At 36.3% G+C, this 144,179-nt stretch overlaps 1 protein-coding gene across 11 annotated transcripts; it reads right to left on the minus strand.

Moving 5' to 3' along the window:
* Positions 1-1,152: 1,152 nt before the first annotated feature.
* On the minus strand, positions 1,153-85,885 carry RBM26 (RNA binding motif protein 26). 11 transcript variants are annotated; one of them, XM_079903127.1, is made up of 24 exons: positions 85,292-85,885; positions 58,861-58,979; positions 58,108-58,244; positions 54,362-54,450; positions 53,477-53,694; positions 51,341-51,601; positions 50,404-50,643; positions 49,820-49,960; positions 49,316-49,456; positions 45,461-45,572; positions 44,250-44,409; positions 41,609-41,773; positions 40,651-40,782; positions 39,369-39,440; positions 30,675-30,800; positions 30,249-30,323; positions 28,635-28,802; positions 26,652-26,756; positions 22,320-22,520; positions 19,534-19,620; positions 11,815-11,928; positions 9,032-10,194; positions 8,335-8,393; positions 1,153-4,598 (listed from the first exon to the last, which is right to left on the minus strand). In XM_079903127.1, exons 1-22 carry the CDS (start codon positions 85,360-85,362, stop codon positions 10,105-10,107), a joined length of 3,024 nt encoding a protein of 1,007 aa, XP_079759253.1. In that variant the 5' UTR covers positions 85,363-85,885; the 3' UTR covers positions 1,153-4,598; positions 8,335-8,393; positions 9,032-10,104. The 11 variants fall into 11 exon arrangements, with proteins under 11 accessions (XP_079759253.1, XP_079759252.1, XP_079759251.1 ...); XM_079903126.1 differs by having other exon boundaries at positions 49,316-49,471; XM_079903125.1 differs by having other exon boundaries at positions 49,820-49,990.
* Between the last annotated feature and the right edge of the window lie 58,294 nt (positions 85,886-144,179).

Consider the following 144,179-nt stretch of genomic DNA (forward strand, 5'->3'; position numbering starts at 1 on the left):
GAAAAATAAAAATAAAAAAGTACTACTTGCTTCCAGGCTGCTTCAGTCAGAATTTTCACAAATGCAGGACTAAATCTATAATCCATCCTCCTCTTCCCATCCTTGGCACCTTATATGGCTCTATTCTTTTGTGAGCACTCCCAATCTGGGGATTCTCTCTTTTTTCACTGGAAACCTTGACAAAACAAAATTTTAACGACCTACTCCTTTTAGGTTGACCAAAAAATGGTTGGTTAGGATTATATTACATTAGTATATGCAGTTTTCATCCATTTAATATTATAAATATGATGTATGTGAGGGCTGTCATGACTAATAATCAGCTCAGTATTCAATATTTTTGTCAAAGAGTTACCTGTTTGGTTTCTATGTAAATTCTTACCTCATTCAGACATGACAATTGTTAAATGCCAGAGATCTTCCTTTTTATCATCATTCTTTAATTTCTGTTAACTCTGAATATCAACTTGATAAGAAAAAAAATATGAAGTTGGCATATTATCCAGTTATTTATCCCCCAAAAAACCCTAAACAACAACAAATACTGCATTAAACTTAGTACAAATTTGAAAGCTATCCAACTCCAAACTTGCAGACGGCTATAACTTCTAAGTATTTCTTCCTAACACTGACTTCTAATAAAAAAATACAGGATTGTCTATGAAGTTTTAAATCACAGATGTTATTTTTTTTAAATAATGGGTTGGTAATGTCCCTGAAAATTCTGATTTAAATGAGATCTTAGGGACAAATGTCATTTTAAGATTAAAACACGGTTCAAAATGTGAAAGACTTTAAAGGTTTACATTTTTGTGTGTAATTTGTACTATATATAGGTATATATCTCTCTATATAATTCTTTTTAATAATTTTACCAAGTATCATTATTTATTAACCAAAGTCCTCTATTTTAAGCCAGAGACTTCTACTATTTCATAACCAGATCTCTTTAACTAGATTTTTATCAAAACTTATATACTGAGATGATAATGTATTTTCTTGTAGAAGCAGTGGAAGACAGGTTATTACCAAACTTATTTAACCCAAGTTATAGATGATGGAAGGGATATCTGCAATGAAAAACAAACACAAAAAACAAATATTGCAATATTTATCATTCAATAAAAATAAATATGAAATGAACATGCTGAATGCTGGAAAAGTATATCAAATTAGATCAGGAGAAGAAATGTTCAGATGAAAACTGAAAATTATGGAGGGAAGTTCCAAAAACTTTCATTGGCCTTGGAAGTTGACAGTATAAGCACTTTATGTTTCTACTTGTGCAGTGCCCAAGGGCTGCAAGTTTTCCTTTCTATTCTATGTTACTATAATTGATGCAAAATGCAAGACAATTTTAAAAAGTTAACAACTGCTTTTAGTAAGACTATTTTATTTTAAAATTTTTCAAAATATAAAAATAATAAACATTATGGATATTTAACAAACAAAACATAATTCAACTATAAATAATAAAAATGTTGACAACCTCACATAAACACGTAATACTATAAACATTCTAAGCATACAAGAGTAGTTTTCTAGTTCAAGTTTTACCATTTTCAGTTCAAGTTTTATTATCACTTTAAAAAATAAACAAAAAAAGCTGCTACAGCTTAACCAATTACTTTCGCTCCACTCAAAGAGCAGGGAATTTTTCCCCCATGCCAACACACATTCGTGAAATGGGATACTTATGGGCACAGGTATTAAAAACTGGAACAATCCAGTCTCCAGACAAGAAAGAACTCCTTTGGTGTTTTTCGGTTCAACAATCCACAGAAATTGAGTTAGACTAAACCACTATTAAAGGAAATCTTGTGCCAGACATGTTGTGAAGTAACATCATACCCAAAACAGGTTCAGGATTCTGAGAATCAAAAGTAAACATCTATGAATGCTTTGCTGATACTTAAAAATTGTATCTTAAGAACATTCACTAAGGTGCTGGAATGAAGTCTTGCAGATGTAGAAAACAATCTGCACATCAACACAAAACTTGTACAATGTAAATAATACATCTCTTTAGAACTTATCAAATGTTCTATAAATATTTAAGAATTACCCTGCCTCCTGTTGAGTAAAAGACAGATGGGAATTTAAAGCAGAACAGGATTACACCATATTTTAGGACTAGAAAAGTTTTCCATTTGAAATGTGGGAAAACTGAGCCATGCTGAATGTATCATTTTCTTTATTCTAGTCATATTAACACACCACTCCTTTTATCAAAAGAGTTAATGAAAAACTGAAGAAACTATTTTCTTTTGGGGAAGCTGGACACAAATTAGTATAATGTCATTCTCCATCTTATCTTTAAATTATGGGATGTTTCTAATTGGCTGGGCTCTTTACCCGACTCACCGCAGACCACTTTTATAATTATGCTGCTAGATTAGATTAAGTTATAAGCAATCATAGATTTAAGCCTAGCAAAGTCTAGATAACAGGTTGAAAATGATATTGAAAGGTTTTGTAGCACCAATGACTTTTTCCTAAGACACTTGAGGGGCTGCATCACTTTAAAGTATTATTTATCTTGTAAACAAGACCAAAAATATTCAATTGATCTGTATTTTGAGCACAAATATTTATAAACTCTATTAAAAAAAAACAAATATAGCATGACTAGGGCAGCTGATAGTGTAAAATCTAAGTATATTGAAAAATATAAAGATATATAAAAGGCTTCCATAATGCAATCATGCAGAGGTAAACTGCTTCACTCAATTACACAAAAGTGATTCTGTACAGTTATCTACACATAGCTCCGTAAGAATCCTCTTCAGGAAAATGAAATAATGAAAATCCCTATTTTTAATTAATAAACATATGGGAACTCAAATATGTACCTGACCTACCAGATCTCACAGCAATTTTCAGAAAGTACAATGATCTCAATGAGAATTAAATCATCTCGACTTCTGATTCCCAATGGCATGTTCAATTTAGTTTGTTTTTAATTTAAAAGCAAGCGGGGGGGGAGGAAGATGACAAAATAAAATTGAGAGAGGTGGGATATGATCCACATCTATTAACCAACCAAAACTGTTAACAGCAAGTATGGTCCCTTCAGAGAATGTTTTTTGGGTTTTTAGCCCAGCAGGTTAGAACTATTCTATTACACAGGCAGAGAATCTTTCCTTAAAAAGAAAAAACTACTGAACTAATCTGGGAAAATATTTGTGAACTCCCAGCAACTATATGTTTGTTCATAAATGTGAACTAAAAGAGAAGTCCAATTTTTAAAATGCCCTGTAGGCTATAAGGTCATAATTATGTTAACAAGACCTTCCTTTAAACCAAGCCTACATTAACCATGCTGTCTCCAACTAACATGGATCAAAATAGATAACTTACATTATGTCTGACGGGTTCATTCTTTTTTTCATGAAGACAAATGCAATGCATACTCAAGAAAAAGTGCTTGCAGAATAGTTAACTTTGCACAAAAAGGTGAAAATATGAGCATGGCTGAATGAAACTAAAAAAAAAACACAAAAAACAAGGGAGAAAAGAATCAAGTATAATTTGGACTTTTCTAAAGGAGTTGCTATCAAGTGTAACTTCCGACTTCTCAAATGCTAATGAGAATCTATGAAGGAATACTAAGAAATTAGTTTTCTGAAAACTTTATGGTGCCCATTATAAAGAGGGTATTTTGGGTGAATATTTAGAATAAAATTTAATCACACTCTTTATAAATAATTCCAAGCCATATTGCTTATAAATAAATGATACGGACATACACCTTTTAAGGCAGGGAAACTATAGTTTTAACAATGCTAGACACACAACACTATTTCCCCTTGCTTTTAAAATTGTCTTTGATATCTTGGTTGCAACTGAGGAAAATAAGGAAAAACTGTGTAAATTAGACATTTAATAGATATTTCTCAATATCTACAATCCACAGATCATTTTATACTACTTTAAAAGAAAGAAAGTTATTTTCCTTGTTTACTTTGAAGAGTTAAGAGTTTTTTAAAAATTATTTGGGTAAGTGGCCTTGGCAGTGACTTCAATAAGTATATTTAGAAGAAACAGGCAAGTTATCACCATGTGAAAAAAGTATTTTACTAATTGTTCAAAATTGTTTTAAGTGACTATCCTAACTCCAGAAATGTATCCTAAAAACCCAGGAAAATTAAAGCCAAACCAAGGTTTAACTTTTTAATCATTTTCATCATTCTAAGTTGTTCATGCTAATGAACATAGTATCATGGCTTTACAGACTTCCTAGACACAATTTCAATTTGGCTGAGACTGAAAACTTATCTCAGGTTAGGAAAACCAAGAGGATTTTCTTTTTTTTCCTTCTTAGACTGTTTAAAAATAAATGGCTATAAAGGGGAGAAAACATTTAAGAATAAGGTCAGACAAAGCACACAATCAGATTTACTTCTGGACTCAGATGTACCCTCAAAGAACTGTAAAGATAAAATGCTAATTATGGTACATGTAAACATCTATTCAAAATGATAAAGGGCAAACATAAAACGATAGTATCATATTATTATAACAGTCGTCTCCAGACAGGAACAGGTCTTGCTGTTGTAGTCACAAAGCTAAATTCAGGCAATGATGATCTCTCTCTGCTGGAAAAAGAGAAGACTATTAAAAAAAACTGTGAAAACAGTAAATAAATCTAAAAACTGAATCATACCATACACTGAACTCTAATTTTTTTTAACATTAAATAAAATCTGAGAAAGGAATCAAAATGAAAGTTCCAGACAAATTTCACAAAGATCAGCCTTGGGTTAAAATGATTTAACAAAACTTCTCTGCATCATGCTTCACTGAAACATTAAGCTGCAAAGATCACAGCTCTGCAACATGGTTACGATCTAAGATTTTTGATTAGGAAATGTCATAACTGACCACATAGTAAATTTTTATCAGTGTGGGTTGGCAAAGTAGTAATTTTAAGAAATCACGAACAAATTCCAAAATATTGATATAAAATAAAAGCAAGAACAATTGTCTTAAGTTTCCCAAGGACTTCATTTCCTTAAACTCCATGTGATAACCATTTCATTCTTCAATCACACTATATGACATAAAATACTATACTAAGCATAATGATTAACAACAAAAGTAAATAAAAAGGAACATATCAAAATGAGACACTGCTTCGTATACAAAGGAAGACTAACTTGGATGATTGGGAAGATGAGAGGATGGATGAAGTAAAGTGACAGGGAGGGAGGGATGAGGAAGAAGCAAATATAATAAATTGATACAAAAAAGTAAAATAAAAATGCTTTTAATTATACTAAGTAATGAGTACATAATACTGATAAACTGTAAGAAAGTTATTAACCAAATTAGGAATTTTTCTACTGAACAAGTATGAAATTTTTCTTTGAACAAGTTTTCATTAGAAATTACTGAGTATGTCAGTCATGTTCACCAAGGTTTCTTCCTTTCTTAGGTCTTTTAGATAGCTATTTTGGAAGATAATCTGCTGTCATCTGATAGGTATACAATGATCAGAGAGAAAAAATCTACTCTTCTCTAAAAGCCTGTATGCTGTATACATACCTCGGAGCAACTAGCCAGTTCAAGAAGTTAACAAGAACAAGGTAGTTCCTGAGATCTGGGAAAAGGAAATTTTCTTTCTGCCTTACAGATACTGTATGCTGACAATTTATTCCTAGATTACATTTCTGCTTTAATTATATGGTTTTGGAAGAATGAGAAAAGCCCTGCAAAAGACCAAAAGGTGAACTAACCTAATAAGCCAGAATTTTATGCAGGACATTTTTGTTTTAAAAGGCTAAAAGACTTCTTGTAAGGGAAGAAAAAAGAAAATCTTACAAATATTTACATAAATTCTGGAAGGACTAAAACTGATTTTCTATAATTAGTTCACACTATAGGTAAGGGGAAAAAAGAAAGAAAATATAGACTGATAAAGTTTGTATAATATTCTACAATAGCCATTGATATTTCAACATACCAAACAAGCAACTGTTTGCCTTCTTTTTGTAACCCTTAGAGCCAGTGATTAGTGTTCCAAGTAAGACTGAAAATACAGTCCCCATAAAACAGTTCTAGTAACAAGAAATTTCCTTCAATTAAGCTCAGCCATACTTTCTACAGGCAATCAGCTAAAACAGTGAAGTCTTATCTTTATAGTAAACTACTGTTTGATACATTTGATTATATTACAAAATAAAACAAGAGCTATGGAATACTCTCCCATTCATGCAACATGATTTCATTAAATGCTTGAGTACTGGTTAAATACTAAAATTAATTTTTAAATGTTACAATTATCCAATAACAGTTAAAGCAACACTGCTTACGTAGAGACATAAAATATTGAGTGAAGTATGTAAAATGACAACTCAACCATCCCTTGAGGTAATCCTAATCAATCTTTTAAACCAATGATACATAATTTCCTTCAATTTTTTCCTGGAAAAAGTAGCTACCTACGTCTCAATCCCTTTTTCACTCCCACCTCAGCCCAGATCTATACTACAGCAAAGAACTTGTTAGAACTGCAAAATTTAAAAGCGTGTATCAAGTTTTAGGTAGCATACTGTAATAAGAAAGAGTTTTAAACTTTAAGTTTGGAAGTGAAAGGAAAGTTACAAGCAAGAAGAAAAAGTGTGAATACAGAAGTTAATCTACACTTCCCAGGTTAAAAGGAATTTGGGTAGCAAAGGCAAACATTTGGGAACACTATATACAAAACTGTACCAAGACACACTGTATGAATTATCATAACCAAATCTAAGTTGTTTCCACTGATAAGATGATAGAAACAGCAACAGCAACAACAGGTAGGGAGAATTGATATAGATATGTTAAATTGTTTTAGATCAAACACTAATATACTACCAGGGAAACTAAAGACGTGGAACGGACCTCAGAGATCATCTAGTCCAACCCCTTTCATTTTACAGACAAGGAAACAACCCTGGATAAGTTAAGAGACTTGTCTAAGGCCAGAGAGTCAAATCACAGAGCTAGGGACCAAAAGCTAAATCTCTTAACCCTTGTCCAGTACTCTACACTAGCTCATCTTTGGATATAAAAAATTAACCGGGATGGACTAGATTAGTGGCTCTTGACATTTCTATTCTTACACACTGATAGAAACCAAAAGGCGATTTTACTCCTGAATGGACAACATTTAAAACTCCAAAATTTTAATAGCCTACTAATTGTTATGGAAATTCCACTAAGACTACTTGTATATTCCTCCATCAGTATTTGTAACCCCCACTGGTGCAATACTTAACAGTATCAATTGTTTACTAAGACGGTCCCAATGACTGAGAAGACCTTCAAGAGAGATTTTTAGAAAATTGATAAGAATTAACAAGGGAGGTAATTGTCACTCCATTGTTGGAGATTTAAATATGCATTCATCCATTAATTCATCCAACAAACAACTGAATGCCCACTATGAGCCAGGCTTTATGATAATAACTAGAGATAAAAAGATGAATAAGACATGGTCCCCTTCCTAGAGGAGCTTGTAATCTAGTGGGGAAGACAGACATATAAACCAGATAAATTATATTACAACATAAGTACTGTAACAGAGATATGAACAAAGTGCTGTGTTAAAAGGGATGGTTAAGGTATGAACTGGCTAATGACCAAGAAGTCTACTAATTTTGTGTAACAACTACCACATTTATTGTGAACACAATCTCATGCCCAATCAATAATTAGGAAGGAGGTAGCAATGTAGAGGTTTAAAAAAAAGTTGGCACTGAAATCAGAATGCCTGCAATTCAAATTTAGTCCTTCTACTTACTAGCTGTCACTTTGGGCAAGTCATTTCATCTCTATTAGCCTAAGTTTCCTTATCTGTAAAATGGGAATTAACAACTACTTCAAAGGGATATTTTAAGTTTTAAATGAGAACACATGAAAGTACATGTAGAGTACTAGTATTTATAAACATATGCATTAATTTGAAAAAATCCAATAGCAATTTCATACTACGTAATATTTATAATTAAAATCATATTAATGATAATAAAAATATAATTATGGACCTAATGATTGTTGCTAATATTTAATCCCCATACTGCAGGACCCTATCAAAACATACTTGTCTTCTGATTCATTCAAAGCAACATGGTGTAAAACCTTTTAATTTTAGGTTACTACAGAATTTAAGATTAGGGAAAGTGATTAGCTATTTATGGGTTTAAGTAAATAGTATGTGATTTCAGTTACATTATAAGGGAATTTTACAATAATTGCAAAACATCATGCTAAAATTTACTAATCATATTATAAAGCCAAAAATCAGCATGGAGATTTAACTGGCCTTTGCAAGATTTTCTTTCTTTATAATACCTGTTTGGTGTAAAGAGAAGAAACGTGAGCCTCTGCCAATTTGGCATCTTTCACGACTACTAAAAAGAAAAGAAAACAAACTTACCTAATGAATCAGAATAGCACATAGTCAACATACAAGAGACTACATCAAAATATATCACAGCTCTAAGTAGAGTAAAGAAGTTTCAAGTAAAGTCACTATTTTGACAAAAGAAATCTGATAGTGAAATTTTAAATATAAACATGTGCATCAACTGCAAGCCAAAACATTCCTATGAAATATAATACCATCAAGAATATATATACAACTTTAACCCTAAGTGTGGGAAGAAAAGGAAAAGAGGAATAGCACCCACTAGCTATCCACTGGCAAAAGACCATGGTGGTGAAATTACAGTCTGTGATTGTGAGGACCCCAGTATGGGAAGAAAGTAATTTTTTTTTATGTGACTTTTAATATAATCACTATATTCTCAGGAGGGGTAGAAACACTTGCAACCAAAAGGATAAACTGTAAAAGATAAATATGTAATCTTCCACCCTCCATTCTACAAAGAATGCATTTATTTCCTGGAAACTGCTGTATCAACTTTCAATGATCATGTTCACTTGTCAGAGAAAGCCACTTAAAAATCACAATATTGTTGCAAATGTCAAAGATTTTTTATACAAGTATAGGAAATGCACACTTAAAATATCAGACTGGAACACTTACCAAACAGTGTTTTCCTAAAGTAGTATCTATAGTACATTTCTTTATTCATACATCTTCAAATGGTCAAGTTTTCTTTCATACATCCAAAATGTAATGTGATGTTTTCTTATTCACCAAATGTTAGCTCTACTTGAAGTCTGGTTCCAAACTAATCAGCCTGCTTTTAATTTAAGACATCTGTTGAAAGTTTATAGGATCAAACCAAACTGAAGTGGTATAAATTTTAAACAATGGATTGAACATTATTGTAAAGGTACTGGTAACCATTATTATTATTATTAAGAATAAGTTAGTGATTATAGCTCCTTTTGTGATAATTGGGGGGAAGGGTAGATCACCATCTGGAATGGTCTATTTATTTTAACTTTTTTTTCTTTTTTTTTTTTTCTTTTTTTAAATCAAGGAACATTGTCTTTTTTTTTTTGTCATTGCTTTTTTCTTTTCTTTTCTTTTCAAGAGACCATTCCACTTTATTTTTAACATCTGAATGCATAAGGACTCAAATGCAAAGCAGTCATACACCGTTATCATTAAAACCCATATTGTAAAATACATACACAAGTCCAACAAAAGGCTAATACATAGTAAAGCCTAAGCATACTACTATGTAATATTATGAATACATAACTTGGAGACTTTAGTTAGAGTACTATGTTACCTACTCATTTTTGAAAACATTCATTAAGATCTTAAATGCAAATGCATTCCTTATTTGGAGTAAAACAAAATCCTCTAAGTTATAACAAGTATTGGTCATTAAGTCTTCAGACCTATTCATTAAATTACAAAGAACCCAAAGAATTCTGTAATGTTCAGTAGAAGTATGTAATAAAAACATTGCATATGTTTCTAGTGTGATGTCTTTACCAATTGTTTACTGAAATAAAACTCAAACATCAATCTTTCAAAATACAGGATTCAGAAGGTAGTTTTCTTCTCTTTTGTCTATTTGTGAAATCCATCTTCATCACATTTTACCAAAAATTGTTTTTACAAATATGTAAAAGTACATTAGATAATACTAATGAAACACAGGTAGAGTTCTATCATATGCAGATCAATGATCAGTCAAATCATCTTCTCCAAGAGCGAGATTCATTGTCCTCTTCTTCTTCATCATCATCTTGAAGTAATGAGTCATCCACCAAAGACTCTTCCTGAAACTTTAGGTTAAAATGCATTTAGGAATTTACCCAAAAAAAAAAAAAGAAAAGAAAAAAGGTGACACTTTTAAACACTGATTACTCTCAACAGAGTTGAATACAAAAGGTATTTCTATAGCTAGAACATTCAAGAAACAAAGAAAAGCAATCTTTACTCAATGGTTTCTCAATACTATCTATTCTATTGCTTGCATCAAATAGACACTAAAAAAATATCAAAGTAAGCCTTTGTACATGCCGTTTCTCCTGCCTCTCTTTATCAAATTATGCCATCTTCTATACCTACAAAACATTGCTCCACACCTTTTTTTTGTTTTAAAGAAAACATCAATAAGTCTTCTCTGACACTAAATCAACCAACAACTTGAATAAAGTTTATCAATATTTATATTTCTTTTCTGCTATATGTAACAAACATTTTCTTTTATAGCATTCTTTTCTTTTCCCCATTCCCTTCATAAAAGCTTCTCAGTCTACTTTTCAAACTTTTCAAAATACCTAATACCAGGAGCTCTCCTGCTTTTCTCCCCATTCAATTCAAACTCATGGAAGGACAAAGGTATAATCTAAAATATAAAATGACAAATCATGTATATGAGTTTCAAAATACACATTTTATTCTTGCATTTGACTATGGATATGTATAACAGCCTTGAATGCTCTTCAAACAAAATGAAGTGCCATTATGAAAATCTAACCAATGTAAAACATGGAACCATTTAGTTTCCCCACCTTACCTTTCATTCCTTAACTTCCTCAACTTTTTCCTACAGCTTATTTCATGATTAAACAAAACAGAGTTGCTTATCTTTAGGTTTTTGGTTTCAAAGGGCTCTCCACTTCACTGTTCTTCATGCTCTCACCTCTCAGCCATCAGACTACCTGCTGTTACCCAAGAAAAAATATACTCTTCCACACCTATACTTCTGCCATTTAAAATGCCTCTCTCAACTATACTCCCAGTCCCAGCTCTTGGTTATGAAAAGTTTTTTTTATCACTCAGGGTTCAGCTCCACTGCCACCACCTCCTTCAAGATTCTTCTGGAAAGAAACAATCACTCCTTCCTCTGGGTTCTCACAGCATATTGTTCAAATCTTTATTTACCATATCAGTCTGCCTTTTATTATAATTAGTTTCTTATGTGTCTGTCACCACCCCCTCTTCCATATTATAAGCTCCTTGATAACAGGGACCGTGTCTTATTCATTTTTGTGCCTATCACAGTATCTACCATATAGCAGGCATTCATTCTAATGAACTAAAATGGTATGAATTAAAATGAAACCTGAAATGTTAATAAAGCAACTGAATAGAGTATATACTCTAAAACTTAAAATATCACAAGATTTCCTGTGGATAAAAATCTAATGAATAATTAATGTTTTCTAAGAGTAAATGAAAACTGAGTATATATATGATTTTCATATATTCTTTTTGGATTAGCAATCCACAGTTCTCATTAATACATAAAATTTAAAGTTGTCTGCATTTATCTGATATCCCCTGCCTGGAAGATGGCTCAGGAATAAAAGTTTTATGTTAAAATCACAGCCATAAAATCACATTTTATATAAAAACGTAAACACTTAAGGGTAAAAACAAGTGGAAAAAAAACATACTTCCTCTTCATCAGGTTCAACTTCTTCTGTTTCAACAGCTGAAATATTAGTTATTGGTTTATTCCAAGCCAGTTTTAGATCCTGCCCTTTGAAACGAGCTCCATGAACTGCAGCCTAAAACAATTAAGAACATTGGAATATAGAATATTAATAATTTGTGAAGAAAAAAATGAAATGTTATAGTACCTAATATTTAAATTAAATTAGCTAAACACAAGTGAAAGACAGTTGTGTATTTTTGCTTTGTGGTTTACTTCTTTATTTACTATTTATTATTGCAATTTATAATGTACTTTATACTGTTATTTACTTCTAAAATCAGCCTAGTGATTGTAAATTCCTTTATAAAAAGAAAACAGGAACAATTTCTCATAATCCAGTAGAGCTATTTCACTACTGGCCAATATCTGACTAGAAGAACTATGTCTCCATGTCTACAGTAAAAGGATAACTGCTACTTAAGGCAACAATCTCAAAGCACTTCAAGATTCTGGCTGTAGATCTTAATTCTTGTTAATTCACAAATGGCTCATATAATAACTATAAACTAGAAACCTTTAACAAATATAAGAATAATTTTGCATGTGTATTTATTTTTAAATTACATCAAAAAAATCAAAAAATACCATAAAATGTCTGACGTATCACTATTACAAAATATAAATATCTCAATGAAGAAGGAAAAAACAAACAAAAACCCTGAACTTTTCTATTGAAAACTAAAGCACTTCCCTACAAAGCTTTCAGACCTGCATATGGTAAAACTGAGTAAACAGTCAAGTCTAAGTACTTGTTACATTAAATGGCTGGTTTAGAAAGAATGCTTTCAAATTAAAGTAATGTGAACTAACATAAATCAATGTTAGCAACATACCAAAATAACTCATAGTCACAAAAGATTTATAGCACAATCTCAAAGTACAGCATAATGTGATATGTAGAAACAATTACATGTTCAATGACATCTGACTATGAATTGTGTGATATTAAAGTCCCCAGGTATAAATTTTAAACCTGCACATATAAATTTATGATAAATTTAAAATATTTCATGCCTATTAAAATGCAGCTCAGGAGTTTTTAGTCCATGACCCCATCATGTCATATAACTAAAAATTTTTAAGTACTTATATATAATATTTAAGGCCAGAAACAAACTGTAATCTTTTTGAAGCTATAACTATTACATAAAAATATATTCCTGTAAGGAATTCCAATTGTCTCATGCAAAATGGCTACTCATAAAACTCATGTTTTCATCCAGCTAAAAAAGGCAAAAAATGTTAAGTGATGTTTTTTTATAGTAAGTTCTTCAAAAATTTCTTATGGGAACTTCCCTGGTGGTGCAGTGGTTAAGAATCCGCCTGACAATGCAGGGGACACGGGTTCGAGCCCTGGTCCGGGAAGAACCGACATGCCGCGGAGCAACGAACCCCATGCGCCACAACTACTGAGCCTGTGCTCTAGAGCCCCCGAGCCACAGCTACTGAAGCCTGCGCACCTAGAGCCATGCTCTGCAACAAGAGAAGCCACCATAATGATAAGCCTGTGCACCACAACAAAGAGTAGCCCCTGCTCGCCGCAACTAGAGAAAGCCCGCGTACAGAAACAAAGACCCAACACAGCCATACATATATAAATTTATTTAATTTATTAAAAATTTCTTATGACCTAATTTTGTAAATCTCTATATTTAGCACATACTTCAAATTTGTAAGGTGAATCTACAACTCTCTAAAGTTTTAATTTTAAAATTATTTACTGGATGCTATCATCCAGGCTCTGTTGTTCCGTTTACAGAGCACAGGCAGAGTAGATTTAGCATAAATCTAAGGGTCCTAGGATTTTCAGAATGCTAAATGAGCTCTGGTTTCAACTTCAAGTCATCTGCTACATTAGCTCCTCACAAGAGAGTCAGCCTGACCTTTGAAGCTTTGAAACCAGGCATTGACTTCTCCTCTCTAGCTATGAATGTCCTAGATGGCACCTTCTTCCAATATAAGGCTGTTTCATCTACACTGAAAATCTGTTGTTTACAGTAGCCACCTTCATTATCTTAGCAAGATCTTCTGGATAACGCACTGCAGCTTCTATATCGGCACTTCCATTTTTATATTATGGTGACAGCTTCTTTCCTTAAACCTCATGAACCAACCTCTGCTAGCTTCAAACTTTTCCTCTGAAGCTTCCTCATCTCTCTCAGCCTTCACAAAATTGAAGAGAGTTAAGGCTCTGCTCTGGATTAGACTTTGGCTTAAGGGGATGTTGTGGTTGGTTTGATATTCTATCCAGACCACTAAAATTTTCTCCATATCAGCAATAAGGCTATTTCATATTCTTATCATTCATGTGTTCACTGGAGTAGCACTTTCAATTTCCTGCAAGAACTTTTCCTTTGCTTTCACAACTTGAATAACTGGTGCAAGAGGCCTAGCTTTCATCCTATCTTGGCTTTTGACATGCCTTCCTCACTAAGCTTAATCATTTCTAGCTTTTGATTTAAAGTGAGAGATGTGTGACTCTTCCTTTCACTTGAACGCTTAGAGGCCACTGCAGGGTTATCAACTGGCCTCATTTCAATGTTGTTTTGTCTCAGGGAATAAGGAGGCCTGAGGAGAGGGAGAGAGATGGGGAATGACTGGTCAGTGGGAGCAGTTAGAACACACATTTATTGATTAAATTTGCTGTCTTACATGGGCATGGTTTGATGGTGCCCCTAAATAACCACAGATCACCAGAACAAATATAATGAAGAAGCAAGTTTGGAATACTGCAAAAATTACCAAAATGTGATACATACAGTGAGCAAATGCTATTGGAAAAATGGCGCTGACAGACTTGCATAATGCAGGGCTGCCACAAACCTTCAATTTGTTAAAACAAACAAACAATATCTGCAAATTGCAGTAAAGCAAAGCACAATAAAACAAGGTATACCTGTATACGTGTGTGTATAAAAACCATATAGTACAGAATTAAATGGGAAATATCAGTAGGATATGTATGTATATGTACACGTGTCTATATGAACATATGCATTTTTTTCCCCACTCCCAGCTCTTACCACTGAAAAAGATTAGTTATAGTAACAAACTCAGTAGTAATGAGCATCCCTAGTACTCAGATTGTGGTCTTTAAATACCTTTCCCAGTAAAAAGAATCAGAGCTCCTTAGAGAAATGGCCAGTTCCTAGTCTGGAAGAGAAAATTTGTAAGATGAACCTAGAACACCTTTTCATACCAGAAAGCAGAGAAAGTATCATAACCCACTAGAGTCCTGTCAAAAGAACTCAGGAACAAACCTATATACTAGCCACTAGCCAAAGATGGGACATCAATAACTGAGGACAATGGATCAATGCCCATGAAATGTTTAAATCTATGAATTTATAATTCCACAATACCAATCAAGTTAAATCAAAATATGAATCTTATTCTGAATCCTTAAAGGAAGTAAGTAAAATATTTATAAGCAAACCAGAGAAATGTAAATGCTGGTATTTGGTAATACTTAAGAAATATTAATCATTTTTAGGTACGATAATAGTATTGTTTTATTTTTTTAAGGCTCTAATATCGAGAGAACAGGTTCAGTATAAACACTGAAAGGTTTACAGCTGAAATGATATGATGACTGGGAATGGTTCCAAAATAAGGAGGCAGAGGGTTGTTAGTGGGTGGAATACAGACAAAATAAGATTGGCCATAAGTAGATAATTGCTAAAGCTTGATGATGAGTGTGTAGAAGTTCATTTTACAATTTTCTCTCATTTCTATGCTTTGAAGTGTAAATAAAAAGTATGTTTAAAAGCTGAAGCATTTTATTCATAGGCTTGCTTTAGACATTTGCCTATTTAGTCTTGCATAGTCATTCAAAGTTTGCACCATATTAGGACGTAAGGAAAGCAGGCACACCCAGTGACAGAAGAAAAAATTTTAAAAAAGGCTTTGAAGACCTGACAAATGAAGGAAGAAAAAAAAGTATGAAAAGTAGTTATGAGGTAGGTTCCATATCTTACATGGAAAATGATTCTGGAAACAATTAACATCTGGAAAAGGCTGGATTAAGCAAAATTAAACAGGTGTGTTTGCCTTTTCAAGTCATTGAGATTATAATTCTAAATTGAATATACAAAATGCAGCTCTTCACAAATTTACTGACAAGAGAATCCTTTGCTAGAGGAGCTCCTATAGAACCAGTGTTCTGTAAAAACAATGTGGGGAAATCTGACCTAAGGCCAGAAGAGCTAAAGCTGCAAGCCTAGTGTACCTAACTTTTTTTTAGTAACCATATCGATAAAGCTATCTATAAAAGAAGGTTAAAACCAAGCTTATTAATGTTTGTAATAACCACAGTATACAATGTTTAGGCAGAAGTTACATTAAAGGACCACAAAAACATGTAAATTCTGATTTTTAGAATTTATAGGGAAAGACTACATGGCCACTGTCTCACAAGCTTCCGACTTAGATTTACTAATTCTCATAGCACAGTGCCCATCACATAGCAACACTTAATAACTATTGAGTAAATCAGCAAGAACACACACACAAAGACTGTGAGATACATGATTTGATTTCTCTTGAATGAATCCACTTATACATTTACTTCTTGCTATAAATTTACTATTTACTCAGTCAGCCCCATCAACTTCTACTCTTCATGCTGCACTATCCTCTATGAATCCAATTTTGTGCTTCTATCTTCAGGTCTAAAGAATGAGAGTTTTGAAATCACTCTATCTTGTTTGTATTCAGTTTCACTGATTTACCAATCAATTCTCATTCTTAAACATACACACACACACAAATATTAAAAATAGCTAACATTAAGAGGGTTTACTATGTTCCAGGCACTGTTCTAAGTATACCTTACAAGTTCTGAGTCAGTGAATCCACACAACTACTGGGAATTGAGGCATGGGTGTCAAAAACGCACCAGTAGAACAAGATTCTCTTTCTTTGTGATATAAAAAGCTATATATCTTCTTTGAGTTTGGGACTATAGAGTTTCATCTTTGGGACTGATTCTTATAAAACAGGAACTTAACTATTCCTATTCTAAAACTGGATCCTGGCTTCTTACAAAAGTATAGGAACAATTCAGAGTAGGAAAACTAACATTCTAACCAGTCATGGGAAGAGGTTACTTTTTTCTGTCCTGTTTGGGTACTTATGCACCTTTAGTACATTAGGGGTGGTGACAGACAAATTGGAAAACAGAAAATAAAGCAGTAGGATCCATCTTCTAACTAACCAGAATCAAACCTTAGCCATCTTAACCTAAAGCTAAAATGGTTCTGTTTATATTATTACTCCTTAAAATACTTCAATCTCTTTTCTGAGGAAAATTTCTTACTTTTCAGTCATATTTGAATGTCTTGATTATCTTATTCCTGTACTTTCCTTTGAAATATTATGCATCTATTGACTTAAGGAAATAGACATACATTCAGCCATCTAATACAATGATTCAGAAATTATGAACAATGAAATATTTGGAAATAAACATTAGCAAAGGTTTACAATTTTCTTTTCTTGGGAAGTACTATCCTTTACCTTGAGTTTATATCCACCTACATTTGGTATTAAATTTTTCTTTATTTTATATAATGATGGTACAATTTTTTTTGTACTTTTTAAGCATTCTTCCTTGACAAAATTAAACACTGGAAACCTAATGTCAAACACACTAGTTTTTAAATTCCTAAACCTCACTGTTCCCTAAAATCCAGAAGTTTGAAAAACACTATTTTAGCCTATATTCTGCTTGTATAAGATTAGCTTCAACTTAATTTTCTATCCTCTTCTAAAATAGAATGTTACAAAATTTTAAGAAATTTTTTTGGCTTAAGGAAATGTTTAACAACTTCTATAACCTAATTCCAAATGTTTATCATAGCAATGGTAGTTGTTCCTTTTAGTCTGTTACGTAAATCCAACTAAAATGGTATTTACCCTGAAAAGCTAACTCTCATCAGATATAACTTAAGCTAAGTTATTCTGCCACTTATTCAACCTTCATATAATTCACTGTTAAAATCCTTCTTTATACATTAATCCCAGGTCTTTGAAATAACTGCTATTCATTTGGAAGATATATACATAGTATAAAAATATATATTAGAATTTATATCTGAGATAGAAAAAAGCAAAACCCAAGAAGATATATGTCAACAGGTCCTACTTACCAAAAGCAAAACATCCAAAAATTATTTAAGAGGCAGGAGCGTTTTTGTTTTTTTTTTCTCAGCCACATAAGTAAACAGGGACAAGTAGTAATATATATTTTTAAAGTAGTTACTAAATTCACAAACTTGGTAATACTGTAACCATTTGAACATAACAATTACCATTGTTTTATAATAAGACTACTTCCTAGAAAGTAAATAGAACATAAAAAGATGGTACTCAAGCAACGTATCCAACATTACACTGAAAACTGTCACTGAAGCTGTCATTTAAAGGAGGCTCATTCTTAACTTATATTCAATAATACCTCTCAGAGAAAACTTGATCAAAAATCTACTTTTTCAATATAACACATATACATATAAGCTTATAAGAAAGTTTTAAACTCTCATCAATTATAAATTACCTTTTATTTTCACAAAAGACCTTTAAATAGAAGATTTCTTAAAACTTAATAAAACTCTAGGATGAGGAATTCCTGTTCTATAAAACTATCCACTACCCACCCGCCTAAACCTGAAACTATGTTATTCTAGGGCCCAGTTAAACACTTTTCTGAGACTTATCAGACCAACAGTCTTTTTTATAGGCTGCAATGTGCCAAGAGCAACTCCTACCAGGTAAGTTCCCAGCAATGTACCAGCAGGGAGTATCACTACAAAGAGAATAAATCAATTTAGAAGATTTTCAAAACTTATTTAGACCACAATCATCTTAAAACTTCTGAAAACCATCCTACTCTTTCATTCACATTAGGTTAACTGTTTGGAACGCTTACCACGTTTTTCCAAGGTCAAAATGGTACATCTATTTCTCTACAACCTTGAAGAATACTAAAAATGTTCCGATGAACCCGTTACACCTCGCACTCATTTTCCTTTTTTAAATCTTTTAAACCCAGAAGAAAGACAAGGCTGCATATACTTCTGGTCATTCTTTACAAAGATAATTCAAGATACACATTTTAAGACAACTATACTAAAAGGACCCTAAAAGCTAGCGCTATATATTCCTGTCTTGGGCAAAAAGTTGTAGAGGCCTAGTTGTGGGTATGCTGAGCTACGGACACTGTAGGGTTCAGCCAACTGGGACTAGGAAGTAGCAGATGAGGGATGGTTAAGAAGAGCAGCCATCAGGATTCTATCTCCGCTTGTATCTTACCCCTCACCACTCATTCTGCCAAAGCAGACTTGTTCTGGGCCAGCTGAGAAAGGGATAATGGAAAGTGGAGTGGCCCTATCTCCTGTGAAAGAGAATGGAAGAATTCCTGATGTCTCAAGAGAGTACAACTTGACATTCAACTTGGTGATTAACTATATATTCTAAATATTCATGTTATATATAAAACTGCCTAACTGCTTTAGGACATTCTTTGTAGCCATGAATTCCACTTCCTATGGTCTATCTACTGTCACAGTGTAGTTCTTTAGTAAGTCAAAAAAAATTCATTTACATTAAAACTTAGAGGCAATATTTATAGAACATTTAAATCTGAATTTTAATAAATTAGAATATTTATAATACTTACTGCTTCAGCTTCTGCTCGTGTCTTGAATGTAATTACTGCATGAAGTGAAGAGTCATCAATCTGACAATCTTCAATTTCACCATATTGCTTTAAATTAAAAAAAAGTATTTCCTCCAAATAAATATTTTGAAACATCCAAAATCCTAATGGTTTTTAAAATATTAAGACACCAATAAATATAACCCAGAATGCATAACAATTCAGGGTGATTAGCAGAAAGAAATTATGAATAATTCATTTTAGGACGTAATATTGTATGATAAAGGGTGTTCCTATTTTCCAATATTATTTACAATTCTATACTTTCTAGAACCAGGGTAACTTACACTTGATTGAACTACTCTTTAAATAGGGAAACAATGGTGAAAGATTGAGCTTCCTTATTGCCATTCCTTCTATACTCGTTATTCCAATTCCAGAGTATGTTAAATTCTTTCTAAAGCAGAATATTTAATCCTCAGAATATTGTGTGAGCTTTTTGTATCATTCCCAATTTAAAGATGGGGGGGGAGGTTCAGAGAATTTAAGTAATTTTTCCAAAGTAACTAACTTAATTACCAGGATGAGAGTCCAGTTTTTCATTCAAAAGTTTTCGATTCAAAACTTTAATTGACCCTGCTTTTACTCTTACTTTACCCTCTTCTAGAACACACTCTTTTAGGACATTTAAAAGCTAAACATATTAAATTATGCTTGTTTTGGGTGTGCCTGATTTTATTTTTCCCTGTGTAGGAAGATTTTTCTGCAAACAGCAGAAAACAGCACCTTTATCACATAAAACTTTAGTCCTTTATATATCATTACTAATACCTCCTTATTTCTTACCCCCAAATAAAATTATAACCACAATCTCATTAAATACACACACTCCACACAGAAAAATTCTGTAGGGCGTAGTAAAGAAAACGACCACAGAATCAGTCAGATCCCAGCTCTGTTAGTACTAGCTGTGTAAACTTGAACAAGTTACTTAATCTCTTCATGCTTCATTTTCCCGATCTCTAAAATAAGAATAAAGGTACCTACCTCATAGAGTTGTCAAAATAACTCATAATATGGTGAGTTATATAAAAAGCATTCAGAAAAATACCTGCCACAAAATAAGTGCTCTGTAAGTTTTAGCTGTAATGTTTATTACTGCTACTGGTTCCAATGGATAAATTAAAGAAAGCATTTTGTTAATCACAATTTGTAACCGTCAATGATCCTTTAGTAATGTAGATTTTTTTTCTCTGATACCTGTCATATGTTCAAATCACGGGTTGAGATAGAGAAGCTATCTTATTTAAAGACTGGCAATTTTTTAAATGTGCATTACCACTACTAACTTTGAGAAGAGTTCGAATCTCCAAATACATCCAAGAATATCCATTTAGAGGCTCTGACTGTTTCTAAAACCAAAACCATTTCAGTCTCATCAAAACACATTCCTAAACTCACCTTGTTTGTCTGGATTATTTGAGCATATCCTCTGATAATTTCCTGATTAGCTGTATAACGATATGTAGTACACCTAAGTTATCTGGATCTTCTTCCCCTTGGGAAGGTGCAGAAACAGGGTGTGTAGTAGGGAAGAATCGAGCTACAGTTATTTCCAAGCTAGAAAGCTGATTCCTTATTTTCTCCCTTTGAAGCCATAAAGCAGACTTTCCAGACTCACCATCCTTAAATAGTAATCATTTTAGTTATTTCTTAAACATATACTATTTCTTTCAATACCTCTCTATGTCCTGAAAAAGTACAGTTTTACATTTGTAACTGCAGTTAACAGTCTGGAATATAACTGTCAAATATTTAAATCTGAATATTCAAAACGTTAAATTATTTGTGTACCTATCTATAAGCTTACCTATCCCTCAAGACCCAAGCTCCAGCTTTACTACCTCTTGAAACTTTCCTCTACTGTTCTTTCACCATCATATGTCTGTGTGAAAAATACTTCTCTAAGTTACTGAAGTATTTATAGTTTTTAATAAATTTAACTTGATTTTAAATTATTTGTAGTTTAACTGGTTTGTGTTAAACCATTATATGTAAAATCCTTGAGGGTAAAGAACTGGTTATTTACTTTTTATCTCCAGAGCAATTACTCTAATGCTGCAGGCAAGACCAATGGTTAGTAACTAACCTTTGGGATAGCACTAAGAATCATAACATTTAAGTTGAAAGGGCTTTAGGCAGATATGATCTCCATTCTGCACATGAACCCAACAGATTCCAGGAAATCCAAGTAAAATAATGGATTAGCAGGGACTAGAATCTTATTCTCCTTCCTCATAGAAGGAAGTCCATTGCAATTAGACTGACTCCCTTTAATTATACCCTGGCACCAAATAAGGCAATGTCAAGATCGTATTCCAAAATTGTGTCTTGTGTCATTTCTAGGTTGGCTAGGTCAAGAATACAGTATTAACAAATAAAATTCCATCTTAATTTTTAAAAATCTGGATGGCCCATGCAATATGCTAAATTTTTCCTAAAAGTAAATATCAAATGAAACTAAACGATAGGACTTCCCTCTCTGAAACAATAAGGTCTAAATCATTCCTTTCATAAGCTGAAGGCCTACTAAGTGTAAGAATAGTAACATTTCTTCCAGACAATGATTAAACAAAAAACCACTAGAGCTTGTTTTTTAAGTAATTAACAAAGGATTATTATAGATTAATCAAAACCTTTGGTGAGATTAATGGGCTTATTCATTTCATTTTCATACTTTCCCTTTAATATCCATTATCCCCAACAATGATTATCAGTATTTGTTTTGTTGGACAGTAAGAAAGTACCGCAAAATGAGGAAGAAGATCTTCTCTATCACTCTCTGTAAATGCAGAAATCTCCAATGCCCTGGGACGGTGATCCACCACAGCATGACCAGGCACACCTCGACCTCGACCTCGACCCCTGCCTCGGCCGTGAGCTGCCCCTCGACCTCTTGAATGAATTCCTCTACCACGACCAGATGAGAGAATCCCCCGTTTCGCAGCCTAGAAGAGATTAGACAAATAGGTTAAACATCACAATTACTAACACGAGCCAAGTGTTATACTCAGTCAGATGAGTCATACAATCTGACATGAGTTATACAATTTGATACATATTTACATATTCAAATAATGCCCTACAAAAGGATTTCATAATTTAAGTTAGGGTTTTAGTTTCTAAAGTGAAAAAAAATTTAGACAGCTAATGAATTTAGAAAACAAAGTAACATTAATTTAAGCAATGTTTTGAAATTAATAAATGTGCCTTATCTACTAAGACATCAAACTATATCACAAAAAGACCAGCAATTCTTGAGTTCCAAATAAGGCCCAGAGCTGAATGTTACTTCAAAAGTTAGTATAGGGACTTCCCTGGTGGTGCAGTGGTTAAGAAACCTCCTGCTAATGCAGGGGACACAGGTGCGAGCCCTGGTCCGGGAAGATCCTACATGCCACGGAGCAACTAAGCCCGTGCACCACAACTACTGAGCCTGCGCTCTAGAGCCCACGAGCAACAACTACTGAGCCCGTGTGCCAAAACTACTGAAGCCCACATGCCTACAGCCTGTGCTCCACAACAAGAGAAGCCACCGCAATGAGAAGCCCGTGCACCACAACAAAGAGTAGCCCCTGCTCGCCGCAACTAGAGAAAGCCCGGGCGCAGCAACAAAGACCCAACGCAGCCAAAAATAAACAAATAAATAAATCTATTTTAAAAAAAAGAAAAGAAGTTAGCATAATGTAGACATACAAGATACCTATATATATAAGTGTATTTTTTCTAGTTATGGCTTTCAAATACAGTGTTTCCATTTGTTTGCCCGTTGACTTCAATATGTACAGTTATTTCAAATTCATCATTTTGATCATTTACACTAACACCATCATACAACCAAAGCAGCACAGTAACACATTCCACTTTATCGCTCTATATGAATAGCACACCATTCCTTCATTCCACAAATATTTAATGAGCACTTCCTGTGGTCTAGTCTTTACCCTCATGAAGCTCAAATCCTAGAAGGGTAGAGACATTAAGCAATCTAGTTATTTGATTATATTAATGAGAAGTGATTCAAAAAATGAGGAAATGCTCTACTTAAAGATTTGAATAGAATATTAAAGATCTGCAATGAATAAACTACTAGAATAAAAGTTCCATGAGGAATATTTTTCCTTGTTTTACTCTCTACTTTATCCCCAGCACCTAAAATAGCAGCTAGCAGATTGTAGAAACTTAATTATTTGTTCAATGCATCAAAGAAGGTACAAAGAACAAGCAAGGCAAGGGTGAGGGGTGGGGATTAGAGCATGAACAAAGGAACCAAGGCTGAAAGGAACTTGGTACTTCTAAGAAGGAATAAAATCCAGTACAGCTGGACCACATGTGATGAAGAGATGAGGCTAGAGAGACAGGCAGAGCCAGATAATGAACAACTTTAAGAACCACGTTAAAGATTTTGATTTTATCCCAAGAGCCATGAAAATCAATTAAAACATCTAAAGTTCAGATGTAGGGTGATGTAATCAAATCAGTGTTTAAAATATTATTCTGGTAAAAGGAAAAGAGAACAAGCTGGGAAACCAGTCAGGCTACTACAATAGTGCCAACAACTGAAGATAGAAGCTTAGTCTACAATGGTGGCCATGGAGATAGAGAGAAGTAAAATAAACACTTTTAAGACATACTGAGGAGGCTTCCCTGGTGGCACAGTGGTTAAGAATCCACCTGCCAGTGCAGGGGACATGGGTTCAAGCCCTGGTCTGGGAAGAATCCACATGCCGCGGAGCAACTAAGCCCGTGTACCACAGCTACTGAGCCTGTGCTCTAGAGCCTGTGAGGCACAACTAATCAGCCTACGAGCCACAACTACTGAAGCCCGCGTGCCTAGAGCCCGTGCTCTGCAACAAGAGAAGCCACTGAAATGAGAAGCCCGCACACTGCAATGAAGAGTAGCCCCTGGTCACCGCAATTAGAGAAAGCCCGCGCATAGCAACGAAGACCCAATGCAGCCAAAAATTAATTAATTGATTAACTAAGGAAAAAAAGATACACTGGGGAGTAATATGTATAAAACTTGGTAATTAAATGTGTATGAATACTGAAGGAAAGGGAGAAATCAATGATGACTCCCAGATTTCTGGTTTGGGTAATTGTGTAGATGAGTTTAGGGACAAAATAAGCACAATTTTGAACATGTTGAGCCTGAGGATGTGAGACATCCAAGTGAAAATGTCAAGCAGGCACCACTGCCAAAATCTCTGCAAGTATAAATATTTTAGTTTATTCATCTCAAGACAGTTAATTTTAACATTAGCTAAAGTAATCATCTAAAATCCAAATAACAAACTTCAAAGGTCAAGGATTAATGTCAATAACAGCACAGCATATACAAAAGTATACTCTTAGGAACTTCAAAATGCTCCTTAAAAAAGGGGTCCCTGGACAAGTAAGTTTGAGCAATACTGAGTATTTAAACATGTGTTTCTGGAGATTCACAGATTACAAGCCTCTAGAAAACCATATACAAAACACATGTTTATAGATACACTGCCAAATGTAAAATAGATAGCTAGTGGGAAGCAGCTGCATAGCACAGGGAGATCAGCTCGGTGCTTTGTGTCCACCTAGAGGGGTGGGATAGGGAGGGTAGGAGGGAGACGCAAGAGGGAGGAGATATGGGGATGTATGTATACGTATAGCTGATTCACTTCGTTATACAGCAGAAACTAACACACCACTGTAAAGCAATTATACTCCAATAAAGATGTTAAAAAAAATAAAAAATAGAATGTGGGGAAAAAAAAAACACACGTTTACTATAACCTCTTCCAAACTTATTTGGCCTCAAAAGCTTTTTTCACTAATACCTATTAACAAAATATGGAATTGATGTGGTGAATGAACACACTCTGGCAAACACTGCATTACTGCATATACTAATATTAATTGCAAACTAAAGTTTGGCCATCATAAAAGAAAAACAGAAGATGTCATTCAGTGTTTAGCTATATCATGATAAGAATGAAAACATGGACCAATAATATAAAGGATATTAGTAATACTATTATTTATTTGCTAAAATTATGGGCCAAAATTTTAAAAATGATAATGTATTTTTTTAAAGTCGCATGAACACAGGCACGAAATCTCCAGAATGGTGAAAACACAATTTCTATATTAACATAAAAGGAACCTATCTTTTCCAAAACTTGTTATCTTAGGCAGGACACACAGACAACCATATCAGTTTTCCAGAGAACGCAAAATATATGCAGGTTTAATATACCATCCTATGGCTTCCTATGACAGACAAGACAAGAGCCTTAAGACAAGAACAATGGCTGCTAAATGTTAAAGTCTTTAATAGCTGGATACCAGTACTCAATACAGATTTCTACTATGTTAGAAAAAGAAAATCAAGTTGCTAACGAATTTGGAAAAAAAGCATTATTTTCAGATTAAGCAAAAGGAATAAGCTAAAATACAAAAAATTAAATTGTGGCAACGATAAATATAGGCAAGTACCAACTACACTAATGACATAAATGTCCCTGTACTTCAAAATGTAATTCTGATTCTTAAACATCTTTTTGCTAAATGTTAAAAATTCTCATGTATAGAGATCAATTTTACTCGATTTTTCTTATATAATCATATAACTAAATTATAAGAAGTTAGTTTTTTTTCTCTTTAACATCCACAGCACCATCTATAGGCAAAACTTAAGTAAGCATGTTCTTCAATATAATTCTACCACTAAAAGTCTGATCCTTATAGGAACTCAACGTAACATGCCTATACATGCACAGAATATCTCCCTAAGAATAAATGAAAAGCCTTTAATAGATTTTGGTCCTAAGAAGAAAAACAAACCGAAAATAGAAAAGGAACAAAATTCACTAGAAGTAGAGGGACTTGTGTATAAAAGTAGAATGGCTATCATCCCTCATTAAATACTAAGAGATTTTCTATTAGCTCTGAAAGATTTGCTAACCTCTTCCCTCTTTTCTACATCAACTCCCAACATGCCAACGACTGCTGACCAGAATGAGAGGAATGTATTTTCAAATAAACCATCAAGACTGTAACTACTCCTCTTTAGCGTACTGTGTGGCTATCATGAAACATACCTCCAGCTGTAATTCGGTATACTTTCTCCTAAGTTCAGTGACTTCTTCTCCAGCTTGCATCTTCTTATATAAATCCAGTTCTGTGTCAAGTAATTCTTTCTGCATCTAGAAAATAGTAATAAATATTTTAGGTGATGACAATCAATATCCTGCATTTATACCAAACTTCTTACAAAGAATTTTTTACACATTCTCATTTAATCCGTACATTTCTTCTCTATCTCCAGTCCTACCATCCTAGTTCAAGCCACCAGTCACCTCTGGTCTACACTACTGCAACAGCTTTCTAACTTGTTCCTACTTCCACTGATTTCCCTATAATTCATTTTCCAGACAGAAGCCAGAGTGAGATTTCTACGGACTGATATGGAGTAATTTTCAGGAAATAACTGAAAAGAAAAGCAAAACACCAAGGTGTTAATGAGGAATATACAGTACGCTTTTATGTAAGAAAGAATACATACACACACACCAAGAGGGAGGGAAGAGTGGGGAACAGAGTGTCAGGGCTCAAAGGGGAATGGTTGTTTATATAAACCTTTTTATATAGTATAACTTTTGAATCATGTTAATGTTTTACTTATTCAAAAAATAAAATTAAATCAGCAAGAATGACAGGGAGAGCGATCCAAAACTGAATACAGACAGAAATAAACCTAACTTTATCAAATTAATAACATAACCACACGAACGGAAAAACACATGATCCTACACCACGGGTCTGACTCTATACTCTTAGTGGAGTATATTATGAGGTTGTAAAGAACGCAAACAAATTCTTAATTTTATATTTAGTTAGTTGTTGGAAGTGGTATTGTTTTAGCAATTCTGGAACTATTCGAATGGATTACAGGACTGTGCAAACGCATACTGTATTGATGTTAGTGGGAACCAAGTTGTCATCATGGGAACAGGGAGATAGGGCATAAGAGAAAGAAAAGAAGAACGCTGTGGTATTAGATTAGAATGAGAAATATCAATATAAACTCATAATTTTATATATATACATATATATATACACACACACATATATACATACACACACACACAACAAATACACACATACACACACACTAAGTATAAGTATTGTATAACTCCACGGGTTTTTTTTAAATCACTTATTGTCATCTGAAATTAACTTGCTCACTTTTTTGTATCTAATCAGTTAATCTACCTGAATTTTCTCCCTTTCAATCATTCATTCTGGAGACTTCACTGGTGGCACAGTGGTTAAAGAATCTGCCTGCCAATGCAGGGGACATGGGTTCGGGACATGGTCCGGGAAGATCCCACATGCCGCATAGCAATGAAGCCCATGTGCCACAACTACTGAGCCTGTGCTCTAGAGCCCGCGAGCCACAACTACTGAGCCCGTGTGCCACAACTACTGAAGCCTGTGCACCTAGAGCCCGTGCTCTGCAACAAGAGAAGCCACTGCAACGAGAAGCCCGCGCACCACAACGAAGAGTATCTCCCGCTCGCTGCAACTAGAGAAAGCCCGTGTGCAGCAATGAAGACCCAATGCAGCCCAAAAATAAAAATAAATAAATAAATTTATTAAAAGAAAATACCATTCATTCTGTACAGTGACATCAGATTGGTACTTCTCTGTTCATTAATATTTTATACCACCAATTACTTACAAAATAAATCTCAAACTCCTCAGTCAAGCATTCCAGTACCTATATTGTTTTGTCCTCTAGCTACCTTTTTAAGATTATCCATAACTATTTGTCTAATTACTGACTTTCTAACTAAAATTGACTTTCTAACTACAATGTGCAGGGTTCAAAAGATGAGTAGAGTTTGCTTGTTTGTGTTTATTTACTTATTAATTACTAGAGAAGGAGAAGAATGGTAGTATATAATGATCAAATTTTGAGCAAAGAATATTAACTAAAGGAAAACTGAATCTTAAATAATGTAGTGTTTTAATGTTCTTTTAACAAGTAGTAATATGAATAACAATACAAATTGAAATACCTGAGTCTTGGTTTTTATACTTTTTGGAAGACAGCGTCCAGGAGAAGCAGCTTTGACCTCATCTTTCAACTTGGTAATATTTTTTGTCAAAATCTCTAAAGTTTTCATTATTTCTGCTTTATCTTCAGACTTCATTGCTTTGTTTTTCTCCAGTTTCGAAATTAACATCTGGCAAATTTTTAAAAACAAATATATGATACATTCCTACTATTATTTAAAAAGCAAACATGGCAAAGTAAATATAAATAACTGCTACTTTTAGTTTATGTATTCACGACAAGGCTTACAATCACTGAGATAGCAGAAGAGCAGATTGGTGATGCTAACTATCTCAATTCAAGTCTTAATCTTGGTTTACGTTGTGAAGAACTATATTACTACTTAAGTCTCTTAGAACATAAGTTCAAAGCATACAACCACAAGAAATTTAATTCAATCCCTGAAAAGTTGTCATTTTGAAATAGCAACAATCTTACTTTCTAATCCACTTGCTGATATTACTGATCCTAAGTATTCCCACTCCAAACATAGTCCGTAACCCAGAAAGAATCAGAGGAAAAGTTTTACGGTTTCCCTCCATATGAGATATTAGAAAAATGGCATATTTAGTTACCTACTTTCTTTGTCAGAGGGAACAGTAACTGGCTAGGCTAAGAACAATATGCCCAACATAGATAGGAAGTAAGAAGATAAACATGGTAATATGGAGAAGACATCACAAAGTATTATAGGTTCTCTGAGTCAAGATGGTTTCAGTTTTGGGTGTAAAGCATTGTGATGTCTCTTTATCAAGTACATACAAATTTAAATTAGAAAAGACATACATTTTAAACCAAAAGGTAAAAAGTTTGTGTATTTTCAATATTTTCAAGTGTCATAACTTTTATTACCAGACATAATCAAGAACTGACACTAATTAAATGCCATAACTAGAGCAACACTGTACAAAAGAAATACTGCAAGCCACATAATTTTTAATTTTCTAGCAGCCACCTTACAAAGATAAAAGAGATACATTAAAGTTAATTAAATACATATTCTATTTAACTCATTTTATCAAAAGTAACATTTCAACAAAAACTACTGGGATGTTTTACCATTTTTCTTCATACTACGTGCTTGAAATCTGGTATGTATTTTACACTTACAGCACATCTCAATTTGGATTAGACACATTTCAAGTACCTGATAGTCAGATGTGGCTCTTAGCTGCTGTACCAGACAACATAGGACTAGAGGATCACAAGCCAATTAAAGAAAGGTACATATGTCAACAATGAGAAAAAGGTTCCATTTACTATCTATTGAACTACTGTGCAGCAACATACCTGGATAAATATTCCTTATTTTCATTTCAAGTTGATAGTCATAGCTCCATTTAAACTAATCCATTTCCCAGTCCACTGTGCAATGTATATTACACAATGTAATACACTTCATCACCAACATTTTATCAATTAATATATACATTACTATTGATAAATATTTCAGTTTTACCATTATCAATTACAGTAAATATGTTTCTCAGGACTATCTATAGAGTGTAAGATTAAATTCACTAAAAATTATGACACTTATAAATATATTTTGCCAAATCTAACTTTAATATTTTACCTTCTGTGTTTCAATGTGCTTTTCTAAAATTTCTTGTTTTCTTTTCCTTACATCCTGCTGAAGTTTCAGTGCCTCCTAGAGAAGGGATCAAAAATATTATTAGAATATTTACCATGTACCTTTCCAATAAATGAAATTACCCAAGAAGACAGAACTGGTTGTAATTGAAGAAGCTTGGCAACAAAAATGAAATGCAAAGTTTTCCTATGTAAAGCTTAAATAAGTACACAAGTTTCAAAAATCAATCAGGAGAGCCTTTCATTCCAAGATGAAAATTAATATTTACTAATATACTAGGGAAAATAAAAGTTCAGTGGCAGCCAACATATACCTTTCTTTTAGCTCTATTTTATGATAAGCACTGAAAAAACACATACATGCAGAAAAGCTTCCCGACCTGCAAATTCTGTACACTACTATACTTACCTGTTTTTTTTTCTGTGCTTCATTATTATCAACTGCAGAGGTGGATACAAGTAAGGTTTTTTGTGCAGCCTTCAAAGCAGCTGGATTATACACCGTTTTTGTTAGGCCAGTAGATGTAGACAACACCTACCAATACAAATTCAATTTCTCAAAAAATGTATCAAGCATTCATGATTTCCTGAGTACTATTTCCTTCAAAACTCTAAAGCACTCCTGTCAAAATCTACCACACTGAACTAAAAGTATTATATATTTGTAATAACTAAGTCACATTAGTGATTTGAAAGAAAGGGTATGAGTGAGGGATAAACTATAAAGTAAAAAAATTTTTAATTAACACCATATACCTTTAGAAGAAAAGCAAAAAGCAAACATACAGAAACTTCAAATCAATAAAAAACACTGCCATTACTGTATCACTGAGAAAATATTAGTTGTTGAATACATTACTAGTATTCCTAGTGACTAAAGCAAAAACTGTACACAAGAACACAGCACAGGAGGAAATCAGACACTGTCCTGCAAACAATTTAAAATGACCATTTGTAATATACATTTCTGAAATTAACCTTATTGCTTTCTATCTCCATTCCTTTGCTAGCACTGCTCCTACTTTAAGTGACCTTATTCCCTTAAACTCAGCTCAGGTTCAGCACAACCACTCCAGACCTCCACAAAGCTCTAATCATTTATTTCTTCTACCTAGGTCCTTTGATGAAATATTATTCCTATTAAAATATTTAGTAAAAATGACCTGATGACATATTAATTTATTTTATATCTCTCTCCCTATCTTCACTGTAAGAGCCCTGAAACAAAAATAACATGTCTTTCTCCTCTTTGTGCTTCTTCTAGTACCTAAACCTTACTACCAACTAATTATGAGACAATGGGTAAATTCAGGTACCTTCTTGGGCCTCAGTTTGCTCATTAAATAAGAAGTTCAACCTGATGGTGCCTAATGTCCTCACAAACCCAAAAATTCATTCCATGAGGGTAGGGATTTTTTTGCTTGGTTCACTGCTTTACCTTCAGGGCCTAGAACAGCACCGGGGCACACAGCAAATACTCAATAAACACTTTTGCACCAAGTTAAAATGAAATGATGGTAGATCAGAGTGGATAATATTTTCCACACAAAGGTCAATTTAAGAAAATTAAAGTGTATAGGCTGCCTTTTTTATCCCCGAAAGCAGAAAGTTGTAGGTTCCAAAGAGTGGTTGGTTACTGGTTCTTGGAAAGGAGTTTAGAGATCCCTTCAAAGAGAGCTATGAATGCTATAAAATCTAAACATGAAACCATGTGTGTGAAGAGTGTAACTTCCCAGAGGAAAAAACATAGTTTCCAAAGTCTTAAAGGAGTTCATGACCTAAAAGAGGTTAGAAGAACTACATAAATAGAAGAGTATCAATGAGAAAAAGAGCCCTACTTTCTCGGTACTAAAATGTAAATAACTGGGTATATCAGAGAAGTAGCAATCTGGACAATACTTTCTAATCTTTTATCATGAAATTAGATTAGGGAACATCACAAAGCTTAGGCAACTCATCACTATTCTAAGTATCCAAGAATGTCTTAGCCTCTAAATGAAATAAAAACCTAGAATACTGTAATTACACTAGTTCCATATAGCACAGCTGACGTTTAAAAATAAAGGTTCTTTACAACAGTTGATGTGTATCAAACTTTGATAATTTTCTTCAATAATGAAAATACTTAAGATATCACTAACAAGTATGAAATGGTTGCATTCAGTAAAATATAAAGTAGACACAGATTTAGTTCATAGTCTAACTTGTCACATTCTCTGTAACTCTAGAGGAAAAGTTATTCCATGCTACCTTACCACACCATACAATGTCAAACTGTATGATTATATAGGGTGAGATAATAACTTTATAAAGGGAGAAACGTAAGATAATCTGCATAAGAAAGTGACTGAGTGTTTATAAACTGTTTTCGTCATGATGGTTCCATAACAAGTTGAATAGTTGTGACCAAAACAGGATTTCTATACTCAAATAAAGTTGGAAACAATATCATAACCCTACTTTCTAGTTTCAAAATGTATATTATCGTAAGAGCTGTGAGAAAGCCAGAAGTAAAGAAACCTATATAATTTGTTTAATTCAGCATTTCTCCAATTTCAGTGAGTAGGGAACACTCCCTTTCCAAGTACTGTTATTAACACCAGATATCACACTAAGGATTGCTGTTGCAAGGTGAATAAAAGTATATGATAGGGCTTCCCTGGTGGCGCAGTGGTTGAGAGTCCGCCTGCCGATGCAGGGGACACGGGTTCGTGCCCCAGTCCAGGAAGATCCCACGTGCCGCGGGGTGGCTAGGCCCGTGAGCCATGGCCACTGGGCCGGCGCGTCCGGAGCCTGTGCTCCGCAATGGGAAGGGCCACGGCGGTGAGAGGCCCACATACCGCAAAAAAAAAAAAAAAAAAAAAAAAGTATATGATAACAGTAAGAAGACTCCTTTATTGCTACAAGCATCTTACTTCCTTGTTTTTTCCAGGAACTTCCTTCTGTAAAAACATCAGCTAATATATTTCACTGAGCTTAAGATATCACTGCCTAGGAGACACACTGTCATTTAATATAACCCTACTAAAGGAAAAGGCTGCCAATTATAATCATAAATACCAACAACTATAAGATGTAGCCCAATTTCAGAGGTGTAAAAATGTGAAAATAAAATGTCTTAGAAACAGTGAACTATATGATTACAAATATTGCTCACTATCTGAATCTATTAGGTTCCAGAGTTTAGACAGTAAGAGTTTGAATAACAAGAAATATCTGTATTTTTCGAAAGATGAGGATAGAGTTGTCACAAAAGAGAAGAATGTAATGAACCCAAAAGAAAAGATGATGCTACGATTCTAAGAATATAATAAAAACATAGTGGTCTTTCTAAACAACCACACCTCTGTTTTCCAAAATGGCTTCTGCATGTGCTGTATTTTTACATATTGACCTTATTTCCAGTGACCTTACTGTATTCACTTATTAATTCCAATCGCCTGTGAATTCTTTTGGATTTTCTACATATACAATCATATATCATCTGTGAGTAAACACAGTTCTGTTTCTCCCTTTCCAATGTTTATGCCATTTATTTTATTTTATTTCCTTATTGTAGTGGTTAGGCCCTATACTACTGGAAAAAAGTGACAAGAGTGGACATCGTTTGCTGTTCCTGATCTCAGGGGGAAAGTATTCAATATTTCACCACTGAATATGTTAACTGTAGGGGTTTGTTATTTTGCAAATATACTTTGTCAAAATTAAGGAAGTTTTTTTCTATTCCTAGTTTGCAGAATGCTTAATGTGACTAAATAATTTTACCACATTTCTTTTCTACTGAGATAATCACATGGGGTCCTTCTCCCTCCCTCCAACATCTACCACATACCTCCTCCCAACCCTTTATTTTGTTAATATGGTGAAATAAATGATTTTCAAATGTTAAATCAACCTTGCATTTCTGGAATAAACTCTACCTGGTCAGGATGTATTATCTTTCTCATATCACTGTACATTTGCTAACATTTTACTTAGGATTTTTGCGTTTATGTTCATGAGATATTGGCTTGTAATTTTCATTTCTTGTAGTACACTTGTCAGGTCGGGTATCAAAGCTCTCTTCAATTCGTAAGATGAGCTGAAAAGTATCACACGCTTTGTTGTTAAAATATGCATCACTAATACCTCTTACTTCCCAAGATAAAAGCCAATTCTCCAATAAAATAGAGGTTATAATCCATTAACACCTCCTTATCTTACTTCCTATATAAAATATTACAAGCCATGACTATTATTAGTACTTGTAAAAAAAAAAGAAAAATAGATGTTTCTCACGGATAAAAATGGAATAAAAGAAGTATTTTGTAAAAATTACCTACTGCAAAAGAAGGTTATTACAAATTAAGTCATCCAAGTATCATTTTTTAATAACCAGTGCCCAAGTTAAAATCAAATACAAAAGAAACATAGTTAGGATGCCCCAAAGCAACACTCCCAATAAGCTAGTTCTCACAGGTGTCTAAAGCAGAAGTGCCTTGCTTAAATGCAATAAAAAGACAGTATTCTGGCTTCCCTGGTGGCGCAGTGGTTGAGAGTCCGCCTGCCGATGCAGGGGACGCAGGTTCGTGCCCTGGTCCGGGAAGATTCCACATGCTGCGGAGTGGCTAGGCCCGTGAGCCGTGGCCACTGAGCCTGCGCGTCCGGAGCCTGTGCTCCGCAACGGGAGAGGCCACAACAGTGAGAGGCCCACGTACCACAAAAAAAAAGACAGTATTCTGAGGAGTTATGTGTAGGAAACTTATTAATATATAATTACCATATAGTCAACTTTTATATTAAGTAAATAATCAGCCTTTCAATAAATCTCAATGTTCACTTATGACATTCCCTTAAAGCAGCATACAGATGTGTTTTCTGTAGCAAAACTTAACTGGGAATTCCAGTGAGGACGACAGGAGTTTACTTTAAAATTAAGTTTATCAAATATTTTCAGGAATTAACGATTTTATTTCTTACAAGAATACCAAGTAGCTTAAAAGAGACAAAGGGATTGAAGATCTTGCAGAGAAATATCTTAACATCAAAGAAAAACATGTTTAAGTCAGTAATCAATTTTTGCTACAACAGCTCGGTTCCCAGAAAATTCAGCATAGCAAATAATTTTATATAAATCATATTTCTCTGTAAGAAAAATAATCCTGGTAATAATACTGACTGAGTAATCCACAGAATAATCCTGACAGAGGCCAATCCATTTTTTAAAATTAAAATTAGTCAATAACAGTTATGAAAAGAAATGATCATACATTTCCTTAATCTTTATAATAACATAGCAAAATTACACAACAAATACAAATTTTAAAAATCAAAGGGTTACTTAAATGACTGTATTTTATCGTTAAGGAAACAGAGAAAGTAAGACTTATCCAGGATCATCCAGAATGTCAGCTGCTAAAACCTAACAGCCAAATTCTCTATATGACATGCAATGTTCCTTCAATTATGCCACACAATTTCCCTTTTAAAAGTTCCATGGTACAGATGTCAGCTTATCATCATGCAAGGGGACCAGGATATATTTTTAGATTACCAAAAAAAAACCCTGCTAAGGAACAATAACATCCTGTACCATAAGTATGATATACCTAAAACTGATATAAGAACATTAAATATTCAACTGATTAGTCAGTTTACCTTCTTAGAATTTAGAAGAGCTTTACAGGGATAATTTGGACAGTCTAAACCTTTTTTAAAAAACTAACCAGGATGGACTTCCCTGGTGGTGCAGTGGTTAAGAATCTGCCTGCCAATGCAGGGGACACGGGTTCGATCCCTGGTCTGGGAAGATCCCACATGCTGCAGAGCAACTAAGCCCGTGCGCCGCAATACTCTGAGCCTGTGCTCTAGAGCCTGCAAGTCACAACTATTGAGCTTGCATGCCACAACTACTGAAGCCTGTGCGCCTAAAGCCCATGCTCCACAACAAGAGAAGCCACCGCAATGAGAAGCCCGTGCACCACAATGAGAGTAGCCCCCGCTGGCCACAACTAGAGAAAGCCCGCGTGCAGCAAGAAAGACCCAATGCAGCCAAAAATAAATAAATAAATAAATTTATTTTTTTAAAAAAACAAAACTAACCAGGATGGTATATGCAGGTGCCACCTTTATTCTTCATAAATCTCTCTAGAGTAAGCTGAGGCACTCAAACATCATTTTACTGATCACTCTACTCAAACAATACCTATTTAATAGCTATTACAGTATCTTAATATTTAGCAGTAAAAATTAGGTTTTAAGTTTCCTCTTTCTTAGCCCTCTCACATGCAATCTTAGAATAACAAAGAATCACTAGAGAGTTTAGTGGGTGCTATTTACAGGAAGGGGATAAAATTTTACATTTGTGTACTTGTTTGCTTTAACAATGACAAAAGGGCTTCCCCGGTGGCACAGTGGTTGAGAGTCCCCCTGCCGATGCAGGGGACACGGGTTCGCGCCCCAGTCCAGGAAGATCCCACATGCCACGGAGCGGCTGCGCCCGTAAGCCATGGCCGCTGAGCCTGCGCGTCCGGAGCCTGTGCTCCGCAACGGGAGAGGCCACAACAGTGAGAGGCCCGCGTACCGCAAAAACAATGACAAAAGGTATTGTTTGGATGCAAGGTTTGAGTTTTTCCCAGCCTTCAATTTAAAAAAAAATTGAAATAGCATTTGATGATGGGGAACATTCTCCTACTCTTCCTAAGACTTCTCTGAATCACTGAGCTCTAAGGATTATGCAGTAAAAACCCCTATGGACTAGGGGAACAGAAATAACCAAGAATAAGCAAAAACAAAATGCTATTCTGTAAACACGTTCACTGAAGATGACAGGAAGTTACATACTTGTAAATAATTGCTTTCCTTAGAAGATTCTTTACAATATTTACTGAGTAGGTTTTTTTTCATAAATAGCCCACTACCATTAGTGATTTTTCACAAATATACTTAATGCTAACTATATTAGCAAATTTATACTATCAATTCCAAATTTGGACACCTTTCATCTAAAGCTATATAAAACACGTTAAAAAACAATAATGAGAACAAGTAGCAAAACACGCTAGAAAAGTTTTGTAAAAGCTATAATTAGTACACTTCAATTTCAGAATCCAAATCTTGACATAAACAGATCCTACACATAATCAGGGTTGTAGACCTCACCAGAATTGCTCAGCACTATACTAAGTAACAGCCCTTATATTGTTATTTTATTCCTTAGTTATTTATTATCAAGGAGGATAAAAATAATCAAAGTAAATATTTAGATGCTGCTAAATTTAGTGGCATAGACTAAGCCACACAAATTCGGGAGGGGGGCATATATGGAAAACTCTGGAGGTTTCATAGTAGAGGTTAGAGAGATTTTCAATCTTTAAAAGAATGACTAGAAATCCGTTAGGCAGAAGGAAATTACTCCAGAAAAACCACCATCAAAAAAAAAAAAAAAAAAAGAGGCAGGAAATAGCAAGAGACAATGAACAGAAAAGGGCTCATTAGGGTAGAAAGGAACAACTAAAGCAGAGGTAACAGAACCACAATAATTGAGGTATGATGAGTTATGAATCAAGCAAATTCAGCTGAGGAAATGAAAGTTTCTGTACGAAGTTAACATTAAAATAAGTCTGGGGCTTCCCTGGTGGCGCAGTGGTTGAGAGTCCGCCTGCTGATGCAGGGGACGTGGGTTCTGTGCCCCGGTGTGGGAAGATCCCACATGCGGCGGAGCGGCTGGGCCTGTGAGCCATGGCCGCGAAGCCTGCGTGTCCAGAGCCTGTGCTCCGCAGCGGTAGAGGCCACGACAGTGAGGGGCCCACGTACCACAAAAAAAAAAAAAGTCTGAGAGTAGAATGGTGGCAGTGTAAACTAGAGGAGGGGGATGCCAGTCCAGAGGCCAGGGAACTGAAGGAGACAAATGGACTACAAACACAAGTGAATGACTCTAAGGCTTCTAGACTGCACAAGGAAAATGGTGGCATCACTTCCAGAGGTGGGTGGCTAGGAGGAGAAATTACTTTATAGGGGAAATAATGAATCATTTTAGGCATTTTATGCCTAAAGTAATGCTGAGGTACCCAAGAAGAAAATGTGATATACAAAATGAGATTCATACTCAAATTTCTAGAATTGCCAAAGTTTAACACAGTAAATAGGAAAATAATATACTGAAGAACCAGTGAAGAGAGCAGGTCAGCTATTTCATGGGATGCTCTAATTAACTATAATGTCAATTTCCCACGTAATCTTCATAATGGAAGGAGCCATGGACTAGAAAGAAATCAAAGACCCAGATTCCAGTCCTAGCTCAGTAACTCATAGTGTATAGGTCAATCATAAAACTATTTGGGGGTTACCTTCCTTAAGGTGAGGATAAAGAAATGAGAAAGATCATCTAATTCTAATATTCTGTGATTCGACATACCTCAAAAAAGACTAAAGATCAGGGCCATTCACTCATACCTAAACAGAAAAAAATAACACATCTACACAGAACTATAAGACAGGACCAAAAATGTTCTCAATTTAATCAGCATTTGCTCCCCTCATTTAAAAAAAGAAATAACTAACTATATTGTCAGGCTATACACAATAGCTGTTTGTAATAAATAAAAAACTTATTTATATCATTCTAATTTACAAAATACTCTTTAAATAATTGATTTTATTTAATCATCATAAAACCCCATAAGACGAATATTACCATCACCATTTTACTGATGAGGAAAAGGGTTCAGAAAGGTTAAGAGCACTGCCCAAAGTCATGCAGTTAGTAAGTGAAGAGCCAGAGCTCAAACTCAGGTAAAATTCCTAATTCATGGCCCTCTCTATAAGGTTGTCAGAGTTTTCAAATTAAAATGTATGATATCTCTAAAGAAAAAATAGTAAATAAAAACAAAAAGAATGGAGCATAAGGAAATACAGTGAGCAGCAAGTATTAAAATGCTGATGCAAAAAGCAAAAAGAGGTAGGCAAATATTTTTCTTTTTCAGCAAATGGAAAGCAAAAAGGTAGGAATAAAAGATACAATTAAGAAGCAAGAGTTTGGAACTATGAAAAAAATTAAAAAATTAAGATGCCACCTGAAAATATTTATGAAGCCAAGACACACACATCATGCTATTCTTCTTACCTTTTCAGTTGCTGAAACAGATGGCTTTGATACAAAACCCAACCTGTCCTTCACAGATAACTTAGTTACATTCTAAAAAAATTAAAATGGACATATTCAGTGTTTCCCCAAACATATATAAGTCTGTAGGGATTTTGAACATTCTGATTTTACTAACATATACTGACTCTGTAAGTATACTGATGTTAATAACAAAACCTTGGGCCTTCTGCAAAGACAGAGACAGAAAGAAAATGTTTGGAAAAACGAACAGTATACAGTATTACTCAATCATGGAAAATTATGATGTAAAATAAGAGATTTGAACCAGGTGGTTGCTAAAGTCCCCTCCAGTGATACAGAACCATACATTCTTAGAATACTATGTTGACAAGTAGAAAGTTTGTACATTCTAAATATTAGATCTGAGTAGTTAAAATACATGCCTGCTTTGTGAGGTTAAAACAAATGCCATTCTTTCCTAAATTACGTTTGTTTTATAGCCAAATACACTGTATTTGGTGATGATTTGGGATAGCAGGATTGGAGGAGTTTTTTTTAGTACCTAATAATTTACTAATTTACATTCTGCATGTTTTTGTAAAATCTCAATATCTTACTCTTCAGGAATTATCTACAAAGACTTATTTTAACAAGGTGGCATCCATTAGCTAAGTAGGATACGACATCCTAACTATTTCACACAGCAAATATTGAAACATAAGAGACTGAGGGTGCAGAAACAAGAAAGTGCCACTCAAGTGTGGAAGGGAGGGAAGGGAATGGCATATGGAGAAGAGAATTTGAGAGTCAGGAATAAGTGATGCAAAGTTCTGAGAGAGCTGCATAAGTAACTTCAAGGTTTAAGCCTTCCCTTTCCAAAAGCTTTCAGTTTAGTCTACTGCATAATTATCTCTGGAACAACATTCTAGTTAAGTAAAAGATGATGGGAAAAATAAGATTTAATGTACTAAAACTTTACATTTTAGACAGTTTTGCTGGAAAATGTCTCCTCTACAAAGTGAAAAAGTATTCTCATAAATAAGTATTAGCTATACGAAAGAATTTAAGATTCAAATACTATAGGAAAAGTAGACTGTGAAAACGTTATGGTAATGGTTAAAAAAAAATTTTACAAGTGGTGTTCAAATACGAATAGACAATCATATTTCTGCATAAAACGTATATATAATACATATATATATATATACAAACACACAATTAATTATAATTCAAATCACCAAGGGAAACTAATTGACTGAGAACCTATTACAGGACAGGCACAGTAAGACTTTTTATTTACCTGAGGAAGTTCTGAACTGGCACTCTGGGCTTCTGCTGGTTCAACAGTACTTGAAGGTACCGGACCCAACCGCTCTTTGACTGACTGCTTCACAACAGGCAAAATGGGCTGCTGGACTAAAGGCTGCATTACCTCAGAACAAGAAAAACATGTTAAACAAGTTGATTAGTTCATGAGCATGGAAGGTAACCTCTGTTATTTTGTTACTAAGTTGCCCATGCAGAGAAAGTTTTAAAAGTGCAGCTTATAATCAAAACCTAACCACCTCCCAAATTCCTTCATGCATGTATACAGATGCATAAAATATTTACAAAGTAGAGGAAAAAAATCAAAATCTGACCTTCACTATCTTGTCTCTTTTTTTAGTTAACAGAAGAAAGATAAACAGAAAAACAAACTGCTGTAGTACACATCTGCAAACAATTAAACTTTACATATTCATTGGCTCACTGATTGAAAGAGAGAAAAAGAGAGCGAAGGAAGGATTTCCAATATGAACCCACAGTCTGAGTTTCTAGAATACACACAGCTACCATGTACTGGAGTATCTCCCATGTAACAGGGACTGTTCTATAGGCTTTACACATATCATCTTATAATTATCTAAACTAGGGATTAATGTCATAATAAAATGAGAGAACAGGTTAGAGAAGTTGCTTTTAAAAAACACTGTGCCAAGGGCTTCCCTGGTGGCGCGGTGGTTGAGAGTCCGCCTGCCGATGCAGGGGACACGGGTTCATGCCCCGGTCCGGGAGGATCCCACATGCCGCAGAGCGGCTGGGCCCGTGAGACATGGCCGCTGAGCCTGCGCGTCTGGAGCCTGTGCTCCGCAGCGGGAGAGGCCACAACAGTGAGAGGCCTGCGTACCGCAAAAAAACAAAAACAAAAAACAAAAAAAAACACTGTGCCAAGAGCATTCCAAGAAAAGCATTTAATTTCACACAAATTTCTCTCTTACTTTTGGAGAAGTAGTTTGTAACTGCTGGGTGCTTCCTTCTCTGTGCCAATAAACCTTAATAAAGCGATTATTTAGCACTGCTTCTGTACTTGATATTGCTTTCTTTGCTTCTTCATATGTTGCAAATTGGATAAGGGCACCTTCAGGATCACCATTATAGGCAACCTAAAATTTAAAATATTAAGCACAGTGAATTTGTGAATGAATCTATTGCTTTATACAGTAAAATTCCCCAAGAAATGAAATATTGGTCCTCCAAGTAAGAGTCTACCTTTACACTTCCTTATATCTAGATTATTACCGTAGCCTACTTTCACTCCAGAAGAAATGGTAACTGAGGACCGTTCAGAGTGGAATCAGAACCTCCTCTATATAACACTTAGTAGAGAATGCTCACTGCACAAATGTTAAATACAAGCATTAGAATGTTTCACTTTTTACCCCCAATATTAAGGCTATGAGAAATAATCCTTATGTCACTGAGTGACATGACTTAGATCCCCAGAGTCAGAAAAAGTCAGTAAACTACTTTGAAAGGAGTGATCTCTAATTGAAAATCACAGAAAAATCCATCTGTAAAATTTTCCAAATTGGTAACCCTCACAAAAATATTTCCAAGAGCGTAAGAAAATTTAAGGTGGGCAGGGGGAGTAAGATCTACAAAACAATAGCAACAATCACATTTTACACATAAGGAAACTAAGATTCAAAGAGTGCGTGATTCTGTAGATCCATACAATGAGTAAGTAGTAGATCCAGGGCTTTTTAGTGTTCAATTTCCTGTTCTTTCAATAATACCAGTACTTTCCGAAGTATGTTATATAAACTACTGGTGATGCAAAGCAATACAAAATAAGGATTAAGCACACAGACCCTGAATCAAGTAACCTCGCTCCAGATAACAATACCCACTCAGTAGTTGTTAAGAATTAAATAGTAATTCATGTAAAACAGAGGGGGGGGCAGTTATATTAGGATAAAGCTGAAGGGTTTTTTTAAACTAACTTTCAAATATATGTATTTTATAAATAATAATGCAGGTAGTATACAGATACAGCAGTAGGACCTGTACAGAGATAAGATACCAATCTCACCAGTAACTGAGGAAATACAAGTTGAAACAATGGTGAGATACCATGTTTTAACCCTCAGCTTTAAACTTCTTTAAATTTAATATTACTAATGTAGTTAACTGTGTAAGGAAAAGAACTTTTTAAAGTCTAGATCTAAACGTGCTAGATAAATCGAATTGCCATAAAAAGATATTTAGAGATATTCAAGATGCAGTAAATAACTACAGGGTAATATGTATACTAGAGACCCACATACTTTTAAATATGTACATATTTTTAAGTTTGCATACTGATTTATAGGTAGATACATACTCACAGAAATACAAAACAAAAAATCCAAAATAACACATGGTAAATTGTTACCAATAAAGTAATAATATTATGGGTATATATGAGAAGAAGAATGGAAGAGACAGAGAGCTGAACACATTTTCTTTAAATTCTATGTAAATCTCTACTGCCCCACCCTTTTTTGTTGAACTTTCTTTTCATTTTAGGGATTGACTGACTGACTGATTTGGCTGCGTTGGGTTTTCGTTGCTGCCTGAGGGCTTTCTCTAGCTGCGGCGAGCGAGGGCTACTTTTCGTTGCAGTGCGCAGGCTTCTCATTGCGGTGGTTTCTCTTGTTGCGGAGCACGTGCTCTAGGCACGTGGGCTCAGTAGTTGTGGCTCGTGGGCTCTAGAGCGCAGGCTCAGTAGTTGTGGCACACGGGCTTAGTTGCTCCGCGGCATGTGGGATCTTCCTGGACCAGGGATCAAACCCGTGTCCTATGCATTGGCAGGTGGATTCTTAACCACTGCACCACCAGAGAAGTCCCTCATCTATTACTTTTATAATATTATTTTTTAAATGGAAAGAAAACAAATTTTTCCAAATATCAACTTAAGCTGTACTCTCTAACATTTATTCTTATCCAATTATGGGAAATAATTTAGTTCAAAAGAATGCTGCACAAACTGGAGAAGAAGCCCAACATTATTTGAACTTTCAACATATTACATAATGTAAACTCAATACTAAATAACCTCACAAGTAACATATAGCTAAGCCAAGGTCTAATTTTAAGGGAAATCAAATACAAATTACACTGATATTTATCTTAAAAGATGTTCAAAAGTGGAAGAGTAAAAAGTAAATGTTTAAACTGATTATGGATTACCTGGTATCTGGGCCCCCAAAGTATCTATTAAATGTGTCCCACCATAGCGGCAGCAAAAATAAATCTGACTGAAGCATTCTGCTAATGTGAAACTAAGGAAATGAAAACTACTTTAAGATTAGATTTTACCACTGTGGTTATTTAACTTTGCTGTAATTTTATGATAATCTCTATTAGGTAAAAAGTGTATAATAAGATCAATCAAGTCTCCTGCCTTTTGAAAGTAAATAGTTATTCAAAATCACATTTTCCTAAAATAAAAAGTTTCACTTCATATCCAATTTTCTAAACTTAGAATATTACCAAAGTTTCCATAATATTTTCTTATAAAACTATTTTTCTTACTATATTAAGATTCCCTCTCTAGATAATTAAGCAGAGACAACAGAATCACTTCAAAGCTCTTACCTGTAAGTTAACCAAGGTTCCAAATCGACTAAAATGCTCATTAAGTTTGCTGATATTATTTAATTCTGGAGGAACTTTTCTAAGTTCAAGTTTGGTATTTTCATTTCCAAACTGAACCTTTTTCTGGAAGCCTGGGCTGTTTGTTCTATTAAAATTTGGCCTGTAACAAAAATCAAGTTAATTAATACATTCATTTATAAATCCTGATCCCTATCAAGTACAAAGGAATAAAGTTTTGCAACTTAAGTTCAATTTTTTTTTCAAAATTGAAATTGCTAGTTGATAAAGGGAATTTTTTTTTCCCTCAAAAAATGAAGTTTCCAAATGAGTAGTGTTCATTATCTTTCATGGAAGCCAAATGAGAAGGTTTCTTCCTCATCATTTGTTCCTTTTCACTTCTATTCCACTCCTACTTAAAATTCTTAGCAGAAAAGTTCTTAGCACCCTCTTTCAGTCAATTTGCCTATATAACCTTTGCCATTTCTGCAAAGGCTAACTTATTGAGATATTTCCTACTTCAAAACATTGATTAAAAGCAAGAAATGACTGTCTCGACCTCCTTCCAATTAAAAAAAAAAGTCAGAATTGTAGACCATACGTTTGACACTTGAAGAAAGGGGGTCAAAACTGTGGCCCAGGGAGGTTACATTGCTTGCCCTAAATCACAGAATTAAAGGCAGAAACAGAACTAGAAATTATCCATTATTAAACATATGTTAAAGCTCTAAAAGTGTGATCCCAGTCTTTCCTCAAACATGCAAATGAATCATCAAACACACAGCCTCCCCTACCCCCACAAAGGCTGCTTTCTAACTCCTAACAGGAACTGCCCACATGTAAAGTCTCCTCTCATACCTAACCCTTCCTTCCTTCCCTAAGAGTAGGCTCATGACTATCCTTTAAACAGCTAGTATTCAACAACATTGCTAAATTAAGGGGTGGGTTGTTGTTGTTTTTGTGAAGGTAGGGGGAGGTACAAATAGGAAAAATAATGTGCTCAACCACCACACCATTTCTATAAGAAAGTACCTTCCAAGTACCAGACTACTAACTTACATATTTTTAGAAAACAAATACTATACACTTTAGTTGGGGACTGCCTACAGAATAAATTTTATTTTGAAAGAGACCACTATACTGTCACAATAATACTGCAACGATCCTAAAGATCACTGCATAATAAAATTCCTCAATTTCCCCTGCCAGCTTACTTATCAAACCAAGTCTTCTTTGTAGGAACTCCAGGCTCCCCAGAACCAATGGTTCTTTTCCTTGACTCTGAATCCACTACTATCCTCATACTGCTTTTATTAGGAGGCTTTTCTGTTTGAAACAAAAGAAAAGAAAGCATAGATTAATATTTTCTGTTAATCGTAGCCACCTCCTTAAATCTGCATTAAAAACAAAGTTCTGGATTTTTGTCCAAATATACATTTTAGAAGAAATAGAAATATAAGTACATCTAAATACAGTCATCTAAGGGATTTTAACTTATTTTGAATTCCTTTCACGCTTAACTGAACAATAATCAGTAATTCTCATATGTCAAATTAATAATAAATAAATCATCTTGGGGCTGAGTTTATAGTTTTGAAATTAAATGCACAATCTACAAGATTTAAAATTTAACACTAGTCTAGTAATCCTAAGACTCAATAACTTGGAGTTGTGACTGAAATGAGTTGCTTATTTAAACATCAGCATATTAACAAAATAAAATCATGTTAAATTAAAAAAGGTAAATATTCAACATTGAAATGCAGTGCAAAAGAGCTGTAAATATGTGCTACTTTCAACATTTTACATACACTTAGATGGAGTTTGACAAACACAAAACTACATTTAACCTGTTATTCCCAAATGACGCCAAAGCTTAAAACATGCTAACATTAGTCCACACGGAAAAAATATATTTTAAAACTCCTTTCTTAAAAGATGGATAAATTGGTTATATAACTCCTATTCTGAGTATTTCTAAACATATAACTAACCAAAAGAACTTAGGATCTGTTTCAGCACAATCTCTCTTATGGCTACCACTATAGTCTCCATGCAGGAGATCCTCCTACCAAATCTGTTCTTCCTCTCAATGAATGATATTATCATCTGCCCAATTATCCAAAACAGAAACCTGGTGTCTTTCATTTCACCTTCTCCATTACCCCCATTCTAAGTCCCCAAATTCAATAAATTAAAGGTGTTGTCAACTCTTTCCACTAAACTTAAATCTCTTACTTCCCACTGTTACTACCCTAGTCTAGCTACTTATCATCTCTTTTCTAGAATTTTTCAAACGCCTTTAATTGGCCTCCTACCTCCCCGTTCCCATATCCCTTACTCCCTCTGTTCCTAATCAAAAAGATCTTCCAGTTTCACAAAAGTAGCACAGGATATATGTGCTTTATTGACCCCCTTTTTCCGGCTAACTCTGACTTATCCCACATCTCTACAGCAGATCAGGTGGAAACATCCAGTATCTGGCATTGCTGGCATTCACAGTGCAAGTTGTAGTTTCTTTGCCGAGTGGTATCTTCACAGGACCAGTTCTGCAACAGAATTTCTGGCCTATTCCTGCCTCCCAAACATGTTCACTAGCCCTTTTAAAGAGTCTTTGAGCTATCCAATATCCTTTTGTACTTTAATATATTCTTTATCTGAAGGTTCACCAAGAAAGGCAGTGATGTGTTTGCTCCAACTCATCTGTATTCTCTCACTCATATTCTCTTTCACTGTTATTTATTTAAAAGGAGTGCTAAACACACAGAAGCAAGTTCCTCTTGATATACAATTAGTAAATGTGTCTATTAGTTTTATTTACTGTGTTTTCCCCTGATATCTTTTTAATAAATTGTTTTTCTGCTTAACGTTTTCAGCACTGGTTTTGTTGATGGCAAATGAAAAACCACTTAGCCCTTCTTCCTACCTATCTATATCCAGTCAAGGGAGTGTCTATCAAGTTCTCCACTGCCTTAGAAATCTAGAAAGTACAATTATCACTTTTTTGATTCCAAGGCATCAAAAGGCCTAAAGTTTTTTCATTTGTTTAATAACAATAATTTCCTATAAAGTTGAAAGTATGAAGCATAAAAATATAGTTATCACATAATAGTCTGTGACAAATGTAAATGAGGCCATCTATAGGCTATTAGAAATGTATAATAATTATATAATGAACAATATTATAAACTTTTAATTATGTATATGTCCCAATCCAGGCCAGTAAATTTCAAACCAAATGGGCAATAGATGAGAACATTTTGAGGGGAGGAGGACTGAAAAAAGATAAGGCAACCAGAAGTATAGGTAATCCTCAATTTAAATGGTTTGCTAAATCAGTTGTCTGGTACATAAAAACAATGTTATTAATGGAAAATATATTCCTAAACCAGCTTACAGAAATAGTACATGATGTACCTAAAGAAATTTAAAAAGTAATAAAATAATCATTATGTATAATGATTCTATAAGAAAAGGCATTCAAATTTCTAAGTAGGCATACCAGACATTTATATCTCAATAGAGCCATTTCCTATAACTTGTAACTACATGCATGTGGAGCTGAAATTACCACAATTCCAACTTCTATATGGTAAGATTTATGTGCAAGGGGTTTGATCCTTCTGTCTTCTCTCAATCACCAGCAAAAAACTGTCCTAGATTTGGGATGGATCTAATAAATGTTGATCTATAGTGGCATACATTTATGCCACTCCAAAGCAGCAAGGTAAGAATGAGATGATTTGATGGTTCCAGCAAGAGCAAGGAATACTGGTATAATGAAAAGAAAATGAGTGCTAAGTAGTGACCCAAAGAAGGAAGGGTTTTTCTCTGAACTAGTCAGGTAGGAGACACTCAAGGGATGAGTAAATACCATGAACAGCCATAATCTTAAGTGGCTACTTTTCAATTACAAACAATCTTATTTCCCTTACATAAAAATTGTTAAGAAACCTTTTTTCTATTGCTGTTATTAATGAAAGTCATTAGAATGCCTCAAAGAGACTTTAAAAGGTGTGGGGGGAAAGGGACATCCACATGAAATGTTGTCCTGTGATCTCACAGGATAGAAATTAAAATGTTCCTCAGTCCTCCACCACAGAAAGTTCTCTGAACACTCAAAGTAGATGCTCAGAATCTGACAGTTTCTAATGAACAAACAAAAAAAGTGCAAAGTGTAAGTAAACACAAGTTTACTAAACCACATTAGGTACAGACTGTTACTTATTTAAACAAGTTGGACTTTTATTCACAACTGACAATGCATGACTTTTTTTTTTTTTTTACTAGAAATAAAAGATGGCAAGGAAAGATTGGAAAGAAAATGGGATTTAAAAGTTAGTTGAAGTAGTTAGGAAAAAAGATATATTTTTATTGGCCTGTATAATATTTTCTATAATGTCTGACAACATTGCTCCATCTTTCAAATTAATGTGAACTCTCCCTCCTCTGAACCTTTGTATCAGTTTGCACCTCTGTATAGCACTTTTCCTGCCCTGGCTTGTGGACCAGTCTAAATTCTATATTCTTCTCCCATTTAGAAATTATACCAAAAAGTCTGTCTCCTCTAAGAAAATTTTAAAAGCTAACAAGTCACTTTCTAAAATATAATTCTTTTTGCTTAAAGTATTATAAGCAAACCAGTATCAAATTCTAACATGTCAAAAGCAAACAAAAATAAAATATGTATCAAGCATTAAATTTGTACAGCTAATTTCATGATCTAAACTACAAAAGAATTTATCTTTAGGAATTAAAGCATTATTCTTAAAGAGTTTAAATGAACCAATTAAGACTGCAAATGATAGCATATACCCCCAAAAAGCTAGAAAATAAGGACTTTGGGGAAATTCCTTTCCCCTTGGATGGCAGAATAAAATGTCACCAACACCATAAATAGGGTACCACACATTACCTTCTCTCTCATGTGAGACCAAAGGATCCAAGGAACAAACATAAGCATCATCCCTTACTCAACTCCAATAAACACAGGACCGACTGTTCTTTTCAAATGCTTTGCCACTCTTGATATTATGAAAATGATAAGAAGAAAAGATTCATCATAGTACCTCTGGGTGGCAAATCCATATCCCCTGATGTTAGTCCTATCAAGTTAGGCCTTTGTGCATGCACTCTGTGTCGATACATTGGTCTGGAAGTGTTTGTTATGCTTGGGGCTTCAGGATTGTAGCCATCTGTGTCATATGTATCTGGTAATACAAAAACTGCAATTAAAAAACAATTATAAAACTCCTCTTGGTAATTTTTTTATACTGATAATAGAAAAAGTCAACTACGTAACATATTACTAATTCATAACTAACATGCATATGTATTTTTAAAAATAGTCTTATAAAAATTAAATGTTATTAAAAACTTAGTTTTTTAAAAAGTGTAACTGAGAACTTATATTTAATGTGCATTCACCATGTCTACATTTTATTCCATATAATTTTAGTAAGAAAAACAGACTTGATAGAGCAATTCACTCTCTAGACATTTTTAAATTCCTCACCTAAAACTCTTCTCTAAACTATACTACATTATTAATACAGAGAGGGCCAAAACCGCACCTGCAGTAAAAAGAGAGGGTGGAGCAGGAGGAGGCTGGTGATGGATGCCAGTTGTTACCACAGTAGGAACAGAGCTGGTCGCAGAGTTTGGGGGAGCATCCATGCCAGATGGTTGCAAAGGAGGAAGTGGAGGTGGTGGTCCTGTCAAAACCAAAGAATAAGAAATATCATCTGAAAGCAAACAAATAAAATAAGTTATTGTATATCCAAACGTGATATTCTCCTTTAGCAAATTATAATATCTACAAACACCAAGTTCTTACAACTATATGAGTTTTTCAGGGTAAAATATTCATTTAATGTATTCCAAAACAGGTTTGTCTTAAGCTATAAAGGACTACAGATAGCTGGGATTCATCAGTAACATGCATAATTCAGGGCCACCCTAAACCACAGTAAACCATAGGTTTGGCACAGCATGAAAAATGAGTATATTCCAGATGGGAGCATCTTACTCTTAGTTCCTAACAGGCATCTATAGGATTACTTTAGATACTTTTAACAAAATCAAGCATCAAACTATCAACTTTTATAAAAGACTATGAATGGATAGATAATAAGCATAGGCAAACATATTTACTTACCTGTGACAGGTGGTAGACTGGGTGGTAATGGGCCTGGCGGTGGCACTGGGGGTCTCAGATTCACAGGTGGGGGTGTAAGAATTGGTGGTGGTGGAGGGAGTCCAGGAGGAGGTGGTCCTTCAACAACAGGAGGCTGTGCTGGGAAAGGCAGCATACCAGGAAGATTGACATCTTCTACAACTACCGGGTCACTTCCATGATCAAAAGGGCACATGTCTCCTCTCATACAGAAACCCTTTTCTGTGAGGAAGAACAATTAGAAAGAAATATGAAAACCGCTGGACATATACATTTTCTCTAAGTTAAAAAAAGTGGAGATATTTAAAAATAGGAATATTTTTAATACTGGGCAAATATAAGTAACCATATCACAAGAGCTACCTACTCATTTCCAGTAATATAAAATATATATTAAGTGAAAATATAGCTAACATACCCACTAAAAAATATTACCAAATTAAAATGAGTATACCCAGCTAGCAACATGATACAGCTTTAATACAGTTTACAAAACTTTTACAGTAAAATCTTAAAGAGTCTTCAATTCATTTATAAAATGCTTATATAGGTGATATTCACATTTCTAGGTTTTACTAACATTCTAATAACCACTGATTTCTAAAGAAGTAAGTTTTGTCAAGAATGTTTCAGTAGCCAACTCCCTGGTAGGTTACTCAGTAGATATTACTCTTGTTTGGCAAATTCCAAAAATATGTTAAGACTTGGTGCAAATAAACACTATTTAAATTAATATTCAATAGTCAGTGGTGACTAATGAAGACTTCAGTAATATACTGAGGAATTCATGAAGTGCTTAAAACTAATTTCCCACTATTTCCAATAGGTTAAGTCTTTGAGCGTGTATAACTTAAATTTACAGAAGTTACTCAGCTGGAAATATTAATTCGATACCTCATGAAATAGTTGACAGGCTTACCATCATAGTCTCTACACCGTTTCTTTGGCATTGGTGGTCTTACATACGAGTTATGGTCCACTTGGTCTTCATGAAATTCAGACCAACTTTCGGTAGTATTATTACCATGATGAGTAGGAGCAATTACTGTAATAGTGCTGCTCAAAGTAGGTACAGGGTAGTGGCCAGATGAAATATTAGGTACCGAAGAGACTGGAGTATAATTGTTTTCTAATGCATCTGCTCTATCCAGGTCATATTTAGGTTTTACCAGATCCCTTTCTGCAATAAAATATAAATGACTTATAAAACTACACTCTATTAAACAAAAAAACAAAAAACACACATGTCCCCAAGCTAAGAAATAGATACTAGGTTCGCCAAAAGGTTCGTTTGGGTTTTTCCATAAGACGTTATGGAAAAACCCAAATGAACTTTTTGGCCAACCCAATATTTTTGCTAAACATAGAGAAAAAGTTCAAATTTTACACAATCCTCCTTTTAAAAACTATTCAATGTATATACAATGTTCCAAGATAAGCAATTTCTTTTCAATATGACCTAAACTAAAAAACCACACATAAACTTGTTGTACCTAATGAGATTTTTCTTTGAGCTTTACTTAGCAGAGAATTTTTAAATTTTCTTCATTGCAATCTTAGTATGCATAACTTTAGCCAACAAAACAAAATATACAAGTATGGTTATTTTTTCTGTGGTGAATATTTAGTTGTCATCCATTCAAAGGTCCTAGCATGGCTTTATACACTGAACACTATTTGTTGAAGATGAGAATGGATGTGTAAAGAGGAAGAAAAAGGAGTACATAATAAACACAAAGAAATTAACTGGGCCAAGAAAAGAAAATTTACCAAGGAAAGAGAAAAGACATTAAGGAGATCAGTTAAGTGAAGCAATGTGCAGAAAGGCCTAATACACCTAGATCACGGGGCGGGGAAAAACTCTAAGAGTAACAGAGAAATACAGGGCTTATACAAAAGCCATAAATATTATTTCCTAAAGACTAAAAGTAACTATACAATAAAGGTCGCAAGGGTAGTAAAAATCTAAGTTGAGTAAAGGTGTTTTACTCTTAAGGTGTTTAGTTGTTCTACTGCCTGCAATATATCCCTTTCAATAATACACATTGAAAGAAAAATATGCATGTTGGAAATGAGACACTCCTGTAAACTCACACATCTGAAATGAAAATTTTTAACTGTTTTCATAGTTTTGAGGTCTGATATATGATAAACTGAACATACTTAAAATGTACAATTTAATGAATTTTGATCGATGTATACACCTGTGAAACCAAACATCACAATCAAAATAAGGTATATACTGTACATACTCATCACCCCCCAAAAGTATCCTTGTTCCCTTTTATGATCCATCTCTCCTTTACTTTATCCCAGGCAACCACTGAGTTGTTTTCTGTCATCATAGATTAGTCTGCATTTTCTAAAATTCTATGTCTGTCTGTCTGTCTGTCTGTCTGTCTGTCTGTCTCTCTCTCTCTCTCTCTCTCTCTCACACACACACACTTTTTTGTGTGGCTTCTTTCAATCAGCATAATTATTTTGAGATTCATGCATTTTCCTGCATGTATCAATAGTTCTTTCCTTTTTATCCATTCTATGGATATACCATAATTTGTTCATCTATTCACCTGTTGATGGACGTTTGGATTGTTTCTAGCTTTTGGCTATAACAAATGAAGCTGCCATGACCATCTGTGTATGTCTTTGTGTGGAAATACACTTTCATTTCTTTTAAGTAAACACCTAGGAGTGGAATGACTGACTGGATCATTTGGTAGGTACAGGCTTAACATTTTTAAGATACTGTTCAAGTGTTTTCCAAAGAGTTCCAGCTTATCTCCATCCTCACCAACACTGGGTAAAGCAAGTCTTTTTAATTTCAATCATTCTGATGGGTGTACAGTGGTAATTCATTGTAGCTTTAATTTGTATAAAATAAAAATTTTTTAAGAAATTTTTAAAAAGTATTCACTTGGACCCACAAAATACATCAAAATAGAAAAAAATAAAGATAACACTGACAAAATTAAAACAATTTTTAAAACCCTCAAACACAGAATTTTTTTCACAATGAAAGTGCCAACCAAAATACACATATATGTGGATTATTTACCCCTGCTTCGGGTCCTGCTTCTGCTTCTAGTCCTGCTTCTATCTCTATCCCTGTCACGAAGCCTCTCTTTACTCCAACTTCGACTCCGACTCCTGCTGTAACTGCGACTTCGCCCTCGTCTTCTATTGTACCGGTCTCTGTATGAATCTCTTCGAGGAGGGTTTCGATCATAATCTCTTTTGCGAGAACGATCATCTTTTTTCCTCTCATCACGACTTCTAAAGAAATATATGATCACTTTTATGAAAATATTTAAGTGGATACAGGAAAAACTCTAATTAAATGCAAAAGTTCTATTTTATTCTTGTACCATGATTCTTTATCCCATCATCAGAATACAAACATAGGAAACTCAAAAAACTGAAAACCTGAACATGACCTGCTAAAGTACTCTAAAACCTCTAAGGAAAAAAAGAACTCTTTTGAAGTCTTCATTTTATACACAAATGCATCTATACATTAAGGGATCTGTACATATGTCCTGTAGTATATATTGTCTTGTACACAGTCTCATACTTATAGGTATATATTACATGCACTGCACTCTAAATGCTTTTGAAGCCTTAATGGGAAAAATAATGTATTTACTCTAAAGGGAAACTTTGGGCAAAAAAGGTCTCACATTAAGACTTCACTGGAATTTGCAGTTAGGAATAAAAATAATAACAATAACCAACATATGCCAAGCACTGTTCTAAATCTCACTTCCAGGACCAACAAATCACACCTAGATATTCTTGGTAGAAAAGGAGTGAGTTATCACTTTCCTAGACCAATAAAAGAGTAGATATTACTTACCCCTATGTAAAAGAAAATCAAGTCTAAATATTCATATAAAATAAAAGTAATGTCTAAACATTGAACATGGTTCAAAGAATCAATCACCTATTTTCTCTGTATCGGGAGCTTGACTGAGGAGGACTGTGATTTAGCCTTCTAGAAAACTTCTTCTCTCGCTCTTCCTCTTTTGTGATCTGATACACAAAGAAAAATGTGTGCAAATTTAACAACAGTTATTCCTTGCCATGTTACTGTTTCAATGACTTAACTGATATTAAAATATGAGCAATAGAGTCTTCTTGTGAAAGCATTAAACAAAATAAATTTGTCTTCTAAGTACAATCATTTAATTTAACAATAAAAGACAGGCTTGCTGAAAGTTAAAGTGAATGGTAAAGAAATTCATAAATGTTTATCATAGATAACAGTAGCAAGAAAAACATTTTAAGCAAGTGTCCTCATTTTACACATCATTAATGGAAAGCCAATTTTATTCCTTCTTTCAAAAGTCCATTCAAGTTTTGGTTTCATGGATTTGATCTGGCACCAAACACATTAGGGACTAAAGGAGAATGCATTAGAACTAACCAAGTCATAGAAAAAGAAAACATTTGAGAAAAAAATACCTGTGAAAATAAACAAGTGAAAACAGTTCTCTAGTTTCTCACAGCAGTATGACAGCTATACATTCCTCTTTCCTACAATTCATATTATATAATTAATATAATGCAGCCCTGAAAAACATTCCCTTGATCAGTGCTACTTTCTCTAGACCAGTTTTCCATGCTGCCCAAAAAACTGGTTCCACAGGACATTAAGAGGTGTTATTAGAGAAAAAAGGATTCAGAGCATAAACAAATTCAGAAAATATTGAACATGAGCTTCTGTAAATATGATAGGGCTCAAGATTTTGCATGTTTAATAAAAACCCTAAGATATTCTTAAGCACATAGTCTACAGATAGCATAAATATGTCCCAGTTTATGCCAGCTGTTTCAGCATTCCTTTGGGTAAAAGCCTCTCACTGTCAAGTGTCTCACACTGGATGATAAATTAAATGGAAATCCTATCAACAGACCAAACTCTGAGAAATAATACTTAAAAGCCTTCTTTTAACAGTTTGCCTTTTTCTTTCTTGTAAGTACTTTTTTTGTTCTACTCTTCCTATCCATTTCAACCTTCCCCCCTGCAAAAACAAAACAAAACAAAAAACCCTCCTGATGCACTTTTTCCCTTCAGTTTGCTTCCATGCACTCTTGTAAGTAAGTTAGGTTGACAGACTGTCACATTCCATGGTACCTGCCCAACTGCGAACTTTCACAACACCCACAGCATTTAAAATCCAGACTGCCATCTGACATTTCGGTTCTGAAAGATGAGGGATAAATATCCTTCACAACTGCTCAAGACAACTGTGGTGAAATATTATTATATCAACAGATGTAAGACTAAGGCTTACTGCTTCTCAAACAAAGAGCCCATGATTTACTCAAGATTTCCAAGAATTAAAATATAATTTGCAATTATCTGGAAAAAATTCTGGAACCAATCCAGACTTCCATCAATGGGTAAAATTTAAATAAATTATTGTATATCTCTATGTTGCATAAGCAGTTGCCAAGACAATATCCACTATCCCATTCTTCCTTACTAACAGACCCCCTATACCGTTAGGTACAAAACATGCAGTTATAAAATTATTTCTGGTCTTCCTCTGAAGACAGAAGTGATGGGGTGTCTTATGTATATGTGCATGTAACTCTATATATATATATATATATATACACATGTGTGCAAATATGTTCAGATATACAGAGACAAAAATACATTTGAGAATTATGTAATACATATGTAAATACATATGTAAATTACAATACATATCATACATATGTAAATATTATTATATAACACATATGTAAACATAACGAACATATATTACTTATATAATCTGGAAAAAAACAGATTATCAGGTGAAAAAAAACCAAGGGCCACAACCACACCTAACACACAACAATGTCTCAACAATAATAGCAACTATCATTTACTGAGAACCTACTTTGTGCCACACACTCTGCCAAGTGCTTCACAGACCTTATTTTACTATTCCTCACAACAGTCCTATAATATTTCCATTTCACGGCTGAGTAAACTAAGGGTTGGAAAAGTAATAATTTCAAGGTCACAAAACGGTGGTAAAATTTTTTTTTAATTAATTTTATTTATTTTTATTTTTGGCTGCATTGGGTCTTTGTTGCTGTGCACAGGCTTTTCTCTAGTTGCGGCGAGCAGAGGCTACTCTTCATTGCAGTGCGCAGGCTTCTCATTGGCTGGCTTCTCTTGTTGCAAAGCATGGACTCTAGGCGTGTGGGCTTCAGCAGTGTGGCACTCAGGCTCAGTAGTTGTGGCTCGTGGGCTCTAGAGCACAGGCTCAGTAGTTGTGGCACATGGGCTTCATTGCTCCGCGGCATGTGGGATCCTCCCGGACCAGGGCTTGAACCAATGTCCCCTGCATTGGCAGGCGGACTCTCAACCACTGCGCCACCAGGGAAGCCCCAAACAGTGGTAAAAATTTAACCAAGATTTGTTTGACCTAAAACTAGGCTAACCATGGATATATTATATTAATAGCTTAATTGTCAATGATTATTTTTGTTAAAATTACAATCTTTAAACATCAAACTGAGGAAATTTGAACTATTATATGATTATTAAACAAGAGGGTAATCTTGTATGAAAGGTAAACACCTCTTAAAGTATGAAGTCATTTACATTGCCCTGTGAAGGTCCTTTTATTTGACTACCTTAAAAATAGTCCCCTACAGGGCTTCCCTGGTGGCGCAGTGGTTAAGAATCTGCCTGCCAATGCAGGGGACATGGGTTCGAGCCCTGGTCTGGGAAGATCCCACGTGCCATGGAGCAACTAAGCCCATGTGCCACAACTACTGAAGCCTGCGCACCGCAACAAGAGAAGCCACTGCAATGAGAAGCCCGTGCACTGCAACGAAGAGCAGCCCCCGCTCACCACAACTAGAGAATGCCCGTGTGCAACAAGGAAGACCCAACACAGCCAAAAATAAATAATAAATAAATAAATCTATTAAAAAAAAAAAGTCCCCTACAAAATGCATGTAGGCAGAAGCAAACCGATCTACTGACAATCTAACTATTTTCATAGAACACAGATAATAAGAGTCCATACCTATAAATACTGTGCAGAAAAGAATTAAAAGCACTCCTGAGACTGTTATCTTTAGAAAGACCTGCTGATAAGGTAAGCCCTTAGCTGGCATCTGCAAACAACAATTTCTGGAAGGTTCACATCATTCCCTGATAACAATAGCTCACTATGCCTAAACTGTCTGGATAAACAATATGGTCTATGCTGAACATCTGCTTTCCTCCTCAGAGTCTGGAATTTTGGTACATATGAGGCTGAAGATGCCTATGTAACCAGCGCTAAATAAAAACCCTGGGCACTGTGTCTCTAATGAGCGCCCCTGGTTCACACATGTTGTCACTACTTGTTAAGTGCATCTGCTTTGACTCCACTGGAAGAAACCTCTGGAAATCTGTTCCTGTTTTTCCCCAGATTTTGCACCATATACGTTTTTCCCTTTGCTGATTTTGCTTTGTATCCTTTCACTGTAAGAAATCATAGCCATGAGTATGACTATACACTCTGAGTTCTGTGAGTACTCCTAGTGAAATAATCAAACCTGGAGGTGGTCTTGAGGACTCCCAACACAGATAAAAATAAACAAAACTAAAAATAAATTAAAAAAAATAAAACTCAGTTTAATCACTCCAAATATGTTTTTAAAGAACATGTAAAGTTTAACACAAATTCTTACCTCTTCTTTTTTTATATCTTTTTCTTGGTGCTGAAAAAATTCTACCTTTAAGCTTCCTGATGATGGCTGCTCTGGAGGAGGTAGATAACTCTTTGTATTCACAGCATCAAAAAGTTTTTCCACAAATATCTGTGTCTCTAAAAATAAAACCAAAACCAGCATAGATTAAAAATCATTTGCTAAGATATTTATTCTCTACTTCTCCACATCAGTATGATGAAATATGCCTTGATTTTTATAAATCTAAAAATTATACTAAGACCAACAGCTTCCCAACCAGTGTACTATGGCACAAGTCCCATGGTAATACTGATCCATTCAATTCTCAGGATGCTGAGGGCTAGAATGGCTAGAGCCTCTGGGTCAGTCGCTCCCAGCCATCACTAGTCTCCATGTATCCTGCCTAGTGTGCCAAACAGAAATATTATCATTACTTAAATGCTGGCAAGGTGAAAAAATTTGAGAAGCACTGTGCTAGACAACATCCAAAGTAGGTTCCTAAGCAGTACTATCTTTCAGTCATTTTCTTAATCTCTCAAGAAAAAAATAACAGCATTCTTTAAGAATAAGCATATGGACGTTAATGAAAGAAAAGATTTCCATTATAAATAAGCTATGGATATAATCAGTAATAATACTATTTGTTCAACTTTGTTACAGTTAGAGTCTGTCTCTTACTGAATTCCTTTAACACTCTCTGAATCTTATTTTAAATAACTTTTTAAATTAGTATTTTTAAACCAAAGATCTTACCTTTTTGAAGAAATACATCCAGTTGATCAATACATAACGCCTTTAATTCTTTTTCACTTTTGTCTTTCTTTACCAAAGCGAGAACATATTTTGCCAGGGCTGATGGATCTGCATCACAGCTGAAGAAAAAAGCAATGTTGAAGGAAATTTAACCATAAACAATTGCACATTCTACGAATTCCAGTTACAAACTAATAGCATGATAGTTAAATGAGTTAATATATGTAAAAAAGCATCTGGTTCATAGAAAGCAATGAAGAAATATAAGTTTCTCTCCCTTATCTTAATATGATTTACGTGGTATATGTAGTCATCATTCAGTATTCTGCCAAATACACACTAATACATGTATTAAAGATTCAGTAGGCTCTATTATTAAAAAAAGAAGTTATGACAAATTATAAACAACACCAAAACATCAAAAACTAATAATTAGTGTGGTACCTATAAAAATACCAAGAGGCGGGCTTCCCTGGTGGCACAGTGGTTGAGAGTCCGCCTGCTGATGCAGAGGACACGGGTTTGTGCCCCGATCCGGGAAGATCCCACATGCCGCAGAGCAGCTGGGCCCATGAGCCATGGCCGCTGAGCCTGCGCGTCCGGAGCCCGTGCTCCACAACGGGAGAGGCCACAACAGTGAGAGGCCCGCATACCGCAAAAAAAAAACAAAAACAAAAACAAAAAAAACCAAGAGCCTATTCTCCCCCAGAACAAGGTAAATAATGGTCAGAAAAACCCTGAAGAAGAGGACAATAAAGGGAAACTTGAAAACATACCACACAATACAGAATTTTAACGAAAGAAAAGCAAATTTAGAAATAGACCCAAATATATATAGAAACATAAATTTTATAAAGGTGACATCCAAGTCAAGGAAGAAGGGATGAACTACAAAATAAATGGTACTGAGAAAACTTGGCAGCTGTCTTTCTAAAAAATTAAGTTGGACCCATAACTTATTCCATATACCACAGTAAAAACATGAAACCATTAAAGTATTAGAAGAAAACAAGAAAAAGTTATTTTACAACTCTGGAGTAATGAAGACCTTTTGAATTATGAGAGAAAATCCATATATTGCACAAGAGTAATTTGATTATACAAAAGAAGCAAAAACTTAAGAATGTAAAAAAGACTTAAAAGTCAAATGAAATACTAAACAGAAAAAGAAATAAAAATGATTCTTAAATATGAGTAAAAATATAACATCATCCATAAGAGAAATTCAAACTTAAGCTATACTGAAATATCATTTTTCTGTTATAAAGTTGATAAAATCTAAATATATGGAAACATATTCTGGAGGCAAGACAGAAACAATCAGTTTTCATACATTATTGCTGCTGAGAGTAAACTGGTAGCTCCTAGGGTATGGCAGTAAAAAGATCACAAATACAACTGACCCAGCAATTCTACTTCAATGAATTAACTTTACAGATATACTTACATGTTCAAAATGACATGTGTACAAGTCATTCAGTGTCACACTGATTGTAAAATCAAAAATCTGCAACTGTCCATTTACAGAGGACTGGAAAAAGAAAGTATACTAAATCTACACAAGGGAATGGGATACAGCAAAAGGACAAAAAAGAATGAGGAAGTTTTCATATCATGGAGAAATTTTCCTATCAATTTGTTAAGTTTAAAAAGCGAGATAGAGAAAAAACTTGTATAGCGTATTACCATTTGTGTGGGAAGAAAAGGAGATTATATATTTGGGTTGGCTTATGTCTGAATAATGAATAGCTATAAGTATAAACAAGTAACTATGGTTATTTGTTGATGGGGGTAGGGAGTAGGAAGTGAAAAAGAAACAGGGTCAGGAGGGAAGAGGGAAAGTTTTTGATGCCCAAACCATGCCCATCCAATTGCTAAAAAGCAGATAATTGTTTTTCAACTAAGCTAAAGTTGCTACCTATTTAATTAAAGATCATTTTACAAGTTAGGGTAAATAATAATAAAATAATAGCAATAGCTAAGCACTAACATTTACTGAACCCTCATTTGCGCCATGAACAGTGCTCCACACTTTACATTCTATATTTAGTTCTCATTTTACTGATGAAACTGAGGCTCAGGAAAAAGTTAAGCAAACTGCCCAAGACTACATGTAAATTAGTAACAGAACCAAGATTTAAACCTAAATTTCTTACTCTGAAGTCTGCTCTCTTAACCACTACACCAAATTGCTCTTACAACAAGCTACCCAAAAACCAGACCTCCAATTTACTTACTGCTACAAACATCTAGTTACAGCCACCAACTCCCTATCCATCCTAGTAAAAGCCCCCTACAATACCTCCCTTAGTTGCTGTCCAAGGCACAGTTCCTCTAATTTACTTCCTCTTGTACTCTCCCCTCAGAGTCCACTATTTCAAACAACCTCTAAATTCCTCAGCCACGTTTGTCTCACTTTCTTTCTACTCTTCTTCTATGCCACCAACTTGGCAAAATCCCAAGTTAGAATCCACCCCCAGCTTAGATTTAACTTCCTAGCTTCTCTTAGTTTCATGCCAGTAACATAAATAATGCTCAGTAAATTAAATTTTCAAAGGACACTGATGACACAAAAAGACTTACCAATTACAGTTTTTAAAAAAAGACAAATACATTAGGGAATTACAGTAGGGAGAGATGACTACAAATGAGGGGGAGAGACAGGATAACCTAATAGTTCATTTGAGGAAAAACAGATACATACATGATACATGACATCCTTCAATTCATTTTTATCGCTCTTTATTGTAACAACTATTAGCAATTTTAACTCTAACAATACTAAACACAAAATAGAAATTCCACATGTTCTACCAAAAGTTCAAATGCTAGAATATTAATAAGGAACTTATACACATTAAAGCTACAAAATACTTTAATACATATACCAAAAAGTCTTAATTCCTATACATATCTGGAATGTAACAGTTTTACAGAATTATAGCAGTAACATGTCACTGAATCAAAAAGTACATCTTAAAGACACTGGACAGCTTTGGCTGCACAGGCTGCACCTATGGAAAATCTGACTGCAAGTGAATCAACAGGTCTAATACAACCATCTGCATTTTGCTTTGTTTGTTTTATAAGGGCTGTACAGATAAGTCTGATACAGTATCAGAGTTGAGAATTACTCTATTAAGGAACTAGTACAGCATTTATTATATAATGTTAAGACTCCTTAGTGTACATCTTTGTGGTGACTGTGACTTCAAACTCTTCAATCTTCCCTTCAAAAGGCAGAGCCCAATTCCCCATTCTTTGAGAGTAGGCTCAATTTAGTGCCTTGCTTCTAAAGAAACAGAATATGGCAGAAGTGATGGTATCTGATGTTTATGGTCAGACACCATCTAGGTCATTTGCAATTATATATATATTCTAGAGAAATCAGCTGCTATGTTTCAAGGACACTCAAGCAGCCTTACAGAGAGCACCATGTGGCTATGAAATGAGGGCTCCAGGGAGGACTAAGGTCTCTTGCCAAGACCCATACATGAATGAACATGGAAGCCAATTCTACAGACCCAGTGGAACCTTGAAACGACTGCAGCACTGACCAAAAGCTTGACCACAATCTCATGAAAGACTCAGAGCCAGAAATACCTAACTAACCTGCTCCAAATTTCTGACCCACAGGAATGATATATGTCATGAGATGATAAAGGTCTGCTGTGCTACTAAGTTAAGTTTCAGGGTAATCTGTTAGTAATTATATATCAACTTTTCTCATAGATCTATTTCCATTTATTTACAAAGACTTGAAGTGGGTTATAACCTAAACAGGAAAAAAAAAAATCATTTCAATGGTACATGAGATTTTTAAACACTTTCTCTTTGAAATTTATTTCAATATATTTATTTATACCAACAATTTTTTAAATGCAGACAAAGTGATTTGTGGTAAGTTAATTTTTTCATGTTTATCACAATGAGCATTATTAAATAATGCTAATATTAATAATGCTAACGTTAATATTGTGCATTAATATTAAATGCACAATATTAAAGATAATATTCATGTTGGTAATTTTGTGAGAAAAATTTTAGAGCCTGCTTTTCACTTAATTGCTAGTGAAGGTGATGATATGACTCCAGAGACAATGGGCCATGAATTTTCCCATTTTTCTGAAACACCAATTAAACAAGGAATTTCCTTTAGCAAAAAGTCCACAGATAAGGATATAGGAAAGAGCTGGACAACGAATTCAAAGAAACTGGAGAGGCTGGGGTCAGCCTCTGTGATGAAATAAGCATGAAGAAATGGGACAATAACCTCATGATGTATCTATAGATACACTTATATCTGGCAATCTGATAACACTGCATGAGAGACCATGAAACAGTACTTTCTCATGTTAGGTAACCTGAATAAGCACAATCAACTAAACATTAACCTAACTAGACACCAAGCTGAACATATTTCAGTTTACTGGAAATCACTGTGATACATAATACTATCACTGTGTTATACAGTTTTATTGCAACTGTTAATGAACAAATTCAGAATCTCTACATTGAGTCCAAATGCTATAGTCTGATTGAGTATTGGTTTGATTGTTGTAGTGAATTTTCAACTTAATAACAGCCTTTCTAATAACTGTCACTTTACATTTCTCTTAGCGAAACACCAAATCTATTCCATTCCCTCCATTATTTTTTAAACAGGACACTTTAAAAGTGAATTAAAATGTTAGCAGCTAAAAATGTGGAGAAAGACTTTTGCGATTTTTAAAAAATTATTGTGGCCTAGAATACAGTTTTATAAAACAGCAAGATAAACTCCTGAACAATCTTTGCTCAACATCTTCTATTAGAAGCAATTCAAACCAAATCAAGAACCAAAAAAAGCCACAACAATCATAATGAATTAACTACCATACAAAAAAATGTTAAATACTTAAAACAGTCTGAAAGGTAGATTACTTTTTAAAATTTGTTAGACTGCAAATTACATAGTAGAAGCAAGGTTTACAATTTCACATTTAACAACAGAACAGGTAAATATGCATTTGGGAGGTAATTTTTCTTAAGTCCTATAGGAAGCCACTTCATTTTTATTTTAATAACTTTTGAAAACAAAAAAAGGTATGTAGTTACAAATTATAGCTAAGTAAAAAATAATTTGAACCACAGAAGTTTAATAATATACCAAAATGTTATGGATCAGGGACAAAAGGCAAACTGTGTGTTCTCTTTTCTATTTATCTTAATTAAAAGTACCAATGCTACTTCATCTGAACATCTAGCGATAATAATCTGCTATGCAAAATTAATGAAGTAAAAATGTTTAAATTACCGAATCAAAAGAAAACTATATTCTGATAGTAAGGGGTTACTTTTAAAAACTGTCTCCATGGTAAGCAAGATTGTTCACGAGGTACTTTACTATACCAGTTGGTACTGCTGATGATAGGTTTGTGATTTGAATGACACATTATCTTGTCAAAGCTAGTCTTTACCCTCTGCTACACTGCCAGCATTCTAGAAACATGTGAAAGAAAAGTGGGGCTGAAATCTTCTTTCAGATCAGGGAAAGAGAAAAAAAGAATCAGATTTTGAAAATGTTAAGGACAAAAAAATAATACTGAAACAGTGACAAACTTCACTCCTACCTTAGAAAACAGGCTGAATTCCCACTAAGTCTCTGTTCCATAAGTACTTCTAAGCCCAGCAAAAACATAATCTGCCAATAAAGTACAATTCTGACCACAGAGTGCTCCAACTTCAATTACCCTTCTGTGTGTGTGTTGGGGGTAGGAGGGTGGAAGCAGTGAGGGGATAGAAGGAGGGGAGCAGGGAAAACACAACAAAAACCAGAAACTACAAAATAAAGAAGACATGGCTTACCAATAGCACTGTGGAAGGTGGGGTGAAGGGGAAGCAACTAAGTATTTCAACTTACAAAAGTCAAATGAGATAAAGCATTAAAATGGAGGAAAACAAATCATAACCAGAGAGGAAACGGTGCAGCTCTCCCATGCAGTAGGGAGTGCCACTGCTTTCACTTCTAGGTGCCACCTTTTATAAATATATAAACAAAGTCAAACATTCTTAGAAAATGACCAGAATGGTAAATGGATATCATTATCAGATAACTTGCTAGGGATTCTTGTGTAGCCAGACAATACACACACAGAAGGCATTCTCATATAAACAAGTGCTCCGAAGAGAAAAAAAATGCCAGGTAATGGGATAAAGTATAGAAGAAGAGGAATGAAGGGAAAAAAAGAGGAAGAAAGAAAACGGAGGGAGGAGAAGGAATGAATGAGGAGATCCTAGATAAGATTATCAGGTAAGGATATTTAAACAGGGTCAGAATTTAAATAGGGAACAGAATGTAGTGCAAGCAAGCTTTTTGGCTTTCTGGAAAAAGGTCAGCCCAGGCAGAGGGAACCAACAGGAAAGGGCTGAGGTGGGTATCTACTGATACTTGACTCATGAGGGATAGGAGTCCAGTGCTCCATTCCATCCAAATGTGTCATGCACATTTGGATTTCTAATCTCTCACCTTTGTTAAGGATTTAAAATTTACATCAGATCACTATGAAGTCATTCAAACCAATGATTTTAAAGGCATAAAAATAAAATTGTATCAATCTCTGAATATATTCAGTTAAGGATACAACTAATAATAATACCCCTGAAAAGCATGGGTGAATATCTAAGAGGGTCTTTCTCCTCCAGCTGTATCTGGGAAGGAGAGCACATGCACTAAATAAGTTAGAAAAGCCAAAGCAATGCAGAAAATCAAATGTTTTAATAAAATCTCCAAAAAGAACTTAATTTTCTTAAGAAAGACTTCAAAAAACATGAATCAAATAACTGAGTCACTTTGCTGTACAGCAGAGATCAGCACAACACTGTAAATCAACTATACCTCAATTAAAAAAAGAATCACCCCTAGATATAAAGGTTCTAATTAATCTTCCTAACACACTCATCATATTAGTTTTTACTTTTCAATTTAGTACTTTCAAAATAGTAACGAGACAGTGAAGCAAAAAACAAAAAGCTAACACACCAGTACAATATTTCAAAAAGAAGTTTGTTTTGTTTTGCCCAAGTTTTTTGGAGGCCTTAGAAATTCAGTGGAAGATAACTGATGAAATTTTACCCAAGCTTCCATTTTCAGTAATCTTGAGAAGGAGGAGCTGGAGGTGGCAGTGGGAATTAAAAATTAAATTTAAATATGTTAACTCAGTCACTTTAGAACACGGATATACACCCACGTCTGTTCCTACCAAATTTTCACTTTATATTCAAGAAAAATATCTAATTTACATCAAAGTCATGCAATTATATTCTGTACACAGAATTACTCTTTTAAAAACCCAAATTCCATTGCAACAAACATACTATATACATTGAAAAATTCAATTACCATAGTTTATTATACGGTTTCATCCAATTCAAAAAAAGAGTAAAACATAGATTATTTGTATGTAGTAATTAGTTACAGCAAAGGTTACTCATAAAGAATTATTACATACCCACTTTATTCTACAAAATAAAATGACCACCACAAAATAAGCATATGTAAACGTGATACATCCATGAGCATCACATGAACCACTTATCACTGCACAAACTTAGTACAAAACATGTAATTATAATGCTGAATACTATTCAGTTAGTTCCTTCATTCCCTTATATTACCCCCAAGAAATGGCAGGAATTCCTCCTTACCTTGAGAGCAGTGGTTCTCAAACTTTTTGGTCTCAGAATCTTTTTACACTTTAAAAATGACAGAGGACCCGGAAAAGCTTTTATTTAAAAGCCAGTATTTACCATATTAAAATTTAAAAATGAGAAAATTCTAAATTATTTAGTTTAAAATAACTAAATAAATCCATTATGATTTAACTATAAATACCTGGGGGTGGGGGGTAGGAGGAGTAATCAAAAGGAGGAACTTATTGATATAAATAAATGGGAAGTCCAAGAGTAGGATTGACCTTAGGCAGAGCTGGATCCAGGAGTTCAAATGATGTTACCAGGACACTCCCTTTCTATTCTGCTTTCCTTTGAACTTGCTTTATTTTGAGGCAGGCACATGTGGCAACAAAAATAGCCCTGAGCAGTTCTGGGCTTACATTATTCTGACAGCTAGTGAAGCCAGAGAAAATAGCCTCCCCTCTCTCCCAGAGCATCATATTGGTCCTTGAAAATGACTGACCTTCTCCCAGTTTGAGCTATACCCCCACTGCAATGCAGGGATGGGCAGAGCTCGATAACTAATAGCCTCACCTGAAACTAAACACAGGAATCCCCTGCTTTTCAAAAGTTTGCTTTATGCCCCTTTGTGAAGCTTTTACAGAAGACCTACATTCGTAACTACTAACCACAAGAAATTCAGAAAGAATTTTCACTTTTATGAGAAAAGGTGAAAAATATAAATAGTGTCCAGCATTTGTTTTGCAGCAAGTTGTATAGAGGTAGCCCGTATCGTAAGCAGCCAGAGTGGCACTGCCCAGATCCTTCCCCAAGAACTACACTGGGCATCTCAGCATCAAGCTGCCATAGCTTTGAACTGTATCTGTGAGCAGCTATGTTTTCTCTCAATTTATTTTGTGCATCCATTGACAAGATGTGTCCTAAAGTAACTACTTCTTCACTTTACGCCATTTCAGCTTACGAAAAGTTTCACAGGAACACTCTATTTCAGATATCAGGGGAAACCTGTACCCTATATTTTTTTGTGAATAAAGTTACATTCCCACACCAAAATAAAAATTTAGTAAGAAGATTGACAATGGTTCTTTTTTTTTCTTTTTTTTTGCAAATACTATTAATGTCTGCCTTAAATAATAGACTGATACTTACATCTACTTTTATATTCAATCTGTTGTGATACCCTGTTTTGGTTGAAATATAAAATCTGGCCTCACACAGGTATACAGCTGGGAAAGTGGGGACCTCACAGACTCCATGAAAGGGTCTCAGGAAGCTCTAGGAGTCCTCACACCACATTTGAGAATCGCTGCTTTAGAAGTGATTCAGAAAGTATGTGTTAAGCGTCTAATTCAAAGACAAAGTCAGTCTTCACACTCCCAAAGACCCAATAATCAGACTGTATACTGCTCAGTGCAAAAAGCAGTAGCCCAAAGAGCAAATTGAGCACAGATAGGTGTGGTTATAGAATCATGTCACAGAATTCTCTCTTAAAAGAAAAGTGGAACTGCAGATGAAATGCTGATATGGCAGCCCACAACAAAACTCCATTATTTCTTGTACGTTTTACATTCTAATGCACAGCTGAGGAAGAATCAAATTCTCTGGGAAAGGGTTCTGGGGCTTCCAAAGGCCACCCCTTCAGTTACTTATATGTGGATTCACATTTACCTAGTTACAAAACAGATTTGAAGCGCTTATTCCCTTCAGTTACTAAGAGACAGGAGAGGCTAAGGAACATTTTCTCTCTTGACCAAGAAGGGGCAGAATTATCCAAAAGAAATAGCACTAAGACTAGAAATGTGAAAAACCTAGTTCTGTCATTCTGTTTTCAACTAAATTCTTACAAACTGTTTCCTCATATATTAAAAAAAAAAAAAATTCGGGCTAATGCTGTGTGGCTGTATGGTATACTTCTGGATTTTTTCCAATATTGCCACAACAGTTTTCTAATACTGCTATCAAATCACGCGAAATTTTTTCATTAAAAAGGGGATACTTTTCACCTCACAAATCTCAGGACTAAAGAAACTAAGCTTCAGTTTCCTTATCTGAGAGAACAGCTGCTCTGCCAAATTAGAAATAATTACAAATAAATATGACTGCAAATAAGAAAGCATTTTATTAACCTGCCAAACACCGGAACAAATGGACCACTAAAGAATGAAATAAAATAAAAATTTGAAGTAATAAGGTGCCTATTATTGCCACCCCCTTAGAATAGGTGTTAAAATCTAGCTACTATATTTTAAGCACTATTCCCTTTCAAATCTATGTTGTCTTCTAAGCCAAACTAACAGCTTTTCCTTGAAGCAGTCTGGTATTATAAAAAAAAAAAAAAAAGCACAGAAATGAACTCCAAAAGCCCAGGGGTTTTCAGATTTCTAGTCTGATATCATCTTACTTTATTCATTAGTTATATAATTCTGGGTTAGCATTTTATTTCTCTAGGCTTCAGTTTTCTCATTTTTAAAACAAAGGTGCTGAACCATACAATCTGACAAAGTGGGGCATTTTTTAGGAATAAGATGCAAAGCTTTCATCGTCATTGCACTCCCCTACTCTCATTCCCAGGAACTTTAACTGAACTTAAAAATAATTCAGTATGTAATCTGAAAAAAAATTTTTTTCCTCTAGGTCTTTTTCAAAAGCCATATAATTCCCTTTTCTGAACACTCATGAGCAAAGTTTGAGCCTCTGGGAAGGATAAAGAATAACTAAATTCTACTAGGTAGAAACACTTTACATAATTTTTCTGAATTGCCAGACCTTAAGATCTGCACATATTTCTACCACTGTTCAAATGTTACTACTGGTGTGCTCGTCTGTTTCAGACTAGGTAACTATGTCTACCTTTTCCCTAGAACCAATCACACTGGTTGACAAGTATCTACTAATTATCACAGTATGTAATAGCATACTAAGTCAGGGGCATATCAACCAAAACTCACACAAAAAAATTCTCAGTTTAGGTCAAACCCAATTATTACAAATACAAAGGTATGCCAACAGTTTAAAAAGCTGTCACAGATACCAAAAAAGGTCAATAAAAAAGCTCACAAGCATTCTGACAAGTCCTTCCTAGTTGCTTTTTCTTCCATATTCTGACTGCTTCAATGGCCCTCATATATATCCAGTACATATGTTCTAAGTATATTACCTCTCTCTTCCTACCTCCTGCCAAAGCCCAAATTTAGGCATTTTACAACTCACTCTTAAAACTAGAATTAAAAAACGATTTAATCTTCCTTGTCTCCAAAATGTTACAACTTAATCAAATCTCTAAACACCATAGTTTCATTCTTAAAAAGAGATGTGACCAAGTTACTCTGCTACTTTAATTAACCTTCCCAGTATCCCATAATCTAGTCCCCAAAATGTCCAAACACTTCAACATGGTAATAAAATCTTTTTAATTTGAAACCAACAAAGGCTAGCTGGAGTCAAAAACCTTTTCCTACCCATAATGAACGGTCATAATTCCTCATAGAACATAACTATTCATCCAATTTGGGGCACTCAATGTCATCAGGAGCTTCAAAACTTTAACACAGGGACTTCCCTGGTGGCACAGTGGTTAAGAATTCACCTGCCAATGCAGGGGACACAGGTTCAAGCCCTGGTCTGGGAAGATCCCACATGCCGCGGAGCAACTAAGCCCGTGCGCCACAACTACTGAGCCTGTGCTCTAGAGCCCGCGAGCCACAACTACTGAGCCCATGTGCCACAACTACTGAAACCCATGCGCCTAGAGCCCATGCTCCGCAACAAGAGAAGCCACTGCAATAAGAAGCCCTCACACCGCAGCGAAGAGTAGCCCCCACTCAATTAGAGGAAGCCCACCCCCAGCAACAAAGACCCAACACAGTCATAAATTAATTAATTAATTAAAAAAAAAAAACTTTAACACAATCCAATTTGAGAAAGTTCTTGAAAAACTTTCACAGCCTGGTAAGTACAAGTTTATAAAACAGTTTTCAAAATAAGATATATCTCTTTCACAGTCTGTTATTATAAAAAATTAAACGTTTTGAAAATGTAAAATAAGTACTTCAGCTATCATTAAAGAAAATATATAAAAATAACAAGAGTCACACTGATAATTTCTTTTTAAAATGCCCTAAAAAGGTTAAGTTATAGGTTTCAAAATACTTCTTGCACTTAAACTGTATTAAAAAGAGCAACAAATGATCTGCTGAACTGCTATTAGTGCTTATATGCAGGACTTGACATCATTCAAATGTTTTTTATTTATAATAACTGACTTCAAGATTTGGGGTTTTTTTTTCCGTATCAACTTTTAAACTGCCAGTAAGCAGTGGAAAATTAATAAATGGAGAATATAGGCAAAGCAGTTGTTTTGTTGCTCCTTCCCTTTTCTTTTGTAGGGTAACCACCCAATTCTCTGTGAAGGCCTGGAATGCCTAAGAGGAGTTTTGCTCAGCCCTCCTGTTCTACTCTCAGACTTTGCTAGCTGAAAGCTGGGAGTGCCTTGGTAGATCTCTTCTACTTCTCCTTCCTTGCTTGCAGAACTACTCTTGTGTTTTTAGTTGGTAAGTGTTGAGTGGTTGTACACTTAGTTGTTTTATGATATTGTTCTATTGCCACTGTCCTCCAATGATTATGAAGAGAAATTAGCGACCATTTAAGTCTTTGTTTTCCTGTATCTGTCTTTTTTTCTCCCTTTGGCTACTTTTAAGATTCTTTTTATTTGGTCAGCAGTTTGACTACAATATGCTTAAGGCTGTGTGTGTGTGTGTGTGTGTGTGTGTGTGTGTGTGTGTGTATTTTATCCTGTTTGGTTTTGCCAATTTGGATCTATGTTCTGATGGCTTTCATCAGTTTTGGAAAGTCCTTGGTCATTATGTCTTCCAACATTTTTTCTGCCTCATTTTTCTTTCCTTTTTCTAAGACTTCAGTAACTTGTATTTTAGATTACTTGATACTATCCTACAGATCTCAGATGTATCTTAAAATTACTTTTGTCCCTTTGTTTCCGGTTTGGATATTTTCTATTTTCCTACATTCAAGTTCACTGCTGTTTTTTTCCTCTATGGTGTCCAGTCTGTTGCAAAGCAGAATTCTTTATTTCTGTTACAGTTTTCATTTCTAGGTTTTTCCATTAAGCTCTTTTTAATAGCTTCCGTGTATTAGCTGAAGTTCCCCATATCTTTATGCATGCTGTCCACATGTTCAAATAAATTCTTTAGCATTTTTATCATAGTTATTTTAAAGTCCTTGACTAATAATTCTATTATTTGAGTCATCTCTGGGTATGTTTCCATTGACTATTTCTTCTCATGTGGATCTTATTTTCTTACTATTTTGTGTTCCTTGTTATTTGATCTTATGTTGAACGTTTTGTGTAAAAGAACACTGAGGTGAATGGAGACTGAAGTAAATAAGATTTACCTTCAGTAAATGCCATGCCCTTTCGTCAGGCCACTAGAGTGGAGTCACTTGTTCTGTAATTGACATGGTTTGGGCTTTGTAAGAAGCTTTAGTTTGATTCAGTTCACCACTGGCTTCAAATGTTTTGAGGGCATGATCAGGATTTTGCCTTTCATAAAAACTGGAATCTCAGCATTAACAAGATTCTGGATACTTGCCTGTGCTTTACCTCCAGGCTCCAAGCTTTTGAAACTAAAAGAAAAATATAAAACCAATGACATAAAGAGGGAAAGGCCAGCAAACTAAATTCAAAGTAGGAAAAAAGGAAATAATAAAAATATAATATTGAAACAGAAAACAATCAACAAAGCTAATACTGTTCTTGGAAATGATGAATAAAATTGATAAACTTAGCAAAACTGGTCAATAAAAGAGTAATATTACCAACGTCAGGTATAATTTTTAAAAGGGGAGGGAGAGCATCACAATAGATTCTAGTCATTATATGAATAGTAAGGCAACAACAGAAACAACTCTATGTCAATAAATCTGGCAACTTAAAAGGAAAATCCTTGAAAAACATAAATTACCAAAAGTGACACAAGAAGAAACAGAATACCTAAACAGACCTACACCTATTAAAGAAACTGATTTCATAATAAAAAGTCCATTTCACAACAAAATCTTCAGTTTCAGATGGCTTCATCAGTGAAGTCTACCAAACATTTTAAAGAAAAAATAAAATGCAGATAGCCCTCATAAACAAAACCAAAACCTCTTAACAAAATATTAGCAAATCAAATCCGGTAATATGTATGAAAACGATAATACATCACGACCAAGCAGGGTTTATCTCCCGAATGCAAGGCTGGCTTAACATTTGAAAACCAATCCATGTAATACACGATATTAACAGAAAAAGAGAGAAAACCCCTATGATCATCTCAATAAATGTAGACAAAAGAATTTGACAAATTCAATACCTTTTCATGACAAAAACACTCTACAAAGTAAGAATAAAAGAGAATTTCCTCAATCTGGTATTTAAAAGGCAGTTATAAAAAACATCTAGGGATTCCCTGCTGGCGCTGTGGTTGAGAGTCCACCTGCCAGTGCAAGGGACACGGGTTCGTGCCCCGGTCCGGGAAGATCCCACATGCCGCGGAGCGGCTAGGCCCGTAAGCCATGCCCGCTAAGCCTGCGCGTCCGGAGCCTGTGCTCCGCAACGGAAGAGGCCACAACAGTGAGAGGCCTGCGTACCGCAAAAAAAAAAAAAAAAAAAATCTAGCACTGAGGACTTCCCTGGTAGTCCAGTGGTAAAGAATCTGCCTTCCAATGCAGGGGACACAGGTTCGATCCCTGGTCGGGGAACTAAGACCCCACATGCTGCAGGGCAACTAAGCCCGCACACCACAACGACTGAGCTCGCACGCCACAACTAAAGAGCCCATGCGCCCTAGAGCCCGCACAACACAACTAGAGAGAGAAAACCCGCAGGCCACAACTAGAGAGAAGCCTGCACGCCAAAACAAAAGATCCCGCATGCCTCAACAAAGATCCCGCGTGCTGCAACTAAGACCTGACACGGCCAAAAAAAACAATCTAGCACTAACATCAGTTAATACTGAAACATTAAGTCTCTCTCCCCAAAGACTGAGACAAAACAAGAATGTCCACTCTTACCACATCAATTTAACTTGTACTGTCTGTCGTTCCTAACCAGTTCAGTAAGAAATGAAGGCATAAAAAATCAGAAAATAAAACTGTCATTAATCACAGATGACATGACTGGTAAAAGAAATTCCAAAGAATCTATAAAATAGCTACTATAACTAATAAGTGTACTTAGAAAGTTGCAGAATAAGGTCAATATGCAAAAATCAATCATATTTCTATAAATAACAAAGAAAATTGAAAAATTAAATTTTAAAATGATTTTATAAAACATCACATACCCAGCGAAAAAAAATCTAACAAAAGATTTACAAGGACTCCACACGGAGAGCTACAAAACATTGCCAGGAGAAATTAAGCTTGAATAAATGGAGAGATTACCACATTCATCAACTGGAAGACAAAATATTATGAAGATGTTCTTTCTTCTAAAATTGATCTCTACATTCAACACATCCCTATCAACAATCACACAGGCTTTCTTGCAGAAACTGAAAGGCTGATTCTCATCTTTATAGGGAAATGCCAAGAAGCCAGCATAACTCAATCTTTTAAAAGGACAAACTAGGAGGACTTATATAACCTGATTTTAAAACTTATTATAAAGGCAGTTGGTTTTAGACAGTGTGGTATAAGCATCATAATAAATAAATATCACTGGACGAAGACAGAGTCCAGAAATAGACTCATATATAGTTAATCATCAACCAACATGCCAAATATCATTGGACCAAGACAGAATCCAGAAATAGACTTATACATAACTTAATTATCAACCAACGTGCCAAGTCACCCAATGGGAAAAGGAATGTCTTTTTAGGAACCATTTCTGGAAAACTTAATATACTTATTAAAGAAAAAAAAGGAGCCATTTAGCCCTATCTCATTCCACATCCATTTTTGTTTGTTTGTTTTTCGTTTCTCGACTCCAAACAGCCTTGAGCCAGGGCAGCCAGTGCTTGTCTGGGAGTCCTTCTGAGTGCCTCTGAACGAAATGAGCTTTGGCAGCTGCTGGGGACTCAGGGAAGAGGCTGCTCCTGGCCAGGGTCAACCTGCCACAGGAATAGACTACTGGGCTGGCTCACCAAAACTGATACCAAACGCAAGTTCGTTTGCCTGAGAGACACACAGTTAGGCCAAACAAACCAAAATGTCGGAGTCTGGCACTGAGAAACGATTACTGCAGGGCCAAGTAAGAACAGGTGGCTTGTGCTCAAAAAACCCAAACTCCTCCATATGCATTTTTTTAAATTCATTTGAGATGAACAGACCTAAACATAAAACCAAGAGGCAGAAAATTTCTAGAACATAGAATATCTTTATGATGTTGGAGGAGATAAAGCCTTCTTAGACACAAAGGGCACTAACCATAAAAGAAAAATAAATTGGACTTAATAAAAATTAAAAATTTCTGCTCACGAAATGACATCATTATACAATAGTCCCCCCTTATCCATGGGGGAAATATGTTTCAAGACACCCACTGGGAGGGGGGGTGTGAAACCACAAATACACCCTATATACACTACATTTTTTCCCACACAGATATACCTATGATAAAGTTTAATATGTAAATTAGTCACAGTAAGAGATTAACAACAATAATAAAATAGAACAATTATAACAATATACTGGAATAAAAGTTATGTAAGTGTAGTCTCTCTCTCCTCCTTTCAAAATACTTTAGTACAAATTGAATGCCTTTTCCATCTTAAGCATTTATCACACACTGTTGCTGCAACTTTTTTGCAGTTTGAAGTGTGACAGCAAAACCAGAAAGAATTTTTTTCCTTCTTCACAATTTCACAGAAGATTCATTCTTACTGTAAATCTCAGTAACTTCAGTACTGAATTTTTTCTTTCCTTATCAAGTCGAGAATTTTCACCTTTTCGCTTAAAGGAAGCACGTTATGGCTTCTCTTTGGTATATCCACACTGCCAGCGTCACTGCTCTCGCGTGTTGTGGTCATTGTTAAGTAAAATAAGGGTTACTTGAGCACAAGCGCTGCAATACCATGAGAGCTGACCTGATAACCAGGACAGCTACTAAGTGACTAACAGGTGGGATATGCTGGACAAAGGATTAATTCACATCTCGGGCAGGACAGTGCAAGATTTCATCATGCTACTCAGAACAGCATGCAATTTAAAACTTATAAATTGTTTACTTCTGGAATTTTCCATTTAATATTTTCAAACAGCAGCTCATCACAGGTAACTGAAACCACAGAAAGCAAAAGCACAGGTAAGGGGGGACTACTGTATAAAAGTCACAGAGTGGGGAAAAAATCTGCAGTACATGTATTGTATATGAATAAAGAGCTCCTATAAGTCAACAATAAAAGACAGCCCAATTTTAAAAATAAGCAAGACTTAGATACTTTACAAAAGATATGACAGTCAATAAGCACATGGAAAGGTCCTCTATAGCATTAGTCATCAGGAAAATGCAAATTAAAACCATAAAGAGAATTAAACTGTCAGTCCAAAAAAGGAAAGATGCCATTTTATACTCACTCTAAAGGTTTAAAAACAAACAACAAAAAAAAAACCCTTGACAATACTAAATATTGCTGCGGATATGGAGCAACTGGAACTCTCATAAATCACAGGTAGCAACAATTAGGCAGTTTCTTATAATAGAAAACATACATCTATCTACCCTATGATCTAGCAAATATCCTCCTAGGTATTTACCCAAAAAAAATATTTCCACAAAGACTTGAATAAGAATATTCATAGCAGCCACATTCATAATGCCAAAGTTAGAAAGTAGATGCCTTTGTTGGAGAGGGAAAGAAAAACCCAGAAAGAGGCACAAGAGAATGTTCCAGAGAATGTTCTAGATCCTGTTTTATACGGTGATTACATAGGCATATATAACTGTCAAAACTTATGCAACTGAGCTTCCCTGGTGGTGCAGTGGTTGAGAATCTGCCTGCCAATGCAGGGGACACAGGTTCGAGCCCTGGTCTGGGAAGATGCCACATGCCGCGGAGCAACTAGGCCCGTGAGCCACAACTACTGAGCCTGCACGTCTGGAGCCTGTGCTCCCAACAAGAGAGGCCGCGATAGTGAGAGGCCCAAGCATTGCGATGAAGAGTGGCCCCTGCTTGCTGCAACTAGAGAAAGCCCTTGCACAGAAACGAAGACCCAACACAGCCAAAAATAAATAAAATTAATAAATAAATTAAAATTTTAAAAAATAAAAAAGAATCTGCCAAAAAAAAACCTTATGCAACTAATGTTTATGTTAAGTATAAATTGACACATGATAGATATATACACCATAGTACTATTTTTTCAGTAAATCAATAAAGGCTGGTTAAATAAATTATGGTACACACGTTACATTAAAATGCCATGCAACCATTAAAAAGGGGGCAAGTCTCTTATGTATTATATTGAATGACCTCCAAGTATGAAACCAGTTATATAAAAAAAGAGAAAAATATATATAAACATATTTGCTTGTACATAAGCAAAATATCGCAGTGAGAACCAATGAGTAACATATCTCCAACATACTCCATTGTTTCATATACACACAAAATACTAAATATAACCCTAAGTTAAAAATAAACTTTTACCTATTTCAGAAGTTACAATCTGTAAACTGAAAAGGATTTTCCCACAGAAACAAGGTGGTAGGAGGGTAGTGAGTAAGTCTAGTAGGAAGCATTTACCATCCACTCGTTTCACTCATTCTCTATTCTCTGGGACTAAGGAAGCAGGAGGAAGAAAAAAAATTCCTAGAAGCCTACATTTAGCTCAAGTTTGAGTTATTCATTCTCAATATGTACACACCAAACACTGTAATATCTTATTTTCCATTTTGTTCATAATACTATCCCTATATCTTGATTTATGCATGTAAAATAATTCATTTGAAAAGAACTGTAAGCCAAAGAAAAGGAATTGCTAAAATAGACAGAAAATGCTAAATGCATTTTAACTACTCATCACTCAGATGGAAAACCCAACTAAGGTTGCAGCAGTAAAATGTGGTAATGAAGGTCATGAAAAATATTTTAGCCAATAATTAATTACAGAAAAACTCTTCTACCAGCTGTAAAATTCATCAGACTAGAATTACCATACATAATTTTTTGTGCAGCTCCATGGAGGTGCGCAATCTAGCATACAGCAGCATTCACTAATACTTTAATGAGTAAATGTTAATACTCTTCAGTGTCCTTTCCCCCTTAAAAAAATCACTTAAGCTTTAGTAAATTTGAAACCGCTGGAAGGTAAAAATAAAGCAAAACAGGCCCTGAGATTAGTAAATCTTCAAATTGCTCACTTATCTGCTTCTCTGAAATAAAAGTTTTACAGAAATGCCTCTTCTCTCTTAAGTCATGGGTGCACAAAATAGAAATTTCAACTAATGCATTTGAAACTCAGATGCACACCCCACACATGGCATTGTGCTGGGTGCTCACACAGAACAGGAGAACACTTAACCTTAAGATTTGGAGTTTATTTTCAAGGACCTTAGACTCTTAACAGTACCCTTAAAACAAGTAAGAATTAACTACTGAACAAGTTTGCAAGTGATGAGTACAAACTAGAGCTAGGAGAGGAGAGTCATGGAGGAGAGTCACTGCTTCCAACTGGATAGATGATAAATGGCTTTCTGGAAGAACTGGAATCACACTTGACCTTTGATTTCAACATATAAAAAAGAAACGGAGAAAGGCAGTACATGATAATGCACAACAAAGCTCTGGAATATAAGTGTCTTGTTTTTAATCCTGTCTCTATCATTTATAAGCTATGAATGAAGTGTATTACTTAATCTTCCTAAGAGTCAACTTCTTCATCCTTAAAATTGGTATAACAGAACCTAGCTCACATACAATGAATGCACAAGCATTAGCAAATAGCACTCAATGAAGTAGAAGCACTTACCTTCTACTTAAAGTTGAGGGGAAAAGGACAGTATGACCAATGTGATAAAGAATCAGAATGTAAAGTTCAGTTTTGCTGAAATTAAGACTTACATAAAAAGTAGGAAGATATAAACTGGAAAGATAATTTGAAACAGACACTAGAGTCCTGAAAACCAAGTTAAAAAGTATGCAATTAATTACTTAGGAGTCCTGAAGATTTTGATCTAACAATAGGATATAAACAAGTTGGGCATCCAGGCCAGAAGAACTGGAAGAGAGAAAAAGACTGGAGATAGGGAGGTCTGTTAGGAAACAAACTGCAATGGTTTAGATAAGGAGTGAAGAGTCCCCTACTGAGCACTGTCATTAGTAAGAATTATTAAAAGAAAGAGACAGAACCCAATGACCAACTCAAATGGGAGAAAAGAAATGAAGGGAGGAGAAGCCAAAAAAATGAAACTTCAAGCCCAGATAATTTGGAGAAATGAAATGGAAATAAGTGAACTTTTTATTTTCAGAAACATACAATAGTTTGAAGTTCAGATGAGAGGATCAGGTACAGAGCTAGCAATCGGAGTTAAGAGCTTAAAACTTTGAAGTGGTTAAGCCTAAACATAATTGTGTGAAAAATAAATGCATACAGGTATGTGTTGGAAAAGCTCTAAAATTCAAATGCAAATGTGTATATGCAATATCCTGGGGAAAACAGTCTTTAATCAAACTTTCAAAGCATCTACAACACACACACAAAGTTTTTAAAAACCACAGGCACGTATTACAATGGAAACCATCCATAGGAATGAATGTGAATGAGGGAGCAGGAGTAGAATGATTAAGAAAAAAAAGTCTTGGGAACAGAACTAAGAATAATACAATTCAAAGGCAAGAAAAAGAACTTAAGGAGATAGGAATGATTTGAGAAGAGAACCAAAATATTATGGATCCAAGGCATGAGAAGTTTAAACAAAAGAAAAAGGCAGCTATCAACACTGTCTAATGTTATATACAGAGGTCAAAGAATTAAAATTTATACAAAATATTTACATTTAATAAACAAATTCATTGGTAACATTGAGGTAAGCAATTTTGGTTGAATACAAGTAGCAAGAAACTATATTACAGGCATTAAGAAGTAAATGGCTGGGGCAAATGAGTGAAAAATTAAAGGCTGACTACTGTTTCAAGATTTAACACTGACAGGAAAAGAAAGCTAGCAAAGTGACTAGAAATATGATTTAACTTTTTGTTTTATTTTTTGCTATTGTTGCTAAGCTTTTCTTCCTTAAGGAATGGGAGACTGACTCTGTGCCCAAAGGAGTCTGTAGAAAAAAAAAGATCAAGGGAGGGAAACAGGTATAAAGTTCAGAAATAACAAGATCACCTTTCAGCTCTTCTTGTAAAACTGGAACAAAAATAAATTTTAATGTGGTAAGAAAGGTTTAATAACAAGCGTGGGTGAAGAGGAAAAGACTACAAAAACTCTAGGTTTCTTTCTTAAACTTTAAAGCACTGATAACCATGATGCTTTAGAACTTTGTTCCTTTACAATAGCTGCTACTACTCCAAAAATGTAATAGTAAAAAAGTGTATAGGGCTTCCCTGGTGGCGCAGTAGTTGAGAGTCTGCCTGCCGATGCAGGGGACACGCGTTCGTGCCCCGGTCCGGGAGGATCCCACATGCCGCGGAGCGGCTGCGCCCGTGAGCCACGGCCACTGAGCCTGCGCGCCCGGAGCCTGTGCTCCGCAACGGGAGAGGCCACAGCAGTGAGAGGCCCACGTACCGCAAAAAAAAAAAAAAAAAAAAGTGTATATACACACACACAGAGTAATAGGAAACAATACATTGTATTGTGTTGTAGTAAATTAAGAACAAGGCTCCAGAGTCAAAAACTTGAGTTTAAATCACTGTTTAGTCACATGTAAAAGCTGTGACTCTGGGCAAGTATCTCAACTTCATGCTCTAGTGCCTCGGGGTCATCTCTTGCAAAATGGAGGTACAGTATTTACCTCACAGAACTTGAAATACAAAACTTTAACAATGTGTTCAAATGTTAATGGTAGCAATAATAGTAATGTAACCTATTTGTGTTTAATCAATCCGGTATTTAAGAATGGAGGGAAGGGCTAGGCTCTTTAAAATGTCTCATTTAATCCTTTCAACTACAGAAAGAAACAAGTATAATTCTCCCTATCACACCAACAAGGAAAAGGGAGGTTCATTTGCCTAGATTACTCAGTTAATAAGTGGCAGAGCTGAGATGTGAACACTGGTCTATGTGGACACAAAAATGTTTTCTTTCCACTACACAATGCTACCTCCACAGCACTACATAGTAGCAGGAGCACAAAACTAGGCGTTTTGTTCTTTACTACTAAACTCAACAAAATCTGGGCACATCATTAAGTCCATCTGTCTCAATTTTATTTTCTGAAAAATTAAGGGGTTTGACTAGATTTTGAGGTTTCCCCTAAACTAAAAATAATCCATGATTTTATTAAATCACCACATTCAGTGATGTGTAAACTCAGAAAAAGTTTTAAAATACAGCAGAAAACCTCTTCTGTTTAAAAAAACAAAAAAAACATCGAAAGAAGATAGCTTAATTCTTTTCCAGGACTGCACATTATGAAAAAGAAATCAATGTAAAAGGGAAGACCAACATCTAATTTTATTATTAGCATGCATGACTAAGCAAATGTTTGGGAAAACAAAAACATCAAGTATTTCAAGATGACAATTTTAACACCTATATTTTCAATAAATTATGAAAAAAACTCAGAATCTTGATATACCTACAGACCTTATAATCAAATAAAATACAGATTTACCAACTTTTATTTCATGTTGAAACTGCAACCAGGTTGACTTTTTTTTTTTTCTTAATGTCCGTATGAAAACTTTCCTCCCCTAAAACCCTTCACTGGCTTCCCACTACCCTTCAATGACATCCCAAATCCTTAAAATGACTCAAGAGTCTCGTGCGATCTGGCTCCTCTCTCTGGAGCTATCCACTGGCTCTTTTTTCAGTTTCTTTCAATTCCTCCAAGACACCTCTTTTTCCCTTTATTTTAGGGCCTTCATACCATCTGTCCTCTAAAACCTTGCTGTCACAGCTCTCCATTCCCATCCTTTTGCCCCAGCAAACTGCTCTTCATCCATCCCGGTTGAGATGAAATATTATCATGCCAGGAAAGCCTTATCTTGACCTCCCAGACATATACTTTGACAGCATTCTGGATTTATAACACTCACTAGTCTTATGGTTACTTGTTCACCATCGGTCTTTCGTGCTAAGCGGTAAACAATATGAAGATGGTCATTTCATGTCATGTTTCCTACTATTTCCCCAATATCTAACACAGTGCTTAGCACAGAGTAGATTAAGTGCTCAATAAATATGTGCTGAATTAATACATTTAAACTACGAGGCAAGTCCAAAACCATCAGATACTTTACTAGCACAAATAGCTAAAAAAGTTCTATACACGTTTCGAGTTCTGTCTTATCCTTTGTGTTTCATATGCTCCTGCCTCAAATAGGTGCTATATGGCAATTACGAAGTAAAGCAAAAAAATCTCTTTAGATAACAAATACATCTTCAAGTTTCACAAAACCAAGGTTAGAAACCATAGATCTTAAATAACTGTAATCAGCGTTAAAAGTCATCTAAAAGAATGCACCTGAGGGGCTTCCCTGGTGGCGCAGTGATTGAGAGTCTGCCTGCTAATGCAGGGGGCACAGGTTCGAGCCCTGGTCTGGGAGGATCCCACATGCCGTGGAGCAACTGGGCCCGTGAGCCACAACTACTGAGCCTGCGTGTTCGGAGCCTGTGCTCCGCAACAAAAGAGGCCGCGATAGTGAGAGGCCCAAGCACTGTGATGAATAGTGGCCCCCACTTGCCGCAACTAGAGAAAGCCCTTGCACAGAAACGAAGACCCAACACAGCAAAAATAAATAAATTAACGTCAGATGCAGGCTTGTTAAAAAAAAAAAAAAAAGTATTCACCTGAAATGCAATTAAAGGGACAGGAACTTGGATAAGGGCTCATTTTTACCACAGTAGTGTACATTATAAAAGGACCAATCCCAGCTCCTATCACTGTCTAGGTTCTACAAGTAGTGCTTTATTCCAGCAGTAATGACTGCACTGCTACAGTCATCTGAGTAGGCTATATGATACCCGAAGATGCTTTATTAAAACTCAAGAAAAATTACAAGCAAAGTAGCTATAATCTTCAATTAGTGAAAAAAAAAAGGAAATGGTAATAAAGCTGATAAGTAATTTGAGAATTGAATGCTTAAAAAAGGGAATGCTAATTTTTTTTTTTTTTTTTTTTGCGGTACGCGGGCCTCTCACTGTTGTGGCCTCTCCCACTGCGGAGCACAGGCTCCAGACGCGCAGGCTCAGCGGCCATGGCTCATGGGCCCAGCCGCTCCACGGCATGTGGGATCTTCCCGGACCGGGGCACGACCCCGTGTCCCCTGCATCGGCAGGCGGACTCTCAACCACTGCGCCACCAGGGAAGCCCCGGGAATGCTATTTTAACTCAAAACATTCTTCTAAGTTTTCTGTTCACCGAACACTTATTGAGTGCTAATTACAAACCAGGCAGTGTTCAAAGATTTTCTTAACACATACTCATTATTTTCCCCATTTTAGACATGAGGAAGGAGGCACTGAGCTAAGTAACTTACCTAGTATCATACAGCTGGTTAAGTGGCAGAGGCAGAATTCAAAGGCAGCCATTCTGGCTCCAGGGTTCTCCCTCTCAACCACTATTAATTACTACACTCCTGCCTACTCCCTCTCTCCAATCCACTTAAACAAGGCTTCTATCCATACCACCCTACTCCAGTGAAACTTTTCACTTAGTTCACCAATGACTTCTACCTTTACAAACCTAAGGGCCACTAATCTGCCTCCACCTTTTTCATCCATTTTGCAGTATCACATCAAGTTGACAACCCTCCTCTTTTGTCATACATTTGTTTCATTAGTGACATGTATCCCAATTTTCTTCCTACCTCAGACCTGGACTCTCTTCGCTTCCCTATCTACACATTCTTCCTCAGAAACTTCCCAGTCTCACGGCTTTAAACACTATCTGCATGACTCCAAATATTTCTAGTCCTGGCCTGAGTTCTAGACTCATAACCAACTACTTATTTGACATCTCACTTAGGTATATAATACCTTACACTTAATGATCAAAACCAACCAACCTACTCTTCTCCCCTCAACCTGTTCTCTCCAACACGGATTCAGTTGCTTAGGCTAACTTCTTAGTTATCACCCTTGACTTCCCTTTCCCTTATCTCTCACACCCAATCGATCAGCAAGTTCTACCAGATCTATTCATTAAACATATTTAGTTCTGTCTCCACTATCACTCTAATGCAAACTATCTACAGCTCTGCCTACAACGTCCTTCAGAATGGTCTCCTTACTTCTCTTCTTGACCCCTTAACCTCCACGAAGCAGGCAGAGTTAAAACAAAATCAAATCAATCCCTGCCTGCTTTAAATCATCTAATGTCTTCCCATTATAGTTTAAATTAAATCCTAGCTCTTGACCACAGCCTAGAAGATCCTACATGATTTGGCCCCTGCATACTTCTCAAACTTCACAACCTTCCATCCTCTCCCCCATCACAAGGTTCCCTGCAGCCACAACTGCCTGCTTTCTCTTCCCAGATTACACCGTGATCATTTCCACTACAGAGGCTTTGCACTCGCTGTTCCTTCTGTAAGGAGCATTCTCTCTCCAGACTTTTACACAGATAGTTCCTTCTGTTCCTTAGGTGTTGCTCAAATGTCACCTCCTCTGAGAGGCCTTCTAATCACTCTTTTACATGATTCTCTACTGTTACAATCATCATTACTCTTATTACCTGAAATTACCTTATTTACTTGTTTATTATGTCTTACTGATTTTGGAATTTAAAAACTTTAGCCCTGACCCTCCCACAGTACATAGAAGGAGCCTAATAAATTTATTAAATGAATGGATATTCCCCATTGTATTTTAAGCTGTTTATTGTAAATCAACCAATTTTGATAAAACACTTGGCCCATATTTTGCGTGTATTAAAAGATAAATCCTTAAAACACTCAATTTTTCCAATCTAATGCATTTCAGCACTTCTGAACCCCCTCAAACACACACATGCAGAGTCCACCTATAGAAACCTACTTAAAACTGCTAAATAGTCCATATGGATAGATTGCATTTTCTTCCTCCAACCTAAGAAACGTGTAGGTGGGAAAGGGGAATTTTACTGGGCACCTTAGCACCTGTTACATCTTCAGTTAACAGAGGTGCTGATGAGCCAGACAGCACATGGGAGACATGGCCTTTCTTTCAGGGATTGTATGTAGGTAAAACGTGAGTGGCTGAGACAAGAACTGTTCTAATCCGTAATAAGGGCTATTCACCTCATTTAAAGAAACAAAAGTAGTCTAGTGAACAGCGGATTATGCTCGGATTCACCAGAAGAAATTGATCTGGGGGCCCTGGGCAAATACGAGTTGTGTGTGTAGGTTGTTGGGGTCGGTCTACAAATAACGGGAAAACAAGAGGAAGAGACATTGGTTTAAGAACCAACTCAGCGATAAGGTAAAGGTCAGCTCAGGCTCCCAGGCGTATTCTGAACCTGGGAACGAGGGTGGTAGAGGACGAGAAAACACAGAGCCCTGGGACCTGCGTTCACCGCTTCGGCCTCCACGGAAGGCACTTGAGGCAACCGTGAGGCCACCTATCTCCCACTTCCACCCCTGCAAGGAAATAGCCCCCGGATACTCACATGGGCTCGAGAGTCTTGCTGAGCCAGGACTTGAGGGCCTCGAAGTTTTCAATGATCATTTTAGAAACCATCCACAGCGGCCCAGAGGCCCGTCACACTAGTCCGCCCGCCCAGGTCGCGGTCGCTACAGCCGCCGCTGCCCCCGCCCCCTCCTCCGCGCGCCGCCCGCGTGGGCCGCGGTGGGAGGCGCCGGTGGCAGGCTCCCGCGAGCCCCGATGGGCCAACAGCTCCGGGGGGACGGCCGCAGGCCGCGAGTCCACGGGGTGCCAGGAACTTCCCCTCCCCGGACCCCGGACCCGGCTGAGGCAGCGACTGTTTGCCCGGGCCCTCCCCCTTCTCTCCACCCCAGCGAATCTTCCTGGACCAGAGCGCGACACGCTCCTAGACCCGGGCTTTCTCTCAGCTTTGAGACCAGGTGCTGGCTGGCAACGCAGAAGAGGCAAAAGTGAAAAAAGCGAAGACGAAGGGCAGCTGAATGGGAACGGTTCGGGGGGTCTTCCCGGCTCCCAGCACCCCCAAGAAGATGGCTGCCGATAAATCTCGCGAGAATTGTTGAAGTGTCGCGGTGACTCCCGGAGCCTGCTGGGAAGAGACGTAAGATCTGCGGAGAGCGCGCTAGGCAAGTTCGGCGAGTTTTGCGTCTTTGCGTGGTTTGTGGGCCCTTTGCTTTTTCGCGCCTTGATTCTCTTAAGAAATAAAGGCTTTTTTTTTTTTGCAAGGAGGGAAAGGCCGCTGATTTCAGAATCAGCGGGAACCCCAGCCCGTCCTCTGTAACTGACGGCGTGGCGCATCGGCTGGAACGACCGGCGGGAGCGCTCCTCTGAGAGCGTCCACTCGGATGTGGCGGGATGCAGGCGACCTGGGGATTACAGGTGTGCTGCGCTGTGCTGCCTCCTCCGTTTACCTCAGGGTCCTGCAGTACTATATTCTGCATGTGCTGTGGACAAGATTGGGAAGAACGGGCTGGTCTAATATAACGCACTGAGACTGCCAGAGGCTTAGTTAAGTCTTGTCCAGAATTACTCGACTTCATGCATGGGCAGAGCACTAATGACCTAGGGATTCCTTCAACCCTTGACAGTTCTGAAATAGTTTCCAAACATCTGAAACTTTCGGACTTTTCCCCAGCCAGAAAGGAGATGAGTGTTTGTGGTTTTGGGGGGGGGGGTTTTGTGTTTTTTTAGTGTTAGTGTTTTTAATTCCCTCCGTTTAGAGCCGATTCAGCCCCAGATAGGGAAATTACATAATATCAAAAGAGAGCCTTCATATCAGCATCCTAAATAAAGTAACTTCCTTTTTCCTGGGTGGTCAAATAAGTTTGATTCCTGCCTCAGTTGTTCTATTTGCTGTTATTTACTTCCATTAAGGTACTAGGTGGAATTTTACAAAAAGTCTAGTGCCTGTTAACTGTAATGAAAATAATTCACAATATAGACATTTAAAGTAGAACAATAAAAAGCTTTTTATGGCAGACACAGTGGTAGACTAAATTGTTAAGAACTCTGAGTTTATAATTTGCTAGAGTGAAGTGTCCTTAAGCACTAAGTGGAAAAGATTTGATAAAGTCAGAAAAGCTTGACATTTGTTTTAAAATATAGCATATAAAGTAGTATGCAAATTAGAAGGCTGCTACTGATTAACCAGGTGTTAATTAACAGGTGATTTAGCTAAGTGAAATAAGCTGGATGCAAAAGGGCAGCTATTCTGTGTTTCCACTTACGTGAGGTACCTAGAGTGGCCAAACCCCTAGAGACAGAAAAATAGAATTTTTATCAACTTGTTATCACTTAGTTGCCAGGGGCAAGAGGGGTAGGGGAGAATGGGGAGCTATTTTTTAATGAGTAAAGAATTTCAGTTTGGGATGATGAGAAAGTTCTAGAGATAGGCGGTGTTGATGGTTGCACAATAATGTGAGTGTTGTGAACTGTACACTTAAAAATGGTTAAAGTGAGGGCTTCCCTGGTGGCTCAGTGGTTGAGAGTCCGCCTGCCGATGCAGGGGACACGGGTTTGTGCCCCAGTCCGGGAAGATCCCACATGCCGCGGAGCGGCTGGGCCCATGAGCCATGGCCGCTGGGCCTGCGCGTCCGGAGCCTCTGCTCCGCAACAGGAGAGGCCGCAACAGTGAGAGGCCCGTGTACCGCAAAAAAAAAAAAAAAAAAAGGTTAAAATGGTAAATTTTTGTATATTTTGCCACAATAAAAAAATGATTTATAAATTTAATATTGCTAGGGAAAATGTAAAATCCTAATTGTTTAGCCTGCCTGTTTAATAGCCTTGCCGCGGACTGACTCCACCAGTTTTCAACCTCATCACCAACTGTTGGGTAACTCTGGCTCTGCACTCCAGCTAATCATCATTCTTCTGTTAAATGCTATATAATCCACGGAAACAGATTTGCTCACCTTTCCCTCCTCCAAACATTTATTCACATCATTTCCACAGGGAATGCTTCCACTTACTTCTTTCTCTGGCTATTCAAACCTTGCCCATCCTTCTCTCTCAGTACCACTACTACTGTATTTTTGAATCCTTCCTTATTTTTCCTAAACAATAGTAACAGGCTTTTAATTTCTCTGCCTCTTAGCTGCTTTCTTATCAGTTCATCTTCAGTTGCCTTCATCATCATTGCCTTTAATAGCAGTTATTGTAAAATTTGGATCTAATCATGTTAGTTCCCTGCTTAAAATCTTCATCAACTTCCACGTTGTCTTCAGGATAAAAAATCTACATTCTTTAACATCTGTAAAGGACCTTTTAAAATCAAACTCTTCCTATATGCCTTAGAAACTTCTTTCACTGCCTTTCAGCCTTCGCTTCAGCCACCCTGAGCTATTTCATGCTCCTTGAAAGAGGTGTGTTCTCTCACTAAACTGATCCATTGCAAAATGTGTTTCCCTCCCTTACACTTGAATCCTACCCGTCCATTAAATTCAGTGCATACAGCATCACCTTTAGAAAACCATCCTTGACTTCCCTGCTCTAAAGCAGGAGTCCCTCTGAGGTTTTATGACATCAGCCTGTGCTTGCATCTATTGTAACACTCATTGCTTTATTTTTGCAATTATCTGATTATCTGCTCATTAGTAGACTATGGTTTTGAATCTCCTGTTCCATGCACAGCCCCTGATATATACAGTCATTTCTCAATTTTTTGAATGATCAAATGAAGCCCTGCCACTTCCAGGAAATCTTCCCTGAACAATGTAGCTGATAGCAATCTCTTCCACCTCTAAATCCTTAGTTACAGTGCTTGTTATCACTCCACGACTAGTCATCAGTGCTTCCTAGCATGATTCTCTTTCTTAACTATTATCATTTATCCCTCATCACTTCAGTGCTTCATCTTCTTTGGCTTTGTCTTCAGAGGTGATAATTAGCTAATGTGATAAGCAGTACAACTAAGAAAAGACTAAAACAACCCCCATAGACTACTTTATGTATTCAGTAACAAACATTTCAGAATGTCCATCATTAGGCTACCTCCTTAACATTTTCCAACATACCATGTTCCTTCAAAGCCCTGTGACTTTGTTAGCGCTGTTCCTTTTGCCTGGAATGACTTTCCTTATAGCTCAAATACCAGATGCCCTAGGCAAAGGTTGTTGCCTCTTGGTTCTTACCTGTAGAATAGGAGTTAAAACGTCTTATTTAGTTTTTCATCTGTCTGTCTAACTAGATTATGAGCTCTTTAAGGACTAGGACTCAAGTTGATTCCTGTTTGTTCTTTCTGCATGTAGCACAGTGTGTGGAACTCAGAAATGTTTGTTGAAGGATATAAGAAGGAAGTAGAGACAGGGGAAATATTTTCGATAGGCAAGTCATAATGATATACCTCCCAGTAGGCCTACATCTCCTTATAGTTTACTTAGCTGCCCTGATCCTAGGAATATTCTCTAGAGTATACTTAACTCCTCCTTAGGTTCTTCCAGTTCTCTCACCTAGCTGGTGGAGACCGTCTTATTACTCTCAGTGGTGCTTTGGGGGTCTTGATTAAACACTTAGCCTGTATTTCAACATCACAAACATATTCTGTATTTTTTCTTCTATTGTATAGTCAGTACTCTGTCCCGAGAATCACGTTTAGGTCTATATTCTCTCTGGAATACATGCCTTTATTTGGTGTAAGGTGGGGATCTAGCCTATTTTTTCTCCAAACAGCAAGCCAATTCTTCTCTATAATTCTACTGAACAGTCTCTCCCTTCCCTATTGATTTTCAATGCCACCTTTATCATATATTCATATTTCCATTTATGTATGGCTCTGGTTCTGACCTCTTTTTCAGTTGGTCTCTTTGTCCATGATGACGCCAGTACCATGTTGTTTTTATTTACCATTGTCTTATAGACTGTCTTAATATGTAATAGTGAAAAATCCCTCCCCTTTGCTCTTGTCTTTCAAATTTGACTTAGCTAACTGTGAACCCTTGGTCTACTAAATACTTCCTAGAACAAGATTGTTGAGCTTAGCAAAAAAAAAAAGGATCCTTTATTGAATTTATAGATTAATTTGGGTTGAATTGGCATCCTGTGTCGCAGTCACAGGTACTTTGCTCAGATCTACTTTTGAGAAAGGACTCACTGCCGAAGGCATGTAGTTAGCTGACAGCCTTCAGTCATTAACTTCTTCTGGGTTCACCTCAGCTTCCAAGCTGAAGTTACACTATTTTCAGGGCTACCCCTCTCTCCCATGCCCATCCTCAACTAAAGATTGAGTAAGGCATAGTATAAGGACCTAATGTCAACGTTAGGATGACAGAGGCTTTTTCAGGCCTGCATGGCAGTCTGATGCCTCCCCCTGCCTAATCCTACTTTCTCCCTTTCTCTTTCACAAATGCTATCCTCCAGTAAACCTTTTGTACTTCTAACTCCACCTCAACATCTACTTCCTAGAGAACCTAACCTATGACACAAGTCATCTGATTCATTCTATTTTTATAAATATTTTTTAAATTATAGTTAATAAAATCTAACCGTCCCTTCTGGCCCAATTACTTCTTTGAAACCATCCTTAGCCACCTTCATTTAATATGATGTCTCTCAGGACATACATTCTAACAAACCTTTGACTTTCTATGGCCATCATTGATTTAGCCCCTATCGTTTTATTTTTTAATGCACATATACTTTATCCCCTGTGGCCTCTGTAGTACCTTGTTTCATCAGTTACTTCCTTTTCTCATGTTTGCAACTCTTGTACTCTGTTGGGTCTTTCCAATTTATCACTCAACGAATGTTTACTGAAGGTCGGCTCTGTTTCAGATATACTACTACTTGCTGAGAATACAGTATGGACAAACAAGGCATGGTGTCTGCCCTATGGAGCTTATAGCCTAATTTAGAAAGGGAGACATTTAACGGAAAATCATATAGGAAAATTTTTTTTAATTTTTGTAATTAAATTTTAATACAAATTATATTAGGTATTATGAAAGAAAATAGAAATATGAACCATTATAACAATTTAGACTGGAAAGACTCAAGCATGGCTTCTCTTAGAATATAGTGTTTAAATGGTTAAGAAAGGGAGTAATGAGTAGAAGTTAGCCATGTGAAACAAAATAGAGACAGGAATATTCAAGGCAGACATAATAGCTTGTGGGGTGTTCCAGAGGTAAGGAAGAGCTAGGCTCTTAAAGAAAGCCAGAGAGGTAGGAGGGTATCAAGTTAGGGGGAAACATGGCTGTAGGTCAAATTAGGTAAACAAGAGCCACATTAAGATTTTTGAACTAGATTTTATTTAAAATATGATACACAACCATTGAAAAGTTTTTCAGTATGACAGGATGAATTGAAAACATGAACATATGTACATACTTCTTTTAAAAGAAAAAGCTTAATTAAATTTGGGAATTTTTAAATAAAAACAGAAGGGAGGCAAATCACTTTTAACATAATAATGCCAGGATTTTTATTTCGCTAGAAGTGAATCAAGAGCTGGACTTCCCTGGTGGCGCTGTGGTTAAGAATCCGCCCACCAATGCAGGGGACATGGATTCGAGCCCTGGTCCGGGAAGATCCGACATGCCCCAGAGCGACTAAGCCCGTGCACTACAACTACTGAGGCTGCGCTCTAGAGCCCGTGAGCCACAAGGAGAAGCATGCACACTGCAACGGAGAGTAGCCTCCGCTTGCCGCAGCTAGAGAAAGCCCGCGCGCAGCAAAGAAGACCCAAAGCAGCCAAAAGTAAATAAATTTATTTAAAAAAAAAAAGTGAATCAAGAGCATGTTAATAAAGGGAATACAGTTTTCTCATCTGAGACTAGGCACTGATGACTTGGAAAGAAAAATAATGCTTGCTGTGGTAAGGTATATCTTTAGGTAATTTAAGAGGAAACACTTCAGCAATTGCTGATAGTGTAAATTGGGATCAGAGGACATTCTATCATTTCCCCCTTAATAAGTTCAGAGCACTTCTAGTAAAAAAAGAGTTTGTGGGTCAATCACCAGTTCTTCAGTGGGCACTCCATTTATACCTATAATTGCTTATAACGACTCCTATAGCAGTACTTTTATAGAAGGGACCCAAAACAGTACAGAGAAAGAAGACTAGGAGTTGTGCTATTAATACCCTGAGCTCTTTATTTTATTCCACGTAAGGAGAGGAAAATTACTAAACAAACAAAAATGCTGTGCAATAAAAATATAGTGTGAGCCACATATGTAATTTTAAGTTTTCTAGTGGTTACTTTTTCAAAAAGTAAAAAAAAGTGAAATTACTTTTAATGATATATTTTCTGTAACTTATCCACAATATTTTCACTTCACTGTGCAATTAATATAAAAATAATTGAGATATTTTACTATGTTGTTGTTACTAAGTCTTTGAAATCTGGCGTGTATTTTTACACTTACAGGTCATCTCAATTCAGACAAGCTGCATCACAAATGCTCAGTAGCCACACATTGCTAGTGGCTATGGTACTGAACAGTGCAGCTTTAAAACTTTAGAGGGTGCCTCATGTGGGCATTTAATTGTACTTGATGTCTGTTGTTTCAGTGTTATTGGTCGTTTTCCTCTGCTCAGTTTCTGCCCCCCATAAGAGTGGGCTTGAATTTCAAAAACCCTAATTAAGGTTCTACATCATTACTTTTGTAATAGACAGTTTTGTCCTAAGGCTACTAAGGAAATAAGAACAAAATGTAGAGATGAACCTTCTTCAAAAGACTGTTTATTCCTTCCGTGTCTTCTATTAGCCATAGTAGTATTAGCCATAAGAGAGGGAAGGAGAGGATAGGGTATACATAGTTTTCTTCTAATTCTTGGCTTGAAGACAAGACAAAGACATCTCCACAATAAATATTTGTTTTTTAAAAAGCAATGGCATGGAATGATATGACAGAGTCCCCAGAGAAGCTTTCTAGGGATCAAATGCATATTACCATTGTAAATACCTACTTCTCATGGAATACCAAAGTGAAGTTTGTGAATCTGCTCTGCTCTCTCTTGGGATGGTTTTCTCGAGCTCTTTTTCCTTACAGTAGCTAGGGAGATATCATATGTAGCATAAAAGATGATCCCCAGGAATCTTGGCTCTCAGTCTAAGCTGTCAGACTCACTTAGGTTATGGTTTTTGTTCTCCAGCGTTCATTCCTTCAACAAATACACACTGAGAGCCTACTGTGTGGGTATGAACTGCTCTAGGCCCTGGAGATACAGATGTAAACAAGACGGGCAAGGTCTTTGCCTTCATGGAACTTGTATTCTAGCCAGTCTATTAGGCCCCCCAGGGATCTTTTTGTTTTCTGGGTCTCCCTACCTTAGTATATTTTTTAAAATGTTTTTTGTTATGGAAAAAATTTTAATGTATCCAAAAGCAGAAAAAAGTATAATCTTTCCTGTCATCCAGGTTTTGCTTTTGTTTTTGTTTTTGTTTTTTGCGGTACGCAGGCCTCACTGTTGTGGCCTCTCCCGTGGCGGAGCACAGGCTTTGGACGCACAGGCTCAGCGGCCATGGCTCACCGGCCCAACCGCTCCACGGCATGTGGGATCTTCCCGGACCGGGGCACGACCCCGTGTCCCCTGCATCGGCAGGCAGACTCTCAACCACTGCCCCACCATGGAAGTCCTGTCATCCAGTTTTAACAGTAATCAACTCCTGGTCAATTTTATTTCATTGACACTCCATCTTCTCTCCTTAGCCCATTTTAAATTATTTTGACAGATTATCACATCATTTCACTGACAGATGATTTTAATAATGTTACATATTTGATTCTTCTGGAAACTGAGATTTACACCTATCATCATCTGTGGCAGTTTATATAGGAGACTTTGTAAATATGTGTGTATGTATAAATATGTAATATATGTATACATGCAACATATAGATATATGCATATATATCTTCAAACTCCATCCAATCATTATTTTTTTTATAACTATTTATTTGTTTGTTTTTGGCTGCATTGGGTGTTCGTTGCTGCACGTGGGCTTTCTCTGGTTGCGGCGAGCGGGAGCTACTTTTCATTGCGGTGTGCGGGCTTCTCATTACAGTGGCTTCTCTTGTTGTGGAGCACGGGCTCTAGGCACGCGGGCTTCAGTAGCTGTGGCACGTGGGCTCAGTAGTTGTGGCTCGGGGGCTCTAGAGCTCAGGCTCAGTAGTTGTGGCGCACGGGCTTAGTTGCTCTGCGGCATGTGGGATCTCCCAGGACCAGGGCTCGAACGTGTGTCCCCTGCATTGACAGGCAGATTCTTAACCACTGTGCCACCAGGGAAGCCCCATTATTATTTGAGTCTTCCTCTTAAGTACACCTAGAATCTACTCATTGTCATTCAACCTAGACTATACACTGCAGCAAAGAAATCCATAAAATCCCATTCTAATCATCTCACTACTTAAAACTTTTTATTGACTCCCCATTTCTCAGGCTGAAGAACAAATTTATTTAAAAAAATACCAAACTGAAATTTAGTGTGTTTTATATTAAGCACTGTGCTAAGCACTTTATATTTATTATGTTAATCATCACAGCTTAGCATTTCCATTTTACTGCTGAGGAAATTAAGGCTTTGAGTTGCCCAGTCATATACAGTGAGTGCCCAAGCATGGCAGAGAGTGAACCCAGGTCAGTAGACAACAAAGACCACATCTTTTAACTACATCTTTACTAGATCTATCATTAACTGGTGCTTGCCTAGTTCTCCAGCTTTATCTCTTACCTTTCACACTCTACAGTGCTGCCACACTAAAGTATTTGTAGTTCCCTAAAGAAACAGTAGTGCATGATGCAATAGACAAACTCATATATGCTGAAGTGCCAAAGCAGGAACATGAGTATATTTTTCAGAGAATTCAAGATTTCTTTTAAAGTATTAAACTACACATGATGAGAAAAACCAGAAGGACTTTCCTACATGTATTTTATTTATTTATTTATTTATTTTTAAAACATCTTTATTGGAGTACAATTGCTTTACAATGGTGTGTTAGTTTCTGCTTTATATCAAAGTGAATCAGCTATACATACACATATATCCCCATATCTCCTCCCTCTTGCATCTCCCTCCCACCCTCCCTATCCCACCCCTCTAGGTGGACACAAAGTACCAAACTGATCTCCCTGTGCTATGTGGCTGCTTCCCACTATCTACCTATTTTACATTTGATAGTGTATATATGTCCATGCCACTCCCTCACTTCGTCCCAGCTTACCCTTCCAACTCCCCGTGTCCTCAAGTCCATTCTCTACGTCTGTATCTTTATTCCTGTCCTGCCCCTAGGTTTTTCAGAGGCATTTTTTCTTTTAGATTCCATATATATGTGTCAGCATATGGTATATGCATTTTTCTTTCTGACTTATTTCACTCTGTATGACACACTCTATGTCCATCCACCTCACTACAAATAACTCAATTTTGTTTCTTTTTATGGCTGAGTAATATTCCATTGTATATATGTACCACATCTTCTTTATCCATTCATCTGTCGATGGACACTTAGGGTGCTTCCGTGTCCTGGCTATTGTAAATAGTGCTGCAATGAACATTGGGGTGCATGTAGCTTTTTAAATAATGGTTTTCTCAGAAAATATGCCCAGGAGTGGGACAGCTAGGTGGTATGGTAGGTCTATTTTTAGTTTTTTAAAGACCTCCATACTGTTCTCCATAGTGGATGTATCAATTTACATTCCACCAACAGTGCAAGAGGATTCCCTTTTCTCCACACCCTCTCCAGCATTTATTGTTTGTAGATTTTTTGATGATGGCCATTCTGACCAGTGTGAGGGGATACCTCATTAGTTTTGATTTGCATTTCTCTAATGATTAGTGAAGTTGCGCATTCTTTCATGTGTTTGTTGGCAATCTGTATATCTTCTTTGGAGAAATGTCTGTGTAGGTCTGCCCATTTTTGGATTGGGTGTTTTGTTTTTTTGATATTGAGCTGCATGAGCTGCTTGTAAATTTTGGAGATTAATCCTTTGTCAGTTGCTTTGTTTGCAAATATTTTCTCCCATTCTGAGGGTTGTCTTTTAGTCTTGTTTATGGTTTCCTTTGCTTTGCAAAAGCTTTTAAGTTTCACTAGATCCCATTTGTTTATTTTTGTTTTTATTTCCATTTCTCTAGTAGGTGGGTCAAAAAGGACCTTGCTGTGATTTATGTCATAGAGGGTTCTGCCTATGTTTTCCTCTAAGAATTTTATAGTGTCTGGCCTTACATTTAGGTCTTTAATCCATCTTGAGTTTATTTTTTCTATGGTGTTAGGGAGTGTTCTAATTTCATCCTTTTACATGTAGCTGTCCACTTTTCCCAGCATCACTTATTGAACAGGCTCTCTTTTCTCCATTGTATATTCTTGCCTCCTTTATCAAAGATAAGGTGACCATATGTGTGTAGGTTTATCTCTGGGCTTTATATTCTGTCCCATTGATCTATATTTCTATTTTTGTTCCAATACCATACTGTCTTGATTACTGTATCATCATAGTATTGAAGTCCGGGAACCTGATTCCTCCAGCTCTGTTTTTCTTTCTCAAGATTGCTTTGGCTATTCAGGGTCTTTTGTGTTTCCATACAAATTGTGAAATTTTTTGTTCTAGTTCTGCGAAAAATGCCATTGGTAGTTTCATAGGGATTGCATTGAATCTGTAGATTGCTTTGGGTAGCATGGTCATTTTCACAATGTTGATTCTTCCAATCCAAGAACATGGTATATCTCTCCATCTGTTTGTATCATCTTTAATTTCTTTCAACAGTGTCTTATAGTTTTCTGCATACAGGTCTTTTGTCTCCTTAGGTAGGTTTATTCCTAGATATTTTATTCTTTCTGTTGCAATGGTAAATGGGAGTGTTTCCTTAATTTCTGTGTCAGATTTTTCATCATTAGTGTATAGGAATGCAAGAGATTTCTGTGCATTAATTTTGTATCCTGCTACTTTACCAAATTCATTGATTAACTCTAGTAGTTTTCTGGTAGCATCTTTAGGATTCTCTGTGTATAGTATCATGTCATCTGCAAACAGTGACAGCTTTACTTCTTCTTTTCTGATTTGGATTCCTTTTACTTCTTTTTCTTCTCTGATTGCTGTGACTAAAACTTCCAAAACTGTGTTGAATAATAGTGGTGAGAGTGGGCAACTTTGTCTTATTCCTGATCTTAGAGGAAATGGTTTCAGTTTTTCACCATTGAGAATGATGTTGGCTGTGGGTTTGTCATATATGGCCTTTATTATGTTGAGGTAGGTTCCCTCTACGCCTACTTTCTGGAGGGTTTTTATCATAAATGGGTGTTGAATTTTGTCAGATGCTTTCTCTGCATCTATTGAGATGACCATATGGTTTTTCTCCTTCAGTTTGTTAATATGGTGTATCACATTGATTGATTTGCGTATATTGAAGAATCCTTGCATCCCTGGGATAAACCCCACTTGATCATGGTGTATGATCCTTTTAATGTGCTGTTGGATTCTGTTTGCTAGTATTTTGTTGAGGATTTTTGCATCTATGTTAATCACTGATATTAGCCTGTAGTTTTCTTTCTTTGTGACATCTTTGTCTGGTTTTGGTATCAGGGTGATGGTGGCCTCATAGAATAAGTTTGGGAGTGTTCCTCCCTCTGCTATATTTTGGAAGAGTTTGAGAAGGAAAGGTGTTAGCTCGTCTCAAAATGTTTGATAGAATTTACCTGTGAAGCCATCTGGTCCTGGGTTTTTGTTTGTTGGAAGAATTTTAGTCAGTGTTTCAATTTCAGTGCTTGTGATGGTCTGTCTCTATTTTCTGTTTCTTCCTGGTTCAGTCTCAGAAGGTTGTGCTTTTCTAAGAATTTGTCCATTTCTTCCAGGTTGTCCATTTTACTGGTATAGAGTTGCTTGTAGTAATCTCTCATGTTCTTTTGTATTTCTGCAGTGTCAGTTGTAACTTCTCCTGTTTCATTTCTAATTCTATTGATCTGAGTCTTCTCCGTTTTTTTTTTTTTTTTTTTTTTGCAGTACACGGGCCTCTCACTGTTGTGGTCTCTCCCGTTGTGGAGCACAGGCTCCGGACGCGCAGGCTCAGCGGCCATGGCTCACGGGCCTAGTCGCTCTGCGGCATGTGGGATCTTCCCAGATCGGGGCACGAACCCGTGTCCCCTGCATCGGCAGGCGGACTCTCAACCACTGCGCCACCAGGGAAGCCCCTCCCTTTTTTTCTTGATAAGTCTGGCTAATGGTTTATTGATTTTGTTTATCTTCTCAAAGAACCAGCTTTTAGTTTTATTGATCTTTGCTATTGTTTCCCTCATTTCTTTTTCATTTATTTGTGATCTGATCTTTATGATTTCTTTCCTTCTGCTAACTTTGGGGTTTTTTTGTTCTTTTTTCTCTAATTGCTTTATGTGTAAGGTTAGGTTATTTAGTTGAGATGTTTCTTGTTTCTTGGGGTAGGATTGTATTGCTATAAACTTCCCTCATAGAACTGCTTTTGCTGCATCCCATAGGTTTTGAATAATTGTGTTTTCATTGTCATTTGTTTCTAGGTATTTTTTGATTTCCTCTTTGATTTCTTCAGTGATCACTTCGTTATTAAGTAGTGTATTGTTTAGCCTCCCTGTGTTTTTATTTTTTACAGATTTCTTCCTGTAATTGATATCTAGTCTCGTAGCGTTGTGGTCGGAAAAGATACTTGATACAATTTCAATTTTCTTAAATTTACCAAGGCTTGAGTTGTGATCCAAGATATGATCTATCCTGGAGAATGTTCCATGAGCATTTGAGAAGAAAGTGTATTCTGTTGTTTTTGGATGCAGTGTTCTATAAATATCAATTAAGTCCATCTTGTTTAATGTATCATTTATAGCTTGTGTTTCCTTATTTATTTTCATTTTGGATGCTCTGTCCATTGGTGAAAGTGGGGTGTTGAAGTCCCCTACTATGAATGTGTTACTGTCGATTTCCCCTTTTATGGCTGTTAGCATTTGCCTTATGTATTGAGGTGCTCCTCTGTTGGGTGCATAAATATTTACAATTGTTATATCTTCTTCTTGGATTGATCCACCACCCCATTATGTGGTGTCCTTCTTTGTCTCTTCTTATAGTCTTTATTTTAAAGTCCATTTTGTCTGATATGAGAATTGGTACTCCAGCTTTCTTTTGATTTCCATTTGCATGGAATATCTTTTTCCATCCCCTCACCTTCAGTCTGTATGTGTCCCTAGGTCTGAAGTGGGTCTCTTGTAGACAGCATATACAAGGGTCTTGTTTTTGTATACATTCAGCCAGTCTGTGTCTTTTTGGCTGGAACATTTAATCCTTTTACATTTAAGGTAGTTATCAATATGTATGTTCCTATTACCATTTTCTTAATTGTTTTCGGTTTGTTGTTGTAGGTCTTTTCCTTCTCTTGTGTTTCCTGCCTAGAGAAGTTCCTTTAGCAGTTGTTGTAAAGCTGGTTTGGTGGTGCTGAACTCTCTCAGCTTTTGCTTGTCTGTAAAGGTTTTAATTTCTCCATCAAATCTGAATGAGATCCTTGCTGGGTAGAGTAATCTTGGTTGTAGGTTTTTCCCTTTCATCACTTTAAATATGTCCTGCCACTCTCTTCTGGCTTGTAGGGTTTCTGCTGAGAGATCAGTGTTAACCTTATGGGGATTCCTTTGTATGTTATTTGTTGTTTTTCCCTTGCTGCTTTTAATATTTTTTCTTTGTATTTAATTTTTGATAGTTTGATTAATATGTGTGTTGGCGTGTTTCTCCTTGCATTTATCCTGTATGGGACTCTCTGTGCTTCCTGGACTTGATTGACTATATCCTTTCCCATATTAGGGAAGTTTTCAACTGTAATCTCTTCAAATATTTTCTCAGTCCCTTTCTTTTTCTCTTCTTCTTCTGGAACCCCTATAATTCGAATGTTGGTGCGTTTAATGTTGTCCCAGAGGTCTCTGAGACTGTCCTCAGTTCTTTTCATTCTTTTTTCTTTATTCTGCTCTGTGGTAGTTATTTCCACTATTTTATCTTCCAGATCACTTATCCGTTCTTCTGCCTCAGTTATTCTGCTTTTGATTCCTTCTAGAGAATTTTAATTTTCATTTATTGTGTTGTTCATCATTATTTGTTTGCTCTTTAATTCTTCTAGGTCCTTGTTAAACATTTCTTGTATTTTCTCCATTCTATTTCCAAGATTTGGGGTCATCTTTACTATCATTACCCTGAAATCTTTTTCAGGTAGACTGCCTATTTCCTCTTCATCTGTTTGGTCTGCTGGGTTTTTACCTTGCTCCTTCATCTGTTGCATATTTCTCTGTCTTCCCATTTTGCTTAATTTACTCAGTTTGGGGTCTCCTTTTCGCCAGCTGCAGGTTCATAGTTCCCGTTGTTTTTGGTGTCTGCCCCCAGGGGCTAAGGTTGGTTCAGTGGGTTGGGTAGCCTTCCTGGTGGAGGGAACTGGTGCCTGTGTTCTGGTGGATGACGCTGAATCTTTTCTTTCTGGTGGGCAGGGCTGTGTCTGGTGTGTTTTGAGGTGTCTGTGAACTTAGAATGATTTTAGGCAGCCTCTCTGCTAATGGGTAGGGTTGAGTTCCTGTCTTGCTAGTTGTTTGGCATAGGGCGTCCAGCACTGTAGCTTGCTGGTCATCGAGTGGAGCTGGGTCTTAGCGTTGAGATGGAGATCTCTGGGAGAGCTTTCGCTGTTTGATATTAAGCAGAGCCAGGAGGTCTCTGGTGGACCAATATCCTGAACTCAGCTCTCCCACCTCAGAGGCACAGGCCTGACACCCGACGGGAGCACCAAGACCCTGTCAGCCACACGGCTCTGATATTTTAAGTGCCAGAAGCCTCTTACCAGTGGTCTCAGCCACAGAGTATCCTCTTACTGACATTCTTTGCACCTTTGTAGGAGCTGCGACCCCCCGCCTGGCTGCGTGCTCTTCCAGCTCTGCACTGACCCTCCTTCCTCCAAGTGCCTGGAGGTGGTGCCCTGGGTCTTGTGTGCCTTTTTCCCTGCATGTGTTTTATAATTAGCATTAATTTTTATTTTGAATTTCAAATGGAAGAATTTAGCAGTATTCTTGATGCATGGGGCCTATAAAGTCCTTAATCTATTCCTAGCTGTCCTTTATTCTATTCCAAGCATGCTGTCCTTTATTCTCTTCTTCGAACAAGGAGCCCTTGCTGTTTAGAATGTTTACCATGCCCAACCCTATTCTTTACCTAACTCCTAATCACCCTTCAGGATTTATCCTAAAAATCACTTCCTCCAGAAAGACTTCCCTGACTAGGCCAAGTGTTCACAGTGCTTACCTTGCTTATAATTATATCACACTGTATTGTTAATATTTGTCTGTTACCACATTAAAAGATTAGGTTCCTTGAAGGCAAAAGCTTTTTCCATTCACAGTTTTATTCCCAGTGTCCAGCGTACAATAGGTAGTATTTTTTTTTTTCAAACAAAGGTTTATTAGCTTGCTGCAGCAAGGAGGTGCACACATAATGGAGAGTTCAACATTTTAACAGGTGGAAGTTAAGGAAGATTATCTACAGAGTTTGCAGGACTCTAGTTAGTCATTGGATGGCCTTGGCAGAGACAGGTCAGAATTTGTAAACTAGGAAGTTGTTGGAATAATCAGCGGTCTTATCTTTAGAAGACATGCCTTTGTGTGGAGTTATTGTTAGGTTAGTTTGTTGTCTTATTTAGAACACCATGAGATGTCGTTAAGGGTCTGAACTTAGTTTGTCTTGCATATCATGGTTTTGTACAGTTTTTCTATTTTGTGACTCATTATATAGTTTTGCAAGTTGTGGTTTCTGTTTCAGTTCCCCCCTCACATCCTAGTTGCCAGCTGAACTGGTTTTCCCTTTACCAGAAGATTAATGACAAACTTCCTGTCCTCAAGGAGTTCCCAGTCTAGGCTATTACAATATAATCTGATATGTGCTGTAATAGATATATGAGTAAGGCGTTACAGAGTTCAGGAAAAATAACTAACTTTTTTTTAAAACTACCATTTTGTTTAAATCCTGCCATATGCAAAGATCTATATACAATTATGTAGTAGGCAAGTTACATATATTATTTTATTTAATCCTCAACAATCCTATGAAATTGGTGCTATTTTTCTTATCCTCATTTTAAAGTCAAGAAATTGAGATACAGAAAGGTTAATTAAACCATTGAAGGTCACCCAGCTAAGAAGTGATAGATTGAGGACTTTATTAGACAAACATTTGGAGGGTAGTATTCTAGGTGCTTTATCTCATCTCCAAAATAGACTTTTGAAGTAACCACCATTCTTTATCTTATTTAACTATTGAGGAAACTGAGACATGGGGACATAAAGTAACTCATCTAAGATCACAGAGCTCATGACCACATTGTAGAGGCAGGATTCAGACCCAGGCAGCCTGGCTTCGTGGTCCATGCACATCACCACCTTTTCTGATGCTTCTCCTGAGCACTGTTATTGGGCTCTTACATTTGTTCTTAACTGCTGTGCCATTATGCCTCCCTGGCAGAGAAGAAGCTTTACAGAAGGGTTGAGTGGGCTGGTGTGGTGGATAAGTAGGATATTTCTGAATGGGTCAGAGAAACAAGGCTGTGCCGTTCTATTCGGAGGAGGAACCCTGTGAGAAGCCCTGGGAGCAGGAAAGTCTCTGCTCACTTGGGGAATGGTGAGGTTTGAGGAACTCTGAATGCATAGGATGGGGAGTGGTGACAGCTGATAGACTTGTGTATTGGGACCAGATTTGGACTTCACAGTCACCTCTCACATTTGACTAAAAGGATGCTCCTCTTCTCAGTACCACTGTTGGCTCTGAAAAACAGTTCTGGTCATAATGCATCCCCAAAGGAAAGAGATATGTCATTACCAAAGGTACTCATGCTGGAGGCAGTTACAAAAGAGAAGGTCTAGAAGTGTGTTAAGCAGAGACCTTTAGGGGAAAAGTACTACTTAGAGATATTCTTATGTCACCGCTTTCAGTCAATCCAGATTCTTGAATAGTAGCTTTTATTTATGGAGTTCTGGGATCTGACATGCATTTACTCTTTACGTCAATCCCATAAGGTAGGTATCGTTCATGACCCAACTGTATAGATGAGAGAACTGAGGCTCAGAGGACTCAGGAGTTTGGGCAGGTCACATAGTGGGAGCTGGTAGAGCCAAGATTTCAACCTGGTTTGTCTGATTCCAGAGCCTGTTCTGCCATACAGCCCCAAGAAGTGTGTGTTCTTTTAGCTTGTGAAAGTGCAGAATATTCCAAACACAGCAGGCAGTCAAATGCCATGGAGAGCTAGTAGTCAGGAGAGGCAAGAGCAGTGGTGGGACCAAGAGGAGGGGACTTGTTGGACCTTAATCCATGCACATTCTGTATCAGACCCACCCCTCTTTGCATACATCATTGGCATTTACTGGTATTGATTAAGTAGTGTCCAGTAAAATAGTAACCCAGTGTTACTCCTTGGACAGCAAGAAATAGTCCAAAAAACTAAGGCATAAAATTCTGATCCCCCTTGGGCAATGGAGCTTCCCTCAGATTTTCTGGGACATGGGCTCATTAGACAATTAGCAGATGTGTTAGTGTTGACCTTTCTGTTACCAATCTAGTGATTTTCTTATTTGACTAATGACAGGTAGCCTCATTAGGAGCTGTGGGCACAGAGAAATCTTCATTGTCTCTGGACAAGTGATGATCTTTGTTAATTTGGGGTATGGCATTCTACTTCTTCACAGCGTCGGGGAAAAGGTAATGGCAGCAGCTAGTGAGCCCTAACTGTACATTCTGGAAATGAAGGAAATTATTTATTATTATTTTTTTCTGTAGAGTATGCTCGTGGATTAATTGCATTAACTGGTTAACTTAACCTAAGATTGACTTGTTCCTTTGGCCCTGTGGTTGTCCCTACCAGGGGCAATGGTAGGCATGTGGCGAGCCTAAGCTGTAGTTAGGCCAGCAGGGTCTGAATCCTGATGCCTTGATTTATCTTGGACAAGTCATTTAAACTTTCTGCACATTAATTTTTTCATTTCTAAAATGGGAATAATAAGATAATACATTTTTTTAAATTGTCATTTGTCATTGGCAGGGGGGGGGGGCGGTTCTGTATAGTAATTGTGATGGTATTGTGCTCATGATGGTAATTGACACTTGGTCTATCTCTCAGGGTACCAGAAAGTGAAACATTAGTCACAAGAGAGATTGTTGTTTTTTTTTTAATGGCCTTTCTTTGATATTTGTCATTCTCCCAGAGAAAGGGGAAAAAATAAAATGAACTGGTTTAAAAAAGAATTAACAAAGGTTTTTTGGGTTTGTCTTCTATTTTAAGGAGCTAGAAAGTCAAAGGAGTTTAAAGGCTATCTCTACTCATACTTTCAAGCCCATGGTAAATTACTACAGTAATGGCCCTGCAATTTGTTCACACTTTCCATATCCACTTTCACAGTTTCCTCCCACAGCAATTTTGGACTTGGCCATGTGATTTGCTTTGACTAAATGAGATTAAAGCAAATATGCTGAGATAAATGTGATACAAGTCAATAACTTGAAAAGTACTTGCACATCCTTTTGAACCCTGAGAACCCCAGACCACCATGTGAAGAAGTCCCAACTAGATCCAGCCTGTGAACCACCAGACGTGTGAGAAAGACCATCCTAAACCACTCAGCTTCTGCCCAGCCAGCCCAAACTATAATGTCCCAGCAACTCACAGAATGATAAGAAATAATAAATGCTTTTAAGCCATTAACTTGAGGTGGTTAGTTATGTAGTGAACACTAACTGACACAGAGCCCAACAAACACATGCTCAGGCTCGTGGTCTCTATCAACATGTATTTTTCTTATGACACAGCTCTAACTTTCCTTCTATCATTCATTCAGCCAATATTCGTAGCTGATTTACTTTTATAAAAGGGGATTCAGGGCTTCCCTGGTGGCACAGTGGTTGAGAGTCTGCCTGCCGATGCAGGGGACACGGGTTCGTGCCCCGGTCCGGGAAGATCCCACATGCCGCGGAGCGGCTGGGCCCGTGAGCCACGGCCACTGAGCCTGCGCGCCTGGAGCCTGTGCTCCACAACGGGAGAGGCCACAGCAGTGAGAGGCCCGCTTACTGAAAAAAAAAAAAAAGGAGATTCATGTTTTGAATGAAATTAAGGTAACTTATGGCATCAAAGAGTGCTGAACAGCAAGCCTAGGCAATAGGAACCAGCACACCTCTAAGAATCAGAGCAGCCAATATTTGTTCCTTCATGGACTTTTTCTATAGGGTGCTCCTGCATTCCAATGACACAATAGCAACCACCTACCCTGGGCTTCTCTGTTCAAGATACAAATGATCAGGATAAAGAAGCTAATCGATTGAGCTTGAGTCTATGTCTGTCTCTTCACCAAGGAAGAGGGATTTATTACCAGCGTAAATTGGAGGACAGAGCATGTAATCACAGATAACACTTTAACAGGAATCAAATTCTGATTCTTTTTCTTCAATAATTACCTTATTTGCATGTAATTTTCCAGAAGATGGATATTAATTTAATTTGGGAATTGTATGTCCAAAAGGCAAATTCAAATCACAAGTAAAACACACAAGCACCCGTATAGGCCAAACAAAACCAGTGGAAATTATCATTGTGAAAGACTTACTGAGAATTGAAGAAACAATAATGATCTATGAGAGCTTCTTAGCTGAGAGGTTCTGGATCAGGGTCTCTCGTGAAGTTGCAGTAAAGATGTCTGCTGGGGCCACAGTCTTCGAAGATTTGTCTGGGGCTAGAGAATCTTCTTCCAAAATAGCTGTTGGCAGGAGTCCTTTGTTCCACACCATGTGGGCCTCTTCATGAGGATGTTTGTGCCTCATGACATTGCAGCTGGCATCCCCCAAAGCAAGCAATCCAAGAGAGAGCAAGTAGGAAACCACAATATCTTTTATGAATTAGCTTTGGAAGTCTAATACTTTCAATTTCACCACATTTTACTCATTAGAGTCAAATACAGCCCACATTCAAGGGGGAAGGAATTAGTACTCACCTTTAGAAATGAGATGTATGAAAGAATTTGTGGACGTATTTTAAAGCTATGGCACTACCCTTGAGGCTGGGTGAATACCACATCAGTGATTCCTTCAGCAGCCTCAGCAGAGAATTGGCTGTTTGCCTGCCTATACTACCTTGTGGGATAGAGACTTTAATGATATGTTGGTTAATGTTTATCAACTGCCTTTCTAGAAAACAAAATGTATAGATACATATGTATGTATATAAGTTGTACTGATATAAAAGATGTGTAGCACACAATTTACAAATAATGAAATATACAATACTCTTTATTATAAATTCCATACAACAAATTGGTTCTCACAAAATGTTTTAGTTGATTTTTGCCAAGTGCTTATATGTGTAACATTTTCTGCATCACTTTCTTACATCTAGACAATCAACAAAACAATAAATCAAGCCCAGCTCTGTAGCACTTGCCATTTCCAAATGCTCCCACCATAGCCAATTTCAAGTTACTGACATGATGTCACTGAATGCAGAGTTGGAAAGAAATTTGCAGTAACACACCATTATACAGTATTTTCACTATACATATACAATAGATGTAAATAACCTGAGTGGCATAAATAATAATAAAATAAAGTAGAATAATTAGGAAATCAGTTTTGAGTACTTTTTTGCCTTTTTAATAGAATTAATGTTATTTTAAGTTTAGATAATTTCATTTTTAATAGAAGCTGTTTTTAACAACTAGCTTGCAAAATTCTTGAAAAATTAACAGTCACGTTTCATAAGCTGCTAACAGCTGACATCAGCACACCATTGACTAGAAACACCTTTATCTTCCACCACATGGGGAATTCCCAATATTTCAACAATCAGAATTGAACCCATGAACCAACCACCAAAAACAACATCTTACGTAAGAAGCATGAGTAATTTGAAAGAGGAATGTCAGTAGAACAAACAACTGGAAAATACAACTGATAAAACAGAAAGATGAAAACCTGAATTGCTTTTTAAGGCATCGTTAAAGAAATTTAAGTAAAGCAGAAAATAATTAAATAATTTAGTAGATAAATAGAAGGATAAGTTGGTCACCACTGAGACACTAATCAATGGTCTGGAATATAGAAATAAAAAGAGAAGAGAAGTAGCTAGTAGTTTTGCATGGCACATCGTAATCATAGATTATGCTATCATGACAAAGAACAAAACAATATTTACAGTTACTCTAAATTGTCATGTTAATCATTGTTTATGCAAATATTTTATATTCCTTCTAACTTCAAAATATGCATATATTTTAAATCAATTAAATGTTAATATGCTAACCCAACAGGTAGGTTTTATGATTACTGTAGCTTGAAAGCCATAATAAATTTAAAAACTAAAGTTCTCTTTTACGTATTGTGGTGTATGTAGAATTCATTCCTGTACAACCCAATTATGTGGTACCATATTTAAGGATGTATTAAAGGCACATACTGAATAACGTTTTAAGATTTGTATTGAAATGCTCATCTTACTTGGCAATATTAGTGACATATTAGCAAAACTTAACATTTATAAAATTTTGGAAAACACAGTTTAGAATTACTCTCTTAAATATTGGCAAATGAATTAATGACATTAATCATGTGCAAGTTTGTTTCTAAATAAAACCAAAATTTACTCTGATATGCTACTACAGATCCAGCAGAGGGAGCTCAAACATTTTTGTTTTGTTTTTTAACTAAAGAAACTTATTTTCTCTTTTAAAAGCTGCTGGATTCTGAAAAATGATATAGTTATTATTTAAATAATATAAATGTATTACTAAAAAGAATACCCTATTTCTTGTTAAAATAATAAATATATTCCCAAACAAAAAGAGATATCATTATCATTTATTTTACTTAGAAATGGCAGGCAATTAAAATTAATTCTGTCCATTTATTTTTCCAATAGCCTTTACTTAAAAAAATTTTTTTTCTTACCAAGATTTATGGTTCTGGTAAGGTAGACTGAACTAAAATGAAAACCTTCCAGTTGCAAATATAGAACATGATAGGTAAAATATGACACATTTTATTTTTTATTTTTTTTCTCTATTTTTCTTGACCAATATGGATAGAGGCTTATCAATTGTATTTTTTTTTAATTTCACAGTTTTTATTTAATCTTTTCTAAATATGGCGCTGGATAAATCCAGAACAAAATAACAAGATTTCCCAGCAAAGGAGCCAGGTTGGTATTAGCACTATCCCCTTTTGGCTACCTCCCCAACCTTTTGGGTTTTATTCTTTGAAATATGACACATTTTAAATGTAATTCTTTCATAGTAATAAAACATAAACATGTTTCCCTCAGCTCAATGCTCAGCCCCTCCACATTCATGGGTAAACATTCATTATTAATTTCTTATGTATCCTTCCAGAATTTCTTTATGAATATACAGATATATATGTGTCTTATTCTAATCTATTTTTTTTCTTATGCAAAAAGCACCATATCATATACCCTATTCTGTATCTTGCTTTTATTACTAATATATCTTGGAAATCTTTCCATAAATCTATTGTAGATTACTCCTTTTTTTCTTCGACATTTGTATAGTAGATAGCAAGTGCCTTTTAGGAATATATCACAATTTATTTACCAGTCCCCAGTTGATAAACTTTTGAGTTGTTTTCAGTCTTTTTCTATTGCAAATAATGCTTCAATAATAATCTTGTATACATGTGCCATGTTATACATGTGAAAATTATGTCTGAAGGATAAAGTCCCAAAAGTGGGATTGCTAGGTAAAAGGACATGTGAGTGTGTAATGTTGATGGATATTGACATCATGAAGGTTATACCAATTTATATTCCCTCAGGAGCAATGGAGCCATTTTGTTATAGTATTGCCAACTGAGTGTTACCAAACTTTTGAATTTTGCCAATCTAATAGATGAAAAATGTATCTAGTTGCAGATGTATTATATATTTCTCTTATTATGAGTGAGCTATCACTGTCGGAGTTATTTGCATTTCCTTTCCATGAGCTTACTGTTCATAATCCTTTGCTCGTTTTCTTTTGAGTTGTCAGTCCTTTTCTTATTAATTTTGTAGGCTGTCTCTCTTAATTAGGGAAATTAACCCTTTGTGATGTGTGTCACCACTTAGTTGTCTTTGGACTTATGGTATTTATTTGGCATGCGGAAAGATACAAACTTCCAGTTATAAAGTAAGTAAGTCATGCGGATGTAATGTATAGATGTAATACTGTATTACATGTTAGGGAGTTGCTAAGAAAGTGCATGGTAAAAGTTCTCATCACAAGAAAAAAACTTCTTTAACTATGTATGGTGGTGGATGTCAGCTAGACTAATTGTGGTGATAATTTCACAATACAAAGATTGAATCACCTGAAACTAATATAATGTATGTCAATTTCGTCAATTAAAAAAAAAAGATCAGTTGACTATATTTATGTGGGTCTATTTCTGGGCTCTCTGTTCTGTTCCACTGATCTATTTGTCTAGTCTTTTACCAATACCACACTGTCTTTTTTTTTTTTTTTTTTACCATTTAGTCTTTTTTTTTTTTTTTTTTTTTTTTGTCGCACTGGTGGCATGCAAGATCTTAGTTCCCCGACCAAGGACTGAACCCCCAGAGTCTTAACCACTGGACCACCAGGGAAGTCCCTACTCATTTATCTTTTATTTATTTATTTTTTTGGCCACGAGGCATGTGGGATCTTAGTTCCCTGACCAGGGATCGAACCCGAGCCCCCTCTGCCGTGGAAGCACAGAGTCCTAACCACTGGAACGCCAGGGAAGTCCCAATACCACACTGTCTTAATTACTGTAATTTTATAGTAAGTCTCGAAGCATATCAGGTAGTGTCAGTTCTCCAACTTTGTTCATTTTTTTCAGTGTTGAATTGGTTATTTTGGGGCTTAGTCTATATAAACGTTAGAATCACAAAATAACTTGCTAGGATTTTGATTGGGATTGCACTGAATCTATAGATCAAAGTGGTAAGAAATGGCATTTTGATGATGTTGAGTCTTCCTACTCATGAATATTGAATACCTCTCTATTCATGTTGTTCTTCTTTATGTCTTTCCTCAGAGTTTGGAGTTTTCCTTATATAGCTCTTGTACATATTTCGTTAGATTTATACATAAGTATTTCATTAAGGGGTATGCTAATGTAAATGATACTGTGATTTTAATTTCAAATTCCACTTGTTCATTGCCAGTATATAGGCAATTGACTTTTGTATATTAACCTTGTATCCTGCAACCTTGATATAATAACTTATTAATTGCAGGTTATTTCTTTGTTGTTGATTTGTTTGGGTTTTCTACATGGACAATCATGTCATCTGCAAGCAACAACAGTTTCATTTCTTCCTTTCCAATCTGTATAACTTTTATTTCCTTTTCTTGTCTTACTACATTAGCTAGGATTTCCAGTATGATGTTGAAAAGCAGTGGTGAGGAGGGATATCCTTGCCTGGTATCTGATGTTATCAGGAAAGCTTTAAGTTTCTCACCATATTAGCTGTAGGTTCTTTATCAAGTTGAAGAATTTTCTCTCTATTCCTAGTTTTCTAATAGTGGTGTTTGCTCGTTTGTTTTTTAATATGTAGTTAACATAGCTGGACTCACACTCCAAAATCTGTTTTCCCCGTAGAGGGCAGCAGCTAAATTTCTGTTCAAATCTTTTGGCCTTATCTGGGCCCCTTTAATCTGTCATGTGCAAGTAGAGTTCAGGTTTCAACTATGATCTGAGCAGAGAATTTGGAACTCTCCCTTTCTGGATCTCTCTTTTAAGAGATTTTTTCTCTTTCTTTCCAGCTGCAGTGATCACCCTAAACTTGGTGCTTTGTTTCTTGTTTATTTAAGCCAGTATGACTGTGGGTTTCCATCCAAGTTTTAGCTCCTTTACTGGAGACTGCCTGTTAAAAATCACCTGATAAAATAACCTGTTACTATCTCCTTCAAGTTCTGACTTCTCTCCAGCTTCTACCTGACTTTTGTCACTCTCCAGCTTATTTAGGTCGTTGTTTTTTTTAAGCAGTTTTTAAAATCATGATGTATATTTGAATGATAACGTTGATGCTAGTGCAGAGAATTGGGCTTAGCAAACAAAAGATTGGATGCAGGAAGCCCCAAGTAACAGACTGATGATTTCCTGAAATGGGACAATAATCATAAGAATGGAGAAGGCCAAAAAAATGAGAACATCTACAAGCTCATATTGGCGAGCTTTGTGACTCTGAGCTACCACATTTGACCCATCTAAAATTTTCTTCGTTGTATAGAAAGGATCAGAAAAGAGGTTGAAGAAGTAGCAGCCATTATTATTAATTGCTTGTCACCTAACATTCATAAGTGATGCAAAAGTAAAGAGAATTACCTGTAACTTTAAGCAAAAATACTCTTGTCTCGTTTCTCTTCATTTCACAGAAAATAAATTCAGGCATCTCCTGAAGTACCATTGATGTTCAATTGCAGAGTTGTATTATATCAAGTAGGAATTTTATCAGCTACTGGCAATAAAAGCCTGACTACAGTGGCTTAAATACCTAAGAGTTTATCATTTTACGTGTAAGAAACACAAAAGTGGGCTATCCACACTGGTACGAAGTTCTACAACGACAACGGGAATCCTTTCTTAATACATGGTTTCCATCCTCAAGAGCACAAGATGGCCACTAGAATTGCAACTGTCATATGTTATTAATTCAGGAAGGAATAAGTAGAAGGGCGAGGAGCAGAAAAACTCATCCAAGCTTTCTGTTAATAAGTCTTCTAATAAATCCCAGCCTATGACTTCTGCCTATATCTCTTTGACCAGTTACATGGTCATTCCTACCTATAAAGGAGGCTGGGAAGTACTTTTTTTTAAAGCTAGGACAATTGGTACCCTGAATCAAATTGAGATTATGTTACTAAGGATAAAGAGGAAAGTGGATATTGAATAAGCAACCAGCTGTCTCTGCCACATGTACAAAATGATTTTGTTGGAGCTCTCTCAACCAACTTAAGTCAAAAAACAAAAAAAAAAAGCATTGACCCAGATTAGCAAACTGTTATCTCTGTACAGGCATACCCAATCTAGGTACTCAAATGATCTTTGGGAAATTTTACTTCCTTTTACCTCTCACTTTTGCTTTTATCTGGATTGGAAACAGGCTTAGATGTGCTCTCCCCTCATAATGACAAGATAGCTACTAGAAAGACTAAGCTTACATTTTCTCAGTTAAGCAATCCCAGATGAAGGAGATCACCTGTTTCTTAATAATTTTAGAATGAGTCATAAGAGGGACTCGTGGTCCTTGGTATCACTTGCCTATTCCTACAATCATTGTAGACAGGGCGTGTGCTCTCTGGTTGGCCAGATCTGCATCAAGGACCCCATCTTCCTGGGTCAGTCCCGACTAAACCATATGAACTGAGTTGGAGGAGGCATGTTTCCCTAACCTAAACTCAATTCCAGCGAAAAGGTGATTGGGTACCATGCAAGCAAATACAGCAGACCTTGTGCAGAGGGCAAAAACTTTGAAGGAAAAAATTAATTTATGCACTTCCAGTCTAGAAATGAAAAGATAAAATAGGCAAAACAATGGTAATCTATAAATCCCTTGCATAATTCCTATTGTCTTCAATAATATTCAATAATACAATGTCTATAGGATGAAAGTTTACCACAAGCCAAGGCTGGTAATATTTTGAGCATTATGAAAAGCTTTTATAATTCTAAAGCAACTATGAAAATACCAAGGAGAAGGTTTTCATAAGTATGCTATTTATAGGAATATTTAATTGTGGTAACTCCCTTAATACCTAAATCATGGAGATTCAAAGTGATGTACAATCATAAATTAATCCTTTCAACACTCCATAATGAAAAAGATTATGAGGAGAATAAGGCACAAAGGAATGACGGGTTTTTTCCCAAGTTCACGAATTGAATCAGCAGCCAACCAAAGCTGCTGACTCGCAAAATATATGACTCATTCTGCTCAACATTTCCACACCTTATTTTAGCTTATCACAACTATTGGTCTTTAGGGGCATTTGTTTGTAAGTGATTGGCAGAAAATGAAAATGGCCGTATGTTTGCAGCTTAGCATCATCTGCCCTAGGGAAATAATAAACAAAAGAGGAGAGCACGAATACTCAAATGAAAAAAGCAAATAGGGCACAGCGAAAAATCTATGGACAAAATTTGCCAGTAGCTAAAAATAACTGAGTGGAGTATAAATTGGGGTATCAGAACTCTCAGTATTTGGTATAACAGTGAGTACACTTAGAAAGGTTTTTTATTTTGTTTTCTTTTAACATAATATCATACTTATAGAAAAGTTTCAAAAGTAGTACAGAGAATTCTGGAATACACGCCACCCAGATTCCTCAAATGTTAACTTTTATTGTACTCACAACCTTCTTCATTCTCTCTCTCTCTCTCTCTCTCTCTCTCTCTCTCTCTCTCTCTCTCTCTCTCTCTCTGTCTCTCGTGTGTGTGCACGCGTGCATCCAAGCATGCTTGCACATACCCACCCACAACCATACCCCCAACACACAAACCTCTGAATCCTTTAAGAGTAAGTTTCAGATACAATGCTTCTTTCCTGCTATATACTTCAGTGTGTATTTCCTAAAACCAAGAACATCTTATATAGCCACAGTACAATTTTCAAAACTAGGAAATTAATACTGATATAACACTATTATTTACTATACACTCCATATTCAGATTTCACTAATTGTCCAGTAATGTCAATTATAGCAAAAGAAATTTAAGATCATGCATCACATTCAGTTGTCATATCTTTTTACTTTCCTTCAGCATGGAAGTCCCGAGATGTTCTTTATATTTTATGAAGCAGATATTTTTGAAGAGTACAGGACAAGGATTTTGTAGAGTGCCCTTCAAATTAAGGTTTGTCTGATGTTTTCTCATGATTAGATTCAAGTTATGCACTTTTGGTAGGAATATCATAGAAATGAGGCTGTGTTCCTCTCAGTGTACCACATTAGGAGGCATATGCTGTTTATTTGTCCCATTATTGTTGAAGTTAACATTGATCATTTGGCTAAGGTGGTATCTTTCATGTTTCTCCACTGTAACATTATTATCTCTTATAATTAATAAATGCTTTATGGAAACATACTTTGAGATTATGTAACTATCTTAATACTCCTCAAAAATTTACACACCTGTGTTAGCATCTATTGATGACTACTGCCTGAATTAATTAGAATGAATATCTTTTCATTAAACCTGTTTTTAAAATGTATACCAGTCATGCCATGCTAAGTGTTAACATAGTCATAGGACTTTCATTATAGGTGAATTCTTATAATCTAGAAAACACTATAATCAATGAGGAGGAGGTGAGATACAATTTCAATATGCCTAATAATGATCTAAGAACCATCAATAACCATGAGTGATCTTACTAGGGGGATGAAAATGTTCTAAAACTGACTCAATAAAGCTACTAATTGCATGACTGAATTATACACCTGAAATGAGCAATTTTATGGTATGTGAAATATATCTCATTAAAGGTAAAAAATATAGGAAGAAATATGAGTTAAGGAAATAATAAAAATGATTTAAATCAGAACACAGAAGCGAAGGCCAGTGAGAGCAACCATTCAGAGTCATGATTTGCATAAATAACAACTTGCACCTAAATCAAAGGTTCTTAACCTTCTTTTATAACATGGACCCCTTTGGCAGTCTGATAAAGCCTATGGATTCCTACTAGTAATAATGTTTTTAAATTCAAATGTAGTCAGCACTTCTTATATAGTTTGCATTTTTTAATTGTAAAATCCATTCCCCCTTTAATCTGATATGTTACTCTGTGTCTAACTAGGCATGAATAAGTGCCGGTGTGTAGCCAAGTAGGACCATTAAAGCTGCCCTGATGTTAAGAACCTAGGTGAGCTTAAGAGCAATTCAAGGGACAACAGTGTTTGAAAAAAATTGATTGATTGATTTTCATCTTTGTGGTTATGTGGACATTTGTATTAGTACTAAATAAGTTATGCATGTTAAAAATTTATTGCTGTTATATATGAGATAGATATACTCATCATGTGGTCCCTAGCAACGGCTGGCTTGTTATGTTTCAATAAATATTTTTTTATTAAATGAAAATAAATGGTTTGAATATATAGGATTACAAAGAAAATCATTGAAAAAATGTTGAAAATTTTTTCAATATTTCAAAATACTTTAAAATTTTTCAATATTTCAAAATATTGAAAAACTTAATATTATTTTTGTACTATAAAAATATATGAGCTTTAAAAAATACACTAAATAACAATAGATTTAAAATATAGGCAACTCAAATTTAAATTTTATTTTTCCCAACTCTTAGTGTGAAGGCTGTTGTTGCTTAAAATGAATAAGAATGATAAACTTTCTTTGACAGAGCAATATACATGTCGTATGACATCCAGTTGACTTCCACTTTTTATTTTTTGGCTTCAAGTGCTGACAATCCAGATTCTCAAAAACATATTATCGTAAATTTAATTAAAGTTTCCATAGCTTGCTTAACAAGGAATGAGTAGATTCTCTCAAGGAATATCAAAAATCTCTAAAGCTATTTGAGTTAAATTTCTATTATGAGGTTATATAGCTTCACCATATGGAGGCCCAGAGTTGCTCTGCATTTGGCCAGCTCCACTGCAAGGGTGTCTGTGGACAGGGAGGCTGAGAGCTAACACTGCAGTACTTTTGAGGGAGTGATGAGCATAAGTGGTATTTTTAGAGATATTCAACAACTTCACTGTGATTTGAAAGTCTTGGTGATTCCTATTGGTTTATAAGGTCACAGAGACTAAGATTTTTGCCAACATTCATACTTGGAGGACTTTCTAAATTTCAGTTAAATATTACTGAAAATAAAGATGTAAATGTTTTTACCCATCAAGTTCAACTACCCACTGAATTCTATCCATAGACAGTTTGGGCATCCAAGGACTCCAGGTTAAGAACTCCTGATATAAACAAATACAGTAAATAGAATTTATAATCCTCACATTTTGACTATTTGGTACAGTTACATAACTCCTAAAGACAGCATAAATATATATATAAAGCCAAGATGTTTTAAGAGAAAAGGAAAATTCCTGGTTTTGTCAAGTCTAAAGACTCAAAAATAGAATCCTAACTCGCAGTTTCTTTCAAGATTCTTCCTCATAAAATGTGATCAAAATACTTAGCTCTGTTAAAAAAAAAAAAATCCGGTGATGAGGCATCTCTTTCTGCTTTTTATTTCTAGCATTATTCCAGCCTGGGGTTTTTCTGCCTCATCACTTGTGATAGGAAGAAATTGATTTTTGTCTCTTATTTTTATTGCCAGTTTGGGGCTGCCTTTTTATTTTTTTGTTCTCATCTAAATTTAGATGTTGAATTCTTAAACTCATTGCAAGGAGAAGTCCAGTAATTTGACCTTGAGCAGTTAATTCTTTCCCATTACAAAATTAATTTTGTCCCAAAATATGTTATCAAGTCTCTGAAAGAAAAAGATTAGAGGTGAGTTTTCTGCTACCTATATACTAATCAAAAGAAAAATTTCTGGAATTAGGAATTGGGATATAATAAAAGTTAAATTGCTGGAAGTCGGATTTGTGCTTTAATCCGTATTATGCCAAATCGGGCGCTTCTAAGACTGTCTTTGAACCTCGGTTCTCCTTATATGGAAAACGAGTGGTAATTTGTTATGTAATCTCTAAGGTACTTTCTACCTCTAAATTTTCAAAAATTTAAAAATTTAACAAGTCAGTACCGTATCTGCTGGACTATTTTAGTGCCCACCCTGCTTGATCGGGCTGGTCTGTCCATCCCCTAGCACTTATGAGTATCTCTTGTTAGCAACTCACAGCTGTCCCTAACCCAGGAGAACTGCTCTCTTCCCTTCAGCGGAACGGGAGACTGGAGCAGCCACACCCTGAGGGATATAGCCCCCATCAAATAATTGACTGACAAGAGACACAAAAGCTGGCTGCCTTCCCGCAAGATAAGAAAAGAATTTCCCATGGGACTGGACTGAAGCTAGCATCCCAGTGAGATTACATCCCTGCTGGGGCTTCCCTGGTGGCTCGGTGGTTGAGAGTCCGCCTGCCGATGCAGGGGACACGGGTTCGTGCTCCGGTCCGGGATCCATCCCACGTGCCGCGGAGCGGCTGGGCCCGGCTGGGCCCGTGAGCCATGGCCGCTGAGCCTGCGCGTCCGGGGGAAAAAAAAAAAAAAGATTACATCCCTGCTAAGCTTTTATCCCCTGTACTAACCTGCCTCTCTCACCCCCATTCTCCTGAGATCATGCTCTCAACTAATCATTTCAACGAGAATCTCCATCTCAGGCTTTGCTTCTAGGGAACTTGACATAAGATAGCATCTTATAGTAGGCATTCAGCAAATCTCTGTGGACTGACTGAATGAATGGAATTAATCTGTTTAATATTAATCATAAAAGTTATAGACCAAGCCTAAGAAAGCTTCATATAGTTTTTAGCAATAACTATGTGTTGAAAATCTTTCCTAGCAAGTACTATGAACATGTCTGTCTGTGAATTTGCCTCTGCCCCTTTCTGATAAAATTAATTCATTTCCAGAAGGAGCTTCCCCCAAATACTGATTCAATGTTCAGCAGTATGAGCTATCCTTAACCCTAACCACTGGCCCAAGTGATCAAAGTAATGAACTCAATATTAGTGAGGAAAGGAAAGCTGACAGCTCATATTCCCAGAGTTCAGTGCCTTTGATTATTCATTTCTAATCCAAGGGGGTACATTATCAACTTATTAGCAATACAGTATTAAGAATGTATGAGAAGACAATGCAGTAAGTGCCTAAATGCAAGGCTAACTTTCAATTATTCAGTGATAGAGTTGAGTAATGTAGATGTGTGGGATGGGAATGGATTATACAGCTTGTACCAAACCACAGAGAACAGACAACACTCTCATTTATCAACATATCTTCTTTTAACTAATAGCACAGTTGTTGTTGTTGTTGTTGTTGTTGTTTTTTCAGTGCAAAAAACAGTGTGTAAGTTTTGAAACTTTTTACTGGAAAGAAATTTCCTGTAATTACTCCTCGGAACAATCACAAATACAAGAGTAGCTCCTGTTTTGTAAGAAGAGTAAAATCCTAGATACAACTGTTTGGATTCTAGCTCCATTGGTGCATGGACCCTGTCTCTACTCAGCTCTAGTTGTCAGTCCCCTGGCCTCAGATTGTTATCTTTCAGTGGGTATTCAGTGTTAATGAGCATCTGTTTGGAGATCCTAAATACATTCTTAGTTAAATGTAGTATAAAGTTTACTATTTGCACTTGTACTTCTTGTGAAAGTGCAGTTGAGCAGAAAAAAATGCTCTTCGTTAATAATTTGTCCATGATTAAACTGCATTTACATGTTATTATGGGGCTTTATATATTACAGTGCAAGAAAACAAAAAACACTCTAGGATTTGTTTTATCCATCATGAAGAGAAAACTCAGCGTTCTGTTTACTTTTAAAGGCTATAAGAGAATGTATATATGTATATATATATGTATATATATATATATCTTTCTGCTTATTACAGAATATAAGATCTGCCACAGTCTTCAACCCACTTAAGTCTGAATATTCTAAACTTCTTGAGTGAAACAACTGTTTCTTAAAATGTTTGTATTCCCAACGGAGCCTAGCATACTGCAGACATTTTTCAACACGTGGGAAAAAATATTGAATATCCTTGCGTCCATTTGCTAGGGCTGTTGTAACAAAGTAACACGGTCTCAGTGGCTTAAACAACAGAAATTTATTTCTCACAGTTCTGGAGGCTAGGAAGCCCAAGATCAAGTTGTCAGCCAGTTTGGTTTCTTCGGAGGCCCCTCTCCTTGCCTTGCAGATATCCACCTTCCCACTGTGTCCTCACATGGTCTTTCCTCTGTTACTATGTCTATGTCCTAATCTCTTCTTATAAGGACACCAGTCATGTTGGATCAGTGCCCACCCATATGACCTCATTGTACCTTAATGACCTCTTTGAAAGGCACTATCTCCAAATATTCTATGGTACTGGAGGTTAGGACTTCAACATAAGAATTTGGGGGGGACACAATTCAGCCTATAACACTCCTTTATATCGGTCTTATAAATTTATAATTCTAGTTTATATACTAAGAGAAAGCAAAAATAAGTACTTAAATTATTTTAAAATAAGAGTTATGAATTATAGAATCACTCTTTTTCTAGCCATTTGTTTGGAAAATTATGTGTACTAATTAACGTTTAGTAGTTGTCATAAGCTATATTAACATTCCATCTGAGCAGAAGCAACTATTAATGAAGCTGATGAGATAAGTTGTTTCCATTCCCCAAACTAGAATATAGAGCTCTAGTTCTACATAAATAGAATATAGAATATAGAACTCATAGAAATAGAACTCACTGATTATAATAAACATGGGCCTTTTCATTGATACACTTTTTCTAAAGGGAACATTTAACAATGTTTGAAGCAGGCATTTGGAATTGCAATACGTCATCATGTGTTGTGTTTCGTAAACAAGATAATTATATTGCCTTTCACCATACAAACTAAGTTATAAAATTACTTTGAATGTCAGTTAAGTGAGGAAAAACCTGGGGGTGTTTTTCAGCAGGATTACTTTTCTTTGTTCTAACTATAATTAAATCCATTTTATTTATATGGAGGAACTTCTGTCTTGTAAAAAATAAAATATTAAAACAAACTGCACTTTGGAATTCTGGCTTTTTTTAACCAAAATAGGTTGGGATCATCAGAAGATAATGTTATAATATCCTGGGAAAATGGAAAGAAGGGAAAGATTTCTTTATGTTTTCAAGTAACTGTTCTTTTCATCTTATGTGCATAAGAGTTATTAAATTTGTGTGCATAGAGTTGTTCATCATATTTGCTTATTATCCTTTTATTGGCTGTGGGGTCTGTAGTGATATCCCCTCTTTTATTCCTGAATTAGTATTTTGTACCACTCTCTCTCTTTTTTATCAGTCTTGCTAGAGGTTTATCAATTTTACTTTTTTTCCCAAAGAACCAGCTTTTTTTTTCATTGACTTTCTGTATTGTTTTTCTGTTTTCAATTTGATTGATTTCTGATTAATGTTTATTATTTCCTTCATTCTTCTTGCTTTAGTTTTATTTTTTCTCCTCTTTTGCTAGTTCCTAAATTGAAAACTTACATTATTGATCTGAGACTTTTCTTCCTTTCTAATATAAATATTTAATGCCACAAATATCCTAGTAAGCACTGCTTTAGCTACTGTCCCTCAATTTTAAGAGTAGTTGCATATTAAGATTATTAGCACTTTGTATTATGTATCATCAACATTTCTCCCAGTTTGTCAATTATACTTTGTCTTAGTTTATGTTTTCTTTTTCTAATATATTTATTTATTTATTTTTGGCTGCGTTGGGTCTTTATTGCTGCGTGCAGGCTTTCTCTAGTTGCAGCAAACGGGGTACTCTTTGTTGAGGTGCGTGGGCTTCTCATTGCAGTGGCTTCTCTTTCTTGTCGAGCATGGGTTCTAGGTGCATGGGCTTCAGTAGTTGTAGCACACAGGCTCAGTAGTTGTGGCTTGCGGGCTCTAGATCGTAGATTCAGTAGTTGTGGTGCACGGGCTTATTTGCTCCACGGCACGTGGAATCTGCCTGGACCAGAGCTCGAACCCATGTCCCCTGCATTGGCAGGTGGATTCTTAACCACTGCGCCACCAGGGAAGTAAGTCCTATGGTTTTCCTGTGCAAAATTTTTTAATTTATTATGTAGTCAAATTTATTATTTTCTTATTGCTTCTGGATTTTGAGTCATGATTAGAAAGTCTTTCATTACATGGAGGTTGAGGAGGAATTCATCTATTTTTCCTTTGGTACTTGTATGATGTTTTTAAATTTACATGTAGATACTTAATCCACTTGGAGTTTATTTTTGTGTATGGTGTGAGATATTAATCTAATTTTATCTTTCTACAAATGGCTACCCAGTTGTCACAGCACCATGTACTAAAAAGTCTATCTTTAACCTAGTGATTTGTGTAGTCACCTTTCTCATGTACTAAATTTCCATAAATATTTGGATCTAATTCTATCTAGTCTATTATATTCCACTGGCCTGTTTGTCTATTCATGTGCCAGTACCACACTATTTTAATTATGGAGGATTTATATATACTATGTTTTAATACCTGGTAGGGCTAGTTCCCTGGTAGTGTTTCCTTTTTTCAGTGTTTTCCTGGCTACTCTTGCCTGTTTGTTTTTTTATATGAACTTTAGTATCAAGTTGTATAACTCCATAAGAGCTTATTAGTATTTGTATTGATTCTATGTTAAATTTAATCTTGTTAAATTAAGTCCCAAATTTAAGGTCTAAGGATTTTAATATCCTAACTCATTCAATTTATTCTATATCCCTTCTAATTTTATTTTATCATAGATTTGAAGGGTATGCCCTCAACATCAATCATATCATGATCCATGCCATTTATCACAGTGTGATACATTACTGGGCCAAGAATACTCTTCTGTATTGATATACTAGACATGTCCCTCTCAGGTGACATTGACCTGTGAATCTTTTGGGAATGGGTGTTCCACTCTTTTCTAATCCAAGCCATCCATTCAATCCATATTTCCCTAAATGGTTTATAAGTATATCATGATCCATTTGTCATATATTCTACTATGGTTCAAGTCACACTAGATCTAAGCCATTTTTACTATCTGCTCTAAAAACAAACATAAAAGTCCTATCTTTTAGAAAAATGTATGAAGCCAGAGACTTAGAAGCAGTTGGCCTAATTGATTAGTAAATGTAAAAACTCGATTACAGTTCCAGTTTGGGAGAAAAAAATACCCTGAAGCCAAGGAGTCTGTCTTACAGAATACATTTATACACTTTGAGTCAGAGACTTGTATGGTACTCTCTACCCCTAATGTATGGTAGTAGGAATCAAGGGGTAGAAGTAGCAGTGGCTTCTCTTACTACTAGGCCTAGCAACCCACTTATAGAATCTTTGCTTCCTGTCCTAGCAGTTTTGAGCTCCACTGGTTTGAAGGTCTTAGTTCTCAGGAGGGAATGCTTCCACCAGAAGACAAAATAATGGTTCTATCGAATTGGAAGATAAGATTACCACCTTGTCATTTGAAGGTGACAGGAAAAAAAGTTACTCTACTGGCTGGTATAACTGATCCCAATTACTAAGGGGAAGTTGTGTTGCTACCACACATAGAGGCAAAGAATAGTATGTCTGGAACCCAGGAAATTCTTCGAGATGCATTAAGGGAATATTAGACTTGCCAGTAGGGGGCACTGGTGTGACCCTCTAGGCAATAGCCTCAGTAAGACACTTGCCTTCCAGATTCCAGTCCTTAGATATGATTATTCAAAGCAGGAAATTAGTAGTCTACTATGCAGAAGAGCTCCAATCATATCTTGAGGCCATGATCTCCCTACCAGATGCCTGAACAGCTCTGGCCTGCCTTCACCATCTGACAAATAGTGTATCACTTCCAGCCCACTCACCACTTCCTCCAGCAATGGTGGGCTTCTTCCACAGACCTGTGCCAGCTTATACTCTGGCAACTTCTTGGGCTACTGGCAGCTGTGTTACTATGGTAGCTGCTTTCTTTCTAAAGAGGTCCAAATCTTAGTCTGGGGTAGGGGTCGGGGTAGGGGAAGCCTTCTCTTGGTACTGTACTTAGTTCCTTTATTGTCTGTATTCACAGCCTACAAATAGTAGCTGTTTTTTGGGGTTTTCTGCACCTGACATTTCTGGACTCCTTTTACTCATTTCGGTAGATGACCACCTTCTACTATCTAACAATTCTTTATATTGAACTTTTCCTGTTTGAATAATTGGTTTGGTTTCTGTCTCCTGACTGGACCCTGACTCATAAACCCTTTGAGAAGAAAATCATTTATTTTTTCATCAAGTAAATTGTCTTTTGCTCACTGGATTTAGTAGGATAGGAATAAATGTCCTAAATAAGATTACATTTTGTTTTACAGTGTACTTTCTGTTCTCTAAGCTCCTGTCCCCAAAAGGAAGAGGATGTGCTATGGAATCTGATTTTATCTGTTATGAAATACACAATAGGAACCTTTGTGCTTGAGTAAGTGTTAAAATTTTGTGAAGCATTGTTGTAAATAATTGCCTAAAGTCATGATATAATAGCTAGAGTGAAAATTGATGATGGTTCATAAATTTTATCAGTTGGTACAAATGAATCAGCGGCAAGTTCACTAAGTTTTCTCTTTTTTTAGGTCTTTTATTTTCAGTGCTATAAAAAGCTCATTGTAACTCTCAGTGGTTAGAAAAAAATGCCATTCTTCTCTGCAGCAGACCTTTTTAACAAAACAATTTGTGACTGATCCCTGAAATCTAAACACAATGCAAAAATTTGGGGTAGCTTTTTAAAAATAGAAACCTTTAGCATATAACAATCAAGATAGAAACTGGCCCTTGGAGTTAAACTGAGTTCCCTACTCCCATTAAAGCAAGCTGCAAACTCTAGCTGATATTCTAGGGAAGTGTTTCTGAAACTTTAGTTGTGCCAGAATCACCTGATGGGCTTGTTAAAACACAGATTGCTGGATCCCAGTCAGAGCTGCTGATTCGGTAGGTCTGGGGCAGGGCCTGGGGATCTGCATTTCTAACAGATTCTCATGTGATGCTCATCTGGTGCTTCACGACTTAAAAACCAATGTTTTAGATATGGGAACATGTGTATATGCGTAACTGATTCACTTTGTTATACAGCAGAAACTGACACACCATTGTAAAGCAATTATACTCCAATAAAGATGTTAAAACAAACAAACAAACCAATGTTTTAGGGCAACCACTCAAGACTTACTTCCTGTCTTCTCCTATTTTTCTCCCTTTCCTCTGATTTAATGCCAGACTGTTGGCACTTGCTATTATTATCCTGAGATTCATATTTTTGGCATCATATTCTGCCTTGAATTCCTGTAACTTTTTTCCTAACGTTTTTGAAACTTGGCACATTTTTTTTTCTTTGGCTTTCCTCAATCATCTGGCCTTAACATCTCCTATTGCATAGCCTTCCATTGCCTGCTTTAATCCCCAGGGTCATGCTATACTAACTTTCATTGCAGCCCCTCAGCCAATGCCCCCTTTCCTCCTCTCCCCCTCTTTTAAGCACTCAGACACATTCCTTTACTGCCCGTAATGAATGGTATGTGTGGGATTTGGAGAGGCGAGGTTAGGATGTATTGATCTTTTCAAGTTAATCCATGCTGGAAGCTAGAAGGTCATGAAGCATTCTTTAGTAATCCAATTTAAAATCCTCCTTGGGATCAACCATTTTAGAAATTTGTAGCATAATCTTCTTACCTCTTTTGAATGTTGTATAATCTTTGTTTTACTCCTGCTCTGAATCCATCTTTCACAGCCCCTCAAGCATCACTGATACCCGTACACGTTCTTTTTTTTTTTCTTTTATAAATTTATTTATTTTATTTATTTATCTTTGGCTGTGTTGGGTCTTCATTGCTGTGCGCGGGCTTTCTCTAGTTGTGGCGAGCGGGGGCTACTCTTCGTTGCGGTCTTCTCATTGCAGTGGCTTCTCTTGTTAGAAGCACACAGAGCACAGGCTCTAGAGCGCAGGCTTAGTAGTTGTGGCTCACGGGCTTAGTTGCTCCGTGGCCTGTGGGATCTTCCCGGACCAGGGCTCGAACCCCTGTCCCCTGCATTGGCAGGTGGATTCTCAACCACTGCGCCACCAGGGAAGCCCCCCATCCCGTGCAAGTTCTTGTTCACACTACTTAGCCTTCCTTACCCTGCCTTGTCCACCTGTAATGTTCTGTTCATCTCTGAGATTCATCTCAAGCATTGCCTTTTCTGAGAATCCTTCTAGATGCCTCCTCCCCATAGGCATAGCTAATATGTAACTATACTTTATATCCCACAACTGACATGGAATTTACCTAAGTTAGGAGACTTCATCTCATGTAGTTTATTGACATGTTCTTTGCAACCTCTTCTTTAATCATAGGTTTCTATTTTTTTACTAATATTCATTTCATAATTGTCCACCAAAAAGTTGTTCTCCCTTGAGAGAAAATATTAGAACAGCATAGAAAATGAGAAGTAGGCTTTCTTTATATTATTAGTACACCATTGGTTCTCACTTTGGACCCATCCTGTCAAGCTTGTGTTTGTATCATGTGGTTAGCCCCAGTTAAGAACAGGGTTGCAACATTTCCTGTGTTTAGACTTGATACCACTTTCTGACCACCATCGTTCCGGACGTTTGTCCTCACTTCCTGCTTATGACCTCATCTTTGCCTCTTGGCCCTAATGATTTATATTAGTCCTCTGATAACCAGAAGATCATATCTGCCTAGATGTGTCCACTCTGAGTAAGCCTTTTCTGGGATCATAGTCTAAAGTGATGACTCAGTCTTGTAGAAACTGGCTTTAAAGAGTAGTAGAGGGCTTCCCTGGTGGCGCAGTGGTTGAGAGTCCGCCTGCCGATGCACGGGACACAGGTTCGTGCCCCGGTCTGGGAAGATCCCACATGCCGCGGAGCGGCTGGGCCCATGAACATGGCCGCTGAGCGTGCGCGTCCAGGCCTCTCCACAGCCTGCTCCACAATGGGAGAGGCCACAACAGTGAGAGGCCCGCGTACGCAAAAAAAAATAAAAAATAAAATAAAATAAAGAGTAGTAGAAGTGGTCACTCTGACAAATATATCGTACACGTTTTATTGTGTAGCTTCCAGTGATACATTTGCAGCAAAGAATACCAGAAGATATGAAGCTAGTGTAGTCTTTCTCAACTAGTTCCCGGAGCAAATTAGGCCATAATTGCACTAAGGCATCCCTTGTATGCAACAAATTAACTTATCTCCTATGCATCTAGAGTAGTTCTAGTTATGTAACCATTTGGGGAGAATTGAGAAAATTGTCACTCAAATCATTTTTCCATGTTCTTTTGCTCAGGTGGGCAGAGAATGTGGCTTCTTGAGTCCTACAAAGTACATGTGTTTGGGTGGTGGAAATGGTTTTGTGATTGTCCAGGATGAGGTCCTGCCACATCAAAGCAAGTCCCTTATTGAAGCAAAGGCAGATTAAAGCTTAAGCTTTAGGGTCCCTTGCTTGCATGAGTCCTTCCCAAGGCCTTGGGAAAGACCATAGAAATTTTGAATTTGTTAGTTTTTATTTTGTCTTAAATAGGGCCCTTCTCCCAAACTGAATACATTTCAGACCTCATAAAACCTAGATTTGCTGCTGCTCTTCTTACATAAATCATGCTCACCTGAAACTCCAGGATAATTAAATTTTATGGTTTCTAAAACTGTCTTAAGCAAACTATATTACGTGTGTCTCATCCAGGTTCTAGGTACAGTTTTTTTCTCTGTCATAGACACCATCTTGCTACCTGGTCCATAGGTTATATAAAAATTGCTAGGCCTTCTTTGTGTACAATGGCACTACAATCATGTCTCATCGGCACTGGGCAGCAATGACCAACCTGCAAACACGCATGAGGCTTGGCAGGCCTGGCTGGGACCCACCACATGCAGGTGCCAGCCCCTGGAGCCAGAACTTGGTCTTCTTTCTTTCTCTTTCTCCCTTCCTCCTTTCCTTCTTTCCTTCTTTTCTCTCTCTCTCTCTCTCTCTGTCCTTTCTTCCTTCCTCTCCCTCTCTCTTTCTTTCTTCTTATATAACCAAAAAAAGAAGGAAGAAGTGAAGGGTGGGAGGGAGGGAAGCAAGCAGAAAGGAAAAAAAAGAAATAGCTTGCTATGTATGGTATTTAAAAATAATCTGTTTATTCTTTAGGCATATTTCTATCATTTGACATTGTCCATAGTTATATGCTTCTTATTTCCACTACATAGACATACACACATGCATCTGTGTGTGTGTAATATCACACGTATACAAATTCATATACAAAAATTTTATATATAAAAATAAATATCTATATACATAAATTTAAATGGAGTTTACAAAAAAATTCAGTGTGAATCTCATTGTTTCTTTTGATATCTCCTCCTTCACCTACTCGCGAATATACTAACCAATAACACTTCTCAATGTGATTACTAGTGCCATTTGAGTTATATAGTGAGAAATGTATTTCTGGAGTTTTAAACCTTCTTGAACTATATAGGAGACTTATACTTTTTTTCTCTAAATTTTTTGAAATATATAATTTCTTAAATTTAGGAGAATTGATCTAAATTAGATTTTAGAGTTCCTAAAATTAGATTATGCCCAGCCTTTCTCTCCAGACCTACGACAGACTCTAAAATAACAAAATTCAAGCTCTTTAACACTATCTCTCCTACATCATCTCCTGCTATTCCCACCTTCACACCTTATGTTCCAACAAAATTGGGCTGCTTAAAATTCTCTAATCCAGTCGGCTCCAGGGCTAGTGATGGGAGTTAAGTACATACACAAAGACATCTTCCATAGCCCATCCACATGGGTTTCTCCACTTTATGGGAGGTTAAAATGCTAATAAGCATGCCAAGAACTCTAACATAAAATATTGGTAAGGAGGTTTTATTAAAGGTGAGGATATTTAGTTATGATAACAGTTTTAAATTATAACAATAAAATAAAACAAAGATACTGGAGTTAAGATTTTTTTTTTAATTACCTGACATTGCAGCATAATACAAAAATCAAATGCTGCAATTTTGCTTGCACTGGCAATCCTTGTCATTTGAGGAGAGATCTTGTATGTAAAGTTATGAATAAACAGAACCTAAATAGAATGCCTAGGATTGCAGTTCTATACCTTATTTAGGACAATTACTGAGAGCATTTAATGGGAAATATCATCCACTGTCCCATAGGAAATAAGATCCTCCTGCCCTTTTTCCCCCAATGGAAAGAAAATATTTTATCTAGGAAGCAGAATAGAAAGCCAATTTTATATAAATAGTATACAAAACAGAGTTATTGATTTTAGACTTCATTATACCTGTTTTCAAATAAGTAAGAGGCCTACAAGAGAAATGACTAAAAAATAAAATAAAATAAAATAAAAATAAGGTTATTCCTGTTGCTTTCAAAGGTCATTAAAGAGAAAAGAGGATGAGTCACAAACCACCTCAGCAGAGCTGAAAATTGGGGCAATTCCCCAGAACTCTGTGTGTGGGGAAGTGAGGGTGGAGTGTGTGACTACTTAGAAAACAAGCACCTAGCAACAGCTAGGCAGTGACTCAGGGCAGCGACTCCTTCTGAGAGAGAGGAAATGGCTCAGCCACTACTAGAGACAGGCCTAAAGTCTGTGTCTGTATAATCGGTACATACCAGCTTCCGTTGCCTTCAAAAGAAAGAGCTGGATTGCTTCTACCTTATTCTTCTTAAACAACATTCCAGTTGCTCCTGTTTTCATATTAAATGCAATTCCGCCTGTATAGAAATGTTGGCTAACCAGCTGGAGGGAAGGGTGAGGCTGTGATATTTGTCCCCGCCCAAACTGTTGTAGAACTTCATAATGGGAAGTTAATACAGTTGGATCCTTTTGGGGGGAAACAAAAGAGAGAGAAAGAGACAAATCGGAAGCTAATTTGACAGCTAGATAAGGTGCATAGATTTTGGCTACTTGATTGGTCTTTTAGTAAAGACAAAAACAAACAAACAAACAAAAAATGGAGAGAACTACAAAGTGTAAGTTTAGCCTAGTTAAGAGAAAGAGTCATAAATAACAAGGAACCTGAGGGAAATAATTCTGTGTGATGAAGTTTGTGGACCTCAATTATTACTGTGCATAGTATCAAAATAGAAAGTTGGGCAAATACCTAACATCTCTGAAGCAGTCTGAGTTACTTCTGAACTTAAATAATCCTGTATCCAGAAAATTAGAAGACAAAATTAAGTTTAAACTGATCTTTTGATATTGGTGAGAGCTTAATATAATAAGCTCAAAATAAGAAAATAGTCTTGTTAGAAAGCATTCTTGGTCCCTTAGATTATCTAATACCTACTGTAACCTAATCCACATATTTGAGTTGTATCTGAATTAAAAAAAATGTTGTTCCGTAGTCTAAACAAGGGCAGTCCTGAAGCCATTTTGAGAAGTAAGAATTCTGAGCCTACATCATTCCTAGTGATCCTAGAAAGTGTGTTAATGTATTTGTTCCTCATATTTCTCCAAAGAAGGCTGCCAACCATCTCTTCCTAACCTGATGCCCAAATATAAACATCCCCGTGCATTCCTAACCTCCCCCCAAACATAGCATCCCTAAAAAACAAAACAGAAAACAAGATGAAATGAAAAGTGGCAGGGACTTCCCTGGTGGTGCAGTGGTTAAGAATCCACCTGCCAATGCAGGGGATGCAGGTTTGAGCCCCGGTCTGGGAAGGTCCCACATGCCGCAGAGCAATGAAGCCCCTGCACCGCAAGTACTGAGCCTGTGCTCTAGAGCTTGCGAGCCACAACTACTGAGCCCGTGTGCCACAACTACTGAAGCCCACGTGCCTAGAGCCTGTGCTCCACAGCAAGAGAAGCCACTGCAATGAGAAGCCTGCACACTGCAACGAAGAGTAGCCCCTGCTCCCTGCAACTAGAGAAAGCCTGTGCACAGCAGTGGAGACCCAACGCAGCCAAAAATAAATAAATAAATAAAAAGTAAGAAGGGTTCCTGTAAGCTGGCTGTCCCTCTATTAAGGATCCTTTCTGAATTCCATGTCTAGCTGCAATGTGGGCTGTGAGGACTTCTTTAGTTGGTCATATTGTTACTTGGAATAAAATCAAACTTTTTAAATTTTTATTTTATTTTATTTTATTTAATATTTTTTTTATTTATTTTGGCTGTGCCAGGTCTTAGTTGTGGTATGCGGGATCTTCCTTGCAACATGCGGGATCTTTTAGTTGTGGCGTGCGGACTTCTATTAGTTTCTACATGCAGACTCTTACTTGCTGCCTTCAGTATCTAGTTCCTTAACTAGGGATCGAACCCGGCCCCCCTGCACTGGGAGCGTGGAGTCGTACCCACTGGACCACCAGGGAAGTCCCTCAAAGTTTTTTTTATTAAGTAAGAAGAAGAGAATTGGTATTGGTTTGGTAGCTAGCTTCTTCCACAACTGTAAATCAGGACCCTAGAACTGCCATCATAATGAAGGTTTTCACTGATCCAGAATTATGTTGTTTTTGTTTGCCCTGTGGTAAAGATATGCTTGAGCCAGTGGAATGCAAGTTTCCTTGAAATTTTTATGAGGATAATTTACTTCAAGGTACAAAACTAAGATTTTTGAGTTCTGAAAGTAAGACAGGTTGCCAGTCATTTGTATTTTGCATTTAGTATATAAATATATACATGTGTATGTATTTTGTCATCCTGTATTATTCATGAACCTTAGGATATCTCCAAATTGGTATATAAGGGATGAAGTCAACCTATATATAAGGATCACCTCTTTTCTTGACCCAATCATTTAAAAATGGCACAACAAATTAGCCTAGAAAAAAAATACAAACTTTTCCAGTAAGAATGTCCTAAGAACTAAAATGTAATATGGCCTAATGTATAAAAAATATACCTTTTCCTTTATAAATTCTTACCTTTCATATAAAAGAGAGACAATTTAAGTAATGAAGATAAAGTTTTTTTGAGGAGAAAAATTATAATCCTTCTGTCAGAATTAAAGCTTCATAATCAGCACAGAGACATCGCTGGCTTAAAGGAATCTACCATGGTCAAGGCAGATCCTGCTTCTCCTGGGATATTCCCAGTGTTAAAACTGAAAATCCGGGCTTCCCTGGTGGCACAGTGGTTGAGAATCTGCTTGCCAATGCAGGGAACACGGGTTTGAGCCCTGGTCCGCAAAGATCCTACATGCCGCAGAGCGACTAAGCCCGTGCGCCACAACTACTGAAGCCTGTGCGCCTAGAGCCCGTGCTCTGCAACAGGAGAAGCCACCGCAACAAGAAGCCCATGCACCGCAATGAAGAGTAGCCCCAGCTCGCTGCCAACTAGAGAAAGCCCACGCATAGCAATGAAGACTCAACGCGACCAAAAATAAAATAAATAAATAAATAAAATAATTTTTTAAAAAACCAAAAAAACTGAAAATCCTAAGTCCTGGGAACCTTCACTTATGGGCAAACCAGGACAGTTTGTTACCCTACTTTTAGTTAATATCAGGGTAACTGGTTTAAGGTAGTATAAGAGAAATGATTAAATTTTTCCAGACTTGGATAACAGAAACCTAACAGATGATTCACTGTTAGGAAACACTGATTCCCAGAGCCACAGGTGAAGGAGGGTGCTTCTGGAAATGGGACAGGAGCAGGTAGGAAAGAAACAGCTCAGCAGTCACATGCTTATTAGTCTTGCTTGTAGTTGTTGCCATGTTATAAGCATGTGTTTGTGGCCCTGTCTGCTGCTGACAATGTGTCATGCTTACAAACAAAATAAGTATTAATAAATGAAGAGGACTTTCATAGTAAACTTCAACCTTAACTTTAAGTATTAGGTCATAAGCCTCACGGCCGATTTTTCAAGTTCTAGTATAGGGTTGCCAGGTAATACACAGAATGCTCAGTTAAATTTGAATTTTATAAAACTAATGAATAATTTTTAAAAGTATGTATAAGCTTAGTATTGAGAATAAACTTTAAAAAGTTTAAGTGTGTCACAAATACTGCATGAGACATACTAAAAAGTTATCCATCGTTTGTCTGAAATTCAAATTTAGCTGGGTGTCATATTTTTGTTTGCTAAATCTAGCAACTGTGTAGGAAGAAAATAACAAAGTGTGCCCATTGGTACCAGTACAAACACACAATTTCTTCCCTGAACAGGGCTCTTGATCTTTTTTTATCTTTCTCTCACCAGCCCTCTCTCATCACCTGCTTGGGATGGATGGGTTTGCGGGGGCGGGGGGCAGTGGTGGTGGAAGGATAGAAGGTAGAATTCCCTCAACCTTGTCCCTTTCCCTCCCTTTCCAACTGTCTGTGTCTACATTTCTATACTTTTTTAGTTCCTACCTCAGAACTGAGATCCTGCTCCCACTGAGAGTCATTTCCCTGCAAGAAAAATTCTATGATCTCGGCTCCTTCAGCTTCTCCCTCCCTGCTGGTTCATTTTCTTTGGGATGTGAACAGTCATAGCTCTGACCTTTAACCAAAGGTGCCCCTTGGCCCTCTACTGGCATCCTCTCTCTCCTCTTTTCTTTGACACTCAAGCTCTTTGAGAAGCAATCTACACTGGTGGGTTTCACACCTGACAAAGCAAGAGCATTACCTGGGAAATTTGATTAAACTATCTGCCTCGAGCTCCTTCTCCAGACCACCCAATTTCCTGGGGTGGGACCCTCACCACATTTAGACAATTCCACCTCCTCAATATCTCTGGGCTTTATCCCAGTGGCCTCTGAGAGCCCACTGTCCCCTATTTGGTCCAGGGGAGCATAACTCCTGCCAGGATTACTGTGTCTTCCAGTTGCCCTACATGCCTCTAATTGTCTGAACACACTTCCACCTGATCCTCAGATAAATTGTAAATTCCTATTTTATCTTGTCACATTCTTAATTGGAGTCCTCATCTGACTTCCCCTTGCCTTCAGGATAAAATCCACGTTCCTTAGCATGCCAAATAGAGTCCTTAATTATGTGGCCTCTCCTAACTGTGCCACCCAATCACTCACCACCCTTTTCCCCAAGAATACTTAACTACCTGCAGTTTCTTCAGGCACTGTGCATTCTCGTTTCCCAGGTTGTACTTGTGCACTTTCAAAATTTCCTCCTACTTGAAACACCTTTAACCCACTTCTTAACCTCACTCCTTATTCTTATCTTAAAGATAAACGGATTACCTGTACACCTCTCTATCCTTGCTATACGGATAGTGACCTTCTTGAGGGCAGTCAAGGTATCTGATTCATTTTTGTATACTCACTATACACCACAGTGTCATAAAATATTGTTGTAGGTATACAATAAAAGAAAGAATGCCTGGATGAACTCCTGAAGGATTGAATTACAAAATATTAAAAAGCTACAAGTTATTTCCCAGATAAGAAGAGTAAGAATGCAAATTAAACTTTCAAAAGGCAACTGAAACTCAGAATATTAAACTTAGACGTGGACAGGATCTCAGAGTTCATATAGTCTATTTTATAAATGCCTGCAGATTTTAAAAAGTTAAAATATTAAATGTAACTCAGATTGGTTCAAGATGGCGGAGTAGAAGGACGTGCTCTCACCCTCTCTTGCAAGAGCACTGGAATCACAACTAACTTATGAACAATCATCGACAGGAAGACACTGGAACTCACCAAAAAAGATACCCCACATCCAAAGACAAAGGAGAAGCCACAATGAGATGGTAGGAGGAGGAGGGGCACAATCACAATAAAATCAAATCCCATAACTGCTGGGTGGGTGACTCACAAACTGGAGAACACTTATACCACAGAAGTCCACCCACTGGAGTGAAGGTTCTGAGTCCCACGTCAGGCTTCCCAACCTGGGGGTCCGGCAACAGGAGGCGGAATTCCTAGAGAGTCAGACTTTGAAGGCTAGAGGGATTTGATTGCAGGACTTCAACAGGACTGGGGAAAACAGAGACTCCACTCTTGGAGGGCACACACAAAGTAGTGTGCACATCGAGACCCAGGGGAGGAGCAGTGACCTCATAGGAGACTGAACCAGACCTACCTGCTAGTGTTGGAGGGTCTCCTGCAGAGGCGGGGGATAGCTGTGGCTCACCGTGAGGACAAGGACACTGGCAGCAGAAGTGCTGGGAAGTACTCCTTGGTGTGAGCCCTCCCAGAGTCCACCATTAGCCCCACCAAAGAGCCAGGTAGGCGCCAGTGCTGGGTTTCCTCAGGCCAAACAACCAACAGGGAGGGAACCCAGCCCCACCCATCAATAGTCAAGTGGATTAAAGTTTTACTGAGCTCTGCCCACCAGAGCAACAGTCAGCTCTACCCACCACCAGTCCCTCCCATCAGGAAACTTGCACAGCCTCTTAAATAGTCTCATCCACCAGAGGGCAAACAGCAGAAGGATGCAGCAAAAGCAGTTCTAAGAGGGAAGTTTACAGGAATACAAGCCTACCTCAAGAAACAAGAAACATCTCAAATAAACAATCTAACCTTACACCTAAAGGAACTAGAGGAAGAAGAACAAACAAAACCCAAAGTTAGTAGAAGGAAAGAAACCATAAAGATCAGAGCAGAAATAAATGAAATAGAAATAAAGAAAACAATAGCAAAGATCAATAAAACTAAAAGCTGGTTCTTTAAGAAAATAAACAAAATTGATAAACCATTAGCCAGACTCATCAAGAAAAAGAGGGAGAGGACTCAAATCAATAAAATTAGAAATGAAAGAGGAGAAGGTTCAACAGACACAGGAGAAACACAAAGCATCCTAGAGACTACTACAAGCAACTCTATGCCAATAAAATGGACAACCTGGAAGAAATGGACAAATTCTTAGAAAAGGAAGGAACCAGGAAGAAATAGAAAATATGAACAGACCAATCACAAGTAATGAAATTGAAACTGTGATTAAAAATCTTCCAACAAACAGAAGTCCAGGACCAGATGGCTTCACAGGTGAATTCTGTCAAACATTTGGAGAAGAGCTAACACCCATCCTACTCAAACTCTTCCAAAAAATTGCAGAGGAAGGAACACTCCCAAACTCATTCTATGAGGCCACCATCACCCTAATACCAAAACCTGACAAAGATACTACAAAAAAAGAAAGTTACAGACCAATATCACTGATGAATATAGATGCAAAAATCCTCAACAAAATACTAGCAAACAGAATCCTACAACACATTAAAAGGATTATACACCATGATCAAGTGGGATTTATACCAGGGATGCAAGGATTCTTCAAGATACATAAATCAATCAATGTGATACACCATAGTAACAAATTGAAGAATAAAAACCATATGATCATCTCAATAGATGCAGAAAAAGGTTTTGACAAAATTCAACACCCATTTATGATAAAAACTCTACAGAAAGAGGGCATAGAGGGAACGTACCTCAGCATAATAAAGGCCATATACAACAAACCCACAGCAAACATTATTCTCAATGGTGAAAAACTGAAAGCATTTCCTCTAAGATCAGGAACAAGACAAGGATGTCCACTCTCACCACTATTATTCAACATAGTTTTGGAAGTCCTAGCCACGGCAATCAGAGAAGAAAAAGAAATAAAAGGAATACAAATTGGAAAAGAAGAAGTAAAACTGTCACTGTTTGCAGATGACACGATACTATACATAGAGAATCTTAAAAATGCCACCAGAAAACTACTAGAGCTAATCAATGAATTTGGTAAAGTTGCAGGATACAAAATTAATGCACAGAAATCTCTTGCATTCTTATACACTAATGATGAAAAATCTGAAAGGGAAATTAAGGAAACACTCCCATTTACCATTGCAACAAAAAGAATAAAATACCTAGGAATAAACCTACCTAGGGGGACAAAAGACCTGTATGCAGAAAACTATAAGACACTGTTGAAAGAAATTAAAGATGATACCAACAGATGGAGAGATATACCATGTTCTTAGATTGGAAGAATCAATATTGTGAAAATGACTATACTACCCCAAGCAATCTACCGATTCAATGCAATCCGTATCAAATTACCAATGGCATTTTTTACAGAACTAGAAGAAAAAATCTTAAAATGTGTATGGAGACATGAAAGACCCTGAATAGCCAAAGCAGTCTTGAGAAAGAAAAACAGAGCTGGAGGAATCAGGCTCCCTGATTTCAGATGATACTACAAAGCTACAGTAATCAAGGCAGTATGGTACTGGCACAAAAACAGAAATATAGATCAATGGAATAGGATAGAAAGCCCAGAGATAAACCCACACCCATACGGTCACCTTATCTTTGATAAAGGAGGCAAGAATATACAGTGGTGCAAAGACAATCTCTTCAATAAGTGGTGCTGGGAAAACTGGACAGCTACATGTAAAATAATGAAATTAGAACACTCCCTAACACCATACACAAAAATAAACTCAAAATGGATTAAAGGCCTAAATGTAAGGCCAGACACTATAAAACTCTTAGAGGAAAACATAGGCAGAACACTCCATGACATAAATCACAGCAAGATCCTTTTTGACCCACCTCCTAGAGAAATGGAAATAGAAACAAACAAATGGGATCTAATGAAACTTAAAAGCTTTTGCACAGCAAAGGAAACTATAAACAAGACTAAAAGACAACCCTCAGAATGGGAGAAAATATTTGCAAATGAAGCAACTGCCAAAGGATTAACCTCCAAAATTTACAAGCAGCTCATGCAGCTCAATATCAAAAAAACAAACAACAATCCAAAAAATGGGCAGAAGACCTAAATATACATTTCTCCAAAGAAGACATACAGATGGCCAAGAAGCACATGAAAAGCTGCTCAACATCACTAATTATTAGAGAAATGCAAGTCAAAACTACAATGAGGTATCACCTCACACCAGTTAGAATGAGCATCATCAGAAAATCTACAAACAACAAATGCTGGAGAGAGGGTGTGGAGAAAAGGGAACCCTCTTGCGCTGTTGGTGGGAATATAAATTGATACAGCCTCTATGGAGAACAATACGGAGGTTCCTTAAGAAACTGAAAATAGAACTACCATGTGACCCAGCCATCCCACTACTGGGTATATACCCTGAGAAAACCATAATTCAAAAAGACACATGTACCCCAATGTTCATTGCAGCACTATTTACAATAGCCAGGTCATGGAAACAACCTAAATGCCCATCGACAGAGAAATAAAGAAGATGTGGTACATTTATGCAATGGAATATTACTCAGCCATAAAAGAAACAAAATCGGGCCATTTGTAGAGATGTGGCTGGATCTAGAGACTGTCATACAGAGTGAAGTAAGTCAGAAAGGGAAAAACAAATATCGTATATTAATACATATATGTGGAACCTAGAAAAATGGTACAGATAAACCGGTTTGCAGGGCAGAAATTGAGACACAGATGTAAAGAGCAAACGTATGGACACCAATGGGGGGAAGCGACGGGGGGTGGGGTGGTGTGATAAGTTGGGATATTGGGATTGACATATATACACTAATATGTATAAAATGGATAACTAATAAGAACCTGCTGTATAAAAAAATAAATTAAATAAAATTCAAAAAAGGAAAAAAAAGACGCAGAAGTAGAGAATGGGCTTGAGGACACGGCGAGGGGGAAGGGTAAGCTGGGGCGAAGTGAGAGAGTAGCATTGACATATACACATTACCAAATAGATAGCTAGTGGGAAGCAGCTGCATAGCACAGAGAGATCAGCTCAGTGCTTTACGACCACCTAGAGGGGTGGGATAAGGACGTTGGGAGGGAGATGCAAGAGGGAGGGGATGTACGTATGCATATAGCTGATTCACCTTGTTATACAGCAGAAACTAACACAACATTGTAAAGCAATTATACTCCAATAAAGATGTTAAAAAATTAATTAATTAACAGAAATACTGTAAAAAAATAAGTAAATAAAAAATAAATGTAATTCCAATTTACACATACATCTTATCAGAACCAACTAAGTCGGTATTCAGCTATGTTCCCTGTTTTATTTTGGTTTTTTTTTCCTGTACTCTTAATTCTTTGACCTTTCCTTTGTTTATCTTTCTCTTTATTATAAAATCCTAGAGTGGCTACCAAATTTCTCAATGCATCCAGTAAATCCAACTAGTAACCTCAATTTGAATGATAGTATGTCTTGTCTATTCATCCCTGTATCTGAATCTCTGTGCCAAACAGGTTGAATGTTTCACAATCCATTTTCTGTCTCTTATTTCTGGCCTATAAGTAGGATGTTTTAGCTGAGTCAAACAACTTATTTCCTTCCACCTGTGCAAGCATTTATCATCAACTTTTTATGTTTTCTGCACATTTTTACTATTATTTTCTCCACATTATGTAGAAATCATAAAAACTCTGAGCAAAAATGAGTTCCTATGTGAATAATACCGTTCCCTTCAAGATATACAGGAATCACTCCTGTATTTGTGTATGGTATATTTGCAAACACATGTGCAAAATATTTATTAATCTATTTTGTTTCACCCTTTATGCACAGTTTGTCTTCTGTTGCAAAGAGCATAGTACAGTGCGTTGTGTTTTTCCAATCTTTTTTATTGTGGTAGACTACACGTAACATAAAATTTACCAGCTTAATCATTTTAAAGTGTATAGTTCAGTGATATTGAGTCCATTCAGATTATTGTGCAATCATCACTACCACTCACCTCCAGAATTCTTTTCATCTTGCAAAACTTAACCCTGTAACTTCCCCCAGGCCCTGGCAACCACCATTCTACTTTCTGTCACTATGATTTTGACTACTTTAAGTACCCTATATAAGTGAAATCATACAGTATTTGCCTTTTTTGTGACTGGCTTATTTCACTTAGCACAGTGTCTGTGGTGTTTACTCATGTTGTAGCATACGTCAGAATTTCCTTTCTTTTTAAGGCTGAATAACATTTCATTGTACCTATATACCACATTTTGCTTATCCATTTCATTCATTCATGGACACTTGGGTTGCTTCCATGTTTTAGCTATTTTGAATAATGCTGCGGTGAACGTGGATGTGCAAATATCTTTTTGAGGCTCTGCTTTCCATTCTTCTGAGTATATACCCAGAGGTGGAATTGCTAGAGCATAGGGTAGCTCTATTTTTAATTTTTTTAAGAAATGTCATGCTGCTTTCCACAACGGCTGTACCATTTTACATTTTCACCAACAGTGGAGAAGGGTCAATTTCTTCATGTCCTCACCAACAATTATTTTCTGATTTTTGATGGTAGCTATCCTAATTGGTGTGAGGTAGTAACTTCTTTTTATTATTAGGATGATTTGGCCTATTTAGAATAATTGGATAGCCTACTTTTGTTTCTACTGGTTATTTTTGACTTCGTGTATGAAGCTTTTTTGTTGTTAGCAAATAACAGATAATACATACTGCTCTCATTTCCTGAATATTGATCCATAGTGTTTCTGACACCAAATGATCAGTGACCTTGAACTGATGACAATATCACATGTACTTCCTAACCTCAAAATTTGCTTTTAAAGTCAGAAAAAGTGACTGGCCTTTTTTTGTCTGTTTAATGACTATATTTGAATATATTAAAAATTACTTTAGGTCTCTTTGTTTTTAGCTGTGATAATGGTTACTATGATTATATTTTAAAAGGAGTTCTTACTTATCGTGGTAATCATTTCACAATATATGTAAGTCAAGTCATTAAGCTGTACACCTTAAACTCATACAGTGCTGGAGGTCAATTATATCTCAATAAAACTGAAAAAATAAAGACAAAACAAAATATTAAAAGTAAACAAAAAGAGTTCTTATCTTTTAAAGATACCTATTAAAATGTTTACAGAAAAAATGAAATAATGTCTGAGATTTGCTCCAAAATGATCCAGTGGAGGATGGAGGGTAACAGCAGGTAGGTTATAGATGAAAAAAGATAGGGCATCAATTGATAATTGTTGAAACTGGGTGATGGATCTGGGGAGGTTTGTTATATTAGTCTCTCTACTTCTGAAGAAATTGTCATTTTTCATTATAAAAAAAAATTTTAAGCTGTGTTTAATCTAGTAAGTTAAGTATTTTAAAGGATAATATTTGTTAAGTAAGGTGAGTGTAGCCTTTCAATTAATGCAGAAAAGAAAAAAGTGAAATAAAACATGTATATCACACTCACATATTGCTTTTCTTGCATTTGATCCTTACCATAGATGATTGTGCAGTTCTCAAATGATATTAAGCTTTTATAATATTAGAAAAAAATTTTAATTACTAAAATTTGTATAATTAATTGAATAAAATTGGGGCAAAAACACGTTACTCATAAATTGATACATAATGCAAACATGCTACTTTTGTCAAAAGACATAATACAGCTCTGTTCAACAGAACTTTCTGCAATGATGTAAATGTTCTGTATCAGTTTTTTCCAATATAGTAGCCACTATACATACAGCTATTGAGCTGGTTGGTATGACCAAGTGGCTAGTGCAACTGGGAAATAAAAATTTAAATTTTATTGATTTTCACTCGTATTTTTAAGTGCTTTTCATTAGAAGTTCTGACAAATTATATTTGTCAGTGAAGATGTATATGCCTTTGACAAGTGAAAAACATCACAAAGTTAGTCCATAAATTAAAAATTGAAGATTAGAAGTCTACTAATACTTGATCTGAAATACTTTATAGATGATGTTAAAATTCAAACTGAGAAAGCATTATAAGTTATCTCCAAATAATGTTATGTATTTTAAATTTAGTCAATTACATCTATCTTGTTTTACAATTATAGTTTTTAGTGTAACATACCAAGGATTTTTAATAGCTAATAATAGGTAACATTTATAGAATCCTTAGCAAATGTGAGGCACTATTATGGCATTTTATATATACCTAATAATTTTCTATATATTCAATGTGTTAAAGATTAACACATTTAATCCTTATACCAAACCTAACAGGTAGGGACACTATTAATAGTTCCTTTTTTTTTTTTAAGTAACTTACTCAGGTTGATGCTAGCAACTTGTGGGATTGGGATTTGAACCCAGAAATTTGGCTTAAGTTCACATTCTTAATTGCTTTGTTATAGTTCCTCTCCAGAAATAGTTTGCCTAGAAAAGGATTAAGAAAGAATGATTAATTAGTTATTAAAATGTGTTCATAAGGAGTTCTCATCACTTTGGAAAAATCCTATGCAATGTATTGCATTATAAGGTTAAGTGAAAAAGGATATAAAATTGAATACAGAGAATCATTCACTATGTTTATTTCTCCTTGCCCCCATAAAAAACTATGCTTAGGAAAAAAGACCAGAAGTAAATATTTTGTCTATCTTTTTTATATGTTCAAATTTTCTATAATAAGAAAAATGTTTATGGGACTTCCATGGTGGTCCAGCGGTAAAGAATCTGCCTTACAATGCAGGGGACGCGGGTTTGATCCCTGGTCAGGGAACTAAGATCCCACATGGCGCAGGGCAACTAAGCTCATGCGCCACAACTACTGAGCTCGTGTGCCTCAACTAAAGAGCCTGTGTGCCACAAACTACAGAGCCCACACACCCTGGAGCCTGCGCGCCACAACTAGAGAAGCCTGTGCACCGCAATGAAAGATTCTGCAATCCTCAGTGAAGATCCTGCGTGCCACAACTAAGACCCGACACAGCCAAAAAATAAATAAAATAATAAATAAATAAAAATAAATCTTAAAAAAAGAAAAATGTTTATGAAAAAACTTTAGTTATTAAAATTATAAAGCATATTTAAAATTTCTTTTTGGTTAATATTAATATTTGGTATTAGAGGAACTCTAAATTGAGATTGTTATGAACGTTTATTAAAAATTCTCCTGAAAATTTTGGCTATTTATTTTCCCATATGCTCACTCTGAGAATGACTTAGTTGACTCTGAAGATACTTTTATTTCTAATAAGTTATCAAGTCCATATTCCTTAAAGATATGATTTTACTTATTTGTCTGATAAACAAAATGAAACATTTTTTTCCCTGAAGAAACGAGTCATTGGTAGTCCTTAAGACTGAGCTCTTTGAACTGACATTTTAACCTCTCTAAGGCTGGCAAATAGATTGTGGGTGGAATAAAAAGTACATGTTTCACAAATGACTTTTGTCTTCCTTCATTGATCTGAGTACTTTAGAAACCAAAAATACCTTTTGGATATGCCATATGTATACGACCTAAGATGGCTTTTCCATAAAGCAGGGACTACATTGCACACACTAGTCTGGACTTCTCCTGAAATGTATGTAACAGACTTTTTGAATTGCTTACTATCAACATGAATCATTATGCTACCAGCTGCCATTTACTGAACACTGACTATCTGTAAGGCACTACACGAGGTATTTTGTTATCTTATTAAATCCTTACTCCAGTCCAGTGAGCTGGGTAATTTCATTTCCATTTTACAAATGAGAAAATTTATATGCAAAGAGAAAATTCAACATGGCCAAGGTCAGTTGCTATATAAGTGACAGAGCCAGCTTTCAAATTCAGGTCTGCCAGGGGTAGTAACTGTGAAGATTTATAACATATAACGAAATATTATGCAGCCTTAAAAAAGGAAGGAAATTCTGACACGTACTACAACACAGATGAACCTGAGGAAATTATGCTAAATGTAATAAGTCAGACACAAAAGGACAAATAATGTACATTCCACCTGTATGAGGTACTCAGAATAGTCAAATTCATAGAGACAGAAAGTAGAATGGTGGTTGCTAGATGCTAGGGGGAGAGGGGAAAGGGAAGTTAAAGTTTAATGGGTAGGGAGTTTCAGTCTGGGATTATGAAGAAGTTCTGGAAATAAATGGTGGTGATGGTAGCACAACAATGTTTGACTGTATTAATGCCACTGAAATGTACAGTTAAAAAGAGTTAAATGGTAAATTTTACGTTATATATATTTTACCATAATAAAAAGTAACTCATGAAAACTCTTTAGCAGAGTTCTAGCCCATTATAGAACAAATACAAGGTTGAGGATCATAAAAGTCTCTACCTATAATAATAAATGGAAGTGGGAAGGGGAGATCATTAGTGAGATGACATTTAAGTGGTCAGGCCTAGTTCTATTTATATTTAGGATAAATGAGGGAAAATTTCATAGAGAACTATTAGATATTTCCTAAACCTCATTTACAAAGTGTGATATTTTGGTTACCTTTTGGCATATTTCCTTGTTGATATCAAAAATTCTTTAAAAAATAAGACAGCATCCTAAGAATGGATGCTATGCATCTATTACATAGCAATGAAATGAAGGCTTGAATCAATTATAGTCAATAAATCAATAATGAGGGCCTACTTTATGCAAGGTCCCATGTTAGGTACTGAAAGTAGACACATCTTATCCTCTACAGCCAGCCTGAAGGCAGGGGAAGTACAAAAAGCTGTAAAAAAGAGAGGTGAGCAGGCCAAACGGCTAAAGCCTTTTGAAGGGAGCATTGAAAGGAATAGACAGAGAGATGGCAGCCTGACACAGAGACAAACATGCTCACTCTCACTCTCTGAAACTAAAGGTCAGATATGAAAATATATTCAAATAGACCAGATGATGATGGATAGTTCTGTACCAATTTATTCCTCCTGACCCTATTTTAGAGTATGAGTCCCCCTGTCCCCACCTTTGGCATTTTGAACACACGCATAAGAGAAGGAGGCAGAAAGTGAAGGTTTGGTTATGGTATGGTTATGGTTACCCTTTGTATGGGAGTAGAGACAGAAAGTGGGCCAAGGGTATTTCTGGGGTTCTGGAAATATCCCATTTCTTAATGGGTACTGGTAGCATAGGTTCAGTTTATGGAAAATCTTTGTGCTGTACACTTAGGAATTTTACTTTTCTATATGTATGTTTATTTCAATAAAAAAATTGTTAAAAGTGAAATAAAAACCAACCCAGCAAATCCCCTTTCCTTCACTGATTTGTGACCTCTGGTAAATTCCTTAAGATTCTAAGTCTCAGTTTCCTGATATGTAAAATGGTAATAACAATAGCACTTACAGCATATGTTTGCTGTGAAATATAGTGAGATATATATGAAGCACTTAGCAAAAATGGCGGCAGCTTTCAACAAATGTTAGCCATTATTATGATAATTACAATGGCTGACAAATATACTATGGAATAGTTTTATTCCTGGATAACAACAACTGATGTACTTTCTATGGTTACACAGATTGGAGCTATTACTTATTTTATGATGACTCACGTAGAGCATAAGCCCAGTCACTTGGCCTAGTTGGGAGGCCTAACCAGCTTCTGTGTTCTTTTAGGTAGTCTCTATCTTCCCTATATTGTAATATTTATTCCACATTTTAAGTGTAAAAGGTATTAAACATCACTTTTTTTCTGGCAGTCACTGGAAAATGAAAGAAAGGAAAAGGGTCTTCAGAAACAATTACCCTTTTTATTTGTATGGTTACATTTCGTTTGAACTTCAATATAACCTGTGAGACAGATAAAGATCTGATATTAAAGATGAGTAAACCAGGGGCTTCCCTGGTGGAGCAGTGGTTGAGAATCTGACCGCCAATGGAGGGGACACGGGTTCGAGCCCTGGTCTGGGAAGATCCCACATGCTGCGGAGCAACTAGGCCCATGACCCACAAACTACTGAGCCTGTGCATCTGGAGCCTGTGCTCCACAAGAGAGGCTGCGACAGTGAGAGGCCCGCGCACCGTGCGCTCGCCGCAACTAGAGAAAGCCCATGCGCAGCAACAAAGACCCAACACAGCCAAAAATAAATTAATTTATATGAAAAAAGTCCAATAAGCCCACCAGAATGGCTAAAATTAAAAAGTCTGAAACACCAAACTTTTGGCAAGGTGGTGAAGCAGCCAAAGCTTCCATACATTGTTGGTCTAAGTGTAAAATGGTA

Source organism: Stenella coeruleoalba (genome assembly GCF_951394435.1).
Source record: "Stenella coeruleoalba genome assembly, chromosome: 18".
NCBI lineage: Eukaryota > Metazoa > Chordata > Mammalia > Artiodactyla > Delphinidae > Stenella > Stenella coeruleoalba.

What these genes read in the sequence shown, in the direction of transcription:
- RBM26 (XM_079903124.1), bottom strand. Translation starts at nt 85,362, where the DNA reads ATGGTTTCTAAAATGATCATTGAAAACTTCGAGGCCCTCAAGTCCTGG. An exon ending in ACCCTCTCTTTTTACTGCAG is followed by an intron (nt 49,472 to 49,819) that starts GTGCGGTTTTGG and finishes TTTTAATTGCAG; the next exon opens with TTTTTGTATTACCAGATACA. An exon ending in TATGGATTTGCCACCCAGAG is followed by an intron (nt 45,573 to 49,315) that starts GTACTATGATGA and finishes TGTTTCAAACAG; the next exon opens with AAAAGCCTCCTAATAAAAGC.